At 45.5% G+C, this 106962-nt stretch overlaps 3 protein-coding genes across 3 annotated transcripts; all 3 read left to right on the top strand.

The window, feature by feature from the left end:
* The first annotated feature begins 6564 nt into the window (after positions 1 to 6564).
* On the top strand, positions 6565 to 16402 carry tmprss7 (transmembrane serine protease 7). Its single transcript, XM_045702684.1, has 17 exons — positions 6565 to 6784; positions 6905 to 7035; positions 7184 to 7251; positions 7343 to 7533; positions 7623 to 7658; positions 7786 to 8014; positions 8146 to 8270; positions 8351 to 8463; positions 8548 to 8654; positions 8913 to 9049; positions 11198 to 11305; positions 11421 to 11528; positions 12949 to 13065; positions 14254 to 14446; positions 14707 to 14975; positions 15058 to 15194; positions 15370 to 16402. Exons 1-17 carry the CDS (start codon positions 6616 to 6618, stop codon positions 15535 to 15537), a joined length of 2406 nt encoding a protein of 801 aa, XP_045558640.1. The 5' UTR covers positions 6565 to 6615; the 3' UTR covers positions 15538 to 16402.
* Positions 16403 to 29292: 12890 nt separating this feature from the next.
* LOC106579543 (suppressor of tumorigenicity 14 protein homolog) lies at positions 29293 to 69559 on the top strand. Its single transcript, XM_014159551.2, has 19 exons — positions 29293 to 29526; positions 31526 to 31724; positions 32428 to 32552; positions 36879 to 36946; positions 37137 to 37327; positions 38249 to 38353; positions 38572 to 38791; positions 40489 to 40631; positions 41408 to 41505; positions 41789 to 41898; positions 43468 to 43601; positions 58345 to 58449; positions 58628 to 58738; positions 65151 to 65264; positions 65398 to 65517; positions 66019 to 66202; positions 67820 to 68091; positions 68350 to 68486; positions 68678 to 69559. Exons 1-19 carry the CDS (start codon positions 29440 to 29442, stop codon positions 68843 to 68845), a joined length of 2691 nt encoding a protein of 896 aa, XP_014015026.2. The 5' UTR covers positions 29293 to 29439; the 3' UTR covers positions 68846 to 69559.
* A 7169-nt stretch (positions 69560 to 76728) lies between these two features.
* Positions 76729 to 105245, top strand: flt1 (fms related receptor tyrosine kinase 1). The gene is made up of 12 exons (XM_045702683.1): positions 76729 to 77000; positions 83035 to 83073; positions 84444 to 84549; positions 85181 to 85392; positions 87605 to 87729; positions 95123 to 95285; positions 95494 to 95630; positions 98599 to 98770; positions 99120 to 99237; positions 99385 to 99554; positions 101774 to 101921; positions 104096 to 105245. The coding sequence occupies exons 1-12, from the start codon at positions 76943 to 76945 to the stop codon at positions 104115 to 104117; spliced, it is 1470 nt and encodes a 489-aa protein (XP_045558639.1). The 5' UTR covers positions 76729 to 76942; the 3' UTR covers positions 104118 to 105245.
* Positions 105246 to 106962: the final 1717 nt, after the last annotated feature.

Here is a 106962-nt window from a genome sequence, read left to right as displayed (position 1 = left end):
CTCCAGTTTCAACTGTTCTGCCTGCGGCTATGGAACCCTGACCTGTTCACCGGACGTGCTTGTTGCACCCTCGACAACTACTATGATTATTATTATTTGACCATGCTGGTCATTTATGAACATTTTAACATTTTAACATTTTGACCATGTTCTGTTATAATATCCACCCTGCACAGCCAGAAGAGGACTGGCCACCCCTCATAGCCTGGTTCCTCTCTAGGTTTCTTCCTAGGTTTTTGGCCTTTCTAGGGAGTTTTTCCTAGGGAGTTTTTCCTAGCCACCGTGCTTCTTTCACATGCTTTGCTTGCTGTTTGGGGTTTTAGGCTGGGTTTCTGTACAGCACTTTGAGAATATCAGCTGATGTACGAAGGGCTATATAAAAATAAATTTGATTTGATTTGAATGCACCAATTTGTAAGTCGCTCTGGATAAGAGCGTCTGCTAAATGACGTAAATGTAAAAAATGTAAAGGTAAATTACCTGACAGGAAACACATTTAACATTCAGTTGATGTTTTCTATTTCCTGTCCAGTCATATGGTCTATCGCATTAGATGTCTTTCATTTTTTTCTTGAAGGTGGATTTCGTTTTTCCTGAGAAATATGCATTGGTATACAGTTCCATTCAGCTATGGCTCTATATAAAACTGTAGACTTAAGGTGATTTGTCCTTGGCTTGGGTTGTCTTAGATGCCCTGAACTTACCTGCCTGGTTTGGCGGTTATGCATGTCGCTATTATGTACTAACTGCCCTGAAAAATACTGTGTGTTTAAAAAAATCTATAACATTCCTAAAGAAAATCAGCAACGTGAAGCCATGAGAGATTCTGATGCATTCATTTGGATAGAGCAATGAAGAGCTAATCTGGCAGCCCTGTTTTGAGTGATTTCTTTGCTGCAGATGACCATGTAACTGGACAGTAATTTAAGTGGGATAGGACCAGGGATTGAATCGCCTGATTCAGTGTGCTAGATGTAACATACAGTACTCTGAACATTTTCTTGTTACAGCAATTCCCTTACCCATCTTAATAACAATATTATCTACACTACACCCCCCCCCGTCACAACACAACTGATTGGTTCAAATGCATTAAGAATGAAATAAATTCCATAAATTCACTTTTATCAAGGCACATCTGTTAATTGAAATGCATTCCAGGTGACTACCTGATGAAGCTGGTTGAGAGAATGCCAAACGTGTGCAAAGCTGTCATCAAGCTTCATTCTGATGCTGCGCTATACATTGTAGAGTCATCAGCATACATTACCACCCTTGCTTTGTTCATTACTGAAGGTAAATCATTAGTAAAGAGAGTAGAGAAATGGGCCTAGGCAGCTTCCTTGAGGAACACCACAGTGTATATATTTACTGTTTGAAAAGCTACCATTAAAGAACACTTTTTGCCTTCTCCTGGATAGATAGATTTCCATCCAGGATAGAGCTGCAGACTTAACACCATAACATTTGAGTTTACCTAGTAACAGTTCATAATCAATTACATCAAAAGAAGCACTGAAATCTAGCAACACTACACCAACTAACTTCCTGTCATCCATGCTCTTTAACCAATCATCTGTAATTTGTGTAAAGGCCGTACTCGTAGAATGCCCTTCTTTGTATGCATGCTGGATATCCGTTATCAGACCATTATATGAGAAATAATCCTTGATTTGTACTGATACAATTTCTTCCAATAATTTACTTAACACAGGCAGCAAGCTTATAGGACGACTATTAGAACCAGTGAATACAGATTTTTTTATCCTTAGGTAGTGGAATAACCTTTGACTCTTTCCAGACTTCTGTGCACACTCCATAGAGTGGGGGGGGGGGGAGTATTTGATCCCCTGCTGATTTTGTACGTTTGCCCACTGACAAAGAAAGGATCAGTCTACAATTTTAATGGTAGGTTTATTTGAACAGTGAGAGACAGAATAACAACAAAAATATCCAGAAAAACGCATGTCAGAAATGTTATAAATTGATTTGCATTTTAATGAGGGAAATCAGTATTTGACCCCCTCTCAATCAGAAAGATTTCTGGCTCCCAGGTGTCTTTTATACAAGTAACGAACTGAGATTAGGAGCACACTCTTAAAGGGAGTGCTCCTAACCGCAGCTTGTTACCTGTAAAAAAGACACCTGTCCACAGAAGCAATCAATCAATCAGATTCCAAACTCTCCACCATGGCCAAGACCAAAGAGCTCTCCAAGGATGTCAGGGACAAGATTGTAGACCTACACAAGGCTGGAATGGGCTACAAGACCATCGCCAAGCAGCTTGGTGAGAAGGTGACAACATTTGGTGCGATTATTCGCAAATGGAAGAAACACAAAAGAACTGTCAATATCCCTCGGCCTGGGGCTCCACGCAAGATCTCACCTCGTGGAGTTGCAATGATCATGAGAACGGTGAGGAATCAGCCCAGAACTACACAGGAGGATCTTGTCAATGATCTCAAGGCAGCTGGGACCATAGTCACCAAGAAAACAATTGGTAACACACTACGCCGTGAAGGACTGAAATCCTGCAGCGCCCGCAAGGTCCCCCTGCTCAAGAATACATATACATGCCCGTCTGAAGTTTGCCAATGAACATCTGAATGACTCAGAGGACAACTGGTGAAAGTGTTGTGGTCAGATGAGACCAAAATGGAGCTCTTTGACATCAACTCAACTCGCTGTGTTTGGAGGAGGAGGAATGCTGCCTATGACCCCAAGAACACCATCTCCACCGTCAAACATGGAGGTGGAAACATTATGCTTTGGGGGTGTTTTTCTGCTAAGGGGACAGGACAACAAATATTGGGTGAGAACCTCCTTCCCTCAGCCAGGGCATTGAAAATGGGTCGTGGATGGGTATTCCAGCATGACAATGACCCAAAACACACAGCCAAGGCAACAAAGGAGTGGCTCAAGAAGAAGCACATTAAGGTCCTGGAGTGGCCTAGCCAGTCTCCAGACCTTAATCCCATAGAAAATCTGTGGAGGGAGCTGAAGGTTCGAGTTGCCAAACGTCAGCCTCGAAACCTTAATGACTTGGAGAAGATCTGCAAAGAGGAGTGAGACAAAATCCCTCCTGAGATGTGTGCAAACCTGGTGGCCAACTACAAGAAACGTCTGACCTCTGTGATTGCCAACAAGGGTTTTGCCACCAAATACTAAGTAATGTTTTGCAAATCATTTTATAACATTTTTGACATGCGTTTTTCTGTCTCTCACTGTTCAAATAAACCTACTATTAAAATTATAGACTGATCATTTCTTTGTAAGTGGGCCAATGTACAAAATCAGCAGGGGATCAAATACTTTTTTCCCCCACTGTACATCAAGCACTTATTAAAAATATGAGAGATTGGGGTAGAAATATGGGGTAGATATATGGGGCTGAGGCTGAGGTTGGATGAGGCTGAGCTACAACCTTCTATAGCTGAGGGGACAAAAAAAAGGGACTTTGCTTGGGACTGTACAATAGATGTTTAAACCCAGACAGCTTTTAGGGAAACACTTGTGACCTGTCGTTGGGTTAAGCCACAGAAGAATAGCCAGCAGTTAAAGCTTAAATGTTTCCGTGTCGGTAGGCCTACGCTGTCTAGTAGGCCTAACTTTTGAAAGTACTATGCTCAGATTCCTAATAATATCTCAGATTTAATTATTTACAAACAGGAACAGTTTCATTGCAAACAAGACACACTGATTTGGCATTGGAGAAATATGATAAGAAAGGCACGTAGGCCTATCTCTGTCCATTCTGCAGTTTCGGTCATTTGTGTGGTATTAAAAAATATTCCGCTAATATGTCAAATGAAGGAGAATTGCATGAAATGTTTATAAAATATTTTTTTTCTCTGATCTGCAAATACGATCATAGATTCATGCAATGCTTTTACTATAAAGGTCTTTCCACCCCTAATCTTGTCCATGGTGGTCTGTGAACCAACAACCTTCTGACCTGCAGGCCTGTGTGCTATCAAAATCTTGCGTTGCCATGTAATGCTTACAGGACGAAGAACAGTTTCTAAAACTGTATATCTAAGGCTCTGGTCTGACCAAGAATTGAGGGTAAACGGTAGACATGTTCTCTGCTATCCACTTTGTTTTAATTATTATTTTGGGTATAGGGTAGGGTCACTTTTTAGTTTTAAGCGTTCATGGAGGGTTTAGGTCAAATATATTTAGCTGAAGGGAGGGCCATTCATTTTCGAGAGAGACGATTTTCTCAATGTAACCCTTATTATAAATAACTTTCACTCCCCTGCTACTTTCAATAGTCGACTCCAGTTTTCCCTACACCACCATTAAGCACGGGTAAAAATGGAAATGGGTCTGAACATAGGCCATCTGATCAGTCCTTCCTTCCCCACCGTACCCCTGCATTACTTGATCATTGGTTTCTGACCCATCAGTCCCCAAGAACAGTACTAGTCACAGTTCCTGTTTAGTACGCCTTCCTTGAGAAACAAAGGTCATATATATTTCATCGCCAAGTGTCAGGATGACCTAATTGGATCCATGCCAATTTAATTTGAATATCTGTGTTGTATCGTATCATCAACAGAGCGCAGATTGTTTAATATATGCAGTATGTACGTACAGTTGAAGTCGAAAGTTTACATACACCTTAGCCAAATACATTTAAACTCAGTTTTTCACAATTCCTGACATTTAATCCTAGTAAAAATTCCCTGTCTTAGGTCAGTTATGATCACCACTTTATTTTAAGAATGTGAAATGTCAGAATAATAGTAGAGAGAATGATTTAATTCATATTTTATTTTTTTCATCACATTCCCAGTAGGTCAGAAGTTTACATACTCAATTAGTATTTAGTAGCAATGCCTTTAAATTGTTTAACTTGGGTCAAATGTTTTGGGTAGCCTTCCACAAGCTTCCCACAATAAGTTGGGTGAATTTTGGCCCATTCCTCCTGACAGAGCTGGTGTAACTGAGTCAAGTTTGTAGGCCTCCTTGCTCACACACGCTTTTTCAGTTCTGCCCAGCAATTTTCTATAGGATTGAGGTTAGGGCTTTGTGATGGCCACTCCAATAAATTGACTTTGTTGACCTTAAGTCATTTTGCCACAACTTTGGAGGTATGCTTGGGGTCATTGTCCATTTGGAAGACCCATTTGCGACCAAGCTTTAACTTCCTGACTGATGTCTTGAGATGTTGCTTCAATATATCCACATCATTTCCCTTCCTTGTGATGCCATCTATTTTGTGCACCAGTCCCTCCTGCAGCCAAGCACGCCCACAACATGATGCTGCCACCCCCATGCTTCACGATTGGGATGGTGTTCTTTGGCTTGCAAGTCTCCCCCTTTTTCCTCCAAACAAAACAATCGTCATTATGGCCAAACAGTTCTATTTTTATTTAATCAGACTAGAGGACATTTCTCCAAAAAGTATGATTTTTGTCCCCATGTGCAGTTGCAAACCGTAGTCTGGCTTTTTTATGGCAGTTTTGGAGCAGTGGCTTCTTCCTTGCTGAGCGGCCTTTTAGGTTATGTCAACATAGGACTCGTTTTACTGTGAAAATAGCTATTTTTGTACCTGTTTCATCCACTATCTTCACAAGGTCCTTTGCTGTTGTTCTGGGATTGATTTGCACTTTTTGCACCAACGTACGTTCATCTCTAGGAGACAGAACGCGTCTCCTTCCTGAGTGGTATGACGGCTGCGTGGTCCCATGGTGTTTATACTTGCGTACTATTGTTTGTACAGATGAACATGGTACCTTCAGGCATTTGAAAATTGCTCCTAAGGATGAACCAAACTTGTGGAGGTCTCCAATTTCTTTTCTGAGGTCTTGGCTAATTTCTTTTGATTTTCTCATGCTGTCAAGCAAGAGGCACTGAGTTTGAAGGTAGGCCTTGAAATACATCCACAGGTCCACCTCCAATTGACTCAAATTATGTCAATTAGCCTATCAGAAACTTCTAAAGCCATGACATCATTTTCTGGAATTTTCCATGCTGTTTAAAGGCATAGTCAACTTAGTGTATATGAACTTCTGACCCACTGGAATTGTGATACAGTGAAATAATCTGTCTGTAAACAATTGTTGAAAAAATACTTGTGTCATGCACAAAGTAGATGTCCTAACTGACTTGCCAAAACTATAGTTTGTTAACAAGAAATGTGTGGAGTGGTTGAAAAACGAGTTTAATGACTCCAACCGAAGTGTATGTAAACTTCCGACTTCAACTGTATGTACACTGTTGCTTATCAACCACAGATATCATGGCAACAAACGATGCCATGATATCTGCAAATAAAGTGCCACTGTAACTGTAATTTAACACCATTTGTTACCATGATATCTGTGGTTGATAAACAACGGTGTACATACATACTGCATATACAGTGTACATACATACGGTGTACATACATACTGCAACAGTCTGTGCTCTGTTGATGATACGATTGAGACTGTTGGTAACTTACAGTATACTGGACCCCTAAGACAGTGGCACTTTATGCTCTATTTGTTCTGGTTTCTTGCAGTGTGGGAGATGTTGCTACATGTTGCTGATGTGCTGTATGATCTCCAGGTTAAGGATGTGACTGTGGAGGTGGCCACGGTTGACCACACCCTCCAGAGGTTGTGTATGAGGTACAACGGCCGCAGCAGAGCCAGACGTATGTCACGCATCAGGACCCAGCTGCCCAGGAAGAGCTGGGCTCCTCTGTGGAACCTCCAGAACCTGACCATCCTCATCACCGTGGTTGTGTTTGTGGTCGTGGTCATCGTGTGGTCACTGCTCTGGGTCTTCATATGTTAGTTAACCTACATGGAGACTCAAACGCAATGTCTTTCTCACATGTACACATTTTCACAAACATTTCAGTTCTCTAAATCTTCTTGAATAGTTCATTACATTGTATATTTATTCCCAGTTCGCAGGGAGAGCAACAGCGGAGTGTATTTTGCCGGAATGTTCCGTGTTGCCAACGTAGATTTCATCCCCGAATACCGCCAGGCAGAGTCCCATGAGTTTGTTTCCATGGCAAACAAGATACAGCACGTGGTGAGTGTGAGACGATTTACTGTTTTCGGCAGTGGTCAAATACCCTGAGCAAACACACACCCTAAGCTTGGAGCGCTTAGCTACATCTATAGCGTAGAAATAAAAGTCCTTCATTATGTTCATGGTTACTAATAGTATCCCCCCACAGGTGAGCAGTGTGTACAGAATGTCCTCAGTGTCCAAACTCTACAAACTCACCGCCATATCAGACCTCAGGTACACTGTGAATCAGTCACTGATTGGTTGAATAAGATGTTATAGTGCTTGGCTGGAACAAACCCCTGTACACACATACATCTCCTCACAGTGATAACAAGGGTGGTCTGCTGGTGCATTTCTGGATGGTGTTTGTGGTGCCGAGACTGAAGACCCCAGCCGTTTGTGAGGAGTGTGTAGGAGCTATCCTCAGAGACTCAGTCCTCACCAGCCTGAAGAACAGGTCCTCTGTAGGGTACCTACTGGGCCTGCCCGTAGACATAGATTCCATACTCGTTAATGGTGAGTGTGTGTGTGTGTCTGTGGGGTGTGTGTGTAGGTTTGTGTGATCTCTATATATCCTTTGTTGATGTTCTTTTTGTTCTCCTCAGCTGCTCTACGATCCGATTATACATCAATTGCAGCAGGTGAGTTAACTCAATTCATCTGTTAGTTTTATTGCCACATTATGTTCAGCATCTTCCTACTTCCTAGCACAGCTGTGGTAGAGTAAGAGTACAAGCCAAAGCCCTCCTCTCTCTCTCTGTGCTACAGGCTCTCAGTGTGTGGACAAGCTGTATGCCAGCCTGCCAGGTTCCAGTGTTCCCCTAAACGTCTACTCGTCATGGGGAGGTCTGAGCTGCTACGTCAAGCTGACGTCTACCCCGGGCTCTCTGATCCGCCTCACCATTACCTCCCTGCACATTGAGCCCAGCGACTGTGTCAGCGACGCCCTCACCGTGTACGACGCCCTGCTGCCCATGAGGGGGCGTACTCTCTACAGGTGAGTCAGTGTGACTGTGGATGGATGGATCTCCGGATGAAGGTGAATAGACAGACAGAGAGACATAGACAGACTGACAGAACCCCCGACCGACCGACCGAACAGTCTCTAACACTGTCCATACCCTGTAGGGTGTGTGAGCCCGTGTCCAAGTCCCTGTCCCTGGTCTCCACGTCCAACGTCATGCTGCTGTCCCTCAGGATGACCCAGGGCAACAAGAACTTCAGAGGACACTTCCAGGCCATCGCTGAGGAAAGTAAGACAGATTCTCTCACAATGATACTATACTACTGATAGACTGGTATTTTATCTCGTTGCTGTGTTTCTCCCTACCAGAGCGTGTGACTCACGTAAAGATCCAGGCAGAGCCAGATTTCTCCGGTCAGATCACCAGTCCCTTCTACCCCAGCCTGCTGCCCCCTCAGTGCTCCTGCATATGGACGTTTCAGGTATTTAAGTCTATTTAGCTCACATTCACCCCACTGACTAATATTGATGAAAAGCCAACAGACGTCATGTGTTGTTGTCCACAGACCCCCCACAGTGCTCTGGGAGTGGCTCTGAAGTTCCAGAACTATGTGCTGAAGCTGAAAGACATAGCGGCCTGTGAGCACGGCTGGTGGAAGGTCAAGGAGATCATGTAAGAGTGTGTGTGTGTGTGTGCGTGACTGTCTGTTTTAACCTAAAATCTAAATCAAATCAAACTTTATTTGTCACATGCGCCGAATACAACATGTGTAGACCTTACCGTGAAATGCTTACTTACAAGCCCTTAACCAACAATGCAGTTCAAGAAAGAGTTAAGAAAATATGATGGACAGATGGGTTTCCAGATTGGTTTGTTATTTGTTTGGTTGGTTGATTGATTGATTGATTGATTGTGTGCTGGTGTACATAGATACTGCGGAAGCTACATAGGCCACACCACAGTGTTCCGTATCCCTGACCACACCACTGAGGTGGAGTTCCGCAGCAGCTCCCGGAGCTCTGACCAGCCCTTCCAGGCCGAATCTAGTAGCTTCAACATCAGCCAACGTAACAACTTCATGAGGACCTTTTTCTCTGTCTCGCTTCCTTCTCTCATTACTTCCTTACCCATCACCTTCACTGAATCTGCATCTTGTTAATTTATATATTCATTTTAATTTCACTACCATAGTCCTGAGACAGTAGAAGAACCACCCTGCTCACTCACCTCTCTCCTACTATACCCCCTGTCTCCCTGTTCCCTCTCCGCTGTCTCCCTGTTCCCTCTCCGCTGTCTCCCCCTTCCCTCTCCGCTGTCTCCCTGTTCCCTCACCCCTGTCTCCCTGTTCCCTCACCCCTGTCTCCCTGTTCCCTCTCCGCTGTCTCCCTGTTCCCTCACCGCTGTCTCCCTGTTCCCTCACCCCTGTCTCCCTGTTCCCTCACCCCTGTCTCCCTGTTCCCTCTCCGCTGTCTCCCTGTTCCCTCACCCCTGTCTCCCTGTTCCCTCTCCGCTGTCTCCCTGTTCCCTCACCCCTGTCTCCCTGTTCCCTCACCCCTGTCTCCCTGTTCCCTCACCGCTGTCTCCCTGTTCCCTCACCCCTGTCTCCCTGTTCCCTCACCCCTGTCTCCCTGTTCCCTCACCCCTGTCTCCCTGTTCCCTCACCCCTGTCTCCCTGTTCCCTCTCCGCTGTCTCCCCTTCCCTCACCCCTGTCTCCCTGTTCCCTCACCCCTGTCTCCCTGTTCCCTCACCCCTGTCTCCCTGTTCCCTCTCCGCTGTCTCCCTGTTCCCTCACCCCTGTCTCCCTGTTCCCTCTCCGCTGTCTCCCTGTTCCCTCACCCCTGTCTCCCTGTTCCCTCACCCCTGTCTCCCTGTTCCCTCACCGCTGTCTCCCTGTTCCCTCACCCCTGTCTCCCTGTTCCCTCACCCCTGTCTCCCTGTTCCCTCACCCCTGTCTCCCTGTTCCCTCACCGCTGTCTCCCTGTTCCCTCACCCCTGTCTCCCTGTTCCCTCACCCCTGTCTCCCTGTTCCCTCACCCCTGTCTCCCTGTTCCCTCTCCGCTGTCTCCCTGTTCCCTCACCCCTGTCTCCCTGTTCCCTCTCCGCTGTCTCCCTGTTCCCTCTCCGCTGTCTCCCTGTTCCCTCACCCCTGTCTCCCTGTTCCCTCTCCGCTGTCTCCCTGTTCCCTCACCCCTGTCTCCCTGTTCCCTCTCCGCTGTCTCCCTGTTCCCTCTCCGCTGTCTCCCTGTTCCCTCTCCGCTGTCTCCCTGTTCCCTCACCCCTGTCTCCCTGTTCCCTCTCCGCTGTCTCCCCCTTCCCTCTCCGCTGTCTCCCTGTTCCCTCACCCCTGTCTCCCTGTTCCCTCACCCCTGTCTCCCTGTTCCCTCACCCCTGTCTCCCTGTTCCCTCTCCGCTGTCTCCCTGTTCCCTCTCCGCTGTCTCCCCCTTCCCTCACCCCTGTCTCCCTGTTCCCTCACCCCTGTCTCCCTGTTCCCTCTCCGCTGTCTCCCTGTTCCCTCTCCGCTGTCTCCCTGTTCCCTCACCCCTGTCTCCCTGTTCCCTCTCCGCTGTCTCCCTGTTCCCTCACCCCTGTCTCCCTGTTCCCTCTCCGCTGTCTCCCCCTTCCCTCTCCGCTGTCTCCCTGTTCCCTCTCCGCTGTCTCCCTGTTCCCTCTCCGCTGTCTCCCTGTTCCCTCTCCGCTGTCTCCCCTTCCCTCTCCGCTGTCTCCCCCTTCCCTCTCCGCTGTCTCCCTGTTCCCTCACCCCTGTCTCCCTGTTCCCTCTCCGCTGTCTCCCCCTTCCCTCTCCGCTGTCTCCCCCTTCCCTCTCCGCTGTCTCCCTGTTCCCTCACCCCTGTCTCCCTGTTCCCTCTCCGCTGTCTCCCTGTTCCCTCTCCGCTGTCTCCCTGTTCCCTCTCCGCTGTCTCCCCCTTCCCTCTCCGCTGTCTCCCTGTTCCCTCTCCGCTGTCTCCCTGTTCCCTCTCCGCTGTCTCCCTGTTCCCTCTCCGCTGTCTCCCTGTTCCCTCACCCCTGTCTCCCTGTTCCCTCTCCCCTGTCTCCCTGTTCCCTCACCCCTGTCTCCCTGTTCCCTCTCCCCTGTCTCCCTGTTCCCTCACCCCTGTCTCCCTGTTCCCTCTCCCCTGTCTCCCTGTTCCCTCTCCCCTGTCTCCCTGTTCCCTCACCCCTGTCTCCCCCTTCCCTCACCCCTGTCTCCCCCAGCGTGTGCAGAGGGCCATTTCCTGTGCTCCACAGGGCTGTGTGTGGAGAAGACCCGACGCTGTGACGGCCTGGACGACTGTCAGGATGAGAGTGATGAGGTCTTCTGCGGTATGTAAACAGGAATTAACAACAGCATCATTCATGCTAGAACTTCAGTATTGACATCATCAAAATTGTTGTTAAGAACTGATATATTCCTTTAAATGGATATTTTCCTTTTCAGCAAGGCCTAGTAAGAACTGTGGAGGCTCCAGCCCTCTTCACCCACTGTACATGTGCAACGGAGAGAGAGACTGCAATGACGGCAGGGACGAAACCAACTGCACTCTGGGTATAAAGGAATCCTATCCTGTTTTTATATGTGTGTACACTATAAATACAAAAGTATGTGGACATCCCTTCAAATTAGTGGATTTGGATATTTCTACCACACCCTTTGCTGACAGGTGTATAAAATCGAGCACATGGCCATAACATTTCCATAGACAAACATTGGCAGTAGAATGGCCTTACTAAAGAGCTCAGTGACTTTCAACGTGGCACCGTCATAAGATGCCACCTTTCCAACAAGTCAATTTGTCAAATTTCTGCCCTGCTAGAGCTTCTCCGGTCAACTGTAAATTCTGTTATTGTGAAGTGGAAACGTCTAGAAGCAACAATGGATTAGTTGCAAAGTGGTAGGCCACACAAGCTCACAAAACGGTCCTTGGTTGCAACACTCACTACCGAGTTCCAAACTGCCTCTGGAAATATCAGCACAAGAACTGTTCATCGGGAGCTTCATGAAGTGGGTTTCCATGGTCGAGTAGCCGCACACAAGCCTAAGATCACCATGTGCAATGCCAAGCGTTGGCTGGAGTGGTGTAAAGCTCGCCACCATTGGACTCTGGAGCAGTGGAAAGACGTTCTCTGGAGTGATGAATCATATTTCAGCATCTGGCAGTCAGACAGACGAATCTGGGTTTGGCGGATGCCAGGAGAATGCTACCTGCCTGAATGCATAGTGCCAACTGTAAAGTTTGGTGGAGGAGGAATAATGGTCTGGGGCTGTCTGTCATGGTTCGGACTACACCCCTTAGTTCCAGTGAAGGGCAATATTAATGCTACAGCATACAATGACATTCTAGACAATTCTGTGCTTCCAACTTTGTGGCAAGGTAGGTAGCCTAGTGGTTAGAGCGTTGGGCCAATTACCAAAAGGTTGCTGGATCGAATCCCCGAGTTGTACAACTGACTAGGTATCCCCCTTTCCCAACAGTTTGGTGAAGACCCTTTCCTGTTTCAGCATAACAATGCCTCCGTGCACAAAGTGAGGACCTCAACCCCATCGAACACCTTTGGGATGAATTGGAACGCTGACTACGAGCCAGGACTACTTGCCCAACATCCATGCCCAACCTCAGGAATTCTCATGGTTAAATGGAAGCAAGTTCCCGCTGAAATTTTCCAACATCTAGTGGAAAACCTTCCCAGAAAGTGGAGGCTGTTATTGCAGCAAAAAGGGGGACCAACTCCATATTAATACCCATGATTTTGGAATGAGATGTTTGACGAGCAGGTGTTCACATACTTTTGGTCATGTAATGTATGAGAAAAAAAGAAGAAACCGGCACACTGCTCTTGCTAGTATCACTGCTCTTTAATAAGCTTTACAGTCATGTAATGTATGTCTCTGTCCATATGTGTGTGTGTACCACTAATCTGCCATTGTAGATGAGTATACTGAGTGTGTGTTCCCTGGTGTTGTACAGAGACGAGCTGCTCTGACATCAGTTACAGGTGTAACAGTGGGTCCTGCATCCTGAAGAAGAACGCCAGGTGTGATGGAGTCACCGACTGCCCAGACCACAGTGACGAGAGGGACTGTGGTGAGTCCTCAATCGGAACACAACCACAACTCAACCACAACATAACCATTAATTTGGTTCATCTCAACTACAACGTGAACATATTCCATTTATGGCAACTAAACCTCAATATAAAAACACACAAACAAATGATCCAACCTTGAGTCTAACCCACTTTAATCACTACCATTTATCTACAGTTTCAATCAGTCTAGCCAGACCCAAATAATCCCCACATGGCTTTGTGTGAACCTTCGTCTGATTATGTGTATTTTTACTATGCTGCAGTTATTTAGTGGGTACTGTAGCTGCTTCCCTGTAGCGCTGTCCTGCCCCCACTGTAATGGATCTCTGTGTTTACCGGTAATATGCTGTGATGGTAATGGATCTCTGTGTTTACCGGTAATATGCTGTGATGGTAATGGATCTCTGTGTTTACCGGTAATATGCTGTGATGGTAATGGATCTCTGTGTTTACCGGTAATATGCTGTGATGGTAATGGATCTCTGTGTTTACCGGTAATATGCTGTGATGGTAATGGATCTCTGTGTTTACCGGTAATATGCTGTGATGGTAATGGATCTCTGTGTTTACCGGTAATATGCTGTGATGGTAATGGATCTCTGTGTTTACCGGTAATATGCTGTGATGGTAATGGATCTCTGTGTTTCCCCGGTAATATGCTGTGATGGTAATGGATCTCTGTGTTTACCGGTAATATGCTGTGATGGTAATGGATCTCTGTGTTTACCGGTAATATGCTGTGATGGTAATGGATCTCTGTGTTTACCGGTAATATGCTGTGATGGATCTCTGTGTTTACCGGTAATATGCTGTGATGGTAATGGATCTCTGTGTTTACCGGTAACTTTACACACACACACCAACATACATTTATATACAAACACAGACAGAGATATTCATACACACACACAAAAACACATACTGTACACATAGAGACATGCATGTATACACACACACACACACACACACACACACACACACACATACTGTACACATAGAGACATGCATGTATACACACACACACACACACACACACATACTGTACACATAGAGACATGTATACACACACACACACACACACACACACACACACACACACACACACACACACACACACACACACACACACACACACACACACACACACACATGTTCCAAGGTTTTATTAACGATCTGCATCACAGCCTGTGGCCGGTCCTCTACTGTGAAGAAAGTAGACTCGGCCTCGGGTCTTCGGGTGGTCGGTGGAATCAATGCCCTGGAGGGGGAGTGGCCATGGCAGGTCAGCTTGCACTTCTCTGGCTACCTGTACTGTGGAGCCTCTGTCATCTCTTCTGATTGGCTCATCTCAGCAGCACACTGCTTCAGCAGGGAAAGGTGTGTATGCAGTCTACAGACTGACTGACCACATTATGATCATGTTATAACTACTGTACTGAATAGAAGTGGACCACACTGATACCAGACTGATACCAGATTGACCCCAGCCCAACATCATCATCCACATGCAATTTTTCTCTGGCAATGACAGTAATGAACAAAATTTGCTTTTCACTTCATTGAATAAAGTTTATTTACATGATCCCTGTTCAGCCATAACCTTTGACCTCTAACCACTTCCTCTTGACGCTCCCCAGGCTGTCAGACCCGCGCCAGTGGAGTGCCCATCTGGGTATGCTGTACCAGGGTAGTGCCAGGCACGTGGCAGAGATCCAGCGCATCGTTGTGCACGAGTACTACAACAGGCTGACCTTTGACTATGACATCGCCCTGCTGCAACTGAGGAACCCCTGGCCTCCCTCCCTCAGCTTCCTCATCCAGCCCGTGTGTCTGCCGGCCACCTCACAGACCCTCACACATGCACACCGCTGCTGGGTCACAGGATGGGGGTACCGCTCTGAGGAGGGTGAGAGACAGAACCATGGATATACAGAGTTTGGTGTACAAGACTCTCACATACAGATCATGTTCCCCTCCTCTTTCCTCAGATAAGACCCTTCCCACAGTGTTACAGAAGGCGGAGGTTTCCGTCCTGGATCAGAGTGAGTGTAAGAGGAGGTACGGCCCCGTCTCGCCCCGCATGCTGTGTGCCGGAGTCCCCTCTGGACAGCGGGACGCCTGCAGGGTGAGTGGCCCACAACCACCCTCAGACTTAGTGTGCTCCTATTCCCCTATGCCCTTTACATTAAGTGTGCCATTTAGCCCTCTTTCTTAGTATGTCCTTATCGTCCATTGCCCTTATCCCCTTTACCCATAGGCCCTAATCCTTACCCTTACTGTGCCCTTTTCGCCCTCCCCAGGGGGACTCAGGGGGTCCTCTGTCGTGCTGGGCCCCAGGCCCAGAGGGGCGATGGTTCCTCACAGGAATCGTGAGTTGGGGGGCGGGGTGCGGCAGACCCAACCTACCAGGCGTCTACACCCGTGTCAACAAGTTCACCACCTGGATCCAGAGCCACATCGTCACCTGAGTCAATTACAACACCCTTTATTTTATAGTCCTATTTCAACTGGTATTTACTACCAAATTACAATGTGTACTTTCTGCTGTCTACTTCAATGAATCCCATATAAAATGTAATTACTATCTATACCATCTATATCATCTTTCAAAATACCAGGTAATGAGTGGACAGTATGTAAAGCTGTTACAGGAAGGAAGATCAGGAGAGATTAACAGATGTTAGACGCAGCACTGGTCCCCTTAAGCCAGTCAACCCTAACCACAAACATACAGTGTAAAGAAATGGATATATGTTTGATTGACCCAAATGTTGCGTTACTTAGTTGGGTTGTTTTCTTTAAAAACTGCTGGGGTTAACTGCTGGCCAATAAGATCCAGCTGAAAGCCACTTGTTGGGTTATTCACGCAACCCAGCTGTCTGGGTCAAAGTAACCCAGCGTGTGTTCTGTCCAATATTTACCCAGCGCTGGGTTACCAAATTATCCAAATTGGGTTGTTTTTAACCTAGACTTTTTTAGAGCGTAGACCTCAACTATATGGCCATATAGTCTCCATATCTCTCTGTCTCTGTGTGTCTAGCTCTACACTGGCTCTATCCTAGGCAGCCTGCACTATCGTTTAGGTATTATGTGCATTCCCGGTAATACACTTGAGTCCCCCGTGGAACTACTCGTACGTAAAGCATCCTACATTCAGGCTGTGAAGGCGTCATTTTCTTCCTTAACCACCTTCAATGACGAGAAGGCAGAAAAAACGGGGAAAATGTGCATACTTTCATCATGAAACAATTTCCCGCCACTTTCCACCATTTTTTGCATTTTCTGACAATTTAGGATGCTGCACATCCATGGCTGAAAAGCTGCCTGGGCTACACTGGCTAAGCTATATACTGTACTCTATGTAACAGTAACTGACATGTTGTTGAGTCATCACTTTCAACAATAAATATTCTATGAAAAAACTGCTTCTCAGACTAAATTTCCCCCTTAATGTTGAGTAGGCTATTGGTCATTTATTAGGCTACAACTTTGTAACTCATAAATCCTTACAGAGGTACTAAGGGACAGTTCAAAATGTACTGGGGTGGGGGGGCTGGTCCAAAATAGGGGAGGGTTGTCTAACTTACTTTTTGATTTTGAGGAGGGATATTTGATTTATTTTTATTGCTTCCTGTTTAGAAACAAAAGCTCAAACAGGAAGTACCAGTGATGCACGGAAGTGGTCGAATGAAGCAGACACGAGGCTACAAGACTGTTTTGCTAGTACAGACTGAGATATGTTCTGGGATTCATCCGATAACATTGAGGAGTTTACCACAACAGTCACAGGCTTTATCAATAAGTGCATAGACGATGTCGTCCCTACAGTGACTATAAGAACATATCCAATGACTGGGACATGGACATGGACGCACACCAGAAGTCCCGCTACAAACATGCAAAAGGACAATATAGGAGGAAGGTGGAATCCTATTACACGGCTACGACGCACGTCGTATATGGCAGGGCTTGCAGACGATACCAGATTACAAAGGAAAACCCAGCCATGAGTTTATCAGCGATGCAGAACTCCCAAACAAGCTAAATGCATTTTATGCTCGCTTTGAGGAATATAGCACTCAGCCTTGTGTGAAAGCCCGTTTTTCCAGATGACTGTGTGGTCTCACTCTCCATGGCCGACGTGAGCAAAGCGTTTAAACAGGTTAACAATCACAAAGCCGCCAGGCCAGACAGAATACCAGGGCGCGTTCTCAAAGCATGCACACACCAGCTGGCAGGTGTCTTTACAGACATTTACAATCTCTCTTTGTCCCAGTCTGTAATCCCAACATGTTTCAAGCTGACCACCATTGTCCCTGTTCCCAAGAGCTCCAAGGTAACCTGCCTAAATAACTATCGCCTTGTAGCACTTACATCTGTAATTATGAAGTGCTTTGAAAGGCTGGTGATGACACACATCAACACCATCCTCCCAGACACCCTGACCCACTCCAGTTCACATACCGTCCCAACAGATCCACAGATGACGCAATCTCAGTTGCACTTCATACTGCCCTTTCCCACCTGGACAAGAGAGGAAATAACTATGTGAGAATGCGTTCAACACCCTGGTCCCCTAAAAGCTCATCACCAAGCTATGGACCCTGGAATGAACTCCTCCCTCTGCGACGGGATCCTGGACATCCTGAAAGGCCGGCCCCAGGTGGTGAGGGTAGGCAGTAACACTTCCGCCACGGTGAACCGCAACAAGGGGACCCCTCAGGGGTATGGGCTTAGTCCCCTCCTGTACTCCCTGTTCACCCACACTGCATGGCCGCACATAGAATGCCCACCCCATGTCACACCCTGACCTCTTTCTCCTATCTAGACTGTATATACACCCTATACACATTTACTAGACTATATATACGCACACCCTATCCACACTCACCACTCTATATATACACACACTCACTAGACTGTATACACACCCTATACACACTCACTAGACTGTATATACACACCCTATACACACTCACTCGACTGTATATACACACCCTATACACACTCACTAGACTATATATACACGCTATACACATTTACTAGACGATATATACACACTCTATACACACTCACTAGACTATATATACACCCTATACACATTTACTAGACGATATATACACACCGTCTACACACTCACTAGACTATATATACACCCTATACACACTCACTAGACTATATATACACCCTATACACACTCACTCGACTGTATATACACACCCTATACACACTCACCAGACTATATATACACCCTATAAACACTCACTAGACTATATACACACCCTATACACACTCACTAGACTATATATACACACCCTATACACACTCACTAGACGATATATACACACTCACTAAACTATATATACACCCTATACACATTTACTAGACTATATATACACACCCTATACACACTCACTAGACTATATATACACCCTATACACACTCACTAGACTATATATACACCCTATACACACTCACTAGACTATATATACACACCCTATCCACACTCACTACTCTATATATACACACACTCACTAGACTGTATACACACCCTATACACACTCACTAGACTGTATATACACACTCTATACACACTCACTAGACTATATATACACCCTATAAACACTCACTAGACTATATATACACACCCTATACACACTCATTAGACTATATATACACCCTATACACACTCACTAGACTATATATACACACCCTATACACACTCACTAGACTATATATTCACCCTATACACACTCACTAGACTATATATACACACCCTATACACACTCACTAGACTATATATACACCCTATACACACTCACTCGACTGTATATACACACCCTGTAGACACTCACTAGACTATATATACACCCTATACACACTCACTAGACTATATATACACACCCTATACACACTCACTAGACTGTATATACACCCTATACACATTTACTAGACTGTATACACACACCCTATACACACTCACTCGACTGTATATACACACCCTATACACACTCACTAGACTATATACACACCCTATACACACTCACTAGACTATATACACACCCTATCTACACTCACTAGACTATATATACACACTCTATACACACTCACTCGACTGTATATACACCCTATACACATTTACTAGACTATATATACACACCCTATACACACTCACTCGACTATATATACACACCCTATACACACTCACTAGACTGTATACACACACCCTATACACACTCACTAGACTGTATACACACACCCTATACACATTTACTAGACGATATATACACACCCTATACACATTTACTAGACGATATATACACACCCTATACACACTCACTAGACTATATATACACACCCTATACACACTCACTCACACACACTACGCTGTCGCTCCCACACAAAACCCACACACATTCACATACACTATGTACACACACACAACAAACACACATACCAACACAACACAAATGCAAATAGATGCACACACTCACACACACACTTTTACACTCATCAGATGCTGATGCTCCTCTGTTCTTTATTTTACTCTTATTATTATCTATCTGGATGCCTAGTCACTTTACCCTGCCTTCATGTTCATATCTACCTCAAATACCTTGTACCTCTGCACATTGATCTGGTACTAGTACTCCCTCTATATAGCTCCTTTCTTGCGTATTTTATTTTATTCCTCTTGTGTTAGTTACTATTACATTTTGTATCAGGGATAGGCATCCCACTAGCGGGACAACTTCCTGTGAAACTGGAGGGCGCGCAATTCAAATAAACAATCATAAATAGTATGGATATGAAACATTTAGGTACATATAAGTGTCTTATATCGGCTGAAAGATTAAATTCTTGTTAATCTAACTGCACTGTCCGATTTACAGTAGCTATTACAGCAAAAACATGCCATGCGATTATTTGAGGAGAGTGCTCCACATTGAAATATTTTTCCACCAGCACAGGTTTCATACATTCACAAATAACGATTAAATGTTCACTTACTTTTTGAAAATCTTCCTCTGATTTGTCATCCAAAGGGTCCCAGCTATAACATGTAGTATCGTTTTGTTAGATAAAATCCTTCTTTATATCCCAAAAAGTCAGTTTAGTTGGCACCATCGATTTGAGTAATCCACTCATTCAACATGCAGAGAAAGGAATCCGAAATTCTACCCTTAAACTTTGTTTCAACAAGTCAAAATATGTTTCTATTAACTCCTCAGATACCCTAAAATGTAATCAAACTATAATATTTCTTACGGAAAGAAGTATGTTCAATAGGAAACTGATTTTAGCAGGTGCGTACTGTCTTCTTGGCTCGCACAAACATGAATTTCCAAAACTGTGTCCCTGCACTAAAACTGATATTTCTTATTCGTTTTAGAAGTTACAAACCTGAAACCTTGAACATAGGCTGCTGACACCCTGTGGAAGCCATAGGAATTGCATCCAGGGAGTTAATTTTCTATTTGACCTTTTACTTGCCTTTCTAAGAGGATGGTCTCTCTCTCAAAATAATTCTGGTGTCACGTTCTGAATCTTCAAATTCCCTGTCATAAAGGAGCCAAGGCGCAGCGTGCCGGTAATTCCACATCTTTATTGAAGGAAACCGAAACCAAAACAATAAACAGGTACGCAGCAAGAAACGTAACGCACTGTGCAGTACACACACAGAAATAACAATAACCCACAAACACAGGTGGGGAAAAGGCTGCCTAAGTATGATTCCTAATCAGAGACAACGATAGACAGCTGCCTCTGATTAGGAACCATACTTGGCCCAAAACAAAGAAATACAAAAACATAGACATACAACACATAGAATGTCTACCCCATGTCACACCCTGACCTAACCAAACAGAGAAAAACGACTCTCTCAGGTCAGGGCGTGACAGTTCCCCCCCAAAGGTGCGGACTCCCGGCCGCAAACCTGAACCTATAGGGGAGGGTCCGGGTGGGCATCTACTCATGGTGGCGGCTCTGGTTCAGGACGTAGCCCCCACACCACCCGCTGATACCCCCGCTTCTGTGTCGCCGGAGGAACCACACCGTGGATCAGCGCCGGAGGCTCTGAACTGCCGACCGTCACTGAAGACTCTGGGCTGCAGACCGTCGCTGAAGACTCTGGGCTGCAGACCGTCGCTGGAGACTCTGGGCTGCAGACCGTCGCTGGAGACTCTGGGCTGCAGACCGTCGCTGGAGACTCTAGGCTGCAGACCATCGCTGGAGACTCTGGGCTGCAGACCGTCGCTGGAGACTCAGGGCTGCAGACCGTCGCTGGAGACTCGGGGCTGCAGACCGTCATTGGAGGCTCCGGGCTGAGGAGCGTCGCTGGAGGCTCCGGACTGGAGAGCGTCTCTTTAGGTTCAGGATTGGGGACCTTCGCTGCAGGCTCTGGGCCATGAATCATCACTACTGGTTCCGCGCCATGGATCATCACTGGAGGCTTTGTGCCATGGATCATCACTGGAGGCTTCGTGCCATGGATCATCCCTACAGGCTCTGGGCCATGGATCATCACTGGAGGCTTCGTGCCATGGATTATCACTACAGGCTCCGGGCCATGGATCATCCCTACAGGCTCTGGGCCATGGATTATCACTGGAGGCTTCGGACCATTGATCATCACTGGAGGCTTCGGACCATTGATCATCACTGGAGGCTAGCTAGCCAGCCCAGCAGCGGAGAGGCCATGTGTATCATTGCGCATGAAAGAACAGTCATGAGACAAGACACGCAGCTCAAAAAGCACTCCTATTGATTTTTAGGCCATACTGTAGGCCATACTGTACAATGGATTCCCTCTTCACATTTCTAAAAATAATAATAATTAAAATAAGACAGCTAGACTTAGCTTTTAAGTATTACATACTAAAGAATTTATAAATACTTAAAAACTCCCCTTTTCTAAAAACAACATTTCATGAAATAACTAAAAAAGTGTCAACTGTAGCCATTTATTTGCCTTTATAGTTTATTCGCCTAAGCATAACTTTCATCCACGTACCATTTTTTCCCAAATGTTGCTTTCTTGTGTCAGCAATTAGACATTGTTCGTAGGGGGCTAGTTACCCCGTAGTACCCTACCCCCTAATGTCAAAATGGAAATTCCAGGTGAAGCTGGTTGAGAGAATTCCAAGAGTGTGCAAAGCTGTCATCAAGGCAAATGGTGGCTACTTTGAAGATTCTCAAATATAAAATATATTTTGATTTGTTTAAAACTTTTTTTGGTTACTACATGATTCCATATGTGTTATTTCATTGTTTTGATGTCTTCACTATTATTCTACAATGTAGAAAATAGTACAAATAAAGAAAAACCCTTGAATGAGTAGGTGTGTCCAAGCTTTTGGCTGGCAATGTACATATTGAACCTTTTTTAGTAAAGGGTTCTTTAATCATAAGGTTTTTTTCTAAGAGTGTAGGCGAGGCTACTGCGTCTGCTATACACATAGACCATAGGCCTACAGAAGGCTAATTTGTTAATTTTATTTTATATATATTTTTTATAAAGATAAGGACTATATTGTTAGATTATAGGAGTAACTCTGGTAGGCCTGAAACATTCTTCCTCACCTCAAGTTCAACTGTCGGAGACAGTTGGGGCGTCGGTGTGCACTGCCTTCATATCATAGGCCTGCAGTATAATAGATTAATAACCACCCCACACCAAATCCTTAACAAAAGTTTCTAAACTTTATTAGGGTAATAAAAGTAAGTCAATCCATTCTTTATAGGGAAAATACAATCACATATTATATTGCGGCAAACACAAAATTACTGTTGGAAGTTAATTTGGCCAAAGAAAATGGCTCAACAGATTGAAACAAAACACAACAAAAGTTTTGAACAGGCTATATGGCAGCAATTACCAAGAAAGGCTAGTGCTACCTCACCCAACAAATGACAGCAATACGCTTTTAATTTTACAACTGGCCTACTTAAATCCAGGGTTGGGTAGGTTACTTTCTAAATGTAATCTGTTACCTTTACTAGTTACCTGTCCAAAAATTATAATCAGTAATTTAACTTTTGGATTACCCAAACTCAGTAACGTAATCTGATTACATTCAGATACTTTTAGATTACTTTCCCCTTAAGAGGCATTAGAAGAACATAAAAATGTATGTTACCAATTGAACGACATCTATTGCAGGATAAATCAATGTTAAAGTTTACATAGCTGGCCATATATAAATGTTACATTTAAATTTTTGGGTTGGTTATGTAGGCTTCTTCTAACCCATCACTTTCTACTGCAGATAATAATATGATTAAATTATAACTTTACATTAAAAACCAAAGTCTATCAGAATTCCAGTCATTCCAATAAATGTTATACCCCTTGATCTTCAAGAATAGGACTTGGAAATATGGAAGTATAGATAAGACAAATTGTTTTACCTGAGCATAACCCCAAAACAAAGGATTTATTAGCCAGCCCTACTCTGTTGTTTATGATTTGGTTGTCATGGAGGACCGATTGGGCTCTTTGATTCGAGTTGAAAAATAAATGCAGCGCTCATGGAATGGCATGCTTTGAACACTACTGAAAGTGCTATTTACATGTGAAAAATGAATGCCAATGCTGCATTTGCTATAGGCCTATTGTTTACCTTTTGGTTGGTGACACATTGATATCTTGATAATATGCAGCTGTTTAAAGGGCAAATCCACAGATGAAACAATATCGAAATTGCCTCCCCGACAGTGTTTTGGTAAAAAGCTGAGGGGTTGGCCTGGAGAAATGTAACAACTCTAAGATGAATAGATGCAAGGACTGACTATCCATGGCATCAAAATGATTGTTTGAACCATGTTATGAGGCTATACAGTGTTTGTTTACATTTACAATGTTTAATATATTAACAAGTTTATATTCTTGGTTCTCATGGAGTCTGGCAGTTGAACTGAGCTCATGAGGCATTTATAAATAATATTCTTCAAGAATCAATGGGGATATACACACATATATATAAGTAAAAGTGTGTGAGTTTGAGCATGTGTCTATTAGGCCTACCGATTTTTTTCATCAGCAGGTGGTAAAGGTAGGTAACAACACATAATCATCTCCTTTGTTGTCCTGTTCAAGGCCTACCTTCAAACTCAGTGCCTCTTTGCTTGACATCATGGGAAAATCTAAAAACAATCAGGAAGGAGACGCGTTCTGTCTCCTAGAGATGAACGTACTTTGGTGAGAAAAGTGCAAATCAATCCCAGAGCAACAGCAAAGGACCTTGTGAAGATGCTGGAGGAAACAGGTACAAAAGTACCTATATCCACAGTAAAACAAGTCCTATATCGACATAAGCTGAAAGGCCACTCAGCAAGGAAGAAGCCACTACTCCAAAACCACCATAAAAAAGCCAGACTATGGTTTGCAACTGCACATGGGGACAAAAATCGTACTTTTTGGAGAAATGTCCTCTGGTCTAATGAAACAAAAAAACAAAACTGTTTGGCCATAATGACCATCGTTATGTTTGGAGGAAAAAGGTGGAGGCTTGCAAACACGAAGAACACCATCCCAACCGTGAAGAATCATGCATCATGTTGTGGGCTTGGCTGCAGGAGGGACTGGTGCACTTCACAAATAGATGGCCTCATGAGGGAGGAAAATGATGTGGATATATTGAAGCAACATCTCAAGACATCAGTCAGGAAGTTAAAGCTTAGTTGCAAATGGGTTTTCCAAATGGACAATGACCCCAAGCATAATTCCAAAGTTGTGGCAAAATGGTTTAAGGACAACAAAGTCAAGGTATTGGAGTGGCCATCACAAAGCCCTGACCTCAATCCTATAGAAAATTGGTGGGCAGAACTGAAAAAGCGTGTGCGAGCAAGGAGGCCTATAAACCTGATTCAGTTACACCAGCTCTGTCAGGAGGAATGGGCCAAAATTCACCCAACTTATTGTGGGAAGCTTGTAGAAGGCTACCTGAAACGTTTGACCCAAGTTAAACAATTTAAAGGCAATGCTACCAAATACTAATTGAGTGTATGTAAACTTCTGACCCACTGGGAATGTGATGAAAGAAATAAAAGCTGAAATAAATCATTCTCTCTACTATTATTCTGACATTTCACATTCTTAAAATAAAGTGTTGATCCTAACTGACCTAAGACAGGGAATTGTTACTAGGATTTAATGTCAGGAATTGTGAAAAACTGAGTTTAAATGTATTTGGCTGAGGTGTATGTAAACTTCCGACTTCTACTGTAGCTAGGGCAGGTAGTCAGGGAGGTGATGGAGTCCAGGTGAGTGTCATAATGCGCTGACATGCATAACGATGGTGACAGGTGTGCACCATAACGAGCAGCCTGGTGACCTAGAGGCCGGAGAGGGAGCACATGTGACACCATTAAAAATCTGCCGTTTCCAGCTACAATAGTCATTTACAACATTAACAATGTCTGCACTGTATTTCAGATCAATTTGATGTTATTTTAATGGACAAAAAATGTGCTTTTCTTTCAAAAACATTGACGTTTCTAAGTGACCCCAATCTTTTGAACAGCTGTGTAGGTGTTCCTTTTGTCCAGGTGGGAAAGGGCAGTGTCTTTTGTCATTTAGGCAGGTTACCTTAGTGTTCTTGGGCACAGTGACTATGGTGGTCTGTTTAAAACATGTTGGTATTACAGACTCAGACAGGGAGAGGTTGAAAATGTCAGTGAAGACAGTTGCCAGTTGGTTAGCGCATGCTTGGAGTACACGTCCTGGTAATTCGTCTGGCCCTGCGGCCTTGTGAATGTTGAACTGTTTAAAGGTCTTACTCACATTGGCTACGGAGAGCGTGATCACACAGTTGTCCAGAACAGCTGATGCTCTCATGCATGCTTCAGTGTTACTTGCCTCAAAGCGAGCATAGAAGTAATTTTGCTCGTCTGGTAGGCTCATGTCACTGGGCAGCCCGTGGCTGTGCTTCCCTTTGTAGTTTGTAATTGTTTGCAATAAGTGATATCCGTATCGCCATAGACTACACTGCTGTCATCCTTACCTCCAAGCGTTTATTCAAGTTGGATAATCTTTGGATGCTGACAGCAGTCGCACCATTGGAAGACATACATTGGACTGTAGCCTACAAAAGCCTATTACTGCTCTTTTCCCGCGATCGATCAAACACGTGTTGTGTCATCATAGTGGTCTCTGACTTGTGGTCAGACTCACTCAGGTGGAAAAAAATTAAACTTGCGCCTTTTTTCAATGCTGATTTGAATGTCATTGAGAAAACAGAGAAGTGTCCAAGTTTTTTTTCTCGCAAATATCCTTTTTGAATTTAAAAGCAATCCTTGAAGTATTCATCTAGTTTTTCAAAAGTATCTGTAATCTGATTACAATATTTTTGCTGGTAACGAAACGGATTACAGATTTTTTGTAATCCCTTACATGTAACAGATTACATGTAATCTGTTACTCCCCAACCATGCTTATAGCCTATCTTAAACTAAATATGGAGCACAACATTTTTAAAACTAATCAAACTTAACTTAACAAATGAAAATGAAAATGTCTCAACAGAAGGAAACACATTTTGAATATTTAAAGAACTAGTTTAGATTAATACATAGGCCTGCAATAACAACAATGATATACAATAATAATAATGATAAAACAAATAATTATAAATATGACAAAATAAATAAATATAAGTTCAAAAATGTAATCTTTCCTTAATAGTGAGTTGCACAGTAGCCTGCATTTGGCCACACCAACATTCTTCTCATCTTTGTCCACTACAATATTAAAACTTGTCCATATGGATGAAATTCCCCTTGTAGCAGGGCTCCAGACTAACATTTTCCCATGGTGGCACTGCTGCTACAGTTTTTCAGTTGGTGGCACCAGCCCATGATTTGGTCGCACCAATTTTTTAGCATCATGCAGTAGATAAAACGAGTAGGCCTATCATCTTATGGTGCTTTATTAAAAAAGTGTAATAGATGCTATTGAAAAAACAAGTTGTTTCATTTTTTCATGTTGTGATTTAAAGTATCTTAATGTGCAAAATGTGCAATCTAATCCAGTGATTTTCATGCATTGTGGGTAGACAATTATGCTATTGTTGTTATATTTTACTGTTAAAAGATGTCTCCTGAATTTTCTTCTTGGTTTTTTTTGTTCAATAAAATGAATTTTCCTGTCTCTTTATGTGCTCTAATATCATAGGCTAATTTATTTGGGGATAATTCACCACCTGAGTAAGTGGAAACTCAAAAACATCACTAACTCTGAAGATAATACCCACTCATAGTAGCCATGTATTAATCTAACAGTACATTTAATGTCCCCAAATAAATGTTGCAATTGAAGATTACCACCCAATGAGGCTTTTCGCTCGCTCTATATCTCAAAGCCATATCCAATGTCTTGTTTGTAAAATAGTTGCTATTGAGCTCAAAATGAGGGTTGAACAATAAAAAGGGTACCTACAGAAAGCTGAGAACATCCCCTCTCCATCTGTGACAACAGGATAGCTGTATTTTCAGAGCAATTTAATTTTAAAATGTTATACAATCAGAACACATTTCTTTCTCCCGGAGCATTTTTCCCCCGTGAAAGGAGAGAGAGAGAATGTTCTGCTCTACACAGCAGCAGGTCAGAGCGAAACAGGTACAGGGGGCAGGGAGGCAGACATTTTCATTACAGTAATGTACTTTAATGTTTGACCGAATCATGATTTGAGCCTCCCAAAACAAGTTTTGTGTGAGGTGAATGAATGTGCAGCCCGCCCAGATGCGACCAATAGGCTTACATTTTTTAACTAGCACAGCCTAGTCAACGGGTCGCAAAGTGCGACTAAATGGTTACAGGCTTTTCACTATATATACTCTCTAACTTTCATTTTTACTTCAACGAAAAAGGCCTCCATCTTTGCAATCAACAGTAGCCTACGTCAAGGCTCCTCTCTCACTCACAGTACAGGACAGTCTGGCTGTATTTTTACTTCTGATGCCGATCATCATTCTCCCAAATTGTCCTACATAGTGTGGCTACAGTCCTATGCTCCCAGCAGGTCCAGCTAAGCATAACGCGCATTCTGCCACCTTTCCTATCCCAGCGGCTGTTCCTCGACCTCTCGAACCTAACGCTTCAATATATCCTAAATATTTGTAATTTAACTTTTAAAATGTATGACCTTTTATGTGTGGCATAAACACAACCAGTCACAATGTTATACTGTGATTTGGCTACTTCAAAAGTCTCCTGTAGGCTACCTGCACATGTTCATCCACTACACTCTTATATATTTTCCAGGGTCCAAACTGCCGACCGGCCATGCGATGAATGGAAAGAGACATCTATTACAAAACACTAAAAAGTTGAATGACATTTGGAGCTTGTCAAGCCAAGCCTTCGTATATGAGTAGGGAGGGATGTATTTTCTGTTTGTCAAGATCGACATGCTCTATTTGATTTTGGTGTGTAAAATGCAAGCCATGATTTAATGCTCAAAGTCGATAATATGTATGCAGCGTTGCTTATTGGTTGTGTGGTGCATTGACACAGAAACCTGTTTGTGGAAAATTCATTGCATGTATTTTATATAATTACAAATATGGCATCAGAATGTTAATCTGATTTCCCCCTAGCTGATTATTGTCTGCAACCCGCTCTGATTGTGAAGTAATGAAACAGACAGGGAGAAGAGAGCTCCTCAACATTCTGGGCTGTCCCACAAAACCATGCTGAAGTGGTCGAGCGACATCCACATAAACACAGAGTTGCAACAGTCATTACTTGTGGTGGGAATCACTTTTGTTGTAAATTGTATGACTGGGGAGGATGTGCACATTTTTATTTACAGTACAAGGGGAGGGTCATGTGATAACATTTGTAACGTTGGGGGGAGGGTGATTTTTTTATGACACCGCGAGTTGGACCTGGCCCCTAATCCCCCCCCAGTAAATTTCGATCTGTCTTGTTACACTGTCTGGACAATAATTACAGGTTATTGTGGTTCCACAGTGCCCTATGTAACACCCGCGGACATGGCAGCCAATTTTCAATTTTTGTAATACCTTACACTCAGTGGCATCAAACATTCTTTTGTCCGGCCAGGCACGCGGGGGAGCAAGTTTGCCCCCAATTTCTGTCGCACGGATGGTTGTGTGGATTGTACTCTTTCATAGTGGTCCCATTGTGCCGCACTGCATGCTGGGGCTCCGTGTGACACCTGCTCGCACAGGTATATGGGGGAGTGAGTGAGTGAATGCTCCCGCCGCATCAGACCCGCTCAGGTCCGGTTTCTGCGCTTTTTCAAAGGAACTTTAGGGTCGCAAAAAGGATCTCCTCCCTCCGTAATTTCTATGCCTGGGGTATCATTGCATATCGCCGCCACGGAGCCAAACGGGACAGTGCCATGAGGACTTTCCCTAAAAGCAGAGCTTGTGAGGTTTACAGTGTCTCGGGATATGGACATTGTTCTGCTGTTGGTTCACCTGCACAGGTAAGAGAGATGGCTTCAGCACTCACCGCACTTTTCACCCTGTCCGCAAAGACAGGGGGAGACAAAGGGATGCTGTTCAGGCTGCACAATCAAAGCAACAGTCTTTTCAGGTATAGGTTTTTATCAATTTACTTTTCATCATATTAGGCCTACTTTTAGCTGTTATAAATTGTTTCAATTGGATGTGCTGTTATAATTGGATGTGCTGGCTCACCGGTAATGGATTTGAGTCAGTCGCCAACTTTCCCCACTTAGTTCTGGTTCATCTTAATTGTAAAATCAGTCTCTGGGGATATCTGGTTCTCACTCCCATGAATGTCCGTCAGAGGACGCCGCTTGATTCAGTGCTGACACTGCTGCGCAAGGTCGTGGGAAAGCAGACCCCTGGAGCCACGCTTTGTGTGCTCCCTTGGGGAATCCTGCCAAGACGCCAAATGTTTTACTTCAATTCCTTCAGAAACAAAGGACGGTTCGCTGCTGTTGTCGCTCTCGGTAACTTGATTTACTTGTATGTTTAGTGTTTACCCTACTGCACTAAGTAAACAGTAGGCTACATGGTGGAATGGAAAGGTGGGTACTGGGTAGGCCTACATGTAAGATAAATTACGTTTTTAATTATTATTTTTATTGACTATGTGACCTGTTAAACCTTTGTAATGCTGACCCCTCACTTGAATATGCTGTAACCTAATGTAGCAGGCATAAAATAAATGGCTGAAACTAGATCCCCCTACATACTGATCTTGATGAGAATAAATAAAAAACCGGCGGGGGAGGTTCGCTTCTGCACTGTTCAACCAATCCTGTAAATGTTGAGGAGTTAAGATGGAGTGTGGCCAGAGAGGAAGAGGTAAAGAGAGAGGCCCAACTGTCTCCCACCAACCAAGAAAGGAGTTTTTCTATGGAGGTCTATAGGGTACCACAGTATGACTTATAATACCCATAAAAACTAATGGTCAAACAAGGAAATGGTTCCAATAATTTTTCCACCATTCATTTTTCCCATTGGGGATTTAATAAACACTTCAAATAATGGCTGTGTTTCGTGTAGGCTTACTCTGGCGTGACGTTTTGATAACTGTGTAAATCTCTCTAAACAAATGTATGGTGGATAAACGATTAGCACCCTTTCCCTGTTTTACCGACACATCGACTGTGGGGCTCTATGAGAGAGTGTAGTAATTTGGTCTACAAAAACATTTATGGCTTTTATGCTACAGAGGTTTATTTGATTTAATATAAGTTTCGTAATGCTTAGGTTGTTACGAGTGTACTGATATGACATCCCAACAACTTTGAGTAAAAATACTTCATATCGAAGTTGTCTCCAGATGGCTATGCATGTTCATGGCGTGAGGCTAGTAGCATAGCATCTCTCTCCAATGAATACAGGCAGTCAACAACCCTCATCGAATATTGCAAAAAGTAAGGAGATGTTTTCGCCAATCCAAAGAAAAGATAGGCGGGATTTAGACAGCCCGCCGTGCCGCTTTGTGGACAAAGACAACGATTGTTAGAGCGGATAGAAAGGTATCTTGTCAGTATATCCATGATCTTTGGTATCACCTTGTTATAAATGTCCAAAAGAGGAAGTCGTGTTATGGGCTCTCTTTCCATTTCCCCTGAAAACCGGCACATCCGGTGGGTGGGGACTGGCAGAAACTAAATATGCTGAGACAGAGAGGGAGTGCAAGAGAGATCCTTAAAGACAGTTTTTTTTTCTAGGTAAGTCAGTTAAGAACAAATTCTTATTTATAATGACGGCCTAGGAACAGTGGGGTAACTGCCTTGTTCAGGAGCAGAACGACAGATTTTTACCTTGTCAGCTCGGGGATTCAATCTAGCAACCTTTCGCTTACTGGCCCAACGCTCTAACCACTAGGCTACCTGCTACCTGACATAGCCTACTCACACACAAAGAGAGAGGCCTACTCGCACACAAAGAAAGACGGGGGGTGTTGTGATGTGAATAAGTGAAGCAGGTTTGTATCTGATATAGGGGGTCATTACAGAGCCCACCCAGTCACTTAGCTCCCCCACGGAGTCCAAGGCTCAGAGCGACTGGAAGGACCAGGGAGGCCAGGGGGACAAGGGAGGCAGAGGACCTGTCTGTGTGGGATGGAGGAGGTGGGCTCTGGGGGTCCTACCCCTCCTGCCCTTCACTGCCGCCATTGCACTGAGTCTCCATTTCTTTACATGTGAGTAAGCAGTATTGTGTGTGTGTGTGTGTGTGTGTGTGTGTGTGTGTGTGTGTGTGTGTGTGTGTGTGTGCGGACTCTGGGTTTTGACACAAATCCTCCCTTTTTTATATATTGTCTTAGAAATTATGCTTCAATTAATTAAAAACCTGCTCTGGAACTTTGGTGACTACTAAGTATTTTTTAAACCTCCCGCTTTGGGCTGGATGTGCATAATCTGTAGTTCATATGTGCATAATCTGTAGTTCATATGTGCATAATCTGTAGTTCATATGTGCATAATTTGTAGTTCAAATGTGCATAATCTGTTGTTCATATGTGCATAATCTGTAGTTCAAATGTGCATAATCTGTGAGCAGAATTACTGTCTTACCTCAATTAGCCGTGAAATCCTTAGTTTGAAAGCAACTGTTTATCTGGAAGCTGTGCTGCGCCATTTTCCCCAAATTTTCCCCCAGGTGGGCCAGCCACCTAGCAATTCGAGTTCAACCAGCGAGCTTCGAACCCCTCGCCATATAAGTGACAGCTAGCAAGAGGCACATGATGCACCCACAGCAGAGCGAGAGTGAGAGCAGTGATGTGGTGCCTACATCTGCACATATGTGACGCAGTATGCAATTTTCAGGGGACCATTTTTGGCTCGTGAGCTCTCCTTTCAGAACTACTGGCTAAAAAGCATAACAATAATGTGTTTGCCTTCAAGCTCCACCCCCTTCAGTGTGCTACCTTGGTGGCAGCGTGGAGTTTCCCAACATTAGCTTCTCATTGGACCTGACTGACCCCGCCTCTCCGCAGTTCCGCCTTCAGGCTCAGGCTCTAAGCCGTTATGTAAGTGTTATGGTCTATCTGTCCTGTCTTTTCCTGTCCTGCCCTATCCTGTCTTTTCCTGCCCTGTCTTGTCTTTTCCTCTCCTGCCCTGTCCTGTCTTTTCCTGTCCTGCCCTGTCCTGTCTTTTCCTGTCCTGCCCTGTCCTGTCTTTTCCTGTCCTGCCCTGTCCTGTCTTTTCCTGTCCTGCCCTGTCCTGTCTTTTCCTGTCCTGCCCTGTCCTGTCTTTTCCTGCCCTGTCCTGTCTTTTCCTGCCCTGTCCTGTCCTGTCCTGTCCTGTCTTTTCCTGCCCTGTCCTGTCTTTTCCTGCCCTGCCCTGTCCTGTCTTTTCCTGTCCTGCCCTGTCCTGTCTTTTCCTGCCCTGTCCTGTCTTTTCCTGCCCTGTCCTGCCCTGTCCTGTCTTTTCCTGCCCTGTCCTGTCCTGTCTTTTCCTGTCCTGTCCTGTGATGCTCTGAGATGATGCTTCTCTCTTTTTCTCCTCTCTCTCATAAATACACTGATGGTACAAAACATTAGGAACACCTTTCTAATATTGAGTTGCACACCGCTTTGCCCTCAGAACAGCTTCAATTCATTGGGGCATGGACTACAAGGTATCGAAAGCGTTCCACAGTGATGCTAGCCCATGTTGACTCGAATGCTTCCCACAGTTGTGTCAAGTTGGCCGGATGTCCTTTGGGTGGTGGACCATTCTTGATACACACAGGAAACTGTTGAGCGTTGCAGTTCTTGACACACTCAAACCGGTGTGCCAGGCACCTACTATCATACCCTGTTCAAAGGTACTTAAATCTTTTGTTTTGTCCATTCACCCTCTGAATGGTACACATGCACAATCCAGGTCTCAATTGTCTCAAGGCTTAAAAATCCTTATTTAACCTGTCTCCTCCCCTTCATCTACACTGATTGAAGTGGATTTAACAAGTGACATCAATAAGGGATCATAGTGTTCACCTGGAAAGTGTAGGTGTTCCTAATGTTTTGTACACTCAGTGTTTATAATCTCCTGTCTAACGTCAGAATGTCACTCTACATTAGAACATATCAAGTCTAGAACCCTAGTGTTTCTAGAACCTCCCTCCCTGTGTCATTTTAGAGCATACTCCTGAATAATATGCATTTATTTGGCACTTTAAAGAATGCAGTGGTACTAATTCTACTCCTGAAGGCTGCTGGTCTCTCTCTCCCCTCTACCTTCTTCCCTTCTCTCCCATCTCTCTCCCCTTGTACATGTGTGAAATAGGGCAAATATAAGCACCCAGCTTCTCTCCCGCAAATCCCTTCCTCCCTTTCTCCCTTTCTCCCCTTCCTTCTCTGTGTCTCAGTGTTAAATGTAAAGCGGGTGTGTAACAGGAGCCCAGGTCTGTGTGTGTGTGTGTGAGTCCTGGGGCACTGAGGTCTGAGGCCCCTAGGGACCAGGCCCTTTTCAGCAGCGAGGACAAGCCCAGTGTTTGTGAGAACAGCAGGGCCCAAGTAGCTGGAGTGAGAGGAAGAGCAGGCCCTCAATAAAAACATTGTCTATCTGGCTTTCACACAATCAGCTACTCTGTGTCTCACTACCGCCACACCACACATAAAGAGAGAGAGAGAGAACTGAGCTGCACTTCCTAACCTCCTGTCAAATGTATGACCACATTAGAGATACATATTTCCCACAGATCACACAGACCCACAAAGAATTTGAAAAAAATCGAACATTGATAAATTCCCATATCTGTTAGGCGAAATACCAAGATTTGTGGCCGTTATCTGTTCCTTTATTTTCCCTTTCTTACTGCAACTACTTGCACATTGTTACAACACTGTACATAGCCAATTATATAACATTTGAAATGTCTATACTCTTTTCATGTTTACTTATGTTTCCCTTGTTTATTGTCTATTCCATTTGCTTTGGCAGAAAGAGAGAGAGAGAGAGTAAGAGAGAGAGAGAGAGAGAGAGAGAGAGAGAGAGAGAGAGAGAGAGAGACCAAAACAAAGACAAACAAAAATTGTGCAGTTAAAATGGACAAAAAACACACACATTTCATTCCACAGGGCCGTGGGGTGAGACCGGGATACAGCTTAAGCCCCACCCTCTTCAACATATATATCAACAAATTTGCGAGGGCGCTAGAACAGTCTGCAGCACCTGGCCTCACCCTACTACAATCTGAAGTCAAATGTCTACTGTTTGCTCATGATCTGGTGCTTCTGTCCCCAACCAAGTAGGGCCTACAGCAGCACCTAGATCTTCTGCACAGATTCTGTCAGACCCTGGCCCTGACTGTACATCTCAGTAAGACAAAAATAATGGTGTTCCAAAAAAGGTTCAGCTGCCAAGAGCACAAATACAAATTCCATCTAGACACTGTTGCCCTAGAGCACACAAAAAACGACAGGTTACTTCCACAAAGCTATGAACGATCTGAGAGACAAGGCAAGAAGGGCCTTCTATCCCATCGAAAGGAACATAAAATTCAACATACCAATTTAGGATCAGTTATAGATTTACGGTTGTGAGGTCTGAGGTCCGCTCACCAACCAAGAATTCACAAAATGTGACAAACACCAAATTGAGACTGCATGCAGAATTCTGCAAAAACATCCTCCAAATAATGGACGCAGAGCAGAATTAGGCTAAAACCCGCTAATTATCAAACTCCAGAAAAGAGACATTAAATTCTACAACCACCTAAAAGGAAGCGATTCCCAAACCTTCCATAAGAAAGCCGTCACCTACAGAGAGATTAACCTGGAGAAGAGTCCCCTAAGCAAGCTGGTCCTGGGGCTCTGTTCACAAACACAAACAGACCCCACAGAGCCTCAGGACAAAAACACAATTAGACCCAACCAAATCATGAGAAAACAAAAAGATAATTACTTGACACATTGGAAAGAATTAACAAAAAAACTGAGCAAACTAGAATGCTATTTGGCCCTAAACAGAGACTACACAGTGGCAGAATACCTGACCACTGTGACTGACCCAAACTTAAGGAAAGCTTTGACTATGTACAGACTCAGTGAGCATAGCCTTGTTATTGAGAAAGGCAGCCATAGGCAGACCTGTTCCTCAAGAGAAGACAGGCTATGTGCACACTGCCCACAAAATGAGGTGGAAACTGAGCTGCACTTACTAACCTCCTGCCAAATGTATGACCATGTTAGAGACACATATTTTCCTCAGATCGAAAACAAAAGCAATTTTGATAAACTCCCATATCTATTGGGTGAAATACCACAGTATGCTATCACAGCAGCAAGATTTGTGACCTGTTGCCACAAAAAAAGGGCAACCAGTGAAGAACGAACACCATTGTAAATTCAACCCATATTTATGTTTATTTATTTTCCCTTTTGTACTTTAGCTATTCGCACATAGTTACAAAACTGTATGCAGTATAGACATTACAATGTAAACATATGTTTCCCATGCCAATAAAGCCCCTTAAATTGAAATTGAATTGAGAGAGACGGAGCCCCACACAGCCAGACTGAGAGATGGGGAGGGGAAGGAGTTAGGGAAGGGGTGAGGAGAGAGAGAGAGATCAGGTTGGGACAGGATGAGGAAGGAGATGGATTTAGGGGCAGCGGTGGAGACAAAGAGAGAGGGAAAGTGCGGAGACTGATTGAAAGGAAGGGATCAGGATTCACAGAGATAGCGTAAGGAGAGAGTGAAAAGCATTGAAAGACAAGAGAAGAGATGGAGACACTCTTTACACAGAGAAATGTTAATATATATGGTAGAGTTAATTGATAGGGTTGAAAGTTCTAATAGGTCTGCAGTAATTGCTGTAATTTGGCTGTACTGGTCTCTGTTACCATATTAGGTCTCTGTTGATTAAACCCGGGGCCACAGACCCATACCACCAAGGATATACATTACCTCTACATGGCTGACTGGGATGTATGGAGACAATGGAGCTCTGTGCTGCACAAAACCAGTCACACACACAGATGGGCACAGACAGACACACACAGACACACATGCACACATCCACACCAACACATGCACACAGACATCCACATGGGCGCACACACACACACACACACACACACACACACACACACACACACACAATAAAGAGAATATCTTTTGTTCTCAGGTTGCAGGTTCCGCTAGGTGCGCTGGTGTCACATATACACAGACATACTCAAAAACACTCACATATGCACACACACAGTTGTGACCTCAGTCTTGGTGCTGTGATGTCACTCTGTGACATCACATTCAGTGGAACACTTCCTCAGTTAAAAGTTTATCCCATCGTATGTTTTGTTTCAATCTCTTTTCCAATGGGTGTTTTTCTCAACGTTGGGATGGCATTATAACAATGTTGTGATCAGTTCTCAGAGCTGTATGAGTCCTCTCCCTGGAGCGCCTACTACCTACGCTCAGGAATTACTGCCTTCAGGTGAGCCGTGGATGTAAGCCTACACATGAAACCAAATAATCACTGTTAGTAATGTAGTCCCTTTGTAACAGTGTTTGCTTCTGTGTGTGTGTGTGTGTGTGTGTGTGTGTGTGTGTGTGTGTGTGTGTGTGTGTGTGTGTGTGTGTGTGTGTGTGTGTGTGTGTGTGTGTGTGTGTGTGTGTGTTGACAGTGAAGGAGCAGATGGACTGAACGTGTTCTACTGGAGTAAGTTCTCGGGCCCTGGGGGCGTTGCCATGGAGATCCAGCGGTGGAGTACAAAGCGCGTACAGCGCCGGCTCCCTGGCACCAATAAGCTGCTGTACAGCCAGAACGAGAAGCGCTATTACATGGAGAGAGATGACGAATCACTCAACCTGCTGGGTACTGTAACTTCTCTCTCTCTCTCTCTCTCTCTCTCTCTCTCTCTATCCCTCTCTCTCTCTCTCTCTCTCTCTATCCCTCTCTCAATCTCTCTCTCTCTCTCTCTCTCTATCCTCTCTCTCTCTCTCTCTCTATCCCTCTCTCTCTCTCTCTCTATCCCTCTCTCAATCTCTCTCTATCCCTCTCTCAATCTCTCTCTATCCCTCTCTCTCTCTCTCTCTCTCTCTCTCTCTCTCTCTCTCTCTCTCTCTCTCTCTCTCTCTCTCTCTCTCTCTCTCTCTATCCCTCTCTCTCTCTCTCTCTCTCTCTCTCTCTCTCTCTCTCTCTCTCTCTCTCTCTCTCTCTCTCTCTCTCTCTCTCTCTCTCTCTCTCTCTCTCTCTCTCTATCCCTCTCTCAATCTCTCTCTATCCCTCTCTCTCTCTCTCTCTCTCTCTCTCTCTCTCTCTCTCTATCCCTCTCTCAATCTCTCTCTATCCTCTCTCTCTCTCTCTCTCTCTCTCTCTCTCAATCTCTCTCTATCCCTCTCTCTCTCTCTCTCTCTCTCTCTCTCTCTCTCTCTCTATCCCTCTCTCAATCTCTCTCTATCCCTCTCTCTCTCTCTCTCTCTCTCTCTCTATCCCTCTCTCAATCTCTCTCTATCCCTCTCTCTCTCTCTCTGTATCCCTCTGTATCCCTCTCTCTATCTCTTTCTCTGTCTCTCTTTCTTTCTCTTTCTCTCTCTCTCTTTCTCTCTCTTTTTTTCTCTGTTTCTCTCCCTCTGTCTCTCTCTCTCTATTTCTCTGTCTTCCTCTCTCTCTCTCTCTCTCTGTCTGTCTGTGGACTACAGCTCCCAGAATCCTTTCGTTTAGTGTGTATTCTTGCTTCTCATGCCATCTAAAACTCTATTTTGTAACTACCATATTGTATGTATTTGTGTACAGGTTTAGACTATGACTATGATTCAGATGACAAGGCAGATAAAATCAAGAACCCCAACTCCCTGCAGAACTCTCTACAGAGCGGCAAGTGGCAGCTGGGATTCCAAGGTAAGGAATCATTGTCTTTCTTAGAACATAAACATACAGATATGGTCACTCCAAAGACTCTTCACCCAAAGACTCTTCACCCAAAGACTCTTCACCCAAAGACTCTTCACCCAAAGACTCTTCACCCAAAGACACTTCCAGGTATGACCTATAAAGTATGAACCCACAACCTTGGTGACAGCAACCTCACACTTCCACCAATCTTTCCCTCTCCCTAGCGATGTCCTTTGACCTCTATGCAAAGTACGGTAACAACCGTACCCTGAGCTTGGTGAGTCCCAAGAAGCCATACTACCAGTGGCGCCTTCGTGTCCCGTCGGGTCATGTGGTGCGTCTGGTCGTCCTCACCCTGCACGGAGCCACACCCGGAAGCTGTTCCTCCCACAAACTGTCTGCCTATGACTTCCTGTTGCCACTACAGAACAAGATCATCGCCAGGTAGGACATATTACACTACATGAACAAAGGTATGTGACACCTGCTCGTCCAACATCTAATTTCAAAATCATGGGCATTAACATGGAGTTGGTCCCCCCTTTGCTGCTATAACACCCTCCATTCTTCTGGGATGCCTTTCCATTAGATGTTGGAACATTGCTGCAGGGACTTGCTTCTTTTCAGCCACTAGAGCATTAGTGAGGTCGGGCACTGATGTTGTGTGATTAGGCCTGGCTCGCAGTCAGCGTTCCAATTCATCCCGAAGGTGTTCGATGGGATTGAGGTCAGGGCTCTGTGCAGGCCAGTCAAGTTCTTCCACACCGATCTCGACAAACCATTTCTGTATGGACCTCACTTTGTGCACAAGGACATTGTCATGCTGAAACAAGAAAGGCCTTCCCCAAACTGTTGCCACAAAGTTGGAAGCACAAAATCGTCTAGAATGTAATTGTGTTCTGTAGCGTTAAGATTTCCCTTCGCTGGAAGTAAGGGGCCTAGCCCAAACCATGAAAAACAGCCCCAGACCATTATTCCTCCTCCAACAAACTTTACAGTTGGCACGATGCATTCGGGCAGGTAGCGTTCTCCTGGCATCCTCCAAACCCAGATTCTGCCACGGAAACCCATTTCATGAAGCTCCTGACGAACAGTTCTTGTGCTGACGTTGCTTCCAGAGGCAGTTTGGAACTTGGTAGCGACTGTTGCAAACGAGGACAGACGATTTTTAGGCACTTAAGCACTCAGCGGTCCTGTTCTGTGAGCTTGTGTGGCCTACCACTTCGCGGCTGAGCCGTTGTTGCTCCTAGACGTTTCCACTTCACAATAACTGCACTTGCAGTTGCCTGGGGCCGCTCTAGCAGGGCAGAAATTTGACGAACTGATTTGTTGGAACGTTGAAAGTCAGCGAGCTCTTCAGCAAGGCCATTCTACTGCCAATGTTTGTCTATCGAGATTGCATGGCTGTGTGCTCGATATTACACACCTGTCAGCAAATCCACTAAATTGAAGGGGTGTCCACATACTCTTGTGTATTTAGTGTATGTGTCAGGGATTTCGTCGTCGTCAGACGATATGGCGAAATCATCGTCGGAAAAGGAGGACCAATATGCAGCAGAATTGTGTTGGCTCATCTTGAACATTTATTAGACTCAAAATGAACATACAAAATAACAAAACGAACTCACGATATAGACAGTCTTCTCAGGCTCACATACGCTAGACAAGAAACAATCTCCCACAAATGACAAACACAAACACACCCTAATATATGGGACTCTCAATCAAAGGCAAAGAGAAAACACCTGCCTTCAATTGAGAGTCCCAACCCCAATTAATCAACCATAGAAACACACTCACTAGACTCCACATAGAAATACATAAACATAGACCATAAACCAAAAACCCAGAAATACTAAATCAAACGCCCTTTTACCAAAACACCACCCCGAACCACATAAAACAAATTCCTCTGCCACGTCCTGACCAAACTACAATGACAATTAACCCTTATACTGGCCAGGACGTGACAGTATGTGCACAATATTATTTTGTGTGTGTGTGTGTGTGTGTGTGTGTGTGTGTGTGTGTGTGTGTGTGTGTGTGTGTGTGTGTGTGTGTGTGTGTGTGTGTGTGTGTGTGTGTGTGTGTGTGTGTGTGTGTTTGTGTTTGTGTTTGTGTGTGCTATCTGTCTATTCCAGGTGGTGTGGTCTCCCAGTGTCTGGCTCATCTCCTGTAATGAAGCTGACGTCGTCTGGTAACGTGATGCTGGTCACCTTCTCCTTCAGCAGACAGAGAGATGGAGCCATCTTCAAGGCCTACTTCCAGGCCATCCCCAAAGCAGGAAAGACACCCTATTACCACAGACAGATATTTCACCGGATGTATAAATATGAAACTTCCGCTTGGCATTTCCACTAGTGAGAGTGCCGGCAGTGGGAGAAGATGGAACGAGATGGATTTTGGCCGTCATTCTGCAAATTTTGATATCGATGAAACATTTGATCTCAATACAGTTTTCTGTTCCCAAAACTAGAATCTGTTATGAACAGAGTGGACTAAGTTTTGAAGAAAAAGTTTTCTAAAAATGTAGTTCTTTAGAAGGAGTGCAAGGGCGAATTCAGTTATTGCACACGTACACTTCACAGAGTAGATGTTACCTAACGGAAATATGCAAATATGTGCTAGAACGCGCCAATAGGATCTCGCTAGCTCCTGCTTGGCTCTGCCCACTATGACTCATTTGTTCAGGTTTGAAATGACAGGCTGTGGTCCATCTTGGTTTAGTTATTAAAAATATTTTCTATTACCATACACTAAAACCCTGGGGAAGGCACTTCTTGCAGAAACGTTGGTTGTAAATTAAATTATTGGGTACATATTTAGAGTGTTCGACTTTCTTCCGTTCTTTATTACACCTCTGTAACAGACATTCTAGAATAAAGACAATGTTAGTCCAATGAGCTAAAGCCTTGGCTCTGGGAGCTAACACAAGTCACCAAGATACCGTCTGTGTTTTACAATAGGTCTTATTATATGTCTTATGTAATAACTTGTCTATTACAGCTGTCCTATAGACTCCTGTTGATGTGTGGTCTGTGTCACCGTCGCCCCCTGTAGGTTGTGGAGGCTCTCTGTCCTCCTGGAACGGCTCTCTGTCCTCTCCGTACTACCCTGCCTACTACCCCCCAAACATCGACTGCAGCTGGACCATACGGGTGCAGGACCATACAGCTCACACCCCAGGAGACTTAGACATAACACCCACAGTGTGTGTGTGTGTGTGTGTGTGTGTGTGTGTGTGTGTGTGTGTGTGTGTGTGTGTGTGTGTGTGTGTGTGCGTGCGTGTGTGTGTGTGTGTGTGTGTGTGTGTGTGTGTGTGTGTGTGTGTGTGTGTGTGTGTGTGTGTGTGTGTGTGTGTGTGTGTGTGTGTGTGTTGACAGTAGGTCTCTCCACATTCCTGCGTCTCAACCACTGCTTCTCTCCGTTGTGTTCTTTCAGGCACCATTGCCTGGATACCTGATCTCCATGACGATTGTGACGTTGAACATCCAGGACTCTTCGTCTTCGGACGGCTGTGAGAAAGACTGGCTGGACATTGGAGGGGTCAAGTAAGTGTTGCCGTGGTAGCAGTACTGGTGACATATCAAATCAAATGTATTTATAAAGCCCTTCTTACATCAGCTGATATCTCAAAGTGCTGTAAAGAAACCCAGCCAAAAACCCCAAACAACAAGCAATGCAGGTGTAGAAGCACGGTGGCTAGGAAAAACTCCCTAGAAAGGCCAGAACCTAGGAAGAAACCTAGAGAGGAACCAGGCTATGAGGGGTGGCCAGTCCTCTTCTGGCTGTGCCGGGTGGAGATTTTAACAGAACATGGCCAAGATGTTCAAATGTTCATAGATGACCAGCAGGGTCAAATAATAACAATCACAGTGGTTGTCGAGGGTGCAACAGGTCAGCACCTCAGGAGTAAATGTCAGTTGGCTTTTCATAGCCGATCATTCAGAGTATCTCTACCACTCCTGCTGTCTCTAGAGAGTTGAAGACAGCAGGTCTGGGACAGGTAGCACGTCCGGTGAACAGGTCAGGGTTCCATAGCCGCAGGCAGAACAGTTGAAACTGAACTGGAGCAGCAGCACGGCCAGGTGGACTGAGGACAGCAAGGAGTCATCAGGCTAGGTAGTCCTGAGGCATGGTCCTAGGGCTCAGGTCCTCCGAGAAAGAGAGAGAAAGAGAGAAATAAAGAATTAGAGAGAGCATACTTAAATTCACACAGGACACTGGATAAGACAGGAGAAATACTCCAGATATAACATACTGACCCTAGCCCCCTGACACATAAACTACCGCTGCATAAATACTGGAGCCTGAGACAGGAGGGGTCGGGAGACACTGTGGCCCCGTCCGACGATACCCCCGGACAGGGCCAAACAGGCAGGATATAACCCCACCCACTTTGCCAAAGCACAGCCCCCACACCACTAGAGGGATATCTTCAACCACCAACTTACCATCCTGAGACAAGGCCGAGTATAGCCCACAAAGATCTCCAGCACGGCACAACCCAAAGGGGGGCGCCAACCCAGACAGGAAGATCACGTCAGTGACTCAACCCACTCAAGTGATGCACATTCTGCACAGTGAATGTGAATACTGAATACTATGTGGTGTGTGCATGTTACATGAACTGTCATGTATGTATTTAGTGACTTTAATAACTCTACCTACATTTATATATTACCTCAATTACCTCGACTAACCGGTGCCCCCGCACATTGACTCTGTACCGGTACCACCTGTATATAGCCTCGCTATTGTTATTTTACTGCTGCTCTTTAATTATTTGTTACTTTTATATCTTTTTTTGGGGTATTTTTCTTAAAACTGCATTGTTGGTTAAGGGCTTGTAAGTAAGCGTTTCACTGTAAGGTCTACACCTGTTGTATTCGGCGCATGTGACAGATACAATTTGATTTGATGTGTGTGTGTGTGTGTGTGTGTGTGTGTGTGTGTGTGTGTGTGTGTGTGTGTGTGTGTGTGTGTGTGTGTGTGTGTGTGTGTGTGTGTGTGTGTGTGTGTGTGTGTGTGTGTGTGTGTGTGTGTGTGTGTGTCATATTAACGTTTCTGTATGTGTGTTTGTGTGTGTGTCATATTAACTGTGGTGTGTGTTGTCTCAGGCTGTGTAACCCCATGACTGACAGCAGCAGAAAGAAGACCTACTCCTCTCCTGTCTCTCTACACTTCCACTCTGATGAGTCTGTCACTCACAAGGGCTTCTACCTTCTCTACAGAGCCTTCTCAATTGAGAGCAGTATGTCTCAAACACCACTACCACACACTTCCTCACACCTCTACCTCACGCACCTCTACTCACACACCTCTACCTCACACCTCTACCTCACACCTCTACCTCACAGCTCTACCTCACACCTCTACCTCACACCTGTATCACACAGCTCTACTCACACATCTCTACTCACACATCTCTACTCACATACACCTCTACCTCACACCTCTACCTCACACCTGTATCACACACCTCTACCTCACACCTCTACCTCAACCTCTACCTCACATCTCTACCTCACACACCTGTCACACACCTCTACTTCACACCTCTTCCTCACACCTCTACCTCACACCTCTACCTCACACACCTCTACTCACACCTCTACCTCACACCTCTACCTCACAGCTCTACCTCACACCTCTACCTCACACCTGTATCACACACCTCTACCTCACACCTCTACATCTACCTCTACCTCACATCTCTACCTCACACACCTGTCACACACCTCTACTTCACACCTCTTCCTCACACCTCTACCTCACACCTCTACCTCACACACCTCTACTCACACACCTCTACCTCACACCTCTACCACACACCTCTACCTCACACCTGTATCAAACACCTCTACTCACACACCTCTACCTCACACCTCTACCACACACCTCTACCTCACACCTCAACCTCACACCTGTATCACACACACCTGTTTCAAACACACCTGTGTAACCCAGCTCTATCACACCTTTATCACACACCTCTACCTCACACCTGTATCACACTCCTCTACCACACACCTCTATCACACACACACACACACGTATCACACACCTCTATCACACACCTTTATCACATACACACCTCTATCACACACCTTTATCACATACACACCTGTATCACACACCTCTATCACACACCTCTACCCCACACCTGTATCGCACATCTCTACCACACACCAGTATCACACACACACCTGTCTCACACACCTCTACTTCACACCTCTACCTCACACCTGTATCACACATCTTTACCACACACCTCTACCACACACACCGGAGTAACCCACCTGTATCACACACCTCTAACTCACACCTGTATCTCACATCTCTAACTCACACCTGTATCACTAACACCTGTATCACACACACGCACACACACACACACTTGTGTAACCCACCTCTATCACACACCTGTATCACATACCTCTACCTCACACCTGTATCACACATCTCTACCTCACACCTGCATCACATACACCTGTTTCACACACACCTGTGTAACCCACCTCTATCACACACCAGTATCACACACCTCTACCTCACACCTGTATCACACACATCTACCTCACACCTTTATCACACACCTCTACCACACACCTGTATCACACTCCTCTACCACACACCTCTATCACACACACACAAGTATCACACACCAGTATAGAACACCTCTACCACACACCTGTATCACACACCTCTACCACACACACCTGTATCAAACACCTCTACCACACACCTGTATCACACACCTGTATTGAACACCTCTACCACACACCTCTATATCACACCTCTACCACACACCTGTATCACACACCTGTATCGAACACCTCTACCACACACCTGTATCACACACCTCTACCCGACACACCTGTATCACACACCTCTACCACACACGCCTGTATCAAACACCTCTACCAACACCTCTACCACACACCTGTATTCACACCTGTATCACACACCTGTATCACACACCTGTATCACACACCTGTATCGAACACCTCTACCACACATCTCTACCACACACCTGTATCACACACCTGTATCAAACACCTCTACCACACACCTGTATCACACACCTTTATCAAACACCACTACCACACACCTGTATCATACACCTGTATCGAACACTTCTACCACACACCTGTATCACACACCTGTATTGAACACCTGTACCACACACCTCTACCACACACCTCTACCACACATCTCTACCACACACCTGTATCACACACCTGTATCAAACACCTCTACCACACACCTGTATCACACACCTTTATCAAACACCTCTACCACACACCTGTATCACACACCTGTATCGAACACTTCTACCACACACCTGTATCACACACCTCTACCACACACCTGTATCACACACCTGTATTGCACACCTCTACCACACACCTGTATCACACACCTCTATCACACACCTCTACCACACACCTGTATCACACACCTCTACCACACACAGCTATATCAAACACATCTACCACACACCGGTATCACACACCTGTATCACACACCTCTACCACACACCTGTATCACACACCTGTATCGAACACCTCTACCACACACCTGTATCACACACCTCTACCACAAACCTGTATCACACACCTGTATTGAACACCTCTACCACACACCTGTATCACACACCTCTACCACACACACCTGTATCACACACCTGTATCAAACACCTCTACCACACACCTGTATCACACACCTGTATCAAACACCTCTACCACACACCTGTATCACACACCTCTACCTCACACCTGGATCACACACCTCTATCTCACACCTTTATCACACACCTCTACCACACACCTCTATCACACACATCTACCACACACACCTGTATCAAACACCTCTACCACATCCATGTATCACACACCTGTATCAAACACCTCTACCACACACCTGTATTCACACCTGTATCACACACCTGTATCACACACCTGTATCAAACACCTCTACCACACACCTGTATCACACACCTGTATCAAACACCTCTACCACACACCTGTATCACACACCTCTACCACACACCTGTATCACACACCTGTATTGAACACCTCTACCACACACCTGTATCACACACCTGTATCAAACACCTCTACCACACACCTGTATCACACACCTGTATCAAACACCTCTACCACACACCTGTATCACACACCTGTATCACACACCTCTACCACACACCTGTATCACACACCTGTATCACACACCTGTATCACACACCTCTACCACAGACACCTGTATCACACACCTCTACCACACACCTGTATCACACACCTGTATCGAACACCTGTATCACACACCTGTATCACACACCTGTATCAAACACCTCTACCACACACCTGTATCACACACCTGTATCACACACCTCTACCACACACCTGTATCACACACCTGTATCACACACCTCTACCACACACCTGTATCACACACCTCTACCACACACCTGTATCACACACCTGTATTGAACACCTCTACCACACACCTGTATCACACACCTGTACCACACACCTGTATCACACACCTGTATCGAACACCTCTACCACACACCTGTATCACACACCTGTATCACACACCTGTACCACACACACCTGTAGCACCCACCTATATCACACACCTGTATCACACATCTCTACCACACACCTGTATCACACACCTGTATTGAACACCTCTACCACACACCTGTATCACACACCTGTATTGAACACCTCTACCACACACCTGTATCACACACCTCTACCACACATCTCTATCACACACCTGTATTGAACACCTCTACCACACACCTGTATCACACACCTGTAATGAACACCTCTACCACACACCTGTATCACACACCTGTATCACACACCTCTACCACAGACACCTGTATCACACACCTCTACCACAGACACCTGTATCACACATCTCTACCACACACCTGTATCACAAACAGCTGTATCAAACACCTCTACCACACACCTGTATCACACATCTCTACCTGACAAACCTGTATCACACATCTCTACCTGACACACCTGTATCACACATCTCTACGTGACACACCTGTATCACACATCTCTACCTGACACACCTGTATCACACATCTCTACCTGACACACCTGTATCACACACCTGTATCACACATCTCTACCTGACACACCTGTATCACACATCTCTACCTGACACACCTGTACCACACACCTCTATCACACACCTGTATCACACATCTCTACCACACACCTGTATCACACATCTATACCTGACACACCTGTATCACACATCTCTGCCTGACACACCTGTATCACACACCTCTACCTGACACACCTGTATCACACATCTCTACCTGACACACCTGTACCACACATCTCTACCTGACACACCTGTATCACACATCTCTACCTGACATACCTGTACCACACATCTCTACCTGACACACCTGTATCACACATCTCTACCTGACATACCTGTATCACACACCTCTACCTGACACACCTGTATCACACATCTCTACCTGACACACCTGTATCACACATCTCTACCTGACACACCTGTACAACACACCTCTATCACACACCTGTATCACACATCTCTACCTGACACACCTGTATCACACATCTCTACCTGACACACCTGTATCACACATCTCTACCTGACACACCTGTATCACACATCTCTACCTGACACACCTGTATCACACATCTCTACCTGACACACCTGTATCACACATCTCTACCTGACATACCTGTACCACACATCTCTACCTGACACACCTGTATCACACACCTCTATCACACACCTGTATCACACATCTCTACCTGACACACCTGTATCACACATCTCTACCTGACATACCTGTATCACACATCACTACCTGACACACCTGTACCACACACCTCTATCACACACCTGTATCACACATCTCTACCTGACATACCTGTATCACACATCTCTACCTGACATACCTGTATCACACATCTCTACCTGACACACCTGTATCACACATCTCTACCTGACATACCTGTACCACACATCTCTACCTGACACACCTGTATCACACACCTCTATCACACAGCTGTATCACACATCTCTACCTGACACACCTGTATCACACATCTCTACCTGACATACCTGTACCACACACCTCTATCACACACCTGTATCACACATCTCTACCTGACACACCTGTATCACACATCTCTAACTGACATACCTGTACCACACACCTCTACCACACACCTGTATCACACATCTCTACCTGACACACCTGTACCACACACCTCTATCACACACCTGTATCACACATCTCTACCTGACATACCTGTATCACACATCTCTACCTGACACACCTGTATCACACATCTCTACCTGACATACCTGTATCACACATCTCTACCTGACACACCTGTACCACACACCTCTATCACACACCTGTATCACACATCTCTACCTGACACACCTGTATCACACATCTCTACCTGACACACCTGTATCACACATCTCTACCTGACACACCTGTATCACACATCTCTACCTGACACACCTGTATCACACATCTCTACCTGACATACCTGTACCACACATCGCTACCTGACACACCTGTATCACACACCTCTATCACACACCTGTATCACACATCTCTACCTGACACACCTGTATCACACATCTCTACCTGACATACCTGTATCACACATCTCTACCTGACACACCTGTACCACACACCTCTATCACACACCTGTATCACACATCTCTACCTGACATACCTGTATCACACATCTCTACCTGACACACCTGTATCACACATCTCTACCTGACATACCTGTATCACACATCTCTACCTGACACACCTGTACCACACACCTCTATCACACACCTGTATCACACATCTCTACCTGACACACCTGTATCACACATCTCTACCTGACACACCTGTATCACACATCTCTACCTGACACACCTGTATCACACATCTCTACCTGACACACCTGTATCACACATCTCTACCTGACATACCTGTACCACACATCTCTACCTGACACACCTGTATCACACACCTCTATCACACACCTGTATCACACATCTCTACCTGACACACCTGTATCACACATCTCTACCTGACATACCTGTATCACACATCTCTACCTGACACACCTGTACCACACACCTCTATCACACACCTGTATCACACATCTCTACCTGACATACCTGTATCACACATCTCTACCTGACATACCTGTATCACACATCTCTACCTGACACACCTGTATCACACATCTCTACCTGACATACCTGTACCACACATCTCTACCTGACACACCTGTATCACACACCTCTATCACACAGCTGTATCACACATCTCTACCTGACACACCTGTATCACACATCTCTACCTGACATACCTGTACCACACACCTCTATCACACACCTGTATCACACATCTCTACCTGACACACCTGTATCACACATCTCTAACTGACATACCTGTACCACACACCTCTACCACACACCTGTATCACATATCTCTACCTGACACACCTGTACCACACACCTCTATCACACACCTGTATCACACATCTCTACCTGACACACCTGTACCACACACCTCTATCACACACCTGTATCACACATCTCTACCTGACATACCTGTATCACACATCTCTACCTGACACACCTGTATCACACATCTCTACCTGACATACCTGTATCACACATCTCTACCTGACACACCTGTACCACACACCTCTATCACACACCTGTATCACACATCTCTACCTGACACACCTGTATCACACATCTCTACCTGACACACCTGTATCACACATCTCTACCTGACACACCTGTATCACACATCTCTCCCTGACACACCTGTATCACACATCTCTACCTGACATACCTGTACCACACATCTCTACCTGACACACCTGTATCACACACCTCTATCACACACCTGTATCACACATCTCTACCTGACACACCTGTATCACACATCTCTACCTGACATACCTGTATCACACATCTCTACCTGACACACCTGTACCACACACCTCTATCACACACCTGTATCACACATCTCTACCTGACATACCTGTATCACACATCTCTACCTGACATACCTGTATCACACATCTCTACCTGACACACCTGTATCACACATCTCTACCTGACATACCTGTACCACACATCTCTACCTGACACACCTGTATCACACACCTCTATCACACAGCTGTATCACACATCTCTACCTGACACACCTGTATCACACATCTCTACCTGACATACCTGTACCACACACCTCTATCACACACCTGTATCACACATCTCTACCTGACACACCTGTATCACACATCTGCATACCACACACCTCTACCACACACCTGTATCACATATCTCTACCTGACACACCTGTACCACACACCTCTATCACACACCTGTATCACACATCTCTACCTGACATACCTGTATCACACATCTCTACCTGACACACCTGTATCACACATCTCTACCTGACATACCTGTATCACACATCTCTACCTGACACACCTGTACCACACACCTCTATCACACACCTGTATCACACATCTCTACCTGACATACCTGTATCACACATCTCTACCTGACATACCTGTATCACACATCTCTACCTGACACACCTGTATCACACATCTCTACCTGTACCACACATCTCTACCTGACACACCTGTATCACACACCTCTATCACACAGCTGTATCACACATCTCTACCTGACACACCTGTATCACACATCTCTACCTGACATACCTGTACCACACACCTCTATCACACACCTGTATCACACATCTCTACCTGACACACCTGTATCACACATCTCTAACTGACATACCTGTACCACACACCTCTACCACACACCTGTATCACATATCTCTACCTGACACACCTGTACCACACACCTCTATCACACACCTGTATCACACATCTCTACCTGACATACCTGTATCACACATCTCTACCTGACACACCTGTATCACACATCTCTACCTGACATACCTGTATCACACATCTCTACCTGACACACCTGTACCACACACCTCTATCACACACCTGTATCACACATCTCTACCTGACACACCTGTATCACACATCTCTACCTGACACACCTGTATCACACATCTCTACCTGACACACCTGTATCACACACACCTGTATCACACATCTCTACCTGACACACCTGTATCACACATCTCTACCTGACACACCTGTATCACACATCTCTACCTGACACACCTGTACCACACACCTCTATCACACACCTCTACCACACACCTGTATCACACACCTCTACCACACACCTGTATCACACACCTGTATTGAACACCTCTACCACACACCTGTATCACACACCTGTACCACACACCTGTACCACACACCTGTATCGAACACCTCTACCACACACCTGTATCACACACTTGTATCACACACCTGTACCACACACACCTGTAGCACCCACCTATATCACACACCTGTATCACACATCTCTACCACACACCTGTATCACACACCTGTATTGAACACCTCTACCACACACCTGTATCACACACCTCTACCACACATCTCTATCACACACCTGTATTGAACAGCTCTACCACACACCTGTATCACACACCTGTATTGAACACCTCTACCACACACCTGTATCACACACCTCTACCACACATCTCTATCACACACCTGTATTGAACACCTCTACCACAGACACCTGTATCACACACCTGTACCACACACCTGTATCACACATCTCTACCACAGACACCTGTATCACATATCTCTACCACACACCTGTATCACAAACAGCTGTATCAAACACCTCTACCACACACCTGTATCACACATCTCTACCTGACACAGCTGTATCACACATCTCTACCTGACACACCTGTACCACACACCTCTATCACACACCTCTACCACACACCTGTATCACACACCTCTACCACACACCTGTATCACACATCTCTACCTGACACACCTGTATCACACATCTCTACCTGACACACCTGTATCACACATCTCTACCTGACACACCTGTATCACACATCTCTACCTGACATACCTGTACCACACATCTCTACCTGACACACCTGTATCACACATCTCTACCTGACACACCTGTATCACACATCTCTACCTGACACACCTGTACCACACACCTCTATCACACACCTCTACCACACACCTGTATCACACACCTCTACCACACACCTGTATCACACACCTGTATTGAACACCTCTACCACACACCTGTATCACACACCTGTACCACACACCTGTATCACACACCTGTATCGAACACCTCTACCACACATCTGTAGCACACACCTGTATCACACACCTGTACCACACACACCTGTAGCACCCACCTATATCACACACCTGTATCACACATCTCTACCACACACCTGTATCACACACCTGTATTTAAGACCTCTACCACACACCTGTGTCACACACCTCTACCACACATCTCTATCACACACCTGTATTGAACACCTCTACCACAAACCTGTATCACACACCTGTATTGAACACCTCTACCACACACCTGTATCACACACCTCTACCACACATCTCTATCACACACCTGTATTGAACACCTCTACCACAGACACCTGTATCACACACCTGTACCACACACCTGTATCACACATCTCTACCACAGACAGCTGTATCACACATCTCTACCACACACCTGTATCACAAACAGCTGTATCAAACACCTCTACCACACACCTGTATCACACATCTCTACCTGACACACCTGTATCACACATCTCTACCTGATATACCTGTACCACACATCTCTACCTGACACACCTGTACCACACATCTCTACCTGACACACCTGTATCACACATCTCTACCTGACACACCTGTATCACACATCTCTACCTGACACACCTGTACCACACATCTCTACCTGACACACCTGTATCACACATCTCTACCTGACATACCTGTATCACACATCTCTACCTGACACACCTGTATCACACATCTCTACCTGACACACCTGTATCACACATCTCTACCACACACCTGTGTCACACATCTCTACCTGACACACATGTATCACACATCTCTACCTGACATACCTGTATCACACATCTCTACCTGACACACCTGTATCACACATCTCTACCTGACACACCTGTACCACACATCTCTACCTGACACACCTGTATCACACATCTCTACCTGACACATGACTTATCACACACCTGTATCACACATCTCTACCTGACACACCTGTATCACACATCTCTACCTGACACACCTGTATCACACATCTCTACCTGACACACCTGTATCACACATCTCTACCTGACACACCTGTATCACACATCTCTACCTGACACACCTGTATCACACATCTCTACCTGACACACCTGTACCACACACCTCTATCACACACCTGTATCACACATCTCTACCTGACATACCTGTATCACACATCTCTACCTGACACACCTGTATCACACATCTCTACCTGACACACCTGTATCACACATCTCTACCTGACACACCTGTACCACACACCTCTATCACACACCTGTATCACACATCTCTACCTGACATACCTGTATCACACATCTCTACCTGACACACCTGTATCACACATCTCTACCTGACACACCTGTACCACACACCTCTACCACACACCTGTACCACACATCTCTACCTGACACACCTGTATCACACATCTCTACCTGACACACCTGTACCACACACCTCTACCTGAACTGTACACACACCTCTATCACACACCTGTATCACACATCTCTACCTGACACACCTGTACCACACATCTCTACCTGACACACCTGTACCACACACCTCTATCACACACCTGTATCACACATCTCTACCTGACACACCTGTATCACACATCTCTACCTGACATACCTGTACCACACATCTCTACCTGACACACCTGTATCACACATCTCTACCTGACATACCTGTATCACACACCTCTACCTGACACACCTGTATCACACATCTCTACCTGACACACCTGTATCACACATCTCTACCTGACACACCTGTATCACACATCTCTACTTGACACACCTGTACCACACATCTCTACCTGACATACCTGTACCACACACCTCTATCACACACCTGTATCACACATCTCTACCTGACATACCTGTATCACACATCTCTACCTGACACACCTGTACCAAACACCTCTATCACACACCTGTATCACACATCTCTACCTGACACACCTGTACCACACATCTCTACCTGACACACCTGTATCACACATCTCTACCTGACACACCTGTATCACACTTCTCTACCTGACACACCTGTACCACACACCTCTATCACACACCTGTATCACACATCTCTACCTGACACACCTGTATCACACATCTCTACCTGACACACCTGTATCACACATCTCTACCTGACACACCTGTATCACACATCTCTACCTGACACACCTGTATCACACATCTCTACCTGACACACCTGTATCACACACCTCTACCTCACACACCTGTATCACACATCTCTACCACACACCTGTATCACACATCTCTACCTGACACACCTGTATCACACATCTCTACTTGACACACCTGTACCACACATCTCTACCTGACATAACTGTACCACACACCTCTATCACACACCTGTATCACACATCTCTACCTGACATACCTGTATCACACATCTCTACCTGACACACCTGTACCACACACCTCTATCACACACCTCTACCACACACCTGTATCACACACCTCTACCACACACCTGTATCACACACCTGTATCGAACACCTCTACCACACACCTGTATCACACACCTGTATCACCCACCTGTACCACACACACCTGTAGCACCCACCTATATCACACACCTGTATCACACATCTCTACCACACACCTGTATCACACACCTGTATTGAACACCTCTACCACACACCTGTATCACACACCTCTACCACACATCTCTATCACACACCTGTATTGAACACCTCTACCACACACCTGTATCACACACCTGTATTGAACACCTCTACCACACACCTGTATCACACACCTCTACCACACATCTCTATCACACACCTGTATTGAACACCTCTACCACAGACACCTGTATCACACACCTGTACCACACACCTGTATCACACATCTCTACCACAGACACCTGTATCACACATCTCTACCACACACCTGTATCACAAACAGCTGTATCAAACACCTCTACCACACACCTGTATCACACATCTCTACCTGACACACCTGTATCACACATCTCTACCTGACATACCTGTACCACACATCTCTACCTGACACACCTGTACCACACATCTCTACCTGACACACCTGTATCACACATCTCTACCTGACACACCTGTATCACACATCTCTACCTGACACACCTGTACCACACATCTCTACCTGACACACCTGTATCACACATCTCTACCTGACATACCTGTATCACACATCTCTACCTGACACACCTGTATCACACATCTCTACCTGACACACCTGTATCACACATCTCTACCTGACACACCTGTATCACACATCTCTACCACACACCTGTATCACACATCTCTACCTGACACACCTGTATCACAGATCTCTACCTGACACACCTGTACCACACACCTCTATCACACACCTGTATCACACATCTCTACCTGACATACCTGTATCACACATCTCTACCTGACACACCTGTATCACACATCTCTACCTGACACACCTGTATCACACATCTCTACCTGACACACCTGTACCACACACCTCTATCACACACCTGTATCACACATCTCTACCTGACATACCTGTATCACACATCTCTACCTGACACACCTGTATCACACATCTCTACCTGACACACCTGTACCACACACCTCTACCACACACCTGTACCACACATCTCTACCTGACATACCTGTATCACACATCTTTGCCTGACACACCTGTATCACACATCTCTACCTGACATACCTGTATCACACATCTCTACCTGACACACCTGTATCACACATCTCTACCTGACACACCTGTATCACACATCTCTACCTGACACACCTGTAACACACATCTCTACTTGACACACCTGTACCACACATCTCTACCTGACATACCTGTACCACACACCTATATCACACACCTGTATCACACATCTCTACCTGACATCCCTGTATCACACATCTCTACCTGACACACCTGTACCACACACCTCTATCACACACCTGTATCACACATCTCTACCTGACACACCTGTACCACACATCTCTACCTGACACACCTGTATCACACATCTCTACCTGACACACCTGTATCACACATCTCTACCTGACACACCTGTACCACACACCTCTATCACACACCTGTATCACACATCTCTACCTGACATACCTGTATCACACATCTCTACCTGACACACCTGTACCACACACCTCTATCACACACCTGTATCACACATCTCTACCTGACACACCTGTATCACACATCTCTACCTGACACACCTGTATCACACATCTCTACTTGACACACCTGTACCACACATCTCTACCTGACATACCTGTATCACACATCTCTACCTGACATACCTGTATCACACATCTCTACCTGACACACCTGTACCACACACCTCTATCACACACCTGTATCACACATCTCTACATGACACACCTGTATCACACATCTCTACCTGACACACCTGTATCACACATCTCTACCTGACATACCTGTATCACACATCTCTACCTGACACACCTGTATCACACATCTCTACCTGACACACCTGTATCACACATCTCTACCTGACATACCTGTACCACACATCTCTACCTGACACACCTGTATCACACATCTCTACCTGACACACCTGTATCACACATCTCTACCTGACACACCTGTATCACACATCTCTACCTGACATACCTGTACCACACATCTCTACCACACACCTGTATCACACATCTCTACCTGACACACCTGTACCACACATCTCTACCTGACACACCTGTATCACACATCTCTACCTGACACACCTGTATCACACATCTCTACCTGACACACCTGTATCACACATCTCTACCTGACACACCTGTATCACACACCTCTACCTGACACACCTGTACCACACACCTCTATCACACACCTGTATCACACATCTCTACCTGACATACCTGTATCACACATCTCTACCTGACACACCTGTACCACACACCTCTATCACACACCTGTATCACACATCTCTACCACACTCCTGTACCACACATCTCTACCTGACACACCTGTATCACACATCTCTACCTGACACACCTGTATCACACATCTCTACCTGACACACCTGTATCACACATATCTACCTGACACACCTGTATCACACATCTCTACCTGACATACATGTACCACACATCTCTACCACACACCTGTATCACACATCTCTACCTGACACACCTGTATCACACATCTCTACCTGACACACCTGTATCACACACCTGTATCACACACCTCTACCTGACACACCTGTTTCACACACCTCTACCACACACCTCTACCTCACACTTCTACCACACACTAGTAAGACAGCAAGTGTAGTTCATTGGGATGTGAAACTTACTCTTCAGACTGAAGTGTCGCCACTTGCGCCGCCAAATTGTTAACTTTCAGTGGCGCCGACTGGTAAGAGGCTTCAAGAGGGCTGTCACGTGTGCTAACAAGGCAGAGGTCCTGGGTTCAAGCCTCGGTGGAATCAGGAGGAAGTGGTACTTGCTGAGGAAGCAGTGTGACATCCTTTACACTAGCCTATACAGAGCTTAGAGTTACAACTGAAATACTCAACTCTACCATACACTCTGAGACAGACCTATAGATTCCAGGTTCTCACCCATACAGAGATACTGTAGAAGTAAGTCAGTCCCTCTTTCTCTCATCTCTCCCTTCCTCAACCCCTGCTCTCTCTCTCCAGCGTGTCCTCGTCAGTTCCGCTGTGGGGATGGGAGGTGTGTTCCTCTCAGGAAGGTGTGTGACGGAGTCAGAGACTGTTCAGACGGACGGGACGAGGCTAAATGCTGTAAGTATGTTACCCTCAACACTCTAATTCCTCACATACTGTACATGCATTCAGTAAGGATGACGAAGATGTTGAAGATTGGTAATGTTTCATTGACAGTGATCCCCATAAGTGATCTGCCTGTGCAATAAGTACTGTATTTCTTCAAAACAAAACCAGTATGTTGTGTTGTGTGTAGTGACCTGTCGTCCAGGTGAGGTGTATTGTGGGAACGGTCAGTGCCGGCCTCACAGCAGCCAGTGTAACAGCCAGAGTAAATGTGGAGATAGCAGCGAGGAGGCCGACTGTGGTGAGTACCATACACACGACTGGACCACACACTTTATCTAAAGATCTGCTTAGAAACTACTTAGAAACATCATTGCATTGTTTGTTCATCATAAGATTGTGTGAGACCATTTGTTACTTGTTTTCATTATGCCCGCGCATAGAGGAATGGTCTGTGGTAAGGACAGCCCCTCTCCCCGTTTCTTGGTCTGGGTGCGTTTATTTTTCTGTGGTGGTGTGTGTGTGTGTGTGTGTGTGTGTGTGTGTGTGTGCGGACTCTGGGTATATGCGCCTGCCCCAGGTCAGGTGTTTACTCTGTAATATTAATGGCGCCGGGGGGATGGCTGCCGTTTTACAGGCTCCTAACCAACTGTGCTATTTTGTTAGTTTTTTTGCATTGTTTGTAACTTATTTTGTACATAATGTTGCTGCTACCGTATCGTATGACCAAAAATAGCTTCTGGATATCAGAACAGCGTTTACTCACCTCAAACTAACTTAATTTGCGTGAAGAAAAGACGGAAATACAGGGGGCAGAGATCGGGGTGCCTTGTGAGAATTCGTTGGCGAGTGGGTAACCCGCCTCTACCATCTGGTCTAATGGCCAACGTGCAGTCACTGGAAAATAAACTGGATGATCTCCATTCGTGATTATCCTACCAACGGGACATTAAAAACTTGAATATTTTATGTTTCACTGCGTCGTGGCTGAACGACGACACAGATAATATAGAGCTGGCTGGGTTTTCAGTGCATCGGCAGGACAGAACAGCTACGTCTGGTAAGACAAGGGGTGAGGGTGTGTGTATATTTGTCAATAACAGCTGGTGCACGATGTCTAATATTAAAGAAGTCTCGAGTTATTGCTCGCCTGAGGTCGAGCACCTCATGATAAGCTGCAGACCACATTATCTACCAAGAGAGTTTTCATCTATATTATTCGTAGCCGTCTGTTTACCACCACAAACCGATGCTGGCACTAAGACTGAACTGAACGAGCTGTATAAGGCCATAAGCAAATAAGAAAGTTCTCATCCAGAAGCGAGGGGACTTTAATGTAGGCAAACTTAAATCCGTTTTTACCTCATTTCTACTAGCATGTCACATGTGCAACCAGAGGGAAAAAAACTCTAGACCACCTTTAGTCCACACACAGTGTCACGTCCTGACCAGTATAAAGGGTTATTTGTTATGGTAGTTTGGTCAGGACGTGGCAGAGGGTATTTGTTTTATGTGGTTCGGGGTGGTGGTTTATTTAGTAGGGCGTTTGATTTATTATTTCCGGGTTTTTGGTCTATGTTCTATGTTTTGGTATTTCTATGTTCTTTCTGGTTTGTTGTATTTCTATGTTTAGGTTAATGGGGGGTTGGACTCTCAATTGGAGGCAGGTGCTTTCTCGTTGCCTCTGATTGAGAGTCCTATATATGGGTAATTGTTTGGTGTAGTGTTTGTGGGAGATTGTTTCTTGTTTTGCTGAGTGTGCCTGACAAGACTGTTTCGTTGTTCGTGAGTTCGTTTCGTTTTGTTGTTTTTTGGTGTTCTTGTTATTTAAATAAATATACAAGATGAGCATCCACATTCCTGCTGCGTTTTGGTCCTCCATTCCAGACGACAACCGTGACAGAATCTCCCACCACAAACGGACCAAGCAGCGGAGGAAGGAGCAACAGGTGGACTTTGAGGAGCAAGGGGAATTTAAGTTGGACCAACGGGAGAAATGGACATGGGAACAGATTATGGCCGGGGAGGGCCCATGGAGAAAATGGAGCGAAGACCGGGAACGCTACCGAGGAACACGACTGGCATTGAAGCACGAGAGGCACCCCCAATAATTTTTTTGGGGGGGGGCACACGGGTAGTTTGGCTGGGCCAAGGGTGAGCCCTAAGCCAGCTCCCCGTGTTTATATGGAGGACCGTATGGAGTGGAGGGCGCCGTGTTTTGCTGAAGTGCGCACAATCTCGCCCATACGCACGCACAGTCCAGTGCGAGTTATTCCAGCCCCTCACAGATGCCGTGCTAGAGTGGGCATCCAGCCTGCTAGGAGGATGCCTGCGCAGCGCGTCTGGTCACCGGTGCGCCTCCTAGGACCAGGCTACCCTACGCCCGCTCTACGCACGGCAACCATCAGGCCCCTGCACAGCCCAGTTCGCCCTGTACTAGCACCCCGCTCGTACAGGGCTACTAGTTCCATCCAGCCAGGACGGGTTGTGCAGGAGGTGAGATCAAGACCGCCTGTGCGCCTCCATGGCCCGGTGTTTCCAGTTCCTGTCTCTCGTGCGGACCCAGAAGTGCGAAACCCCAGTCTGGCACTTCCAGTACCAGCACCATGCACCAGGCTTCCAGTGCGTCAGCCCAGTCTGACTCGTCCTGTTCCCGCTCCTCGCACTAGCCCTGAGGTGCGTGTTCCCAGTCTGGCACGTCCAGTACCAGCACCACGCACCAGGCTTCCAGTGCGTCAGCCCAGTCCGACTCGTCCTGTTCCCGCTCCCCGCACTAGCCCTGAGGTGCGTGTTCCCAGTCTGGCACGCCCAGTACCAGCACCACGCACCAGGCTTCCAGTGCGTCAGCCCAGTCCGACTCGTCCTGTTCCCGCTCCCCGCACTAGTCCTGAGGTGCGTGTTCCCAGGCTGATACCTACAGTACCAGCACCACGCATCAGGCATCTAGTGCGTCAGCCGCTCGCCAGTCAGGAGTCGCCAGAACTGCCCGCCAGTCAGGAGTCGCCAGATTGCCCACCAGTCAGGAGTCGCCAGAGCTGCCCGCCAGTCAGGAGTCGCCAGAGCTGCCCGCCAGTGAGGATTCGCCAGAGCTGCCCGCCAGTCAGGAGTCGCCAGAGCTGCCCGCCAGTCAGGAGTCGCCAGAGCTGCCCGCCAGTCAGGGGTCGCCAGAGGCGCCCGCCAGTCAGGAGTCCCCAGAGCCGCCCGCCAGTCTGCCCGGAACTGCCAGAGTGGCCCGTCTGCCCGGATCAGCCAGAGTGTGCCTGACAAGACTGTTTCGTTGTTCGTGAGTTCGTTTCGTTTTGTTTTGTTGTTTTTTGGTGTTCTTGTTATTTAAATAAATAAGATGAGCATCCACATTCCTGCTGCGTTTTGGTCCTCCATTCCAGACGACAACCGTGACACACAGAGTGTAACAGCTGTCGTGGAAGAGAGAATGGGACCAAGGCGCAGCAGGTTGCGTGCTCAACATATTTATTATAATAATGAGAACACCACGGAAAAACAATAAACAAACTAACGACAGGAACAGAGAAGCAGGCTCAACAAAAGCAGTGCTCTCAAACAACTACCCACAAGTGACAAACAAAACACACACCTATTTATAGGACTCCCAATCAGAGGCAACTAGAAACACCTGCCTCCAATTGAGAGTCCAGCACCCAACCTACACATAGAAAAACTACCCTAGAATATACACATAGAAATACAAACATAGACCAGTGACCAAAAACCCCGTAATACATAAATAAACTACCCTCTGCCACCTCCTGACCAAACTACAATAACAAAATATCCTCTATACTGGTCAGGACGTGACACAGAGATGCATACAAAGCTCTCTCTCGCCCTCCATTTTATCAAATCTGACCATAATTATATCCTCCTGATTCCTGCTTACAAGCAAAAAATAAAGCAGGAAGTACCAGTGACTCGCTCAATATGGAAGTAGTCAGATGACAAGGATATTATGCTACAGGACTGTTTTGCTAGCACAGACTGGAATATGTTCCGGGATTCATCCAATTGCATTGAGGAGTATATCACCTCAGTCACCGATGTCATCAATAAGTGCATCGACGACGTCTCCCCCACAGTGGCCATGCGTGCATATCTTAACCAGAAGCCATGGATTACAGGCAACATCATCACCGAGCTAAAGGCTAGAGCTGCTGCTTTCAAGGAGTGGGACGCTAATCCGGACGCTTATAAGAAATCCCAATATGCCTTCAGACAAACAATCAAACAGACAAACCGTCAATACAGGGCTAAGATTGAATCCTACTACACCGGCTCTGGCGCTCGTCGGATGTGGCATGGCTTGCAAAATATTACAGACTATAATGAGAAACCCAGCTGCGGGCTGCACAGGGAAGCAAGCCTACCAGACAACCTAAATGCCTTTTATGTGCGCTTTGAGGCAAGCAACACTGGAGCATGCATGAGAGCACCAGCTGTTCCGGACGACTGTGTGATCACGCTCTCCTTCACTGCAAGACCTTTAACCAGGTCAATATTCACAAGGCCGCAGGGCCAGACGGATTACCAGGATGTGTACTCAGAGCATGCATGAACCAACTGGAAAGTGTCTTCACTGACATTTTCAACCTTTCCCTGACCGAATCTGTAATACCTACATGTTTCAAGCAGATCACCATAGTCCCTGTGCCCAAGAAAGCGAAGGTAACCGGACTAAATGACTACCGCCCTGTAGCACTCACGCCAATTCGCACACCGCCCATACAGATCTACAGATGACACAATCTCAATCGCACTCCACACTGCCCTTTCCCACCTGGACAAAAGGAACACCTATGTGAGAATACTGTTCATTGACTACAGCTCAGCGTTCAACACCGTAGTGCCCACGAAGCTCATCACTAAGCTAAGGACACTGGGACTAAACACCTCCCTCTACAACTGGATCCTGGAATTCCTGACGTGCCGCCCCCAGGTGGTAAGAGTAGACAACAACACATCTGCCAGGCTGATCCTTAACATGGGGGCCCCTCAGGGTTGCATGCTTATTTCCCTGCTGTGCTCCCTGTTCACCCACGCCTGCGTGGCCAAGCACAACTCCATCGTCATTAAGATTGCTGACTACACAACGGTGTTGTTCTCTCGTTTTCTCTCTTTCTTTCTCTCTTTCTTTCTTTCGATCTTTCTCTCACTCGGAGGACCTGAGCCCTAGGACCATGCCCCAGGACTACCTGGCCTGATGACTCCTTGCTGTCCCCAGTCCACCTGGTCGTGCTGCTGCTCCAGTTTCAACTGGAATCCTGACCTGTTCACCGGACGTCCTACCTGTCCCAGACCTGCGGTTTTTAACTCTCTAGAGACAGCAGGAGCAGTGGAGATACTCTGAATGATCGGCTATGAAAAGCCAACTGACATTTACTCCTGAGGTGCTGACCTGTTGCACCCTCTACAACCACTGTGATTATTATTTTTATTTGACCCTGCTGGTCATCTATTAACATTTGAACATCTTGGCCATGTTCTGTTATAATCTCCACCCGGCACAGCCAGAAGAGGACTGGCCACCCCTCATATCCTGGTTCCTCTCTAGGTTTCTATCTAGGTTCTGGCCTTTCTAGGGAGGTTTTCCTAGCCACCGTGCTTCTACACCTGCATTGCTTGCTGTTTGATGTTTTAAGCTGGGTTTCTGTACAGCACTTTGTAACATCAACTGATGTAAGGGCTTTATAAATACATTTGATTTGATTTGATTTGGTAGACCTGATCACCGACAACGATGAGACAGCCTATAGGGAGGAGGTCAGAGACCTCTCCCTCAACGTGAGTAAGACAAAGGAGATGATTGTGGCTGACAGGAAAAGGAGGGCCAAACACGCCCCCATTCACATTGACAGGGCTGTAGTGGAGCGGTTCCTTGGTGTCCACATCACCAACAAACTATCATTGTACAAACACACCAAGACAGTCGTGAATAGGGCCTTTTCCCCCTCAGGAGACTGAAAAGATTTGGCATTGGTCCCCAGATCCTGAAAAAGTTCTACAGCTGCACCATCAAGAGCATCCTGACAGGTTGCATCACCGCCTGGTATAGCAACTGCTCGGTATCTGACCGTAAGGCGCTACAGAGGGTCCTGCTTATGGCCCAGTACATCACTGGGGCCAAGCTTCCTGCCATCCAGGACCTATATACCAGGCGGTGTCAGAGGAAGGCCCAAAAAATTAGCAGGGACTCCAGTCACCCAAGTCATAGACTATTCTCTCTACTACCGCATGGCAAGTGGTACCGAAGCACCAACTCTAGGTCAAAAAGGCTCCTTAACAGCTTCTACCCACAATCCATAACACTGCTGAACAATTAATCAAATGGCCACCCAGACTATTTACATTGAACCCCCCCCCCCCCCCCTTTGTTTTTACACTGCTGCTAGTCGCTGTTTATTATCTATGCATTATCTATGCATAGTCACTTTACCCCTACCTACAAATTACCTCGACTAACCTGTACCCCTGCACATTGATTAACGGGTACCCCCTGTATATAGCCTCGTTATTGTTATTTTATTGTGTTACTTTTTATTGAATTTTTTACTTTTGTTTATTTAGCAAATATTTTCTTATCTCTATTTCTTGAACTGCATTGTTGGTTAAGGGCTTGTAAGTAAGCATTTCACGGTAAGGTCTACACCTGTTGAATTCGGGGCATGTGACAAATAACATTTGATTTGTTGTCCCCCCAGCAGGTCAATGCTACCACATGTGCCACAACAAGGTGTGTGTCTCCAAGTCCTCAGTCTGTGATGGTGTCATAGACTGCAAGGACCGCAGTGATGAGATCAACTGCACTAAAGCATGTGAGTCCGTCCGTCTGTCAATTGGTCCGTCCGTCCTTCTATCCGTCTGCATCTTTCTTTGTTTATATTCATCCAATCCTCAATCCCTCTCTTCTCTGTTTTTCCCTCCCTCCCTCTCTTTCTGTGTGTCCAGTCCATAAGGGCTGCTCTCCATCCTCCTATAAGTGTGCCAATGGGAAGTGTGTGAATAAGATCAACCCAGAGTGTGACGGCGTCAAAGACTGTTCTGATGGATCAGACGAGACTCGCTGCGGTGAGACTCATTACCACTTATAACACACGTATGAACTTACATATACCAGTTATAACACATGTATGAAACTACATATACCAGTTATAACACACGTATGAACCTACATATACCAATTATAACACATGTATGAACCAACAAATACCAGTTATAACACATGTATGAACCTACATATACCAGTTATAATACACGTATGAACCTACATATACCAGTTATAACACACGTATGAACCTACATATACCAGTTATAAAACACGTATGACCCTACATATACCAGTTACAACACATGTATGAACCTACATATACCAGTTATAATACACGTATGAACCTACATATACAAGTTAAATACACGTATGAACCTACATACACCAGTTATAACACATGTATGAACCTACATACACCAGCTATAACACATGTACGAACCTACATATACTAGTTATAACATACGTATGAACCTACATACACCAGTTCTAACACATTTTTACACCAGTTACTTTCCCCCCAGGTTGTGGCACCCGGCCCAGGAAGCGTGCTAAGATAGTGGGCGGGTCTGATGCGGGAACGGGGGCATGGCCGTGGCAGGTCAGTCTACAGATGGAGCGTTATGGGCATGTGTGTGGAGCGACCCTGGTCACCAGCCGCTGGCTCATCTCTGCTGCACACTGCTTCCAGGACTCTGACACCATCAAGTGAGATGCTTTGTTATTGTAGTCAGCATTGTTGTGTTCATTCGTTTCTTCATGATGAATCAGTCCTCCTCATCATCATCATCATCATCATTGTCCTTATCATCATCATAATCATCATAGTCCTTTTCATTATCATCATCATCATCATAGTCAATTTCATTATCATCATCATAGTCCTCATCATCATCATCATTGTCCTCCTCCTCCTCCTCATCATCATCATTGTCCTCCTCCTCCTCCTCATCATCATCATAGTCCTTATCATCATTATCATCATAGTCCTCATCATCATCATAGTCCTTATCATCATCATCATAGTCCTTATCATCATTATCATCATCATCATAATAATAATCCTCATCATCATCATAGTCCTTATCATCCTCATCCTCATAATAATCTTCATCATCATCATAGTCCTCATCATCATCATCATCATAATAATCTTCATCTTCATCATAGTCCTTATCATCATCATCATCATAGTCCTCATCATCATCCTAGTCCTCATCATTATCATCATAGTCCTTTTCATTATCATCATCATCATCATCATAGTCCTTATCATCATCGTCATAGTCCTCATCACTATCATCATCCTTATCATCATCGTCATCATCATAGTCCTTACCATCATTATCATCATCATCATCATCATCATCATAATAGTCTTCATCATCATCAAAGTCCTTATCATCATTATCATCATCATCATCATAGTCCTCATCATCATCATCATCATCATAGTCCTTATCATCATTATCATCATCATCATCATAATCCTCATCATCATCATAGTCTTTATCATCATCATCATAGCCCTTATCATCATCATCATCATAGTCCTCATCATCATCATCATAATCATAATAATCTTCATCATCATCATAGTCCTTATCATCATCATCATCATCATAGTCCTCATCATCATAGTCCTCATCATTAACATCATAGTCCTTTTCATTATTATCATCATCATCATAGTCCTTATCATCATCATCATCATCATAGTCCTCATCATCATTATCATCATCATCATCATCATCATAGTCCTTTTCATCATCATCATCATCATCATAGTCCTTATCATCATTATCATCATCATCATAATAAACTTCATCATCATCATAGTCCTTATCATCATCATAGTCCTCATCATCATCATCATCATCATCATAGTCCTCATCATCATCAGCATAGTCATCATCATCATAGTCCTCATCATCATCCTCATCATCATAGTCCTTTTCATTATCATCATCATCATCATAGTCCTCATCATCATCATCATCATCATAGTCCTTATCATCATCATCATCATAGTCCTCATCATCATCATCATAGTCATCATCATCATCATAGTCCTCATCATCATCATCATAGTCCTCATCATCATCATCATCATCATAGTCCTTTTCATTATCATCGTCATCATCATCATTATCATAATCCTCATTATAATCATCATAGTCCTCATCATCATCATCATCGTCCTCATCATCATCATCATAGTCCTCATCAACATCATCATAGTCCTTTTCATCATCATCATTACTGTAATAATGATTACTGTGCCTGTGTACTTCCATGTGTGTCCCTGCATGGCTGTGTGTGTAGGTACTCTGATACGCGGTCGTGGCGTGCCTACATGGGCGTGCGCGTGATGAACACGGCCAGCAATGCTGCAGCCACCAGACAGATCCGTCGTATTATCCTCCACTCCCAGTACGACCAGTTCACCTCTGACTACGACATCGCCCTGCTGGAGCTCAGCACCCCTGTCTACTTCAATGACTTGGTACAGCCCGTCTGTGTCCCCGCCTCTTCCCACACCTTCACCACCGGGACCAGCTGCCACGTCACGGGCTGGGGGGTCCTGATGGAGGATGGTAAGTGCTGCCCAGGGATAATGGCTGATGTTGGATACCTGGCAGAAAACATACAATGTGTCCAACATGGCAACTGACACACTTTGGTCTCTTTGGAATCCTTGTATGATTTGGCAGCTAGTTACCATTCATACAACATTCTATAAAGAATGTTCTGTTGAGTTCCAGGTGCTTGCACATCATTTTTTTGTAAATACTAACTCTAACAGAACTAGCTATATAAAACAAAGTGTTACTGAGTTCCTGTGTTTGTTCCAGGTGAGCTGGCATCTCTGCTGCAGGAGGCCACAGTGAAGATCATCAACAGGAACAACTGTAACAAGTTATATGAAGACGCTGTCACTCCCAGGATGCTCTGTGCTGGCAACCTGCAGGGAGGAGTGGATGCCTGTCAGGTGAGGAGGGGTTTCTGAGTGTGTGGTGTGTTTGTGTTTGTTTTGTCATTGTGTGTGTTAATGTGCCTCAACATTGTCTTTGTTGAGTTTTATCTGTGTGTTTTCCTGTGTGTTTTCCTGTTTACGTGTCTGTCTGTGTTTAAACGTGTGTGTGTGTGTGTGTGTGTGTGTGTGTGTGTGTGTGTGTTTAGGGTGACTCAGGGGGTCCTCTGGTGTGTCTAGAGAGGGGTCGGCGGTGGTTTCTGGCGGGGATCGTGAGCTGGGGGGAGGGGTGCGCTCGGCAGAACCGCCCTGGAGTCTACACACAGGTCACCAAGTTCACAGACTGGATCCACCTGCAGACTAAAGGACAGGTCTGACAGACAGACAGACAGACAGACAGACAGACAGACAGACAGACAGACAGACAGACAGACAGACAGACAGACAGACAGACAGACAGACAGACAGACAGACAGACAGACAGACAGACAGACGTCTGGATGACATCAGCATGTGAACAGACTCAGTGGCGGGCACCATGTGACTGTAACGGGGGTAAAGAGACATCACCACGCAGTCCCTGCTGTATGATTTATACCAAGCCCCATGTCACTGACATCATTATCAACTGTTACCCCCCACTCCATCATACCCACCCTCTTCATTTATGGCCAAGCACCTCTCTTTGTCTCGTCGTGGTTTCCATTGTCCTCCTGACTGTTCCTCTCTCCCCACTTGTCCCTGATCGTCCCAGTGGTCTGTCTGTCCTGACGGTTCCCCTCTCCCCACTTGCCCCTGTCCCCACTCCTGATCATCCCAGTGGTGTATTTGTTCTCTGTGAAGTGTCCACTTGGAGATGGTGATGTGCCTGGTCTATCTCATGTCCACACTGCACACAGCAATTGAAGTGGAATGAGTTCTCTATGTCGTAGTACAATATGCTGTAGCGAGTGTGTTATTATGTCTATTTACATTGTGTGTGCACAACTGTATTTGTGAACATATGTACTGTATCATTGTATGAATATGTACAGTACCAGTCAACAGTTTGGAGACCAACTCATTCAAGGGTTTTGCTTTATTTTTACTATTTTCTACATTTTAGAATAATAGTGAAGACATCAAAACTAAAAAAAGTGTTAAACAAATCAAAATATATTTTAGATTTTAGATTCTTCAAAGTAGCCACCCTTTGCCTTGATGACACACTCTTGGCATTCTCTCAACCAGCTTCATGAGGAATGCTTTTCCAACAGTCTTGAAGGAGTTCCCACATATGCTGAGCACTTGTTGGCTGCTTTTCCTTCACTCTGCGGTCCAGCTCATCTCAAACTATCTCAATTGGGTTGAGGTTGGGTGATTGTGGAGGCCAGGTCATCTGATGCAGCACTCCTGCAATCTCCTTGGTCAAATAGTCCTTACACAGCCTGGAGGTGTGTTGGGTCATTGTCCTGTTGAAAAAGAAATGATAGTCCCACTAAGCGCAAACCAGATGGGATGGTATATCACTGCAGAATGCCTCCGCCATGCTTCACGGTGGAAACCACACCTGCGGAGATCATCCGTTCACCTACTCTGTGTCTCACAAAGGCACGGCGGTTGGAACCAAAAATCTCAAATTTGGACTCATCAGACCAAAGGACAGATTATCTAATGTCTATTGCTTGTGTTTCTTGACCCAAGCAAGTATTTTCTTCTTATTGGTGTCCTTTAGTACTGGTTTCTTTGCAGCAATTCAACCATGAAGGCCTGATTCACGCAGTCTCCTCTGAACAGTTGATGTTGAGATGTGTCTGTTACTTGAACTCTGTGAAGCATTTTTTTGGACTGCATTTTGAGGTGCAGTTAACTCTAATGAACTTATCCTCTGCAGCAGAGGTAACTCTAGGTCTTATTTTCCTGTGGCGGACCTCATGAGAGCCAGTTTCATCATAGCGCTTGATGGTTTTTGCGACTGCACTTGAAGAAAATGTCAAAGTTCCTGAAATGTTCTGTATTGACTGACCTTCATGTCTTAAAGTAATGATGGACTGTCATTTTTCTTTGCTTATCAGAGCTGTTCTTGACATAATATGGACTTGGTCTTCTACCAGATCTTCTGTTTACCACCCCTAGCTTGTCATAACACAACTGATTGGTTCAAACGCATTAAGAACGAAAGAAATTCCACAAATGAACTTTTAACAAGGAACACCTGGTAATTGGAATGCATTCCAGGTGACTACCTCATGAAGCTGGTTGAGAGAATGCCAAGAGTGTTTAAAGCTGTCATCAAGGCAAAGGGTGGCTACTTTGAAGAATCTCAAATATAAAATATATTTTGATTTGTTTAACACTTTTTGGTTACTACATGATTCCGTATGTTATTTCGTAGTTTTGACGTCTTCACTATTATTCTATAATGTAGAAAATAGTAAAAATAAAGGAAAACAATTGAATGAGATGGTGTTTCCAAACTTTTGACTGGTGCTGTATATTATGAGCCTGTTTGATTTATAGGCAATATTCTATTTAGATTATATTTGTTTTGTGGTAAACGTTCCCTGTGTAGGGGATAATATTGTCTGTTTCAAATGTACACTGTTATCTTATACTAGTATGATATCCTTCATTGAGACTAGTGACTAAGGCTTCTTTTACTAATAGCCTCGGAACCTGAGAGTGAGGGTTGCTGCCCCCTCTTTCCAAGATACCAGCGCCTCACAGTGGCCATTGTGTGATAATTCACCTCAATCATCCAATTCCATTTCAATTTTTTTTATTTCCTAACACTTTTTATTAAGATGTAAATGAAAAAAACAATCCTGTTTATTAATTTGTATTTAGATTATTGAAGGAGTTAAATCCATATTAAACAGTGGTATGTTGTGGTATGTTCAATGTGTGTGTTGTCTATTTGTGTCTGTACACTGTAAACAGAAAAAAGGGTTTCAAAAGGATTCTTCGGCTGTCCCCATAGGCGAACACTTTTTGGTTCCAGGTAGAACCCTTTTTGGTTCCAGGTATAACTCTTTTGGGTTCCATGTAGAACCCTCTGTGGAAAGGGCTTTACATGAAACCCAAAAGGGTACTACCTGGAACCAAAAGGAGTTGTTTAAAGGGTTCTCCTATGGGGACAGCCAAATAGCCATTTTAGGCTCTAGATAGCACCTTATTCTCTAAGAGTGTACCTTTTGTTTTGTTGCCTTTTGTTATGTTGTCTGTCTGCTCATTTGATCTTTGTATGGTGTACCGACAAAATGATTTTACTGTAGTAGGTTGTGAAGCTAAACCGTCATGCCATTGTATGAGTCTCTCTCTAGATGGCACTATTGTCTATATGTTGTCTATTGTTTATACATGTACACCTGCTGATTGGACTGCACATTTCACCAAGACTCACTAAACATGATAGATAACCTATTTATACTGAACAAAAATATAAACGCAACATGTAAAGTGTTGGTCCCATGTTTCATGAGCTGAAATAAAAGATCACAGAAATGTTCCATACGCACAAAAAGTTTATTTCTCTCAAATTTTCTGCACAAATTTGTTCACATCGCTGTTAGTAAGCATTTCTCTTTTACCAAGATAATCCATCCACCTGACAGATGTGGCATATTAAGAAGCTGATTAAACAGCATGATCATTGCAAAGGTCCACCTTGTGCTGGGGACAATAAAAGGCCACTCTAAAATGTGCAGTTTTGTCACATAACACAATGCCACATATGCCCCAAGTGTTTAGGGAGCGTGCAATTGGCATGCTGACTGCAGGAATGTCCACCACAGCTTTTGCCTGAGAATGTAAAGTTAATTTCTCTACCATAAGCCGCCTCCAACGTTGTTTTAGAGAGTTTGGCAATACGTCCACGTGTAACCACGCCAGCCCAGGACCACATCCAGCTTCTTCACCTGTGGGATTGTCTGAGACCAGCCACCTGGACAGCTGATGAAACTGTGGGTTTGCACAACCAAATCATTTTTCACACAAACTGTCAAAAACCGTCTCAGGGAAGCTCATCTGTGTGCTCATTGTCCTCACCAGGGTCTTGACCTGACTACAGTTCATCATAACTGACTTCAGTGGACAAATACTCGCCTTCAATGGCCACTGACACCCTGGAGAAGAGTGCTTTTCACGGATGAAACCCAGTTTCAACTGTACTGGCCAGATGGTAGGCAGTGTGTATGGCGTCGTGTGGGCGAGCGGTTTGCTGATGTCAACGTTGTGAACAGAGTGCCCCATGGTGGCAGTGGGGTTATAGTATGGGCAGGCATAAGCTATTGCATAAGCTATTGCACATTGCATTTTATCGATGGCAATTTGAATGCACAGAGATACCGTGACGAGATCCTGATGCCCATTGTCATGGCATTCATCCGCCGCCATCACCTCATGATTCAGCATGATAAAGAACAGCCCCATGTCGCAAGGATCTGTACACAATTCCTGGCAGCTGAAAATGTCCCAGTTCTTCCATGGCCTACAAACTCACTAGACATATCACCCATTGAGCATGTTTGGGATGCTCTGGATCGATGTGTATGACAGCATGTTTCATTTCCTGCCAGTATTTCCCAGCAGCATACCATCCTGCATCCCACTGCTGGCTTGCCTCTGAAGCTAAGCAGGATTGGTCCCTGGATGGGAGACCAGATGCTGCTGGAAGGGGTGTTGGAGGGCCAGTAGGAGGCACTCTTTCCTCTGGTCTAAAAACATATCCCAATTCACTGAGGCAGTGGTTGGGAACATTAGCCTTTGTAGGGTGCTGTCTTTTGGATGGGACGTTAAACGGGTGTCCTGACTCTCTGTGGTCACTGAAGATCCCATGGCACTTATCATAAGAGTAGGGGTGTTAAACCCGGTGTCCTGACTCTCTGTGGTCACTGAAGATCCCATGGCACTTATCGTAAGAGTAGGGGTGTTAATCCCGGTGTTCTGGCTACATTCCCAATCTGGCCTTCATACCATCATGTCCACCTAATCATCCCCTGCTTCCAATTGGCTCATTCATCCCCCTCCTCTCCCCTGTAACTATTCCCCAGGTCATTGCTGTTAACTTACCTGGTCAAATAAGGGTTAAATTAAAGAAAGAAATATCCAGCAACTTTGCACAGCAGTTGAAGAGGAGTGAGACCACATTCCACAGGCCACAATCAACAGCCTGATCAACTCTATGTTGCGAAAAATAAGGCAAGTGATGGTGACACCAGATACTGACGGGTTTTTCTCATCCACGCCCCTTCCTTTTTTTAAGATATCTGTGACCATCGGAAGCATATTCCCAGTCATGTGAAATCCATAGGTTATCGCCTAATGAATGTATTTCAATTGACGGATTTCCTTATATGAACTGTAACTCAGTAAGATCTTTGACATTTTTGCATGTTGCCTTTATATTTCTGTTCAGTATAGTTGAAACAACTATAACAAAAAATGTACACCGTGACTCGTGCACACTTTTACTATGAGCACTCAAATCAAATCAAATTGTATTTGTCACATACAACAGGTGTAAACCTTACAGTGAAGTGCTTACTTACAAGCCCTTAACAACAATGCAGTTTTAAGAAAAATACAAAAAAAAAAGTAAGAGATAAGAATAACAAATGATTAAAGAGCAACAGTAAATAACAATAGCGGGGCTATATACAGGGGGTACCAGTACAGAGTCAATGTGCAGGGGCACCGGTGTCGAGGTCAATGAGGTTATACGTACAAGTATCTAGTGTTGTTAAAGTGACTATGCATAGACAATAACAGAGAGTAGCAGCAGTGGGGGGGCAAAAAAGTATTTAACCATTTTTAGGGCCTTCCTCTGACACCGTCTGGTATAGAGGCCCTGGATGGCAGGAAGCTAGGCCCCGGTGATGTACTGGGCAGTACACACTACCCTCTTTAGTGCCTTGCGGTCGGAGGCCGAGCAGTGGCCATACCAGGCGGTGATGCAACCCGTCAGGATGCTCTCAATGGTGCAGCTGTAAAACCTTTTGAGGATCTGAGGACCCATGCCAAATCTTTTCAGTCTCCTGAGGGGGAATAGGTTTTGTCGTGCCCTCTTCACGACTGTCTTGGTGTGCTTGGACCATGTTAGTTTGTTGGTGATGTGGCTGCCAAGGAAGCTCTCAACCTGCTCCACTACAGCCCTGTTGATGAGAATGGGGGCGTGCTCGGTCCTCCTTTTCCTGTAGTCCACAATCATCTCCTTTGTCTTGATCACGTTGAGGGAGAGGTTGTTGTCTTTGCACCACACGGCCAGGTCTCTGACCTTCTCCCTATTGGCTCTCTCTTCGTTGTCGGTGATCAGGGCACTGTTGTGTCATCAGCAAACTTAATGATGGTGTTGGAGTTGTGCCTGGCCGTGCAGTCATGAGTGAACAGTGAGTACAGGAGGGGACTGAGCATCCACTCCTGAGGGGCCCCGTGTTGAGGATCAGCGTGGCAGATGTGTTGTTACCTACCCTTACCACCTGGGGGCGGACCGTCAGGAAGTCCAGGATCCAGTTGCAGAGGGAGGTGATTAGCCCCAGGGTCCTTAGCTTAGTGATGAGCTTTGAGGGCACTATGGTGTTGAACGCTGAGCTGTAGTCAATGAATAGCATTCTCAAATAGGTGTTCCTTTTGTACAGGTGTGAAAGGGCAGTGTGGAGTGCAATAGATATTGCATCATCTGTGGATCTATTGGTGCGGTATGCAAATTGGAGTGGGTCTAGTCTTTCTGGGGTAATGGTGTTGATGTGAGCAATGGCCAGCCTTTCAAGCACTTCATGGCTACAGATGTGAGTGCTACGGGTCGGTAGTCATTTAGGCAGGTTACTTTAGTGTTCTTGGGCACCAGGACTATGGTGGTCTGCTTGAAACATGTTGGTATTACAGACTCAGACAAAGATAGGTTGAAAATATCAGTGAAGACACTTGCCAGTTGGTTAGCGCGTGCTTGGAGTACACATCCTGGTAATCCTGTTTAAAGGTCTTACATCGGCAGCGGAGAGCTTGATCACACAGTCGTCCGGAACAGCTGATGCTTTCATGCATGTTTCAGTGTTACCTGCCTCGACGAGAGCATAGAAGTAATTTAGCTCGTCTGGCTCGTGGCACTGGGCAGCTCTCGGCTGTGCTTCCCTTTGTAGTCTGTAACAGCTTGCAGGCCATGCCACATCCGACGATCGTCGGAGCCGGTGAAGTACGTTTCGATCTTAGTCCTGTATTGACGCTTTGCCTGTTTGATGGTTTGTCGGAGGGCATAGTGGAATTTCTTATAAACTTCTGGGTTAGAGTCCCGCTCCTTGAAAGCTGCAGCTCTACCATTTAGCTCAGTGCGAATGCTGCCTGTAATCCATGGCTTCTGGTTGGATATGTACATACAGTCACTGTGGGGACGACGTCCTCAATGCACTTATTGATAAAGCCAGTGACTGATGTGGTGTACTCCTCAATGCCATCGGAAGAATCCCGGAACATGTTCCAGTCTGTGCTCGCAAAACTGTCCTGTAGTTTAGCATCTGCTCAATCTGACCACTTTTTATAGACCAAGTGGTCCATTTGTGGCTAGATGGTATACAGCTATGGACGGAAGTGACTTTTCATAGCAGGTTAGGATAGCATTTTAGCCAGCCCTAACCACCCTAACCTTTTTCCTAACCTTAAAACCTAATTATCCTGACCAGCTAGGTTAATTATCCTAACCTGCTGCGTATGATATGATATGAAAGATCACTTCAGTCCGTAGCTGTGTACCATCTAGTCAAAGCTCTTGCCACCCCTACTGTCATGCTGTTGCCATGAATAAGTGAATGAATGATGTGCATCCCTGACAGCAGGTCAGGTGATGCCATGGGCATACACCCACCACTGTCATAGGGGACCTGGGTGGAGGAGATACAGTAGATAGACATTGGGGGTGTTTTATAGGATATTGTTGGTCCAATCAAAAGCTGGTAATTGTCTCAAGAAAGACACTTTTCCCGCAGCCACCCAGGTCACTGCGATTTAGGCAGCAGTGGCGCGTAATTGCTTGGGCATGCTTATATTTACTCACTGTTTCATATGGTTATATGATGTTTGTGGGTCAGACAGGGTATCAGTATCAGTACGTCATCTTCATTGTTTCAATTAGTCTAGAGTGACTGTGTAAGAATGGATACTGTACGGGTGGGACTCAGCTTTTACGCGCCATGGGTGTGGCGATGGGACGTCACGGGAAGGCCCGTTATCCGCTTGCTATGGGAACTGTATAAAACCGGTGCCCACGCTTACAATGGGAAAAAAAGTTTACTGGTTGATGCTCGGTGTTCTGTAGCGTCTCCCACGGCTCTCCTTTCCTCTATTTGGAAAACCTCTCCTACTCAGAATCAATGCGAATCAGCAGCGATAAGCGCGCTGATGCTGTGCGGTCTATAGCTTTCTGTTCTCTGGAGAATAAGGACTAAACTCTCTGTTACACGTTTCTTCTTGCATAGCTCATCAGTGCAACGGGGAAGACAGACAACATGATTTGCTTTATCTTCGTGGTTCTATGTGGATTGTCTGGCAGTGCGCTCGCAAAAGGTAAGTAGAGAGTTCACTGATTGATGAAACTATCAACTGCACGGATATGCAACAGCCCGCTCCCCATGGGGCGCACCCTCACCATCCCTATTCAGTCGCCTACGGACAAATCACACAAATTATTCCATATTCAAGTGTACTTATATTTAATGTGTTCATGTTTTAAATAAATATCAATAGTTGATAATAATATCCAATTAAATATAAATATTTCTTCATCAACTTATTATGGACACATTGAGGCATGATGCGTAATTATTGTCTAAATGCTTGACGCAGGATGTGCGCATAGGTTGCCAACTTGCCATCTTCTAGTAGTAGTCCTATTGTGCAAGACCATGGAAGATGGATTGCCACATAATCAGGAGGAACGTGCGTACTGTCACAGTAAAGAGATAGTATTGACGCTAGGGGAACATTCTTCAAACACTTGGCACTCGGCAGACAGTTTAGCCAGCATCCCGAGCTTTGAACATAACAGGCCAAGGCTTCTTGGCGCTATTCCGTCGACTGTCTCATTAATCGGCTCATCGAGATATCAGTGTGGTCATATGGTGGTTAAAGAAGTGCGCTTCTTTTACAGCTAACTGTTGTTAGTAGATAAGTCTTGTCTTGTGGGATAGTTGTTTGGATAACGGAGACCTCTGTGGCCCTGCTCTGTGCGCTCTTTGACCCGGGTTGAATCGGCACACACAGGGCTACTTCCTGACGCTGATGAGTTTGTGAAATGGAAGTTGTAATATAAGTGAGTGTGGGGTCATGACCAGCGCAAGGAAACTTTCTAGAGCGCGGGAACTGGCGCAAATCAGCGCTTATGGCTAAAACAGACGCACGGAGAGGAAACTGAGGTGAACTGGCTCGAACTGGCTCCTGTGTGCGTAACGTATGGACGCAGCGCATATGGTTATTGGTCAACAACTTTATACTGTAAGGAACAAAAATATAAACGCAACATGCAACAATTTAATTAATTGCAAAAATGTCAAAGATTTTACTGAGTTACAGTTCATATGAGGAAATCAGTCAATAGAAATACATTCATTAGGCCCTAATTTATGGATTTCACATGACTGGGAATACAGATCTGCATCTGTTGGTCACATATACCTTAAAAAATGGGCCTCACAATGGGCCTTAGGATCTCGTTACGGTATTTTTGTGCATTGAACTTGCCACCGATCAAATGCTATTGTGTTTGTTGTCCGTAGCTTATGCCTGCCCATACCATAACCCCAGTGCCACCATGGGGCTCTCTGTTCACAACATTGACATCAGCAAACCGCTCGCCCACATGACACCATACATGTGGTCAGTGTTTGTGAGGCCAGTTGGATGTCCAAATTCTTCCAAACTATGTTGAAGGCGGCATATGGTAGATAAATGAACATTCAATTGTTTGACAACCGCTCTGGTGGACATTCCTGCAGTCAACATGCCAATTGTAGCTTCCTTAAAACTTGAGACATCTGTGGCATTGTGTTGTGTGACAAAACTATACATTTTAAAGTGGCATTTTATTGCCCCCAGCACAAGGTGCACCTGTGTAATGATCATGCTATTTAATCAGATTCTTGGTATGCCAAATCTTTCAGGTGGATGGATTATCTTGGCAAAGGAGAAATGCTCGCTAACATGAATGTAAACACATTTGTGCAAAATATTTGAGAGAAATAAGCTTTTTGTGCATATAGAACATTTCAGGGATATTTTATTTCAGCTCATGAAACATACATTTACATTTAAGTCATTTAGCAGACGCTCTTATCCAGAGCGACTTACAAAATGGTGCATTCACCTTATGATATCCAGTGGAACAACCACTTTACAATAGTGCATCTAAATCTTTTAAGGGGGGGGTTAGAAGGATTACTTTATCCTATCCTAGGTATTCCTTAAAGAGGTGGGGTTTCAGGTGTCTCCGGAAGGTGGTGATTGACTCCGCTGTCCTGGCGTCGTGAGGGAGCTTGTTCCACCATTGGGGTGCCAGAGCAGCGAACAGTTTTGACTGGGCTGAGCGGGAACTGTGCTTCCTCAGAGGTAGGGGGGCCAGCAGGCCAGTGGTGGATGAACGCAGTGCCCTTGTTTGGGTGTAGGGCCTGATCAGAGCCTGAAGGTATGGAGGTGCCGTTCCCTTCACAGCTCCGTAGGCAATCACCATGGTCTTGTAGCGGATGCGAGCTTCAACTGGAAGCCAGTGGAGAGAGCGGAGGAGCGGGGTGACGTGAGAGAACTTGGGAAGGTTGAACACCAGATGGGCTGCGGCGTTCTGGATGAGTTGTAGGGGTTTAATGGCACAGGCAGGGAGCTCAGCCAAACATGGGACCAACACTTTACATGTTGCGTTTATATGTTTGTTCAGTGTATGTGGACCAAGTTTTCTTGTCTTGCATAACCTGATATATTGTTACTATTGTCCTCTTCCTGTATATATTTATTAGCATAATCAAGGAACAAAATAAGGTCCACAATAATTAAATCACATTTGTTTTATCTAATTTAAATACACATTTTAATGCACAATATTTGAATGGGAATGGTGCAGGGTACCCATGTAGCATATAATGTTCTGAGAACTATATGTTTCTTAGGTGGGAATTTCACATAGAGAATGATTGAGGCCTCTGGTGGCCAAAAGGCCGTTTTCGCTTGGGCTTCCACCAAGCATCCACCATTTAAAAGTAGTCAACTAGGTGGGGATTCCTAAGGGTTGTAGCCTCAATGGCACTGCCCATGCTGTCACATATGCTATAATGTCACAGATATAAAGATGAGTCCTCTATCTATCTCTATGGAATTCCAGTACTTCAGCGTAGCGTTTCCTACAGGTTTCTTCATGGTTCTATTTAAAGTAATGATCTCAAATTGTTCCAAGAATGTTAAGAAACAACGTTCTTCTGTGGGAATTTCAGTATTCAGCATAATGTTTTCTACGGGTTTCCTCATGGTTCTCTTTAAAGTCATGTTCTCAGAACATTAAGAAAACTTTGTATTAAAACCACAAGAAAAAATGTGTAATATTCAAAGAATGTTCTAAGAATGTTATTTAAGAACATACATTCTGTTCTCAGCGGAGAAAATACTCTCTCTATCCTTTATCTTGTTAAGTGTGTTCAGGTGTGTTGGTTTGAATCTCACTGACTCCATGCCACAATAAAAAGTAAATGTGTTTGCATAATTAATGCCTAAGCAAATTAGTTACCATGTGTCCTATCTGTGCTTGGAGTTCCAAACAGTTTGCTAAGCTAGCCATGTTATTAAAAGTCTTATTGCAACATGCTCTCAGAACTTTATTTAATTACATTCAAATAACCTATAATATCATTTCTCAGAGCGTTGATAAAACTTCCCAGGAAAACTTTTAGGGAATCATAGAACTTTCAGTTTTTACGGTCAGGAAACAACATTTATGGCTTCGTTCCCAGAACCAATGGGAAACCAATGACTTACGCTCCCACAACTTCCAAGGAACCAAATGTGCTAGTTGGGATTTACCATACTGTTTCTATTTATACATTTTGTGTGCCAGACTTTTTTTTCTTCTGTATTTAACTAGGCAAGTCATTTTTATTTACAATGACAGCCTATAGGCGAACAGTGGGTTAACCAACTTGTTCAGGGGCAGAATGACAGATTTTTACCTTGTCAGCTCAGGGATTTGATCCAGCAACCTTTTGGTTACTGGCCCAACACTCTAACCACTAGGTTACCTGCCACCCCAGATAAGGATCTGAAAAGAATGAATTGTACCATGTGAACACAAGATATCAAAGGTCAAGCCTTATTATTTCCCTCTAATGATATGCAAATGTCACCACACTTTGTAAAATATCTTTTGTGGTTTACATAATTGGAATAACATGTACAACACATGAGAAAAACATGTCAATTTTTTTTATTGTAATCTACATTCAGCTCATGAACTTATTCCTGTCGTGCAGGCACATTCTCGGGTTTCAACCGGTCATGTCCTTGAAGTGCATGAGATCCTACACTAGGGTTTGTTGGATGAAAGCTCCAGCTGTATTGAGTGAAATGGGAAGGGACTTTCTGTCCAATTCACAACCTGTTGAAATGCCCCTTGGGCCTGTGCTGAGAGAGACTTGACTTCCTCCTTTAAACTATTTACCCCAACATATAGACTCTGCTTCAGGACTCTAGGTGTGTGTGTGTGTGTGTGTGTGTGTGTGTGTGTGTGTGTGTGTGTGCGTGCGTGCGTGCGTGCGTGTGTGTATGACTCAAAGTGGAGCAAGAGGAAACATTACCAGAGTGAGTAAAATTAGAGCATCCACTGGTAACCAAGACAATGAATAGTAGTAATGGGGTTGCATTCAAATTGTCCAGCTGAGGTGGAACTCAACTCATGCATCATCATAAGGTCAACCTCATTTGAGGGTTGCTAGTGACTGAGGGGTCAGATAATGGTCGTAGAGCAATGATGTGTTTGATCAGGAGGATAGTAGAGAGGATAGTAGAGAGGATAGCAGAGAGGATAGCATATTGGCACACTTTTGGTAAATTGGAAGTGCTTGACATGCTGGTTATGACGTGGAGGACCCAAAGAAAGGCTTTACTCAAAGCAGGAGAGTGAAATGACTGTTAGAAGCCCTGAGGACCTGGGAAGTCACACCCAGTCTGCTGTACTATGAAGAGTTATAAACCACATATCAGTCATCAATACCCTGCTGTTGGCTCAAGCCACAACTCATTGGTCATTTGTAACACATAAATCATCTCCTTTAAATAATGGCTGCAACAGTAAAAACACACTTGATTTCCTGGAAATAGGTTTTTAGATCACTCAATACATTGCTACGCATAATTTCATTTTTTCCTGTTATAGCTATATCAATTTAATCAAGTGCACAGTATAGTGAATTAGGTTTGTGTATGTTCCAATAGGACCCAACAGTGTGAATTAGGTTTGTGTATGTTCCAATAGGACCCAACAGTGTGAATTAGGTTTGTGTATGTTCCAATAGGACCCAACAGTGTGAATTAGGTTTGTGTATGTTCCAATAGGACCCAACAGTGTGAATTAGGTTTGTGTATGTTCCAATAGGATCCAACAGTGTGAATTAGGTTTGTGTATGTTCCAATAGGACCCAACAGTGTGAATTAGGTTTGTGTATGTTCCAATAGGATCCAACAGTGTGAATTAGGTTTGTGTATGTTCCAATAGGATCCAACAGTGTGAATTAGGTTTGTGTATGTTCCAATAGGACCCAACAGTGTGAATTAGGTTTGTGTATGTTCCAATAGGACCCAACAGTGTGAATTAGGTTTGTGTATGTTCCAATAGGACCCAACAGTGTGAATTAGGGTTGTGTATGTTCCAATAGGACCCAACAGTGTGAATTAGGTTTGTGTATGTTCCAATAGGACCCAACAGTGTGAATTAGGTTTGTGTATGTTCCAATAGGACCCAACAGTGTGAATTAGGTTTGTGTATGTTCCAATAGGACCCAACAGTGTGAATTAGGTTTGTGTATGTTCCAATAGGATCCAACAGTGTGAATTAGGTTTGTGTATGTTCCAATAGGACCCAACAGTGTGAATTAGGTTCCATTTATAAGTTGGCTGGTTTAAGGACGTGTCTGTGTGAATGTTTCCCTTTGGACTGAGAGGAAGGAAGGGTGGATGGACAGCGCCATTTATCTCTCATTAATAAACCTCACTTACCATGGAGTAGAGCGTTGCTTTTATTTAATAAACAAAAGTGACACTGCTTACGCATTTCCACTTTGGTCCTCAAGTGGTTTAGTGGCATGGGAACGAGGAGGTGACGAGGGTCAGTGGTGTTTCTGCCTGGGAGTGTCTATGATGACGCTGTCAGTTGATCTGTCAACACCACTAGTGTTGTGGTCAGTTGTTGTATTGTTCTCTGGTATTTATTGGTCCATGTTGTTGTGGCCAGCATAGCTCTGGACCAGACTGTTAAGACATCTCTGTTCTCTCTCTGTTCTCATCTCTGTTCTCTCTCTGTTCTCTCTCCCAGGTAAAGCCAATAAGACATCAACTCTGTTCTCTCTCCCAGGTAAAGCCAATAAGACATCATCTCTGTTCTCTCTCCCAGGTAAAGCCAATAAGACATCATCTCTGTTCTCTCTCCCAGGTAAAGCCAATAAGACATCATCTCTGTTCTCTCTCCCAGGTAAAGCCAATAAGACATCATCTCTGTTCTCTCTACCAGGTAAAGCCAATAAGACATCATCTCTGTTCTCTCTCCCAGGTAAAGCCAATAAGACATCTCTGTTCTCTCTCCCAGGTAAAGCCAATAAGACATCTCTGTTCTCTCTCCCAGGTAAAGCCAATAAGACATCTCTGTTCTCTCTCCCTGGTAAAGCCAATAAGACATCATCTCTGTTCTCTCTCCCAGGTAAAGCCAATAAGACATCATCTCTGTTCTCTCTCCCAGGTAAAGCCAATAAGACATCTCTGTTCTCTCTCCCAGGTAAAGCCAATAAGACATCTCTGTTCTCTCTCCCAGGTAAAGCCAATAAGACATCATCTCTGTTCTCTCTACCAGGTAAAGCCAATAAGACATCATCTCTGTTCTCTCTCCCAGGTAAAGCCAATAAGATATCTCTGTTCTCTCTCCCAGGTAAAGCCAATAAGACATCTCTGTTCTCTCTCCCAGGTAAAGCCAATAAGACATCTCTGTTCTCTCTCCCAGGTAAAGCCAATAAGACATCTCTGTTCTCTCTCCCAGGTAAAGCCAATAAGACATCTCTGTTCTCTCTCCCAGGTAAAGCCAATAAGACATCATCTCTGTTCTCTCTCCCAGGTAAAGCCAATAAGACATCTCTGTTCTCTCTCCCAGGTAAAGCCAATAAGAACATCTCTGTTCTCTCTCCCAGGTAAAGCCAATAAGACCATCTCTGTTCTCTCTCCCAGGTAAAGCCAATAAGACATCTCTGTTCTCTCTCCCAGGTAAAGCCAATAAGACATCTCTGTTCTCTCTCCCAGGTAAAGCCAATAAGACATCTCTGTTCTCTCTCCCAGGTAAAGCCAATAAGACATCATCTCTGTTCTCTCTCCCAGGTAAAGTCAATAAGACATCTCTGTTCTCTCTCCCAGGTAAAGCCAATAAGACATCTCTGTTCTCTCTCCCAGGTAAAGCCAATAAGACATCTCTGTTCTCTCTCCCAGGTAAAGCCAATAAGACATCTCTGTTCTCTCTCCCAGGTAAAGCCAATAAGACATCTCTGTTCTCTCTCCCAGGTAAAGCCAATAAGACATCTCTGTTCTCTCTCCCAGGTAAAGCCAATAAGACATCTCTGTTCTCTCTCCCAGGTAAAGCCAATAAGACATCATCTCTGTTCTCTCTCCCAGGTAAAGCCAATAAGACATCATCTCTGTTCTCTCTCCCAGGTAAAGCCAATAAGACATCTCTGTTCTCTCTCCCAGGTAAAGCCAATAAGACATCTCTGTTCTCTCTCCCAGGTAAGGTGGAGAGAGAGCCTAAGGGGAAGTTCAGTGTTCCTGTTCTGGATGTGAAGAGTCGACAGCTGGTCCTGGAGGCCAACCAGACGCTGACGATCCACTGCAGGTGAGTCTCTCTGGAGTCACAGGTTAGAGGTCAGAGGTGATAGGTGAAGGGGGTGGGTGGGCGGGCAGGCGGTCAGCGCAGATCAGTGAGCGCTGGTTGGGGGTCAGGGTGGGGGGGTTGTAGGTTAGTGAAAGGGGTCAAGTGGGAAATGTCAAGATAAAGGAAAGATTGTCTGCCTAGACTTATTCACTGATCAGATTAGCTTTTAAATACACCTTTTATATACACCTTTTATATACACCTTTTAAATACACCTTTTATATACAACTTTTATATACACCTTTTATATGCACCTTTTATATACACCTTTTAAATACACCTTTTATATACACCTTTTATATACACCTTTTATATACACCTTTTAAATACACCTTTTATATACACCTTTATATACACCTTTTAAATACACCTTTTATATACACCTTTTATATACACCTTTTATACACCTTTTAAATACACCTTTTATATACACCTTTTATATGCACCTTTTAAATACACCTTTTATATACACCTTTTATATACACCTTTTATATACACCTTTTAAATACACCTTTTTATGGTCAGCTTTCAGAAGTTGTGATGCAATGAGAGAGATGGAATGTTTTACAGCAATCTACCTTTGACCAATCAGGGGTCGGTGGGAGCTGTCGTGGGTGTTCCCTGGAGGTGTGGCCAGAGATAAGGAGATTGTGCAATTGGAGGATTCTCGCTGTGGGAGGCAGAGCCAGCATTACTGCAGCCAACTGATTATTAGCTCAGCCCAGGCCCAGCACACAGGATCGTTCCGGTGTCGGTACAGCCATCGGACCCGCAGGCAGAGTGCTGTCTACATCTATGTCACAGGTAACATTTAACAACTACCATCTCACTCTGGGATTTACTCATTACAGTGTCCTGTACTCCCAAGTCCCTGTCAGAGCCACTCTGTCACAAATGCTAGAGCTCAGGAAATGGAAATAAGGTTTAGGAAATGAATCATCTGTCCACCTCTTTCTCACTGATGGACTCTCTCTGTTAAACTCTCTCTGTCTCGCTCTCTCTCCCTCTCGCTCGCTCTCTTTCTCAATGACACTTTCTCTCTCACCCTCTCTCTTTATCTCTCCCCCTCTCTCCCTCCTCCCCCCTCTCTCTCCCCCACTCTCTCTCTCTTCCCAATTGATGGAGTGGTCTCTCTCTCTCTCTCTCTCTCTCTCTCTCTCTCTCTCTCTCTCTCTATCTATCCCCCTCTCTGATGGAATGGTCAGTCAATCTCTTGCTCACTCTGTCTCATTGTTTATATGCTTAGATTAAACAAAATATAGTGGCAGTGGGTGCTAAATACACACCAATACCGGAGAGAAATGTATATCTCAACACTGTTTGTACCAACAACACATCCTAATGACTCTGGCTCAGTTTCTCCCCCTTAGCATGTCTCTTTTCTCAGCCTCCCTCCCTCCCTCCCTCTCACCCTCTAGCAGGTCTATATATAAAAGCTTTTTACTTTCATTTACGTGCTACCTTAGTCCTCGGGGCCAGGAATAGTCCAGCTGCTGAAAGGCTCAGGTTTGGGCAGAGTTTCCCAGGGCACCAGGCTTATCTGCTCCCCTCAGCCCTGCTCACAGCATCCTGTGCTTGGGGACGGGAGGAGGCCGCGGGGGGTGGAGGTGGGAGGGGAGCTGGAGGTCTATAGACAGGGGAGGGTGGGGGTGGGTGTCTCTGGTTCTGTTCAAAAGGGGGCGGGAGTGGAAGGTGGGAGGGTAAGGGGGGTGAAATAGGATGAAGGCCAGGCAGGATTCAGGATTCAGGGGCATCCAAGGGCAGAGGAGGCACCGTGACAGCCCTGTCTGCCCCACTCTGCCTTTCCCTGTCCTGGGTAGAGGCTGGCTGGGCATGGAGCTGGGCCAGGGGCCAGAGGAGATAGCGGCGCCAGAGGAGCCAGGGTCACAGGGTGGGGCTACTGTTTGGCCAATAGGACCCCTGGGGCCCATCAATCGCTCTGGCTGCCAAGTCCATTAGGCGTCTGACTCCATCACCCGCTCTGCTCTCACTCTCCTGCCCCTCTCTGCTCTCACTCTCCTGCCCCTCTCTGCTCTCACCCTCCTGCCCCTCCTGCCCCTCCTGCCCCTCTCTGCTCCTCTCCTGCCCCTCTCTGCTCTCACTCTCCTGCCCCTCTCTGCTCTCACTCTCCTGCCCCTCTCTGCTCTCACCCTCCTGCCCCTCTCTGCTCTCACCCCCCTGCCCCTCTCTGCTCTCACCCTCCTGTCCCTCCTGCCCCTCTCTGCTCTCACCCTCCTGCCCCTCTCTGCTCTCACCCTCCTGCCCCTCCTGCCCCTCTCTGCTCTCACCCTCCTGCCCCTCTCTGCTCTCACCCTCCTGCTCCTCCTGCCCCTCTCTGCTCTCACCCTCCTGCCCCTCTCTGCTCTCACCCTCCTGCCCCTCTCTGCTCTCACCCTCCTGCCCCTCTCTGCTCTCACCCTCCTGCCCCTCCTGCCCCTCTCTGCTCTCACCCTCCTGCTCCTCCTGCCCCTCTCTGCTCTCACCCTCCTGCCCCTCTCTGCTCTCACCCTCCTGCCCCTCTCTTCTCTCACCCTCCTGCCCCTCTCTGCTCTCACCCTCCTGCCCCCTCGCTAGCTCCTTCATATGTAATCAAAGCAGCAGGAGGAAGCCCTGCGGTCCAGGCCACTAGTCCTTGGGGTACTTTTGTTAAAATGTTCAGAGATTATACTTTCCTTGAATAACACAGTACAGTAGCTGACAAACAATGAGGTGAGCTCCACCCGCCCACGCCTTTCAATGGCACAGGAATATTAGAGGGTGGGTGTGGAGGGGGTAATGTACCTGGAAGGATCACAGGCTGTTTGATTACCTCGAAACAATCTGTGTGTTTATTGTTGACTCCAGGAGACTATTTGCTGAATGGGTATTAAGTAAGTGTGTGTGTGTGTGTGTGTGTGTGTGTGTGTGTGTGTGTGTGTGTGTGTGTGTGTGTGTGTGTGTGTGTGTGTGTGTGTGTGTGTGTGTGTGTGTGTGTGTGTGTGTGTACCTATCCCTAACCTCAGTGTTGTGGTTTCAGACAGACAGCGGCCATTTGTGGAGGAGCAGAATAACAGTCCAGATTTGGTGTATATCAAGGAGAGCCAGCCACTGGTCTTCCCCTGTAGGGTCACCAACCCTGACGCCACCGTGTCATTGGTCAAGGTGAGTTCCCTTCACTATTTCCACTACTAGCACTCCTGACTACATCTTAGAACAAAACACTTCTCTCTGTTTCTCCATCAGCACTCCCATCTGTACACAGTCATGTTGTTTCTGCTAGTACAGATCATTCAACACATTGTTCTTATCTTGGCAACCGTTCTGCCTTGGAGTGTGTGTGTCCGTTTGTTTGTGTCAGTCTGCGGATGTGTGTGTGGAAGTGTGTGGATGTGTTTGTGAGTGTTGCTGCCTGAGTGGTGAGTGAGTGTACGTAAGTGCAATGAAGTGCAGTGTGTGTGTATGTATGTTTGTGGCAACTTCTCAGTGTGTCAGTGATACCTATTTTTTACTGCCATGTTCCGAGTGAGCGGCGCCCGCAGTTTCCTCTGTTGGCACTGTTGTTACCCCTGGAGACAGGACGTGGGGTCTGGAGGGCCCCCTGCCCCCCATACTCACACACCCCTATCCTCCGATCTGGCTGCCAAACTCCTCCTGATTCCTTAACCAGCCGGCCTTCTGGCCAGAGGACGATGAGATGCCAGGAGTAATGGGCTGGCCAGGACTGACTGGTGCTAGCAGGGCAAGGCATGCCCCTCAGGCAGATCTGTTAACAGTGGTATTGTATGTAGGTAGCGTCTACTGTGTGCAGAGACTACACAGTTTGACCTTCACAACGCAATAACATCAAGGTGAGAGAAGTGGGCTACTGGTACTTTATCAGGTGAATGAAGGAATGAGGTTTCGATGGAATTTCCAAAGAGAGTTTCAGGAAACTGAAAAAGAGCGAAAGAACAAAATTAACCCCTCAGTCATCTCTCCTCTTGTCCCTGGCTCTCCCTTCAGGATGTGACGCGGACCCCGAAACGAAGCGTTGCACAACACACACATTCTCACACACGCACTTCACTTCTGTTGGCTCTCTGTGTTTATGTCTTGCTCCTATCTCCACACAAACGTCCAGCCTAGAGCCACAAATGTAATTCTTCTAAAAATACCCCCTGTTCTTTCACTCTCTCACATCCGCCTGGCCCAGCATTCCGAACCTGGAGTCCACTCCACACACAAACACTGTCACACACTCTGGAGTGTTTTTTTCCTGGAAGGATTTTGCACTCTGCCTGGATCTTTAATTTGTTGTCCCACCTCTCAGCAGGGAACAATACCAAGGGGGCTATTCCCTCTCGCTGCCACCGTGAAAGTCACCCAGTGGGGCGAGGAGTGGAGGCAAGCGGAAGGGGGTGGTGTAGCATGACCTAGGGTCCCAGTCCAGTCTCCATCCTGTAGTTACAGGATGTGAACAGATGGACTGGAGACACGTTTCCCACGTCCTAACTTCTCTCTCACCTTGCAACCCACCTGCACCCCCTTCCGACCCCCTTACACCCACCTACACCCCCCTCCAACCCCCCTCCGTCCCCAACATCCTCTGAATCCTCACCTCCCAGGATTCAGCTACCAGGGGGTGGGATGGAGGGGAGCACTAAGGGCATTCACAGGGGCCTAACGAGACAGAGGAGACATAGAGGCATTTACTATAGTGTAGTAAAGCAGATGGAAATAGGAGGGAAAAGAGGTGTCTTAAGGTTGGACAAGGGATGAGGGGGGCTATCAGCCAGGTAACACTGGGGATGAGGGGTCTATCAGACAATTAACACTGGGGATGAGGGGGCTATCAGCCAGGTAACACTGGGGATGAGGGGTCTATCAGACAATTAACACTGGGGGTGAGGGGTCTATCAGACAATTAACACTGGGGATGAGGGGGCTATCAGACAATTAACACTGGGGATGAGGGGGGCTATCAGCCAGGTAATACTGGGGATGAGGGGTCTATCAGACAATTAACACTGGGGGTGAGGGGTCTATCAGACAATTAACACTGGGGATGAGGGGGGCTATCAGTCAGTTAACACTGGGGATGAGGGGTCTATCAGACAATTAACACTGGGGATGAGGGGGGCTATCAGCCAGGTAACACTGGGGATGAGGGGGGCTATCAGCCAGGTAACACTGGGGATGAGGGGGGCTATCAGCCAGGTAACACTGGGGAAGAGGGGTCTATCAGACAATTAACACTGGGGATGATGGGGGCTATCAGTCAGTTAACACTGGGGATGAGGGGTCTATCAGACAATTAACACTGGGGGTGAGGGGTCTATCAGTCAGTTAACACTGGGGAAGAGGGGTCTATCAGACAATTAACACTGGGGATGATGGGGGCTATCAGTCAGTTAACACTGGGGATGAGGGTCTATCAGACAATTAACACTGGGGATGAGGGGTCTATCAGTCAGTTAACACTGGGGATGATGGGGGCTATCAGACAACTAACACTGGGGATGATGGGGTCTATCAGTCAGTTAACACTGGGGATGAGGGGTCTATCAGTCAGTTAACACTGGGGATGATGGGGGCTATCAGACAATTAACACTGGGGATGAGGGGGGCTATCAGACAATTAACACTGGGGATGAGGGGGGCTATCAGACAATTAACACTGGGGATGAGGGGTCTATCAGACAATTAACACTGGGGATGAGGGGTCTATCAGTCAGTTAACACTGGGGATGATGGGGGCTATCAGACAATTAACACTGGGGATGAGGGGGGCTATCAGACAATTAACACTGGGGATGAGGGGGGCTATCAGACAATTAACACTGGGGATGAGGGGGCTACCAGCCAGTTAACACTGGGGATGATGGGGTCTATCAGACAATTAACACTGGGGATGAGGGGGGCTATCAGACAATTAACACTGGGGATGAGGGGGGCTATCAGACAATTAACACTGGGGATGAGGGGTCTATCAGACAATTAACACTGGGGATGAGGGGGCTATCAGACAATTAACACTGGGGATGAGGGGTCTATCAGTCAGTTAACACTGGGGATGAGGGGGGCTATCAGCCAGTTAACACTGGGGATGAGGGGGGGCTACCAGACAGTTAACACTGGGGGTGAAGGGGGCTACCAGCCAGTTAACACTGGGGGTGAAGGCAGCTATCAGCCAGTTAACACTGGGGATGAGGGGGCTATCAGCCAGTTAACACTGGGGACGAGGGGGCTATCAGCCAGTTAACACTGGGGGTGAAGGGGGATATCGACAGTTAACACTGGGGATGAGGGGTCTATCAGCCAGTTAACACTGGGGGTGAGGGGTCTATCAGACAGTTAACACTGGGGGTGAAGGGGGCTATCAGCCAGTTAACACTGGGGGTGAAGGGGGGCTATCAGCCTGTTAACACTGGGGGTGAAGGGGGGGCTATCAGCCTGTTAACACTGGGGGTGAAGGGGGCTATCAGACAGTTAACACTGGGGGTGAAGGGGGCTATCAGCCTGTTAACACTGGGGGTGAAGGGGGCTATCAGACAGTTAACACTGGGGGTGAAGGCAGCTATCAGCCTGTTAACACTGGGGGTGAGGGGTCTATCAGACAGTTAACATTGGGGATGGGGGGGCTATCAGACAGTTAACACTGGGGGTGAAGGGGGCTATCAGACAGTTAACACTGGGGGTGAAGGCAGCTATCAGCCTGTTAACACTGGGGGTGAAGGGGGGATATCGACAGTTAACACTGGGGATGGGGGGCTATCAGACAGTTAACACTGGGGGTGAAGGGGGCTATCAGCCAGAAACACTGGGGGTGAAGGGGGGGCTATCAGCCTGTTAACACTGGGGGTGAAGGGGGGCTATCAGCCTGTTAACACTGGGGGTGAAGGGGGCTATCAGACAGTTAACACTGGGGGTGAAGGGGGCTATCAGCCTGTTAACACTGGGGGTGAAGGGGGCTATCAGACAGTTAACACTGGGGGTGAAGGGGGCTATCAGCCTGTTAACACTGGGGGTGAGGGGTCTATCAGACAGTTAACACTGGGGGTGAGGGGGCTATCAGACAGTTAACACTGGGGGTGAAGGGGGCTATCAGACAGTTAACACTGGGGATGAGGGGGCTATCAGACAGTTAACACTGGGGGTGAAGGGGGTCTATCAGACAGTTAACACTGGGGGTGAAGGGGGCTATCAGACAGTTAACACTGGGGGTGAAGGGGGGCTATCAGACAGTTAACACTGGGGGTGAAGGGGGGGCTATCAGACAGTTAACACTGGGGGTGAAGGGGGCTATCAGACAGTTAACACTGGGGGTGAAGGCAGCTATCAGCCTGTTAACACTGGGGGTGAGGGGGCTATCAGACAGTTAACATTGGGGAGGGGGGGGGCTATCAGACAGTTAACACTGGGGGTGAAGGGGGCTATCAGACAGTTAACACTGGGGGTGAAGGCAGCTATCAGCCTGTTAACACTGGGGGTGAAGGGGGGATATCGACAGTTAACACTGGGGATGGGGGGCTATCAGACAGTTAACACTGGGGGTGAAGGGGGCTATCAGCCAGAAACACTGGGGGTGAAAGGGGGGGGCTATCAGCCTGTTAACACTGGGGGTGAAGGGGGGCTATCAGCCTGTTAACACTGGGGGTGAAGGGGGCTATCAGACAGTTAACACTGGGGGTGAAGGGGGCTATCAGACAGTTAACACTGGGGGTGAAGGCAGCTATCAGCCTGTTAACACTGGGGGTGAGGGGTCTATCAGACAGTTAACACTGGGGGTGAGGGGTCTATCAGACAGTTAACACTGGGGGTGAGGGGTCTATCAGACAGTTAACACTGGGGGTGAAGGGGGCTATCAGACAGTTAACACTGGGGATGGGGAGGCTATCAGACAGTTAACACTGGGGGTGAAGGGGGGCTATCAGCCTGTTAACACTGGGGGTGAGGGGTCTATCAGACAGTTAACACTGGGGGTGAGGGGTCTATCAGACAGTTAACACTGGGGGTGAATGGGGCTATCAGACAGTTAACACTGGGGATGGGGGGGGGCTATCAGACAGTTAACACGGGGTGAGGGGTCTATCAGACAGTTAACATTGGGGGTGGGGGCTATCAGACAGTTAACACTGGGGTGAAGGGGGCTATCAGACAGTTAACACTGGGGATGGGGGGGGCTATCAGACAGTTAACACTGGGGTGAAAGGCTTTCAGCCAGTTAACACTGGGGGTGAGGGGGGCGAGGTGGGGGGTCCACATGTTCCCCTGAGAGAGGGCGGGATGCTTCCACCATGTCACTGAAACTCTAGTAAACATTTCCTTGAGTCTGCCTCCTCCAAGAAAACAACCCTTTTACACAAGACTCTGACTCACTCTACAGTAACACAAGACTCTGTCTCTACAGTAACACAAGACTCTGTCTCTACAGTAACACAATACTCTGGCTCTACAGTAACACAAGACTCTGTCTCTACAGTACCACAGGACTCTGTCTCTACAGTAACACAATACTCTGTCTCTACAGTAACACAAGACTCTGTCTCTACAGTAACACAATACTCTGGCTCTACAGTAACACAATACTCTGGCTCTACAGTACCACAGGACTCTGGCTCTACAGTAACACAAGACTCTGACTCTACAGTAACACAAGACTCTGGCTCTACAGTACCACAGGACTCTGTCTCTACAGTAACACAAGACTCTGTCTCTACAGTAACACAACACTCTGTCTCTACAGTAACACAAGACTCTGGCTCTACAGTAACACAAGACCCTGACTCTACAGTAACACAATACTCTGGCTCTACAGTAACACAAGACTCTGTCTCTACAGTAACACAAGACTCTGTCTCTACAGTAACACAATACTCTGGCTCTACAGTAACACAAGATTCTGACTCTACAGTAACACAATACTCTGGCTCTACAGTAACACAATACTCTGTCTCTACAGTAACACAAGACTCTGTCTCTACAGTAACACAAGACTCTGTCTCTACAGTAACACAATACTCTGGCTCTACAGTAACACAAGACTCTGTCTCTACAGTAACACAAGACTCTGGCTCTACAGTAACACAATACTCTGTCTCTACAGTAACACAAGACTCTGACTCTACAGTAACACAATACTCTGTCTCTATAGTAACACAAGACTCTGTCTCTACAGTAACACAAGACTCTGTCTCTACAGTAACACAAGACTCTGTCTCTACAGTAACACAAGACTCTGTCTCTACAGTAACACAAGACTCTGTCTCTACAGTAACACAATACTCTGGCTCTATAGTACCACAGGACTCTGTCTCTACAGTAACACAAGACTCTGTCTCTACAGTAACACAAGACTCTGTCTCTACAGTAACACAATACTCTGTCTCTACAGTAACACAAGACTCTGTCTCTACAGTAACACAAGACTCTGGCTCTACAGTAACACAATACTCTGTCTCTACAGTAACACAAGACTCTGGCTCTATAGTAACATAATACTCTGTCTCTACAGTAACACAAGACTCTGGCTCTACAGTAACACAATACTCTGTCTCTACAGTAACACAAGACTCTGGCTCTATAGTAACATAAGACTCTGTTTCTACAGTAACACAAGACTCTGGCTCTACAGTACGCAAGACTCTGGCTCTACAGTAACACAAGACTCTGGCTCTACATTAGCACAAGACTCTGTATCTACAGTAACACAAGACTCTGTGTCTACAGTAAAAATACTCTCTCTTTACAGTAACAAAATACTTTTTCTCTCCACGGTAAGACAGGATTCTGTCTCTAGAGTAACAAGACTCTCTCTCCACAGTAACACAAGACTGTCTTTACAGTAACAACACTCTCTTTCCACAGTAACACAAGACTGTCTTTACAGTAACAAGACTCTCTCTCCACGGTAACACGAGACAATCTTTACAGTAACAAGACTCTATCTCTATGGTAACACAAGACTGTCTTTACAGTAACAAGACTCTCTCTCTACAGTAACACAAGACTGTCTTTACAGTAACAAGACCTCTCTCTCTACAGTAACACAAGACTGTCTTTACAGTAACAAGACTCTCTCTCTACAGTAACACAAGACTGTCTTTACAGTAACACAAGACTCTGTCTCTACTGTAACACAGATTTTTTACTAATAATTTTGTGTTATGTAGTAATAATTATGATATGCATCATGCGTATTGTCAATGTGGCCTCATTTGAGTCATTAATAGCCCCCATACTGTTCTGTGTGGTTGTGATGTTCATGATTTGCTCAGGAGTTGTGAATGTGTGTAGTGTTGCTTTTGTGTGACTGTAAGTATGGTTGTGTTGTGTTCAGGATGTGGTCATGGTTCTGAATGACTCATGGCATGGCTGGGTTGAGTTCATGATTGGTTGGTGGTTGAGTTCACAAAATGGTTGTGGTTGTGTTGAGTTAATGGTGGGGCTATGGTTGTTGACCATATTTTCTAATCCCTAACCGGAACCAGATATTTCATTTTATGTGACATTGATTTTATTAGACTATTTTTACAGTTGTGGTTGTGGTCATGACCATGTGTGTTCATGCCTCCAGTTCCCTGACCGTGAGTTGACCCCAGACCAGAGGAACATAGTGTGGAACAGCAGACAGGGCTTCCTCATCCGCAGTCCCACCTACTTCTACATCGGCCTGTTCTCCTGCAAGACCTCTGTCAACGGGACCACACACTCCCTCAGTTACCTCACACACAGACAAGGTGAGCACACACACATACACACAGACACATATTTACACACATGCACGTGCACACACTCATATACACACACACACACAAACAAACACACACACACACTTACATGACACACCTATAGACCAGGTGAGCCAAGCGTCTCAATTGATCTTGCAGATTTTATATATTGCTGGAATTAAATGAGTGTCTCTTCCCCTCATCCTGTCCTCTCCAGTGAATAAGATTCTGGAGGTGTATCTGAACAGTACCAGTCCAGTCCAGACTTTACAGGGGGACAGTCTGGCCATCAACTGTACTGTCACTGCAGAGTGGAACAGCAGAGTGTCCATCAGCTGGGACTACCCTGGGAAGGTGAGAAACATATGAAGTACACTACAATTATGAAGTACACTACAATGAAGTACACTATGTTATGTAGTACTGTATGTAGAATAACTTTGAAGTATTTATACAGTACCAGTCAAAAGTTTGAACACATCTACTCATTCAAGGGTTTTTCTTAATTTAAAAAAACTATGAAATGACACATATGGAATCATGAAGTAACCAAAAAAGTGTTAAACAAATCAAAATATATTTTATATTTGAGATTCTTCAAAGCAGCCACCCTTTTCGTTGATGACAGCTTTGTCAAAGTTCTTGAAATATATATTTTTATGGAATATCTACATAGGCGTACAGATGCCCATTATCAGCAATCATCCGTCCTGTGTTCCAATGGCACATTGTGTTAGCTAATCCAAGTTTATCATTTTAAAAGGCTAATTGGTACCGAAAGTTAGGTACCGAAAACCCTTTTGCAATTATGTCAGCACAGCTGAAAACTGTTGTTCTGATTAAAGAAGCAATAAAACTGGCCTTCTTTAGACTAGTCGAGTATCTGGAGCATCAGCATTTGTGGGTTCGATTACAGGCTCAAAATGGCCAGAAACAAATAACTTTCTTCTGAAACTCGTCAGTCTATTCTTGTTCTGAGAAATGAAGGCTATTCCATGCGAGAAATTGCCAAGAAACTGAAGATCTCGTACAACGTTGTGTACTACTCCCTTCACAGAACAGTGCAAACTGGCTCTAACCAGAATAGAAAGAGGAGTGGGAGGTCCCGGTGCACAACTGAACAAGAGGACAAGTTTGATAAACAGACGCCTCACAAGTCCTCATCTGGCAGCTTCATTAAATAGTACCTGCAAAACACCTCTCAACGTCAACAGTGAAGAGGCGACTCGGGGATGCTGTAGTACACCTTGTGGAAGGCTACCCGAAACGTTTGACCCAAGTTAATTAAACAATTTAAAGGCAATGCTACCAAATACTAATTGAGTGTATGTAAACTTCTGACCCACTGCGAATGTGATGAAAGAAATAAAATATGAAATAAATCATTCTCTCTACTATTCTGACATTTCACATTCTTAAAAAAAAGTGGTGATTCTAACTGACCTAAGACAGGGAATGTTTACTAGGATTAAATGTCAGGAATTGTGAAAAACTGAGTTTAAATGTATTTGGCTAAGGTGTATGTAAACTTCCGACTTCAACTGATATATATATATATATATATATATATATATACACTGCTCAAAAAAATAAAGGGAACACATAAACAACACAATGTAACTCCAAGTCAATCACACTTCTGTGAAATCAAACTGTCCACTTAGGAAGCAACACTGATTGACAATACATTTCACATGCTGTTGTGCAAATGGAATAGACAACAGGTGGAAATTATAGGCAATTGGCAAGACACCCCCAACCCCAATAAAGGAGTGGTTCTGCAGGTGGGGACCACAGACCACTTCTCAGTTCCTATGCTTCCTGGCTGATATTTTGGTCACTTTTGAATGCTGGCGGTGCTTTCACTCTAGTGGTAGCATGAGACGGAGTCTACAACCCACACAAGTGGCTCAGGTAGTGCAGCTCATCCAGGATGGCACATCAATGCGAGCTGTGGCAAGAAGGTTTGCTGTGTCTGTCAGCGTAGTGTCCAGAGCATGGAGGCGCTACCAGGAGACAGGCCAGTACATCAGGAGACGTGGAGGAGGCCGTAGGAGGGCAACAACCCAGCAGCAGGACCGCTACCTCCGCCTTTGTGCAAGGAGGAGCAGGAGGAGCACTGCCAGAGCCCTGCAAAATGACCTCCAGCAGGCCACAAATGTGCATGTGTCTGCTCAAACGGTCAGAAACAGACTCCATGAGGGTGGTATGAGGGCCCGACGTCCACAGGTGGGGGTTGTGTTTACAGCCCAACACCGTGCAGGACGTTTGGCATTTGCCAGAGAACACCAAGATTGGCAAATTCGCCACTGGCGCCCTGTGCTCTTCACAGATGAAAGCAGGTTTACACTGAGCACGTGACAGACGTGACAGAGTCTGGAGACGCCGTGGAGAACGTGCTGCTGCCTGCAACATCCTCCAGCATGACCGGTTTGGCGGTGGGTCAGTCATGGTGTGGGGTGGCATTTCTTTGGGGGGCCGCACAGCCCTCCATGTGCTCGCCAGAGGTAGCCTGACTGCCATTAGGTACCGAGATGAGATCCTCAGACCCCTTGTGAGACCATATGCTGGTGCGGTTGGCCCTGGTTTCCTCCTAATGCAAGACAATGCTAGACCTCATGTGGCTGGAGTGTTTCAGCAGTTCCTGCAAGAGGAAGGCATTGATGCTATGGACTGGCCCGCCTGTTCCCCAGACCTGAATCCAATTGAGCACATCTGGGACATCATGTCTCGCTCCATCCACCAACGCCACGTTGCACCACAGACTGTCCAGGAGTTGGCGGATGCTTTAGTCCAGGTCTGGGAGGAGATCCCTCAGGAGACCATCCGCCACCTCATCAGGAGCATGCCCAGGCGTTGTAGGGAGGTCATACAGGCACGTGGAGGCCACACACACTACTGAGCCTCATTTTGACTTCTTTTAAGGACATTACATCAAAGTTGGATCAGCCTGTAGTGTGGTTTTCCACTTTAATTTTGAGTGTGACTCCAAATCCAGACCTCCATGGGTTGATAAATTGGATTTCCATTGATTATTTTTGTGTGATTATGTTGTCAGCACATTCAACTATGTAAAGAAAAAAGTATTTAATAATATTATTTCATTCATTCAGATCTAGGATGTGTTATTTTAGTGTTCCCTTTATTTTTTTGAGCAGTATATATATATATATATATATATATATATATATATATATATATATATATTACTTAGTAGTTAACAACTTCAACATCTGCCTACCTGTTTGGAAGACTTTTACTATGAAAATAATATCTCTCCCTTTCTCTCCGTCTCTCCCCCTCCCTCTCTCTCTCCCCTCAGGTAAACAGGGCAGCCATAATTAGTAGGCGTATCATGGCCAGTAAAACTCACATGGTGTTCTACAGTATTCTGTCCATCCCTAAACTCCACCGCTCTGACAGAGGGCTCTATATCTGCCGAGTGACCAGTGGACCTGTCAGCCGAGAGACTAACGTGTCTGTCACAGTCTACGGTGAGTCAAAATAAACCTTCTACTTCTCACCTCTGACTACACCCACATCTGTGTCAAATTCATTGATGAGCAAATTCATTGATGGTTAACACCCCCTTTTACCACAATAATTTTAACCACAACCACAGTCTGTGTAACTCTGTAATATGTCATTAATGCGTTGTATTTTCTCTGTGTGTGTATGTGTGTTCGTGCATTTCTGTCTGTCTGTCTGTCTGTCTGTCTGTCTGTCTGTCTGTCTGTCTGTCTGTCTGTCTGTCTGTCTGTCTGTCTGTCTGTCTGTCTGTCTGTCTGTCTGTCTGTCTGTCTGTCTGTCTGTCTGTCTGTCTGTTTCTGTGTATCGTCCCAGACCGTCCGTATATCCGTCTGACACCCAGACAAGGGGCTATAGTGGAAGCTCATGCAGGACAGAAGTCCTACCGACTCTCCCCCAAACTACGGGCCTTCCCTGCCCCAGAGATCATCTGGTAAGATCAGCTAGCCTGCACACTATCTTACACCAGCCTACACTATCAGAGAGACAAATACAGATACTGTATATGACATTGTATCATTCTTAATTTGATTGTTCTTTAAGTTAATTGAGGAATTTCCTGTATGTTTTTCCGTGTTAGGTTGAAGGATGGGAAGGTAGCAGCAGAACAGTGTTCCCGTTACCATGTGGATGGGAATTCCCTGGTGATCCGGGATGTGGCAGAGGAGGATGCAGGGAAGTACACTATCCTGGTGGGAATCCAGGAGCACAGACTCTACCAGAACCTAACGCTATCTCTGGTGGTCAACGGTGAGGACCAAGTCTTCCCTCCTCTCTTTACCCTCCATCGCTTTGTCTCTTTTTCATCTTCATACACCCTCTCTTTAGCTCTGTGCCCACTTTGTGCCTCCAACCCATTATTCTGTTCTACATTGTCCCCTCTCGCTTCACTCATTCTCACCCTTTCTATCTCTTTCTCCCAATCTCTTTTATTTGTTATTTTTCTTTCTCTTCTTCTCAACCTTTCTCTTTCCTTCACACTATCTCGCTCTCTGTGCTCATGGTCTGTCCTCTCTCTCTCCCTCTCTGTGCTCATGGTCTGTCCTCTCTCTCTCCCTCTCTGTGCTCATGGTCTGTCCTCTCTCTCCCTCTCTCTCTCTGTGCTCATGATCTGTCCTCTCTCTCTCCCTCTCTGTGCTCATGGTCTGTCCTCTCTCTCTCCCTCTCTCTCTCTCTGTGCTCATGATCTGTCCTCTCTCTCTCCCTCTCTCTCTCTCTGTGCTCATGATCTGTCCTCTCTCTCTCCCTCTCTGTGCTCATGATCTGTCCTCTCTCTCTCCCTCTCTGTGCTCATGGTCTGTCCTCTCTCTCTCCCTCTCTCTCTCTCTGTGCTCATGATCTGTCCTCTCTCTCTCCCTCTCTGTGCTCATGGTCTGTCCTCTCTCTCTCCCTCTCTGTGCTCATTGTCTGTCCTCTCTCTCTCCCTCTCTCTCTCTCTCTGTGCTCATGGTCTGTCCTCTCTCTCTCCCTCTCTGTGCTCATGGTCTGTCCTCTCTCTCTCCCTCTCTGTGCTCATGGTCTGTCCTCTCTCTCTCCCTCTCTGTGCTCATGGTCTGTCCTCTCTCTCTCCCTCTCTCTCTCTCTCTCTGTGCTCATGGTCTGTCCTCTCTCTCTCCCTCTCTGTGCTCATGGTCTGTCCTCTCTCTCTCCCTCTCTCTCTCTCGCTCTCTGTGCTCATGGTCTGTCCTCTCTCTCTCCCTCTCTCTCTCTCTGTGCTCATGGTCTGTCCTCTCTCTCTCCCTCTCTGTGCTCATGGTCTGTTGATAGTGATGCGTGGGTTATCTCCCATGGGGCAGGTGGGTTTAGGGTCTTTAGAAATTGTGTGGATGAAGGGCGTGTGGGTGTCGGCCTGGTTGAATAAAGAGAAAACAATGCATTAAAAATCCATAAATGTATAATTCTTGTGCAATTCATATCAGAAAAGGTTCATGTCAATCCACTGAGGGAAAAAGGACAATGTCGAAGTTTAATTCAATAAGAGAAAAGCTGCGAAATAGAGAGTTGAAAATAAATAGGAGGGCCAGAACAGTAGTCTAACGTTTGGGAAAGATTTGGTGAATTGGTAAAAGAGGATGATAGCAGTGCTAACTATGTTACGTGTGATGATTGTGCGGCGCTATACGAATTCTACAGTCACAGGACGGAGACTTCGAAATGGCCCGTCAAGGAACTGTACTGTTCAGATGAGTTAATTGGAATTAGTAGCCTGACTGAAATCTGGACACTGACTGCAGGTCTGTAACCTCCCACATAGCCTAATATAATATTAACTCCTGCAGAATTAAGCATTTCTTGCAGTAAAATTCTACACCAAATGTAAATGTTGACTCAGGAACAGGAGTGAAATATGATTTATTTATTTCAGCATCTTGAGAGAATGAATGTGTGGTTAGGGACCGTGTGTAAAGGTTTTTTCTTTATCAGCGTCATCAAAGCTAATTGTATTTCAACCACATAAAATATGCATCCAAACCAAACTGAAATCTTATCAAAAAAACATGATGGGTTGTTTTAACAGCTTTTCATTTCCTTAAAACTGTCAAACCTGGGGGGGTTTTTGTGCATTTTATTGCATTTTATTAATTGCCTTTGAACGGGGTATGGTAGTAGGTGCCCGGGGCCTCTGTTTGTGTCAAGAACATGCTACGCTGCTGGGTTTTTCACACAGTTTGTGTGTATCAAGAACGGTCCACCAGCCAAAGGACATCCAGCCAACTTGACACAACTGCGTGAAGCATTGGAGTCAACATGGGCCAGCATCCCTGTGGAATGCTTTCAACACCTTGTGGAGTCCATGCCCCTTACAAATTGAGCTTGTTCTGAGGGGGAAAAGGGGGGGGGGCAACTCAATATTAGGAAGGTGTTCTTAATGTTTTGGACACTCAGTGTTTAGTCGGCTGGTTGCGGGTGGGTGAACAAACAGCAGACCTGTACACCACTAGTCTTTGTCTCTGTCTGTTTTCCTCCAGTGAGTCCTGGGATAGAGGAGAAGGCGGTGTCATTGCAGGACCCAGGTAGTGTCCCGCAGGGCAGCAGACAAGCCCTGCACTGCAGCTCCCACGGAGTCCCCCCTCCTCACATCGCCTGGCTCTGGCACCCCTGCCCCCCCAAAGGCCTGTAAGTACACCTGGTGTTCACATTGTCACACGCAGTAGCACAGAAACACACGTCTTCCTAACGGTGTGTAAGTTCTCCTTTACACAAACACACCTACAGTTCTGACACCCTTGCCAATACATATTCAATTAACATACTTGCATACTGTGTATCTATAATCATGTATACACGCACACCGTCACTATGCCCACAGTCTCCCAATACTGTGCACAGAACAAACCATGTCAACGTTTAAGTAATGTTCTTAAAACCTGGTAGGCATTACATACGTCATGTATTTTAGTCATATTGTTCCTAACTTAGAACTGGGACAGAAAGGTGTCTGTGACTATAACATGAGGGCCTGTTTTAGGGTGTGAATGGAGAATGTCTGTGAGTTTGTTTGTGAAGGGAGACATGTTTGGTCTATTTCAGCAAGTGTTCAGACAGGGTTTCCTCTTTGCAACCAGAACAGATGCCTTTTGAAGCCTTTCATGTCTGTGAGTGTGTGAATGTGTGTGTGTCTGTGTGTCTGTGTGTTTCATCATGTCTTTGTCTGAGTCTTTTACCATATGTTTCTGTCACTGCCTATATGTTACCATGTCCATGTCCGTGTGTATACGTCTGTCGTCTGTCCGTCCGTGTGTGTGCCTGGTACATTCACAGACACAGTACAGTGTAACTCAGACTTAAAGAGCAGAGTAGTAAAACCCCACTTCAATAGAGGCCTGTTCTGTGTTCTCAGTCACTTCAATAGAGGCCTGTTCTGTGTTCTCAGTCACTTCAATAGAGGCCTGTTCTGTGTTCTCAGTCACTTCAATAGAGGCCTGTTCTGTGCTCTCAGTCACTTCAATAGAGGCCTGTTCTGTGTTCTCAGTCACTTAAATAGAGGCCTGTTCTGTGTTCTCAGTCACTTAAATAGAGGCCTGTTCTGTGTTCTCAGTCACTTAAATAGAGGTCTGTTCTGTGTTCTCAGTCACTTAAAGAGAGGCCTGTTCTGTGTTCTCAGTCACTTAAAGAGAGGCCTGTTCTGTGTTCTCAGTCAAGATTGGTTGTTTTCTAAATCAAACGCTATGATTTAATGAACTTCCTGTCCAGAACGCAGGGTGAGATGTTTATTATTGTGATTGCACACTGCATTCTTTGATGCCTTTTCTAATATGACACACACACACACTTTCAAACCACTCTCACAAAACACACACTCATACACGGACACACACGTTTTTTGAAAGGTCTTGTAAGAAACAGCCCTGCCCAACAATCAGCAATGATATTCCAACACACACACTGATCTTACCATACACACATTTTTAAGTTCTCATGAGAAGTGGCCCTGCCCAGCAATCAACTGTCATTGACACACACAGACACACACACACACACACACACACACACACACACACACACACACACACACACACACACACACACACACACACACACACACACACACTTGGCATAAACATGACTTGGGTTGGTCTTGGAGGTCAGACACTATTGTGTTGGTTGTGTTCAGGTCAAAGAGGTTAACCGTTACCTGAACATCATGGCTTCCAGACCAAGCTACCGCCCATGTTATATTCCCCTACTGAGACACACGGCCTACTTCCAATGCTTGTGGAAAGTCTTTATTGTCACATCTCCACATTAAATTGCCATAGCGACATCACATAACTTCACTGAACCAATGAGCAGTGACTCGTGTTCCTACCTCAACATGGATGGCTTTACCTGGTAAAACTCTGGTAGAAATGACATTTTCAATGATTATGAATTGGCAAGCCAGCCAGGAGAAAGTGTGACACCTCATAGTCCAGAAAGGTCTAACGAGGCTTACACAGCTTAACAAGAAGATGCTTTCTGTGCACAGAGGAGCTGTGACAAGTCATCAATTATAGCCTATGTTGAGTCTTGCATGCGTATTGATAGTCCCCGTTGGCCACTCTCACTACCCGCAAAGAGTTATCCATTTAAGTAGCTTTCATTACAAATGAGGTATTCAGACAGGTGCAAGAGATTTGGGGTTCAGACTTGTGTAATTAGATTTCTTTGAATGTGATTTCCTTGTTGTTTGTTTACGCTGTAAAGCACTGAGAGCTCTAGCATTCTGCTCTGGTTCTAGAGTTCTAGAGTAATGATTCAGAATGTGAATAGATTATGATTCGTCCTGACCAGGCCCTTGTTCTTTGTAGCTCTGGCGGAACACGGGCCTGATGCCGCGCCGGAGGAGGCCCAGCGACAGTGGGCCAGGCTGGGCCAGGCTGATAGGGACCTGGATCCTCAGGGTAAGGTGTGGGTCTAGAGCCTGTTTCTGGCCCTGGATCCTTGGACCTGGGTCTGGGGCCTGGATCCACCCTTATGTCCTAGGTCTGGGTCCTTGGTGCTGGATGTGTCCCCGGGTCCAGTCGTGGATCCTTGGTCTTGTCCTGGGCCCTGGGAACCGCAGCGCTCTTATCTGGCCCGGGCAGGAGGCTCGCCGGGTTTCCTGTGCGAAAATCAGAGCGCTTTTCCTCTCCTTGTTTGGCTTCCTCCCCGACGCGAGACGCTTCCCAGCAGCGTGATTGTCCCTCCGTCTTCAAACGTGGCAGAGTCCTGCTTCCTCAAGGGCTTGATCTATTCTTGAGACCCCCCTCTCCCCTCCTCATTCTCCCCTCCCCTAGCCTTCCCTCGCCAGCTCTGCCCCTCATCCCCAAACCTTCGTTTCACTTCATTAAAATACCCCCCCCACCCCACCACCACTACCACCACCACCATCAGCCCCTCCACACCTCCACCACACTCAGCAAGGCTGTTTCCAAGGCAGCCAGCACCTTCAATGACAGACATTACAGCCACCCAGCAACCCCACATTGGTGCTCTCTGGGATCTTGGGGTTGGGGGGGGGCAGGACAGTGACCTGGTACACTGTTGAAGAGGAGGATGAGGAAGAAGAGGAGTGAGAGGTCACACCACACTGAGGACAATGATCTGATCTGCTTTTAGTGGTTATTATTAGATTTATTTATTTCCCCTTACCCAGGTTGCATTTTTACACCCCTTTTCTGGCTTTTTTTTTTTACATTGTTACTTTTCTCAGACATTTTGAGCCAGAAAGAAGTGCCCTTCCATCCATCCACTAAGCCACGTTTTTCTGGAGCTGCTTTTGCTTCTTGTGTTCCTAGAGTGGTACTATAATGGGTACATGAGCCTGTCCCCAGCCCCGAGCCCTGCCATCCTGTTGTAGTTCTGACATCCACAAAAGCTGTGAGTTCTGACTGTAAATCATATACATTATAAGTAAGTTGCTACATCTCAGATGGGCGTGCGGGAGACAGAGAGAGAGAGAGAGAGAGAGAGAGAGAGAGAGAGAGAGAGAGAGAGAGAAAGAGAGAGAGAGAGAGAGAAAGAGAGAGAGGAGGAGGTATGCTCTGGGATGCCCTACAGTTCTCTATTACTGGAAGATACTCTGGGATGCCCTACAGTTCTCTATTACTGGAAGATACTCTGGGATGCCCTACAGTTCTCTATTACTGGAAGATACTCTGGGATGCCCTACAGTTCTCTATTACTGGAAGATACTCTGGGATGCCCTACAGTTCTCTATTACTGGAAGATAATCTGGGATGCCCTACAGTTCTCTATTACTGGAAGATACTCTGGGATGCCCTACAGTTCTCTATTACTGGAAGATACTCTGGGACTGCTCATCAAATACCTACCATGTAGGAGTTACCCAGGACCCAGAGTCAATGACAGTCATATGTCATCTTATGTCAAGTTATGTCATTTGTAAGGTGTTTCACTGTATATCAACCATTTGTCATCCAGAGTGAATTGATGTATTATACTGCAATTTATTGTGTGGAAAATAGTTTGTCTTTGCGTGTGATATATGAAGAATTTATTTCCAAAATGCTATATATCAATTTTCAGAAATGTTGGTAAATTAGCTTTTATTGTTTAAAGTTATGAAAGAGATTGGTGTAATGTTTCACTATCTAATCATGACATGGGGTTGTTCAATGAAAGACATGTATTTGTTTAAAATCTCTCACCTGATGGTTACATTTCAGAGAAAACATTTTTTCCTTTTTTTTGCAAAACGCTAAATATCCGCCTCACTCTCAGAGAAACAAGTAGTCCAGCTAGGTTTTACACATTCAAATGTAACAAATAACTACATTTTGAATAAAGAACTGTTCAAATGATACATTTGTGACATCAATATGTAAAAACATCTTTATAAATATAATTCAATACAGTAATATGAGAGCTGTATGTAAAACATTTAACATTTTAGTCATTTAGCAGATGCTCTTATCCAGAGCGACTTACAGTAAGTGCATTCATCTTCAGATAGCTAGGTGAGACAACCACATATCACAGTCAAATATGCAGGATACAAACATTCCATTCCAGCTAAACAATTGATATATAGCAGTTTGCAAAAAAAAACGTTACAATTCAAAAAAAATCTGAAAACAGTTATATTTTACACGCACGAAGGTACCCATAAGCAATCATTTCTGATGAAAAAACACAAATGTGAATAATTGGTGGATATAGCGTTTTGGAAATAAACTGTTCATATGCACAGGAAGCTGTTTTTATGGGTTGTTTGAGTGTCATAGTTGTGCATGTAGGCTTCCAAAATGGTTCTTTGGCTGTCCCATAGGAGAACCCTTTTTTGGTTCCAAGTAGAACCTTTTTGGTTCCATGTAGAAGGATTTTGGGTTTAATGTAAAACCCTCTGTGGAAAGGGTTCTACATGGAAACCAAAAGGGTTCTACCTGAAACCAAAGGTGTGTGTGTGTGTGTGTGTGTGTGTGTGTGTGTGTGTGTGTGTGTGTGTGTGTGTGTGTGTGTGTGTGTGTGTGTGTGTGTGTGTGTGTGTGTGTGTGTGTGTGTGTGTGTGTGTGTGTGTGTGTGTTGGTGAGAGCAAGCGAGACTTCCACACTGAGTTTATTCATTCTACGGATCTCTCCCTTTGTGAATCATTCTTTGTATACAGATTTTCTATGAGTAATATATGAATCTAATATTTAATAATTTTATATGACTAACTTACTTATGATAATTG

Source organism: Salmo salar, chromosome ssa19, assembly GCF_905237065.1.
Source record: "Salmo salar chromosome ssa19, Ssal_v3.1, whole genome shotgun sequence".
NCBI classification, from domain to species: domain Eukaryota; kingdom Metazoa; phylum Chordata; class Actinopteri; order Salmoniformes; family Salmonidae; genus Salmo; species Salmo salar.
The sequence above is the reverse complement of the archived record's forward strand: the minus strand, read 5'-3'. Positions and strand labels throughout refer to the sequence as shown.

Excerpts from the sequence above, each read along its gene's own strand:
- tmprss7 (XM_045702684.1), top strand. The coding sequence starts at position 6,616 with ATGAGGTACAACGGCCGCAGCAGAGCCAGACGTATGTCACGCATCAGG. Across the intron at positions 7,252-7,342 it reads ACCGCCATATCAGACCTCAG|TGATAACAAGGGTGGTCTGC; the intron begins GTACACTGTGAA and ends ATCTCCTCACAG. Across the intron at positions 7,659-7,785 it reads TTATACATCAATTGCAGCAG|GCTCTCAGTGTGTGGACAAG; the intron begins GTGAGTTAACTC and ends TCTGTGCTACAG.
- flt1 (XM_045702683.1), top strand. The coding sequence starts at position 76,943 with ATGATTTGCTTTATCTTCGTGGTTCTATGTGGATTGTCTGGCAGTGCG. Across the intron at positions 87,730-95,122 it reads CCACCGTGTCATTGGTCAAG|TTCCCTGACCGTGAGTTGAC; the intron begins GTGAGTTCCCTT and ends TCATGCCTCCAG. Across the intron at positions 101,922-104,095 it reads CCCTGCCCCCCCAAAGGCCT|CTCTGGCGGAACACGGGCCT; the intron begins GTAAGTACACCT and ends TGTTCTTTGTAG.
- LOC106579543 (XM_014159551.2), top strand. The coding sequence starts at position 29,440 with ATGAGGACTTTCCCTAAAAGCAGAGCTTGTGAGGTTTACAGTGTCTCG. Across the intron at positions 41,506-41,788 it reads ACTGCAGCTGGACCATACGG|GCACCATTGCCTGGATACCT; the intron begins GTGCAGGACCAT and ends GTGTTCTTTCAG. Across the intron at positions 43,602-58,344 it reads AGCCTTCTCAATTGAGAGCA|CGTGTCCTCGTCAGTTCCGC; the intron begins GTATGTCTCAAA and ends CTCTCTCTCCAG.